We start from the raw sequence: 135,658 nt of genomic DNA on the forward strand, positions 1-135,658 counted from the left end.
TTATTGCCGGACGCGGTCTTACACCTGTCTATAAGATAGGTTATTACTCCCTGTCGATCCTGTAGTTACGTTACGTTCAATTGAAGTGAATTGATTGCGATCTCTAGAAATAGAACAAGAGTTAAACATCAATTCAATCAATCAAACGCCAGAAAGGAACAAAGGGTATTTCCTATTCTTCACGACCGTCTTATTTTTGGATTGGATCTTATCTTGATTACACGAACTTTATTAAACAACGACCTATACTGCTGCGACCACCTGGTATATTCGAGGCTAATCTTCTCTTACTTGCCATTTGTAGTCGATTAAGTTCAATGATAAACCGTTGATGTAATGAATTATTAATAAGATGATGAACTAGATAACAGAGTCTATTGTTGTTATCTCTCCTACCCGTCGATTAATATTTTGATGTGTTACGTCATCACGTGACCCACTGAACAAACAGATATCATAAGGGGCACATGAGAGTTGATCCTCGAAGATTTAAAGAAAGTAAAATGAAATGAAATGGGGTGTAGCGTCCTTCTTTTCTGCACTAACCTAGATAATGAAGACAGGAATTCCAACTGCTAAATGAAATGGGGTTTAACGTCCTACTTTTCTGCTCCAATCGGGCTAATGAAGACTGGCATAGCATCTTGTCCGTTTCACTGAACTCCAGCCGCCAATGGTTCTTTTACGTGCACGGCAACGAGTACATGTGTGTGCCTCAGTTTTCCGTCACACCAAACGACTAGGCGTCATTTCCTTGACATAAAGGCACCTATTCCTGCAACGAGGGAAAAATCAGGGTTTGAACCAGGAAACTCCTGAGCCAGTGCCATACTCACTGAGCAACAGTCTCTCCAGGAATAAAACGAATCGGTAGTTCTGGAGATATTATCGTTGACATAGAAACTGTTTAAGAACGACAGTATTTTCCCTATTAGTTCATATATGGTCGTAACAGTCATAGATGAGCGGTTTTTAAATGACAAGGTTTTAGGTCGGTTTTCCGTGTACGCATTTACGCGGCGTTTTCGCCGGTTGCGTGGAAACGGTCCTATTACATTTTCATTTGACCTGACTTTTTCGCCGGCTACAACGCGCGTGGAAACACCGCTAAAACGCGACATGGAAAACGGGCCTTAATGCTTCCTGAAGATTCAATAACTTTCATACTGAAAATCTGATTCTAAAACGTAGTATCCTTTAACTAGCCTGGTCATGATAACACAGTTATCGGACACAAACTTGAATATTTCTTCATCCGATACATTTCAAGCAGCCAGGGAATGTTCTCTTGTCATCTTGAAAGTTTCCTCACTGAGCTTGTCAATGAGAAATCTCGTTTTCTTTATTTGCTCTGACCAGTTCTCAGCTCGTGAGAGTGTCAGTCAAATTAACAACCAAACATGGGAACATGACTGTTTTTTTTTAATAAAATTCCTTTATTGCCTTTATTTGGTAAAAAACGTCTTGACAGTTCATCAAGTGTCTTCAGTCGTGTTTGTCGAGTACTTCTAGTTCCTGCAGGAATTCAATTAGTTGGCTTACACCATCTGCCCTCTGACCTGATTATCAAGTCCTTCTAATTGATTAATTGGGTCGATTGAATGTCATGGTTGTCCAGGCGGAATCTATCTGGAAGAAGTAATTGACATTAAAGATAAAATAACTTCCAGGAAACAAAATGGCGATCTAAAAGCCAGATATAGTTTAGCACTGAAATTACTATGGGATGTATTTACTAGAATGCATCTACCTTCTTCATTAGGGTTCTGCGGTCGAAACTTGAACTGGGGCCACGGTGGCCCAGTGAGTAAGATGCAGGAGGACCAGGTGTTCGACCCCGGTGTTGGCCGTGTAAGGTTTTCGGGATTTTCCAGCCTGTCAAGATCAACGTCCAGTCGTTCGGATTATACGAAACATCGGGGCAGCGTATACCCGTTGGTCTGCTCCTAAAAGAATCCTTCACAGTTGGAATTCGACGAAGAGGTGGTGGAATCCCCTGGATCAAATATTTCTCTTACAACACTGCATGGCGTATAGTCCGGTTGGTGCACAAAAGTAGGACGTCAATCCCTTATTTTATAGCCTATTCTGTGGCTATCTATCTATACTAATATTTGTGACTGTCGTTTGTTTTTCTGTCTGCCTGTTGAGGGTTGGTGGTTACATTAGGGCTATCCCGAGGCAGAATTTTGGTGCATAGGGGTGGCTCGGAGCGGGGAGTAACACAGAGCTGGTGGCGATGGCCTATCACTTCCGGTTTTGGAGTTATGCTACATCCGGTTCATGACTATACTCGTGCTACGGCGGGCCCAGGGCTAGTAGGCCTATAAAGACCAATGATTGCATATATTATGAAAGTATTTAGGTCAACACATGTTACTTACTAGATACGGTAATATATAACCATAGTGTACACAGTGAACTCACGTGAGAACATTCTATAATCTACATTCAATACTTATATCAATATATACCTAGTTTATTTATTGATATCACTGACATATATTCTATATCCTCTCAAGGTTTATTTTACTGTCCACACATACACCCACGTTACGTTTGTAGTGAGCTAGTTTGCCTTTACGGTGATGTAATGTTACGTAACGTGTACTCTGTTGTTGCCTGTACGTATTAGGCGCAAGGCTCTTGCGTTATGTTTGCGTTTACGGTTATGTAATGTTGACGAGTACTCTGATGTTGTCTGTACGTATCAGGCGTAATGCTAATAGGTTACGTGTGTAGTGTCCTACCTTACGATTGCAGTAATCGTCTGTATTACCATTCCGTTTACGGTAATCGGAGTATCTTACGTGATAAGTACAATGCTCATACGTTATGCGTGCACTAATCTGGCTTTACCAATAAGAGGGAAATATTTTATTTTATGGATGCACCAAACAATTCTCTTGCCAGTAACCCCAGAAAGGGGTAAATTTTTTGAGACCAATCTTACAGAGTAAAAAGACATACACATTCCTTTATTTGTACTGTAGAACCAGGAATCGATATTAAGATATGAAACAGGTCATATGGTCACTAAATTTGATAATGATCCTTTATTGAGAGAGAGAGAGAGAGCGAGAGAGAGAGAATAAACTCTCTTACAGACAGTTGATAGACCGCAAAACATGGCGTCGATCAGAGCACAGAGAGAAAGAGAGCGAGGGGGTGGGGTAATAATAAACTCTCTTACAGACAGGTGAGAGACCGCGAAACATGGCGTCGGTCAGAGCACAGAGAGAAAGAGAGTGAGGGGGTGGGGTAATAATAAACTCTCTTACAGACAGTTGATAGACCGCGAAACATGGCGTCGATCAGAACAGAGAGAGAGAGTATGAATATAGTTGTAAGAGGTTGAATGATTTTCATTGAGTGCTACATGTTATATATTCCCGTGTTATTAATCCCTATCTAAATGTGAGTATCGATTGTTGTATAAGAAATCATCGGTTTATTGAAAGTGTATATCTTATCTATTATTAATAGTCATGTTATTCCACTAGAATCAAAACATATAATACAATAATAAACTGTAAACCTGTAAAGATTCGGTTGGTTTGGATTGAAAGGTTACTTCTCTAAATTCAGACACATCAATATGGCGGAACTAGATCCATAGAAACAGATGGGGGGGGGGGGGGTATTTAAAAAAAATACATAGCTTGGTTAGTTATTGTAGGCCTTACAACATGTCGTAGTATTGGCTTTATACAAATAGAAACTGGAGCAAACTTCAAATGGCCATATTTTACTTTATAATTGATCAATTTGAATTATTTTGGAATAATATTGTATTATTGTCCAATTTAAACAGTGGGTGGGGTGGCTTGTTCATCGAAGGGTCTAAGAATGCGCTTTATACGATAAGGTATGTTATAGATGCAAGCGTCGTGGAAGCCAACTCACGATTGTATGTGACAAGCAGTACGATCATCAAAGTAACCATGTGCGTTTTCTCGGCCCTCGCCGACTCGACACTGACTAGTTTATTTCGGGATTAATGGCTTGTGGAAATAAATCTGTCGGTTCAGACCAGTAGGACGTTAAACCCCATTTCATTTCATTTCATTAAAGTGTCCGTGAAACCAGATGGCCTCGTACGTAATAACTTTAATAACAATGAATGTTGTTCTAGTTTTAATATCGCAGCAGCTCTTTACTCATGGTAGGGCAATGGGCATAGAATGGGTGGCGCCATTTTACACTTAGTTCCATATGACACTAGTCTGACTTTCCAGATCTGAAAATAATTATTATAAATACCATTAGTATTTTTACAGGAATCGTCTATCTATAACCTAGGGGTCGCGTTTGTACACACTCTATCTTAATTATCCTATTAGCTTTCAGCAAATATTCGTAATCACGTACTTAATCAGTTCGCCATGTTGCCGTAAGCCGTTCTTAACTGATTAACCTGGTCGTGTTTACAGCGGTTGTCGTAAAGTGAAAATACAAAGATGCGCTGCGCTTTTTGTTCGGGTGTTGAGTCTATTTTAGACTGCAATATAATGCCATGGTTTAATAGGATGAAATGCTTTATAAAACAGTTTACACGCATGACTGGAAGTAACATAATTAGGCTATATATCCCCACAGCTGGCTTTTTCTATTTACAATGCTGGCATGCATCAACGCGCATGTCTGCGAGGCGCGTGTCACAATAGCCGCAATTATCCAGATCACGTAGATCAAATTACTGCTTTTGTTAGCACGGATTAACAAGTCCGATATTCAGGTATTCTATAGTTCAAGTGAAGCGTGATTCTTGATCAATTAGTCTGATAAATGGAGCTAGTTGTGTTATTAAATGATTTGAAGTGGATTATTTCTTTCTAATCGCGGCTATTTAACGGCACGTGTTCTCGCAAGATCACGAGTCATCTGTTGACTGCGAAGTACGAGAACTGTTTAAAGAGAGATGAATTTACATATTAACGACAATTGACTTTAATATTAAAAAGGCAAGTGGGAACAAGTCCATCATTTATTCTGACACTTGTCAATATTTCCTCGTCGTGAAATTAGTTGTATCTTTTAAACCATTTGAGACCACACACCTTCGCAGAAATGAATCTGCAGCCAGGGACCACAGCTGTAAAGCGCCCCCCCCCCTCCCTCCGCATATTTTACATATCCTGTGTACCATAAATAAACATCCCATATTAAACTTGTATCATTTCTTGAAGTAGATAGCTCTCTGTGTGCGGAATGTGTTTCTGTCTACTGATATACAACTTCCATTTGTGTTAGTGTGACGAACAATGACCAGAATATGCTCCCTTTCCACATCTGATGCATGGGTCCCAGCTTAATCCGACCCGGGTATATAACATTGAACATTTTGTGACGTAGGGGGGCGCTTTACGTCTTGATCGATCATTTCATTTCGTCTTCGTTATCTAGATTGGTACAAAAAAGTGCGACGTTATACCGTTCGTTCGCTCATTCCTAGAGTTTTACGTCCATTTCCACCTAAGGTGATATCGTAGACGTTATACCCTATTTCATTTCATTGTATTGTATGGTCTTTATAGCGACCGGTCACGTGTATCTAATAGAGAATAAGGTAATACGGCCACCTAATAAAGGCAGATGTTTTATGAGCGTGTATAAAATTGACCATTGAATCAATAAATCATTCTAGCAATCTGACTCATTCATAAATATATTATTCTAATTAATTGTCAGGCCTTAAACATACTTGTCTTGATTGATATACTAACAACTGGATACAATGATATCAACCCGCCTCTATCCACTCCCCTGTCAATTATCTCTGTCGCGTGCTGTTTCTCTCGGACAATGGCTACTTGTCAACTTAACTTATCAAAGACCGGCTTTTATTTATCTGAGATGAGTTCGCACCTAGTTGACACAATATCTATATCAATATTTATCTACTCAGGTATATAGCAGCCTTTTCTACTCCATTTTGTCCAACCATAGTGTTTCCATTTAAAGATGCAAACCCTCCCTGGTGATTGAGGTCAAAATAAATTATTTAATTAGTTTGATCAGATTCCATTAGTGACTAGACAACCATTTGTACTTTAAAGGCGTTATTTTCACCATGGTGTGGGGTGAGTTGGATACCAACAGCCTTCTGTCCAGGGTGGTTCTCCCCTTGCTAGTGATGCGGGACGAAGGACATAGCCGGGAAAAGCGTTGAGTCGTTCGAATGGGACGAAAACCCGAGACCACGTGTATACCTTGACGTGCACGAAACAGAACCCATGACAGGTGCAATTAAATTGTTTTCCGGACAAGATATCCCCCATAGCGCTCTTAATTAGACCGGTTGATAAAAAAAAATAAGTCGTCAAATTCAATTTCATAAATTCATTAATTATCTGGCAGCAATCGGCTATGCCAAGTCAAATTCGGATCTCAAAAATACCATTTTCAGATCTTAATACTTTTTGGGTCATGGCTAGGTTTGATAACGTTGTCTGAACAAACAAAACAACGACAATCCGTTCTTAAGTCTTAAAGAAACGATTCAATGCTCTGATTTAAAATACATCCGTCAAGCCTTCGTAATATGGCAGTACTGATTATTTGGGTTGGTTCGTTCGTTGGGATTATCCCCCGCTTCCACCGACGGTGATATCGCCGACCAATGATCTGGATTTCGTTTCGTTTTTTTACACTTTCGATGACCTACACTAAATGAAGATCTGACCAGTTGTAGTAAAAGGTCGCGTCAGAGGTCGTACGAACAGCTTTTGACCCTATGACGCCAGACATTGATTAATCAATCAGAATTGATGTTTCTAGTGGTTTACCCACAGTTCCGTGCATCGCACGCCAAGAAGTCGCCGTAAAAGATGGTTTCATTGGCTAGTCCCTCACGCCGTCCAGAACGCAGGTTATATAGCAACTCTTGCAGATCCTAGTGGCGCTTAACGTCCAATTCATTTGAGGACGATGTCGCAGATAAGAAATATTTTACATACCCCGTCTCTCTCTTTATCAGACCGCGGTCCTTTAATATTTTCAACCGAACGACAGATTGATGTCGGATTGTTTAACAACAATTGGTATTCTAGAAAAAAAGATCCATTATTGCTACTTGATTGGTCGGCCATTTTAGTTCTACATCGGTCAATATATTCTATAGATCAAAGGTAAGCTAACAATTAAACACGTGGTCGGTACAAATAGGCACTGGACAATACAAGACTGTAAATAGACACTGGTCAATACAAGACTACAAGTTTATTATTGTTATAGATTGGTCTATGTTTAATCAGATCATATAATAAATATAGCCTACTTATAACTAATTGTAATGGCAGGTGCGATTAATCCTTTCTCATCAAGGATTTTATAAATGGTCCAGGTCATTTGTTTGTCTTGCCTGACCATCCAATTTCATACTTCCGACAGTTGACGGTATGATCCTTCTATAAATATATTATTTCGGTTGATCAACAATATTAAAGTAGATAAGTTTTATAAGTCTCTAACTCAATTTAAATCAACATTGATGTTGTGATCTTACCGAGAAAAGGTGGGCTTCTGATATCCAATATTTAAGACAAAATAAACATTTTACCATTGGCACACGAATCGTGTACCATAATGCGTTTCAGCGCCATTTGTAATAAGGAACTCGAAGAACGTGGCTAGACATAGTCCACAAGTAAAACGGTGATGTCATATTCTTATCTGGAGAGCATACGCAATAAATACTATCGGTGTAAACTGGAATAACCAGACGCTAGAGATTGCCACTCGATTGAGACTTCTGACGTATTTCGCTGAACATAACTTATTGAAATTACAGTAACAACAGAAACGATTGAATGTAAATCAGTTTATATACATTCATATTACATTATTATATGCGTTGCGACCCATTTGTGTCAATTTAGCTCCTTTAAATAGAAACGCACATTAAAGCTCCCGTCAAGAGTGATAATTTGACCCATGGCCATGCAGTAGTACATGTGTACCACGTGGTGTTAGCAACATACGTAGTCTACCATTCAGCACGGAGAGAACTACCAACTTTGTGAATAGAACTCTGCCCTGAATGGCTGCCACATTCAAAAATTAGTGTACGATTCGGTTTTGTTTTTCTAATCCGTTTAAAGGACAATATTGGTGTCAATCATTATCACATATGTGATAGAACTCGTTAAATACGTTCCAAATATAATTTTAACACAGAGACCATTGCTGCGATAGATGCATAATGAAAGTTTCAACAATCGGAAGTGACGGACCGAAAAGGAAAACACATAATGACTGACACCAATATTGTCCTTTAAGTCTTTTATCAAAGTCTAAATAAACATTTCCAATCTTATTAAAAGGAAGGGGGATAAATACTTCTCAATATTCTCGAAACTTGGAGCAAGCATCGCGTTAAGCTTACTGTTTTTGAATCACCAATTCATTTTTTGGGGACCATGCCATTATCGGCAAACTCTGCCCCATTTGATCTTGCTTTCTTTTGAGTTTTTATTTTGTTGAGGGGGGGGGGGGGGTGTATGGCTGAATGGTTAGCGTGCGCGCGCTGTATCATAAAGTCTGTCATTGAGTCGACTGGCGTGGTTTCGAATCCCCGGTTGTACGTGGCAAGAAGTAGGGTCGCCTGTCCAACCTCGGGGGTTTTCTCCGGGTCCTCCGGTTTCCTCCCACTGCTAAAGACCCCTACGCGCAAGCGAATTATGTAAATAAAATTAAACCATATGTTAGTCCCGAAATGACCTAGTTTGTGTCGAGTGGACGTTAAACCCCATCTCTCTCTTTTATTTTGTTGAACACTCTCTTATGACCAATTGTACTGCGTCTTTATGTCAAAAGCAAGGAGGAAGAGACAAAATAGAAAGCGCCAGCCACTATTTCGTGTGGTACTTTGCTCGGGATACCACCAGATGTTTAGAACCTTTCGCCCCGCTTCGGCGCACTGATAAATATTAAATACCTCTGATTTTAGAGATCTAACAAATAGGTTTAGATTAATTTGATATCAAATATACATTTATATAGAATATCAAATATACACCCTTTGATGAATAATTCATTGTGTTTCCTCCTCATATTCGTGATTTTAAATGTTATTTTGTAATTTGAGAAAGTCTATCTGGGATCTGGCTGCCATGGCAAGCTTCGTGTCGGACCATCAAAGACAGTAAGTGTTAAAACGCCTATCGACAGCAACATGATGCCAGTTTTGATAATTTAAATATTATTGCTGATAGAATCATCTTGGGTCGTATTACACAATATCATTATTGCTTTTTGTCATTCATGGTTAAATGATATCAAATAAAATGAGGTTTAACGTCCTATTTTTCTACTTCAATCGCGCATTGTGCCCTGAGTAGCATTTGCCCGGACAGCTGCGCTACGGTCTACTCTTAGTTCCAATTCCAACTTTTAAGAGTTCTTTTACGTGTACGTCAACCTGTACGTGGGATCTCGGTCTTTGGTTCCATCCGAACAACTAGATGTTTTACCAATACCAGGCCTCCACCCAACACCACAAGGTGAAACCACACTGGAAAATCCCGGGGATCTGATTAACCAGCCACACCTGGTCACGATGATTCCCGATTGATGTAACTGAATCACATCTGCCTGTAGATAAGAATATTATATTGAATTCCTATATGACGAGTAACATTCATTATTTATCATGAATTTTGTCGGCCAGATTAAACAATGTATTATTTATTGACGTATAGAACTTTTACTCTTTAATATGAGAACCATAATTCTCACTTGACACGTGCACACCACGCGACTCATCTATCTTTATTGCAGGTAATTTGTTGAAAGATATTAATAAATTAATTGAACGTCTGGCGCGGTTTGCGTGATAATTTATTCACTGCCAGCCTGTCAAATTCTCCTTGAATTGTTTCTGGGTTGGACGATCGACTCTGAAAGCGTTGGTCAGGCCAGTAACACAAGCCTAGCTATTGAGAGAGAGAGAGAGAGTGAGAGAGAGAGAGAGGGGGAGAGGAGGAGGGTGGTGACGCCCAATTTTTTTCACCAACTGGACTAATGAAGACGTGCATATGCCATGCAGTGTGCTATGAGCGTAAATTTCGCCAAATTGTCTTCACATCCCAACAGTCAAGGTTTCTTTTACGTACTCGCCAACGTATGCACGGAACATAGGTGTTTCGTCCCACCCGAACGACTGGACAATATCTCGCCAGCCCTGTACTTCCTGGAGCGGGGTAGGTAGTCGAGTAGCCTAATACGTGCGCTTCAGATCATAAATTTTGTCATTGAGTCAAGAGGCGTGATTTGGACGTGATACAGACTAGTGTCGAATACCCTACCTTCTGATGAGTTTACTCCAGGTCATCATCCCCCGTCCTTCCACTGCTTAAGATTCCTACGCGCTAGTGAATTGTTGAAATAAAATAGTACCATACGTTAGTGCCGAAATGACCTAGTTTGTGTCGAGTGAGCTTTACACCCGATTTCTCGTTCTCTGCCCCGCCCTGCACTAATGTACGGTGACATAGTTGGGTGATATTTTATGTTTTTATTATTAAAATTAATTATCCAACTATCCGCTACGATAACCACTTTCACCTGGAGAATGAAATGAAATTTGGTTTAATCACATTTTTAAAGGGACAATGTTAAAACAGAAAAAAATATTAATACCAAATATTATGTCGCATCAAACGTTGAATTGAATACACACTTAGAGGGACAGAAAGCCACAGTGTTGCGTGACTAGGTCCCGGTTAATTTGGTACCTTATTGGTTTTACATGTAGTTATAAATGTAAGGTCGCCTGTCCAACCTCGTGGGTTTTCTCCGGGTCCCCCGGTTTCCTCCCACTGCTACCCCTACGCGCAAGCGAATTATTGAAATAAAATTAAACCATATGTTAGTCCCGAAATGACCTAGTTTGTGTCGAGTGGACGTTAAACCCCATTTCTCTCTCTCTCTATAAATGTAAGGCACCTTAACATCTTTACAATTTTACACGCACTTGATATAATAAATAAAAAAATAAATAAATACATTTAAAAAAAAAATGCATTAAAAAAATAAATACATACATTAAAAATGATAAAGAAATACCATAGTTAAAATGTAAGCCTTGAGAAGTTCATTTCCCAGAAATAGACCGTATAAATATAAAACAGTCCGAAACATCGGATATCAAAGAACCACTTTATTGTTGACTGCTGGGTAGGTCTTTTACATGTAGGAGTCTCATTAATGTGGCCCTTTTAGTGTAAAGTTTTAAATGTAAGAGTCACTTTAATATTATCTGCTTTGTTGGTCTTTTAGTGTAAAGTTTTACCAGTAAGAGTCACTTTAATGTCTGCTTCTTGGTCTTTCAGTGTAAAGTTCTACATGTAAGAGTCACTTTAATGTCGGCTAGATATAGGTCCTTCAGTGTAAAGTTTAACATGACATGTAAGAGTCACTTTAATGACTTCTACCTAGGTGTTTTAGTGTAAAGTTTTAGAATATATGACAACAATAGGTGAAATCAATGTTTAATGTAACACAACTCTGTGTATATGAACAAGTTTTTAGATATTTCTATGCATTATTATGTAGCATCTGTAAATTACGAATCATAACTAACAATTGATAATCTCCTGGGTACAGGAAATAAAAAAAAAACAGGTTAAGATAATAAAAACGATAAGCAAAGATAATGGTTACATTATTTATTATAATATCAAATCAGATTATATTTTTGAAGCTCTAGGGACAAATGACGAATTCTTGTCTTTATCATTAAAACAAAAAAACGATTCGTGATTTTCCTTGAATTCAAAATATTGTGTTATCAAACGAAGAAGAAATATTTATAAGATTTATATCTCTTGAGAGAAGATAATATGGGTTGTAGCTGTCCGTAAACATTGTTATCTGATAATTGATTAAACCCTATCAACGATTTAGGTGTAGAATTATTCCTTCCAAATCGAAAATGAAATGAATCTGGGTTTAACATGCCACTGCAGCACCGAATTGGCTAATGAAATGAAATGGGGTTTAACGTCCTACTGCTCTGCTCCGCCATACAGTGTGTCCGGATAGCGGCGCTATGGCCTATATTTTTTAATTTCGAATTCCAGCTGCCAAGGACCCTTTTACGAGCACGCCAATGGGCACACGGGACATCGGTTTTTCGTTCCATCTGAACAATAAGACACTTTCCTTGCAGGCCTTCCACCCTGCGCCCTGATAAGGGGAAGTCAATCTGGAAATATCGGGGAAACATTTCAAGCCAACACCGAGCCTTCTGGTTAATTTAGCCGGCGCCCTACTACGTGAGCGACCACGCCCTCCCTCAGCCCGGGTAAAATTTCCCTCATAGCAGACTACATTGTGTATGCCCGGATGACGTTAACCCCCCATTTCACATCAACCATATTTCAACTTGACGTATTTCATTCAATAACTTTGGTAAATAGCACAGCTGTTCAGACCGTGTTCTATATGACACGCAGTCAATGATATTAACAACCTTAAAAATATCTTACCAAACTAAAGAGAAAAAAAAGCTTTCTTCGATTTTTTTTAGAATAACGAATAGTTTAATAACTTGGTGATCTGTGGCATATTGATTTTATATAACAAATATGCTACAAAACCAAATAGAAAATTCCATCTTATATATTATAAAGAATATATGACAAAACTAATGGAAAAATCTTCCATTGGTTGTATGTAACTAATGATACGAAACTAACCGAAAATAACTTACTTCAATTCTAATGGGAATTTTTTTTATTTCTTTTTTAAAAAGAAAAGAAAATGGATTGACTGATGGAATTTTATTTTTTTTTATTATTAAACTATGAAAAGTATATCTTTGTAAAAGCTAACTGAAAATATTTATTACAAACAGGCGAATTATTAAGGTATACTGTATCATGTTATTCCTGAAATGACCCCGTTTGTGTTGAGTGGACTTCGAAACTAGTGGAAAATAATTAAATTTGTTAGTGATTGTTATCCATGCTGTTGTGTTTGGGTTATTTCAAGATTATCGTAGATAACTTACTTCAAAACTAATGGAACTATATTGTTTATTGAAAAGGTTACGAATCTAACAGTAAATATCTCATTACGGCATAGTACAACTATTATGTTACGAATCTAACAGTACATTCCGGGATAGTACAACTATTATCTTACGAATTTAACAGTACATATAATATTCCAGGATAGTACAACTATTAGCAGTAAATATCTCATTCCTGAATAGTACAACTATTGTTAGGGAATTAACGGAAATATAAATTATCTAATCTGCTTTTGTAGGATCTTAGGACTTGTATTCTTTGATGTTACCACTATAAAACGTGTACGATAAATGACTTACAGTCTTACATTGTTACCACTTTAATACGTGTACAATAAAAGACGAACACGAACAAGACATTTAAAATTAAAAACCAATATGGCCGGGTATTGTTACGTTTAGATTAAGGCACAATAAACCCATCCGCTATAATTGATTATTATGGTATTTTCTCCACTCGAAACGATAAGCATCGCATTATCAGTGTGTTATTAATAAAATCAAACATAACAAGCAGGCCATTATCCATGATAACTCCTAGTTTAATTAGCCAATCAATAACTAGACATGTGGTCAGTGCGGGACTAGCGGCAATAAATCTGCTACTTCCGTCCATATTTCTGAAGCTTATCAATTGAAACATGCACGTTCATACAACCGTGGTGGTAATTATTTTATTATGTACTTTGAAAATGAGTCATTCCTTGGAGAGAAAAAAAACAACAAAAAACCCCACCAGAAGCAACACGAAAAAAATAAAAAAATTAAAAAGAATTGGAAGTTTCCTTCTAGCCCCATTTCAGCTTAGATCTATGATAATTACATTATATTTTGGCTAATGAATGGAAACAGACCGGATTTCAGATGGAACTATTCAACATTGGATGTGACCAAAGTAAGATTTAGATTTTTGTGCCCCCCACCCCTTCAGAAAGACAGTTATGTGTTCAGAGTTCTGGAGACGCCCCTGGAATATTTACAGTATTTACGTTTGTCGTAGTATGTTTATTAAAGATATATAAGCAGTACATGTACATTAATTGAACCTTTTTTCGTAGTAGTTTTTATTTTAGTAAATCTTTGATTCACCAATAAAACGGTTCACTTAACGTTTTGGGGGCTCTCTAACATTGGAGGAGGCTCCTGGACAGCAGCCACGAATGCCCATTAATCCGACACTTGCAGTGGCTTAAATTTCCCTGATGACAAACATATAACAACCGCTTGTTATAACTACTGCATTGGCCGAGAAATTTCCGACGTGGTTTCCTCTTGTCAGTGGTGGAGGACGGAGGGTTTGACAGACACAGCTGTCTAGTCGTTTGGATGGAACGAAAAACCGAGGTCTCGTGTAGACATTGGCGTGAACGCAAAAGATCGCTTGAAAGTTGGAATTCGATATAAGAGTAGACCGTAGTGCCGCCTCCTGGGCAAAATTTCCCTCATCGCCGCAGGCCGCATGGCGTATTCCCGTCTTCTTTAGCCGAGTCGGAGCAGAACAGTAGGACGTTAAACCCCATTTCATTTGTTATTATTTGTTATTGAGTAACGTTCTGAAGAGTTATTGGGTGGTATTTAGTCGGTTTCAGGATTTCCACAGGGCCGTGTCCTTATCACATCAACTATCCCAGGTTGGACCTAAACCTCGTCCTGCAACTTTCTGTTAATCTATAACCCGAACAACTAGTCTGACGTCTTGTCACATTACTCATATCTTCCACAAATATGGTGGCACAGATTGACGTCTGTCGTATTCCTTCCTGCCGACAGATGGAGCTTTTACCCTGTTATTTTACTTATCACTATAAGGGCAAGTTTTATTGCCTTTTGAACATGTGTTACAGTGTGATTTATTGGTGGGACTTATCGAGTTATGATGACAAATCACAGTTTTATTGATATAGACATGTTTCATTGTACCATATGACTACATTCATAAACTCTAGTGGTTCACAGAGTATAAGGTATATTAGGGACCTCGGTTTGTCGTCCTATCCAAACTACTAGACACCTGTCCTTGCCAGGACCCCCAGATTAGCGAGCCAACGTCTTAATGAAATGAAATGGGGTTTAACGTCCTACTGTTCTGCTCCAACTGGGCTAATGAGGATGGCTATCGTCTTACTCACTAAGCCCCCGCGGCTGCTCCCTACGAACGAATACGATACAGGGATAGTCTAGTGTGATACGAATAGTTCCTGATTACAAAGATGATGAAAAGATCAACACACCAACACAATAATATATCCATCTTTCGTCTTTGTTCTCGGTTGTACGTGACCAGGAGGGGGTCACGTGGCTAAGTGGGTAAGACGCTGGCTCGCTAGCCTGGAGGTCGGGTGTTGATCCCTGCATTGGCCGAGAAAGTTCATCCAGATTTTCCGGCGTGGTTCCCCCTTGTCAGTGATGCAGGACGGAGGACCGTGTATACATTGGAATGCACGTAAAAGATCCCTTGGCAGTTGGAATTCGATATAAGAGTAGGCGATAGTGCCGCTGCCCGGGCAAAATTTCCCTCATAGCACACTGTATGGCGTATGCCCGTATGCCCAGCATAGGAGCAGAACAGTAGGACGTTAAACCCCATTTCATTTCATTGCATTTACGTGACAAGGAGTAGGGTCGCCTGTCCAACCTCGTGGGTTTTCTCCGGGTCCTCCGGTTTCCTCCCACTGCTAAAGGACCCTACGCGCAAGCGAATTATTGAAATAAAATTAAACCATATGTTAGTCCCGAAATGACCTAGTTTGTGTCGAATGAACGTTAAACCCCATCTCTCTCTCTCTCTCTCTCTCTCTCTCTCGCTCTCGTCTTTGTTCTGGTCTGTGATAAAAAGTAGGCGGTTATATATATAGTCAATAATGCCCTCGACGCACTGCCCCAAACATGATATTAACTGGTGAATAACAACAGTCATTACGCCTTTCATCAGTGATCTAACGATAATGTCAGACCTGTACTAAACGGCTATAGAAAGAACTGATCGCTTTAATTTGGGGTTCGGTTCGGAGATATTGGCCGGGAGGGTTGTAATTATCCTTTCATGAATCTGGTTAGCAACAGATGAAACAAAAACACAATCATTTTAAAATGTAAACAAACCTCATGTATTGCCGAGTTCTGAACGCTAGGAAATTACTGTCATTTTTAAGGACAACCCAGATTGGTCATTTTATATTTTGGGCCAATCAGAGTCGAGATTTAGTCGGTTATATCTATTTCACAAGGCCACCTGCATATTGAGCCAAGGTCACGGGATGTAAATATGGTTAGGGCACATGATTGTTGCCGAGGATTGTGGGTTAGGGTAAGGCTTAGGTCTGGGTCTTGGATTAGAGTTATGGTTAGCGCTAGCCCTGTTTACATCTCGTGACCTATGACGAAATCTGCAGGTGGCCTTGTTGAATAGATCTAATCAGATTTATTTCTAGAGAACAAATTAGGCCGAATGTTTTAAGTTAAAATAGGAAAATATGACATAGTAAGCAGAATTAAACAAAGTGACCATCAAAAAATGAAACTACGCTTCACGGTTGCGTGAACAGGAAAAATTATATTATCTACTTCAGCCCCGTAGACAATAGGAGCGGGGATGGTGGGAGGGGAGCTCGTGTAACACATTGGATCTAAGTTCTGTCATCTCTAGCATTCAGACCGCACATGAAACCAAAACTCTTCGGGGGTCTCGCCGTTTGCCAAGTGGCTGTTTTACCCTGTATGAAACTACAGAATGACTGTTTTACCTTATATAAAACTACAGAATGAATGTTGTACCTGGTATGTTGTACAGAATGGCTGTTTTACCTTGTATGATTTGGCAGCATAACTGTTTTACCTTGTATGAAACTAAAGAAAGGCTGTTTTACCGTACATGAATCTTCAGAATAACTGTTTTACCTTGTATGAATCTGCAGAATAGCTGGGTTTTTTTTTACCTTGTATGAAACTACAGAATGACTGTTTTACCTTGAATGATACTGTAGAATGACTGTTTTACGTTGAATGAAACTACAGGGTGTACGTTGTACCTGAAATGAAACCAATCCGACCCACAATGTATGTACTCTACGACTAAAGTAGTCATCGAAAATGTTTTTCTAGAGAACAGTAAGCGGAAAGTCGCTTAAAGTTATGAAGAAATAACGCAAACTTGACACTCGTTTTCTCACACGAAACCTATTTAGCTAATTGTTTCGAAATGTCGCTTAAAGTGTCTCGTTCGATTTCAATTATTTAAAACAGCAAGTCTTTTTAAATTAAAACCTGCAAACCGGAAACAATTGCGTGTTTTTGACCGACACTGGTGTGCGTGTTATTTAGAAGAAATCATTAATTGACCTAACGCTTAAATGACGTAATAGCAAATTAGTTCACACTTCTGTGGGCCGTCTTTTCTCTCTTAAAAACAAGGTTGCGTGATTTTAATAAGAAAGTCTAATAAAATTCCGGTAAAGGTGACATAAAGAAATGAACTAACGCCAGGCCAACAAATCCATTATACTTCTACCAATAAACGCCTGGGTGATGCAGCTCAAAACATAATTTGGTCGCGTTCATTTTTTTGTCAGATCCGTGGCAGCTCAAACGAAACGAAAGACTTAAATAAGATGTTAAAGCGTTTTGTTGCGTGTTACTTCAAAAGGCTTGATGATCTTTTAACCAGGTTTTCATTAAAGTTTAGCCTGGATTATACCAGTTCCTTACAAGAATTTAATTAGAATTCATCAATTTTCAACTAACCATTACAAAAAATCCTTCAAATCGGAAAATAAATCTAAAACCCTTGATGGCTTAAGAACACGATAAAGTACAAAAACTAAAATCCTGTTCTCGACATGTGATGTGTAATATATTCTACCACTGCATACAATATGGAGAAACAGGGAGAGAAAGAGATAGGCGGGGGAGGGTGGGGGATGGGTGGGGGGGTATTTGGGTTTAACATCCAAATTAGGTCATTTCTGAACAAATATATGTTAAAAAAAATTAAATGCAATACTTGGCTTGATAGTCGTTATTAGCAGTAGGAGGATGGTGGCCCACAAAACGAGATATCGTCGATATCATTGATATGATGTTACAGATCGCTAGACATCTGGATATGGAAAATATTATTGAGCGTAGCTGCTATCATTTGCCAGTCTTCATTAGTCCGGTTATAGAAAAGTAGGACATTAAACAACATTTGATTTCATTAAATGGATACCAATGGGGATGAAATTCACAAATCATTGACAACTAGAGTCGACCCTTTTAGTAAAGAATCCAGACTGTTTTAGTAAAGAATATAGACTGTTTTAGTAAAGTATAATATAGACTGTTTTCATAAAGAATACAGACGGTTTTAGTAAAGAATTCAGACAGTTTTAGTAAAGTATAATATAGACTGTTTTCATAAAGAATATAGACTGTTTTAGTAAAGAATACAGACTGTTTTAGTAAAGTATAATATAGACGGTTTTCATAAAGAATATAGACTGTTTTCATAAAGAATATAGACTGTTTTAGTAAAGAATTCAGAGTGTTTTAGTAAACAATTCAGACTGTTTTAGTAAAGAATATAGACTGTTTTAGTATAGAATATAGACTGTTTTAGTAAAGAATTCAGACTGTTTTAGTAAAGAATTCAGACTGTTTTAGTAAAGAATATAGACTGTTTTAGTAAAGAATAATATAGACTGTTTTGGTAACGAATATAGACTGTTCCCGTAAAGAAAGAATATGGACTGATCTAGTGAAAAACAGACTGTTTCAATAAAGAATATTGTCTGATTTAGTGAAAAACAAACTGATTTAGTAAGGAATATAGACTGTTTTAGTAAGGAATATAGACTGTTTTAGTAAAGAATATAGACTGTTTTAGTAAAGAATATAGACTGTTTTAGTGAAAAACAAACTGATTTAGTAAGGAATATAGACTGTTTTAGTAAGGAAAAAATATAGACTGTTTTAGTAAAGAATATAGACTGTTTCAGTAAAGAATACGGACTGTTTTAGTGAAAAACAGACTGTTTTAGTAAAGAAAGAACGGGGCTGATTTAGAAAAGAATACAGGCTGTTCTAGTAAAGAAAGCAGACTACAGGCTCAGGCCTGTACAGCGCAGTGGATGCTTACGACTAGCCCCCGGATCCATTCACTTAATCTGATATGTACGTTAGTTTGTGATTTCTACGTAATGTGTCTTGTCCGTAGCTTTGTTTTGTGTAATTATCCCCCCCCCCACCGCTCTTACTATTAGTATAGAATAGGTACCGTTTCAGTAAGAATTAGTAAAGAATACACCGATTTATTTAAGAATAAAGAAGGAAATATAAAGTATTGTAAAATAAAACTATTACTATGGAGTTGTAAAATAGACTACAAACAATTTAATAAAACGTAATTAGAATTTCTACTCCATCACCAAGTAACAGTTAAAACATCGTTACGTCAAGTTTAGCCATTCTTATTCAATATTCACGTTCTAAACGTAATTAACGAGGGATGCTTTCTTTTAACCGCCAAAGTTCTGTTTTATTTCAATTTCCCTCGTTACTCGGCCAATATTTCAAGTTTTAACCATTCCCCCAGTGGGCATTATACACCAATATTCCCCCCTCTTGTCAACCTGACGTCATGACCAAGGCGGATGAAAACGGCGCTTATTGCCAATAACGGTTTCGTGGGGTGACGAGGTCAACCAATCAAATGTCATCTCGTGACCGAAACTATTCAAATAACGTTAGTAATAAACAACAGTCCCGGGCTAAAAAAAATTAGTCACGTGACTAATTTATAGTTCCAATATTCTTTGGGAAAATAAACAAGCTGGGGATATGAAGTGTCACGTGACTATTTTATTGCTCAATAATGCCCGGTGTATTGTTTGATAAAGTAGGAATGAGAACGTTAATTCTACACATTCTAAGGTTTTTCCAATCAGCCATAATTAACAACCAGGTTTGTTTATGACCTACAGCACACGATGTGATTCACTTCAAAGACCACGTGAGCTAGTGATTATCCAGCATCTGTTTGTATAATAACAATATCTATCAGTTTCTCACAAACTTGTTTTTTTTTTTTATTAACATAATTACAATTTGGAGTCGATATTGTATTTGTATAAACATAATTACAACACGGTGTCGATAGCCTACCTATTATATTTGAATTTGCTTCCATTATTCTGTACTTTAAGAATATTTCTTGGCACTGTGCACTCTAGAAGTATTGGTATTACAAATGTCATCGTGTTAGGCTGTATCGTCAGAAACAAAAAGTACATTCTTGGTTATCTACAGTTTCCTATTGGAATGTTAATGAAATCAAATAAAATGGTATTCAACGTCCTAATGAGGCCGGGCATATGCCATACAATGCGCTATAGAGAAATTTTGCCCGGGCAGCGGTCAGGCCCGTAACTAGGGGGTTCGCTCCCCCCCTCCCCCGTGAAAAAATTGTCGACCATAGATATACTATGTCCGTCAATTTTACAGCACCCCTGAGAACACTTCCCGCCTCTCTTGTTGTTCTGAGCTAGTTACGGCCCTGGCAGCGCTGCTACGGCCTATTGTTATGTCGAACCCTCCCTTTGAAAATCCCGAATCCGCCCCTATTCTTCATTATAAAACTCTAAACACTTGTTTTCAGCATAAAAGTTACAGGCAAGAGTTTAAGACAATACAAAATCAAAAGCACACTTTGCTACTTTTATTTTCAAAAGTCAATCGGATCTTCGTGGTGTTCCAGTGTGCTTAATCACAACAGTCACAACTGGGTCCGGTTTCTCGATATCATAACTACAGATAAAATCCAAATTTTAGTAGATACTTCAATTTTGATTGGCTAAGTACTAAAATCAATCTTATATTATCCAATCAAATTACTAAAATTTGGATTTTATCTTAGTTGTTACTAATATTTTAGAGAGAGAGAGAGAGAGAGAGAGAGATGGGGTTTAAAGTCCACTCGACACAAACTAGGTCATTTCGGGACTAACATATGGTTTAATTTTATTTCAATAATTCGCTTGCGCGTAGGGGTCTTTAACAGTGGGAGGAAACAGGAGGACCCGGAGTAAACTCACGAGGTTGGACAGGCGACCCTACTCCTTGTCACGTACAACCCGGGATTCTAATCTTTTAGAGGCATTCAGTAACTAGATAGAACAACAATCTGATTACAGTACAGATCTATATTTCGTTTCGTTATACTTTCTATGGCCTACACTACGTGAAGATCAGACTAGTTGTAGTGGGAGGTCGCGTCAGGGGTCGTACTATAAAACTATAAAAAACCGAAACGAAATATAGGTTCTGTGTTTTAATCAGATTGGATGGATCAATAAACTATATAACACATATTTATGGAAAAAGCAGCTACTAGTTTATTTGGATAACCTTTGAGATTAATCTCCCAACGTTATCAAGCTGACAGTAATAGAAAAATGTGAGGCAAATATATGCAGAAAACAAAATTATGGAAAACAGCTACTAATTTATTTGGGTAACGTTTCGAAGAGTATTCTCTCAAAGTTATCAAGCCAAAACAGTAAAACACAACTGTGGGGGAAATACATACTTAAATAATTAAAACAACAAAACTGAAATCATACATGACAACAACAGTATCACAGGAGATAACTTGTCTGCGATATCACCCTTGGAGGATGTTGGATAAGATCAGTTCCCATTGGCAAGCCAATCGTTATCTGTAATGGGAGCACGGAATTCGTGAGAGAGAGGGAGAGAGAGAGAGAGAGAGAGAGAGAGAGAGAGATGGTGTTTAACGGCCACTCGACACAAACTAGGTCATTTCGGGACTAACATATGGTTTAATCTTTTATTTCAATAATTCGCTTGCGCGTAGGGATCTTTAGTAGTGGGGGAAACCGGAGGACCCGGAGAAAACCCACGAGGTTGGACAGGCAATCCTACTCCTTGTCACGTACAACCGGGGATTCGAAACCACGCCCGTTGACTCAATGACAGGCCTTATGATACAGCGCGCACGTGCTAACCATTCGGCCATCCCCGCACCCCCCACCACACCACGCAATTCCTTTGTTGGTGTATTAGTAAATATAATTTTAAGACCATCATCAAAATTCATTAACCCTTTGGTACATAAAAATATTAAAATAACTTTTGATTCATAGATATTCAAGCCTAACATCGTCCACGTTGAGCAAATTTGAAAACGGTTGAAGAGTTCATCGTCAACAAAGTTGTTAAATTAACATTCAATTATCAAAAATGCATTAGCACTCAATTATCTCATCCTTTCATTACAACCGTCAATATAATCACAGTCAAGATTGCCTAATGGTTGCCTGCTAATGGTTCTGGTTAAAAAAATACCCAACCAAAAAATGAGAATATTGATATTAATTTGGTTAAATGAAAACTCCGGAACACGCGGTGCTGTCTCACAAGTCTAATATCTTCTCTCAATATGGCCGAACTAGTTTTTAATCTCTGTTCTCGCGAGACTGACATATCTCGCCAATTAACCAATCGTTGTCTTTGTTTTAACCACACGCCACCATTTACATTTTGGATTAATGGATACTTTCGTTGATTGAAAGGGGCTTTTCTTCTCTAGTGAAAAATATTTGTGTTAATCCGCCATTCGTTAAATAAACCACTGGAAAGAACAAAATGTCTTTGAAAGCAAGAGAATTATACCTTAAAGTGTTGAGTAATGGAATAAACCCTTTTTTTGGATTTTGAATTTGCAGAGAAATTGAATCGAATTATTGTCTTTAGAAATATCAAGAATTCGAAAAAAAACATAAGAGATTAGGGAGAAAGAGGGCATTGAAGCATCTACTTTGAAATCGCATAAGAGATAGAGGTGGGGGGGGGGGTAGTGTTGAAGTATAAACAAAACTATACAAAGCAAACCTACGGACAGGACACAGTATACACAGACATTTCAAACAATAAAAAAACTATTGTATATATCCATTGTTTTGAATGCACCCGTGACCCGGCCGCGGGCGTCAAATTCGGGCTTAGTTATCAGCAAATCTTGGCAAAGTACAAATTGATGATGCGGTTGTCCTTATGTCAAATTCGGGCTTAGTTATCAGCAAATCTTGGCAAAGTACAAATTGATGATGCGGTTGTCCCAATGTCAAATTCGGGCTTAGTTATCAGCAAATCTTTGCAAAGTACAAATTAATTTCGTTATTCTCATTTTCGGTCAGATAAACTGCAAATGTTGGGGACAGATTGGAAGGGTGAATCGTGCTGTTTTTTCATTAGAACGTCGAATATTCCCGAGAAATACCAAATTAAGAGAACACGAAGTAGTCGCATTAACACGTAAAAAACACAGAACATTCGGATGAAGAACACGCGCCTTTTTCACAAAAACATCTGGTGTGGATAAAAAAAATAAAGGTCCAATAAAAATCGATGTTACATGTCGTTTATATCTCGTTTAGAGGGTCAAAGGTTATACGTTTGAGATCGAGTAAACCCAGTCAATGGCGGTAGAATTGTATCAATTTCTAACTTAGTTTCGCCAGCTTCCACAAATGGGTCAATTAAGATTAAGTGTAATTATGAAGCGTATTGAAACGGTTAAAATTACACAGTTAGGCCACCATCAGATGTGAATATAACCATAATAAGAGAATTACCAGTCATTTCTTCTGAATTTCTGGGTAATAAATTGAGAAGGAAAAAAAATCTAAAATTGCGCAGACCATTTAAAGAAATCGCTGCCACCATTTATGATAATTGGCTGAAGATGTAATCTGAAATTAATTCTGAGCTGGTGTAATTTCCCATAACAACTGTGTCGAGTCCCTGACTTGTAATTCCGGCATGAATCAGCATAAATTTACGATTGAATTCAATTAAAGTATTCCTACACTTAAATGAAATAAAATGGGGTTTACTTTTCTACACCAACCGGGCTAATAGGGCAAGCAGTATGCTATTATGGGAATTAAAGGAGCTAAATCTCTATTCTTTGGCACCTAGAAATCGGCACAAATGGGTCGCAGCGCATATAATAATGTACTACTAATGTATATAAACTAATGTACATTCAATCGTTTTTGTTTTTACTGTAATTTCTATTCCGTTATGTTGAAGACCCCAACCTGAATGGCAGTCTTTCGCGTCTGGTTATTCCAGTCTAAACAGGTAGTATTCTCCTATGGAGTATGTTTGTTCTCGTTCTTTGAGTCGCCTGATTACAAATGGCACTCGAAAGCATTCTGACCCACGATCCGTGTGCCAATTTTAAAATTTTCATTTTGTCTTTTTACGGTAAGATATAAACATCAATGTTGATTTAAACTGACCAATATAAGTCGTGCTTGCAATGTCGAAGACTGTGGATGTTACTGAGTTAAAGACTTGCCTCCTTTAAGAAATGAAATAAAAGGTGGAGTAGGTTATTATGGGACAATAATAAAATTTTATTTTTGTTATTTTTTAGGTCTACCCAATGATGACAACAACAAGACCGAGGGTCCCATGTTTCTCAACACCATACCGGAAGTCGTGGCGTTCGCTGATAGTAATGGAGCTTCCATCTCATGTGCAGCATTCGCCCGACCAGCGCCGGAACTTGACTGGCAGCGAATGGACGGAACACCGGTGGAAGAGGTTACCGGACTCCTGGCAATTCTACCGAACAACACCCTGTATTTCCCGCCTTTTGATTCCAAACGTTTCGCGCCAAGCATTCACAATACTCAGTACCGCTGTGTAGCCAGAAATGTAGTCGGAATTATCATGTCTAGAAACGTCACAGTTAAAGCAGGTAAGCACATATTATGATTTTTTTGCAACCATAGACATGCGTACTGGACCCTTTATGTTTGAGCGGCTCCAAAAATTCTGCCTAATATAAACTTATCTTTGTAATTTTGCCCGAAAATCACCCTTTTAACAGGAAAATACCAGATTATTATCCCTAAAGGAAAGTATCTTGTTTTGTGTGAAAACACGTAAAACATCCTTCTTCGAGGTTTCGAGCCCCAATATCTAATTCTCTTTCAACAAACACTAAATTTGAGAGAGAGAGAGAGAGAGAGAGATGGGGTTTAACGTCCACTCGACACAAACTAGGTCATTTCGGGACCAACATATGGTTTTAATGTTTTATTTCAATAACTCGCTTGCGCGTAGGGGTCTTTAGCAGTGGGAGGAAACCGGAGGACCCGGAGAAAACCCACGAGGTTGGAGACAGGCGATCCTACTCCTTGTCACGTACAACCGGGGATTCGAAACCACGTAAGTTGACTCAATGACAGGCCTTATAATACAGCGTACACGTGCTAACCATTCGGCCATCCAACCCCCCTCACTAAATTTAATGTTATATTATATTGCTAGTGCATAGTGCTTGCATGCGGCATATTACAGTCACGTGAAGAACGTTTAGCTTGCAGCCACGACAATGAATAATACATAAATATGACTAAAAAGCATTTAGTGATAACGGTGATTAATCTTAGTAGGTCTGTTGAGGGAACCCCGGGGCCTTAAACATTTAGATAGTGTTAGTAGTTTAATCATGACCAACTTTGTGTAAAATCAATATGGCCGCTGGCAGGATTTTGTTTTTTTGTTTTGTTTCTTATCTCAATTTATTCTAGAAATCGGAAGTCGTTTATCGAAATACGAAATGTGATAGAAATTTGAAATACGTCATTCGAGTCCTTTCGTGCAATATAGAAATCGCGAGTTTGTTTATCCATAGATTGGATTAGATATGACTCAAAGATTGGTTATGTTCAGTAGAAATGCCTGCAGGTAGCTACCATCGGGGCAAGGACGTGATTAAGAATTAAGATTAAAACTATTGTTTTTATTCGATGGTTCGCTTTTTTATATATCAAGGAACGCCATAGTCTTACTGTTCTTACTGTAACCTGGCTTATAAAACTTTGCCTAGTTAAACAACAGAAATCACTAAATTAATGCGAACTTGGTTCAATGGAATCGTTAACATCAAAAAATGCGCACATTCTTCCCTTGCGTAACTAAGATCCTGGCTTTATTACTAAAAACTTCTAGTATTCAGCGTAAAGCCCTGTCATCCATCTTGCCTGTACTGATAGCGTGCAATCCCAGAGGTCAACAGAAAACAGTCCCGCACCATAATTAATCCCGGGAGAACATTGGGTAATAATGGGTATTAGAAGTTATCCCATCTTTCAGATTTCATACTGATGAAACTGATAACAGATGCCCTGAAAATATGCACTTAATTCAATTGCTGTTGGTTCTGTTGGACACAAATAACCATTACCTCATCTGCGTAATCAGAAAGGAATCGTACAAAAAAGTCGAACCCAACGAGGAATACGAAGTCACCGATGTGACCAGATACATCGCAGGGATGGGATAACGAGAGGATATGTCGAGATAGAATGATGATTGGATAATATATCTGTAACGTAACTAAAGAAGACATAAAGCCATGATTGATTGGACGATCTGTGGCCCTCCATACATCCACAGACCAATATCTTAACGGACAAAAAATTCCACCATTTTATCTAGAAGTCGTTTTGACATTTTGAATACAATCCAGGAGTTGTCAAAATGTTTTCAAAAATGGACTTGTTTTAAAGTTTTGACGCTGGATTTATAATGTAAAGAAAGGGTAGATTTCTTGATTATCGTTAATTTCCAGATACTAATTAATGATACGCACCAGTTGTTTCGATCCCTAATTATCTGTGAATTGGTTCTGGTAGTTTGTTCTACCCAAATAACTTAAACATACATTATGCAGAAGCTAAATCTGCAAATTGCAGGTCTTTCTTTAGGCCAGAAATTGTTAATTAGACATTAATTAACCTATCCAGACCATAATCAACTCTCGGTGTCATCGCTAGACTGCGATATTTACTGGATTATAATCCGATCTGCTGTTCAATTTTCATTCATGATTAAATCAAAAAATTGTTAAACGAGACTATGTCTTTTTTTTTTTAACGTACCGACTTTAGTAATGATGATCGAGGCTAGGCCGAAAATTCAAACGCTAATATCTCGATTCAGAGTGTAGCAATTTGACTGAAATTTTTCACATATCCCCTTTACATTATCTAGTTTTTAACTATTATAGTTAGAACTGTCAGTTCTTTATCCAATCTTCCATAATGTCCCTTTAAGATAGAGTTATAAGCTTTATGGTATAAGGGCTGACAAGGAAAGCTGTCTAGTCGTTCGGATGGGACGAAAAACCGAGGTCCCGTGTACACATTGGCGTGCACGTAAAAGATCCCTTGGCAGTTGGAATTCGATATAAGAGTAGGCCGTAGTGCCGCTGTCCGGGCAAAATTTCCCTCATAGCACACTGTATGGCGTATGCCCGTCTTCATTAGCCCAGGTTAGGAGCAGAAAAGTAGGACGTTAAACTCCATTTCATTTCATTTCATTTCATTTATGGTATAAATTTATATTAAAGTTGAAACACAGTATCATCAGTAAAAGAAACAAAAACAACAATATCTCTAAAATTGATAGTTTTAAATTGCCGCATCATATTCCTGGTAAAAATAAAATATAAAAACCCGTTCGTCATCGCCATCATTGATTTAACGTCATTTCGCCATAATAAATTCTCCCCACTAATAGAAAGACATTAAACGCACGGGCAATATAAAGAACACTCAATTAAAACTGTCAATTTGTCAAAAAATGAAATGAAAACTTTTTAAGTGACACCGCAATTGTCGTTCATCTCATCTTGAAAACTGAATCCTTTAGTTTCACAATTTTTCCATCTATTATTTTGCACTTTTCGATGGCAAGTTAAATATTTCTTAAATGGTTTTTATTAAAGGACCCGTGTAATTATACCTTGGCAATGTAAACAAACATTGAAGTCTGTGCTTGCTCAAACAACGATTCTCTGTGTGTTCAAAATACAGCAGCAATTAAACTCTTGAAAAATGCAAAACAATACAGAACCGTTCTAATGTGATGCGTCCGGTTTTTGTCTCCTACTTAGGTCGATTTGTGGAATTGGAATTCGAAACAGTTGAGTAGGCCGGATTAAGTGTGCGTGTGCGTGTGTGTGGGGGGGGGGGGGGCGGGCGGGGCAGGGGCAACATTATACTTACAGTGTAAATTGAACGGTTCACAGACTTTTATATTATCTCTGCGTTTTTATATAAAGCATATGATTACTTCATTTTGGGCCAAGGAATTGGCGATATAATTACATGTATAGGCTAGCTTCGATTGTCATTAATACCGTTGTTAACCGCATCCTGCACAAAACGTATTTAAATCCACTAAATATGGTAGGCATCTGACGGCATCGAGAGTTGATTATGTCTAGTTGTAATTAATAAATGTCTATAACATTTCAGGCCTAAAGAAAGACCTGCAATAGACAATGTTAGCGCTTGAATAATGTATGTTTAAGTTGTATCTATACATCTGTCAGACTGACAACCATATAGCATTTGTGTGAGTGTAACAGAACATGGCCAAAAAATGATCCCTGGTGATGCAAGGTCCCCATGGGCACCGTACAAGCTAAAACCGACCCTGAAACTGCGATAAATGGAATGAAATGGGATTTATCGTCCTAATGTTCTGCCCCCACCGGGCTAATGAAGACGGGCATACGCCATACAGTGTGTTATGAGGGAAATTTTGACCGTAAAGCGGTGCTATGACTGAAACTGCGAAATTTGACTGTGTCATGTTAATGTCTCTACTGAATCTCACTTCTTTTTTCACCATCCACCTATTTTATAAAAGAAATAATCAATGCTGACATCTGGTCGAGGCTTTTCTAAATGGCCATCTTTTGTTGATATCCAATTTAATGGATTATCCGGTTCAAACAAAAGGATTGACATTTTTTATTCTGACCTTTAGTCTTCTGTCGTCCCATTGATTAGATCAGGAAACAGCAGCACATGGAAGTACTCAAGACAAGAACAGCTACTAAACACCACACTAGGGCGGAGAGAGAGAGAGAGAGAGAGAGAGAGAGAGAGAGCACTCAACATGACATTTATAGAGACCATAAGGCCCTGCCAATTCATGTACGATCGACATCGACAAGAAACCTGGCATACTTGTTTATTGGACAATTGCGCAGCAAATGGTATATAGCCCATAGTACGGTGGTACTTGTCTTTAATGAATAGGGGCGGGGAAATGGCATACGGTGTCTAACACGTGTGTGTTTATTTGAAAGTGTATATGCTCATGTTAATATTTACTGCAAATGTATTTATTTTATCTATATACGCCTGTACCGGAGAGACCCACGAGAGAGCCCACGAGAGGGCCTATACATTTCAATGAGTAAATTCCCTTCAGAAATTGCCTCAGATGCAAGGAAATCGACATGAGTCTTTTAAAATCTACTGGGGGAATATCACGCTCGAGTCTCTGCGGTCAGCACCCCACCCCAATCACTTTTTTGCACGCGCCTCTGGATAAGTCCAAGATAAAGAAGCTGTGACATCCAATATCGGATTGCTATTTAATCTTTGGTGATAAAAATACAACCGTGCCACTTTCGTGTGTATTGCGGTTAATCAGTTTTTCTAAATCCATATGTCAATGTCAACTTTGCATACAAAATTCATAAAAGTCATTCACTTTCCTTTAATACAAGATAGGAATTCCCCAGTGACGCCAACATTTATACGAGATTTTACGAGAGTGACGTTACTATTAATCATGCTATAATATGTGAGATCATAATTATATTGTTTTAATATTCAAAACAAAATCCAACGCCATTAGTCAAAAATACTTGGGTGTTAGTCAGACGAGACGTTTTTTTGCCTCGCGCGGGAAAAACCAGGCGTTCATGTTCATGGCCGAAAGAGTTCAGTTATCGTTTTGATTATGGAGGAATTCTCTAAGATGTTTCATTGTCTCCCGGGGGAACCACAAACTTCTTTATTCACCATGAAGCAATATCTAGTGACAATATTAACCCCTCAATGCCATCGGCTTTATAACTACCGTGCTCTACAAGCGTGAAATCGAGGATTATATTTTAAATAGCTGATTTGATTGGCTCATCAGTATGAGTTATGGGTCATTCGGGTATATTGACATTGACAGTATGAAATATGACAACCAGATTAAGGCCAAATATGGCTAGAAGGAAGTTGACATTTCGTCAAGGGGAGATAATGCGGGATCGATGTGATTACAGCCTGATTTAATAATGACCTTTACTCCGCGGTATACAAAAAAAAAAAAAAACAACCCTAAAAGACAGCAACAGAGGTCTTTAACATGGTATAACAGAGATATGAACTTAAACCCTGGCCTGCGGTCGTAGTTTCCATTCCTGATATAAGCTTAAACTCTTGAAACAGTAATACCTCTCTCTCTCTCTCTCTCTCTCTCTCCAACCTACACATATATGCTACAATAGCCCATCACCTACGACTGGTTCTACATGCAAGTTTCTTAGCAAACACAAGCCTGCGATATAACCTTAAAGCTACAATTTCATATTTTTAAGTTATATTTTTAAACTGTATTAAAATAAAGCCTTAAAATCGATGGTATCAATAAACAGTCCTATTAATCCTATTATTCACTATTGCCAGTTGAGAAATTGGCAAAAATATCATTTTCAACTTCAAATTCCAACGTTTGAAGGTAGCTAATGCAGGGAGGCAATAGGAAAACAAGGGAGGTAATTGTGTTAATATTTCCTGTGTCAATGATTTTTAAGGGTGGGAAATAATGCCCATGGTCGTATAATAGTGAGTTGATAACCTATTGAGCAAAAGAAATAGAAATAATTATGTTTTGACTTTCTTAGAAAATATGAAATTCTCGCTTTAACAAGAAGAAACCCGCATTTTTCATTTTGTTTATATCCTAAATATAGTACAACCATGAACATTATAAGGTCCATGGTACAACATATTTGTTAACAGAGAAAGTTAAGGATAAACCAGATGAATATTTTTCTGACTTTGCCCCTGAAATCCAACACTAGATCACTAAAATCGCCGCGGCTAGAAAAGGGCCATGGGCCTTTGCCCTCCTCATTGTAAAATGTTTAATTAATATTTTAATTATTCTATTTTTCAATCTTTCCATTATTCAATTCAATCTTTCAATTATTCAATTCAGTATTTCAATTATTCAATTCAGTATTTCAATTATTCAATCTTTCAATATAATTATTCAATTCATTAATTTTTTCAATCTCTTCATTATTCAATCTCTTCATTATTCATTTTTTCAATCATTTAATCTTTCATTTATTGAATTTTTCAATCTTTCAATTATTATTTGTTTCAATCTTTCAATTATTTAATTTTTCAAGTTTTTAATTATTCAATCTTTCAATTATTCACAGTCTTTCGATCATTATCAATACTTTTGTTTTTACACAGTCTCGAGTAATAAAGTATTGAGATATTTCTAGAGCTGTATTGAAAAGCCACTTAAATAAAATCCATGGTTTAAACAGGTTTAGTATAAGAGTTATACTGGATAAAATCATTTATTACAAAATATTTACATTATTACACCATGTTTCATTTGGAGTGTGCTTTTATTGAAAGGCTATGTCTTTAATCCTGATTAGAGGATCTTAGATAAAAAAAAAACCTCACTTAATTGTTACTTAAAGTACTTTAAAGATGTCACACTCGAACGCAAATACTAATTTTTGAAATATAAAAGTGACATATTTGTCACGTCAAGATGAGTGTATATCTTTAATGCTGATAGAAGTATCTTAGATAAAAAAAACACCTCACTTAATTGTTACTTAAAGTATCTTAAGATGTGTGCCCTCCGAATTAACTGTGTCACACTCGAACCCCAAACACTAATTGTCATCTGAAAATATGTTTCTAAATAACAAAAAAATAACATATTTGATCTGTAATGTTTATTGAATTTGTACTGAATGAAATAATACGAATATTTCAATCCGGCAACTAGCAAAATGGCAGCTACTTCACGTATTTGCCAATAAAGTGACAAATAAACAGCCCAAGATAATGTGTAGCATGTTGGTTATATTCTAATTGAAAATAGAAATGGCGGATGTTTTGAAACAGTCTACCTGGAATTTAAATCATAGCTAGTGTTCTGCACCGACTGGCCTAATTGGGACAGGCATGCGCCATATAGTGTGCTGTGAGGAATGCTTTGCCAGACAGCGGCACTGAGGCCTACTCTTATATCGAATTCCAACTGTCAAGGAGTCTTTTACGTGCACGCCAATGTGTACACAGGACCCCGGTTTTCCATCCCATCCGCACATTACTATACGTTGTCCCTTGCCACGCATTGAAGAGCATATAACCGAAACGTCTTTAGAGGCCGGTATATTTAGAAAAATATCAACTAAGATTACATTGTCTGCGATATCACCTCGGTGAAAGCGGACGTAAAATACAATGAACTCACACACTAAGAGTACAAAATTTATGCATCAGGTACTGAACAGACAGTGGCATTGTAACAGCCTCGATCATCCAAGGAATATACCTTATAAACGACTATTTCAAACAATGTTGTAATTAGTTATATCATGCTGAATCATCAATAGCCCGCTTCTAATAAACCCCCTCATCCATTTACTATATTGACAACCGAGGCTACAGAAAAAAAACATGTAATGACGTATTCTACAAAGATATTTGGAAACCTAATCTGTTTCACTTCATGACTCGCTGAACAAGAACTAAGAACCGCGATAGATTTACAACAAACTTGTCCTTTGCCTTTCTTGCTAAATTATTCCTGGTTTCATTGAAACGCATCGATCTATTGGTCGAGAATACAGAGTGCTAAGAACGTGTGAGTGCCATTGCAACAAAAGCATTGATTGGTTGTTGAGTGGTTTGCAATGACAGAGCACGTGCTAGCAACAGAGGAAACGAGCTTTTAGTTTCATCTTCAGGTTGAACGTGACAATAAACGAATTTAGATTGATTTCTACAAGAACCAATTGTAGTTCTTTCACGAGATAATATTGACAGCAAAGAAAAAAAAAGTTGACACGAAGAAAAAAAAATATCTTGCAGGAAATGGCGTCATTGCAAAGGGAAACCATCGACGTAGTGGGACTTCCGGTTTCTTTATTTTCTGACATGCGTGATTGTTCCTTAACTGATTTTAAACGTTGGGAGTCGACAATTAGAAAGGAAGCGGTTCTTTGTAAAGAAAATCAATGTTAAATAGGCTGTCAATAAAATTATTGAAAATGGAATCATTTTATTCCTTAATGCATTTTGGTCTTGATCTTTATCGCCTAGAGATAAAAGCTGCGCTCAAGAGGGAACCATTATCTACTTGAAAAATCTGTTGCTTGTCATTTAATAGAGCGCAACATCCATTTGCGTTTTGCCCCCTGAACAAATTGTGCTGTATTAAACAATTTCGGTTTCGCGCTAAAAGGGATGATTTTTTTGCCTTCTTTTAGTTGTTGTCCGTTTCGATCGGCGAGGTCGTTAGTTTGTTCGAAACCTTTTAGTCGCGTAATGGACGAACAATATGTTATATAATGTATCTAGATTATCCAGTTATTGATTCCGATAAAGAAAACTATCCTAAACTCGGTTAACACGACGGATTCAGTGTTTAATTCTGTTCCTTAATCACTTAATAACACCACTGAAAGTATTGAGTTTTTTCTGATAACCCAGAACAGTGGTTAGAATTTGTGAAACCCCGGATTTGACTATCAACGTTTCTAATGATTTTCATCTTAATTGTGTGCTGCGTAGGTTGTACACTCCATCTGGAGCGCTACACACTTAACGTCAGACAAACGCACGCACATTGTCAATTATTCGTCGGCGACAGGACGTTTTTTTAAGTTATCGCATGGTACATTATCATTAGCCTTCTAACCTAATGATTAATGATAAATTTCAAGTACGCATCCAGGGAACATGGATCCCTTGGTTAGATGCGTAATGCATACTGTTAAAGATACCTTCCCACGTACCAATTTGCTTCAAATCCCCCTCAACACATTTTAAACGCAAGAAGCTACCCCAGCTGTAAAAATCTATTTTATGCAGCCTTGTTTGTAACGTGGCTTGATTGGGGGGGGGGGGTCCATTTTGTCGTTACTCGCTGTCCATATAAATGGAAGTGCATCTTTAAGGTCATCCCCGGTATCCAAAGTAACATCGTTCCGTCTACCCTATTAACCACTGGGTACATTCATGGAGTATTCACGAATTCAAATTATCTGCCCATGATGATTTCATTGGCCACCAAGTTTAATTCTACGAACCAATGCAAAAACAGTTTACATACCAGCCTTAGGGTCATTGTTTACGTACACCACAATACAGCTGCTTTCCCACTAGATTTTGAGAAGGTTTGCAAGAAATTTAATATCAAAGAAGTGACATTCACACAAAAATATGTCCAAAAATATTTTTTAAAAGTTTACAACAATAATTCGACGATCTTAATCGCAACAAAATGCGACTTACTATCTATTTATCGAATTGTTTGATTGGTTGTTAGAAATAGCATAATTTTTTAATTTTCAAGGGCAGATAATTGGACTATGTGTCTCCTCCGTTAATGGACCCAGGGGTTAGCGGATGCCTCTGGGAATATCGAGGATGCTTTAAGGTCAATCTTATCTCTTTCATTTTAGAATCAGGAACTGGTTGTATACTTGGTAATCTTCTTGTTCTTTTGGCGACACTCTTCAAAAATAGCGCACGGCTCCACTAATTCGAGTACGGTTGTATTAGCGTACTTCGATTTTGATATGCTGTCGTAATTCCAAGATGGCGCTCGTAATTACAGGCCCGGGACTTATACAGCGCAGTTGAGGATTACAGCTGGTCCCTGTTGTTTATTTCTTACCATGTCTATGTAGTTTGTCCTGTCCACACGGTTGTCTTGTCCGTTTTGTTTTGTGTGTGGTACGGTCCTCCTGCACTTACTTTACTATTATTATAGTGGTTTCAAATAAACTTTATAAGACAGTATTATCCAACCTTGAGGACTGTTTGTTGTTGATGACAGAATAAAACCCTGAGAACTTCTTCAGTTTCAAGATCTTAATCGCATCATCATTTCTTACAAGTAGGCTACACTTTATGACATGCCATGTTGGAAATCTATTAAAAGATAAGACAAGACGTGACCTAGTTATCGAAAAAGTCTTGCAATGTGGATCTTAAGTCAGTCAACAGTGTATTGGTGGGGTTAGACCAAGTAGATTCGGGGCCGAATGGTTAACGCGTGCGCGTTTGATCACAAGGTCTGTCATTGACTGTGGTGTCGAATCCCCGCTTGTACGTGACAAGGAGTAGGGTCGCCTGTCCAACCTCGAGGGTTATCTCCTGGTCCTACGTACGGTTACCTCCCATTGCTAAAGACCCCTACGGGCAAGCGAATTATTGCATTAAAATTGAACCCTATGTTAGTCTGGAAATGGCCTAGTTTTACAGTCGAGTGGACGTTAAATCCCATCTCTCTCTCTCCCTCTCTCTCTCTCTCTCTCCGAAGCTTTTGGGTTATACTTTAGCGTAAAATGACTATATATTATTTTAACATACTATCTAATTTTTTATGCTTGATTATTAATGGATGGCATTTCTCTATTTCAGTTTTGGTAGAGCAGTATAAAAACTATAATGTACAACTAAATGATAAATGGGTTATGGAGGGTGCCACGGCTGTTCTAAAGTGTGACGTCAATCCGTATTACGTTCAAGATTATGTGAGCGTGATTGGTTGGACACTAGGCACTCGACCAATCGTACCAGGTATTGTTATTTTTGAAATAAAGCGAAGTTCTAGATATTCCCCCAAGACTACTAAATAACCCAATCTAATTAAAGATGAAGTTCATGTCATTCCAGATATATTTTTTCCGTCTTACATGAAGATCTAACTAATTCTTCATCAATGCTCTGTTCTCTTTAAAATCTAATTTAACCGCTGTGGTTGGCTACAAAATGTTGTGCCAGAACATCTTTTCATTGGTTAAGGTCGGGCCATTTGAGAACATTTCATATATAAACAACTGAAGATATAGTCTGCGATATCACCTCGGTGGGAGCGGGCGTTAAATAAAGCTATTTCACACATAGTCTTATTTAATTAGCCCCCCCCCCCCAATAACATAGCGTTGGAAAATCGCCTTTGTTCATTTGAGATGGGGGAGGGGGCGCACCTTAAATCCAAAACTCATTGTGCCCCCCCCCCCCCCCCCCGCGAAAACAAAATGTAAATGAAAAAAAATAAAATGGGGCTTAACGTCCTACTTCTGCTCCGACTGGACAATAAAGACGGGTATACGCCATACAGTGCGTTCTGCTCCATGGCCTACTATTATATCGAATTCCAACTGCCAAGGGTTCTTTTAGGGCCTACCTACTGTTATAATATTGAATTCCCTATCCGAACGGCTAGGCCACTGTCCTTGTCAGGCCCTCCGTGTAGTTGACGAAAATGGAAACCAAAGTCACCAAAGTAAAGAGATATGACTGTAGATAAATACCCAAACACCAGTTAGAATTGTAGTGTATTATCCATTTTAAATGTTTCTTTAAGGTGGACGATTTAGTGTCCTGCCATCCGGCTACCTCCATATTCGAGATGTAAGAAAGACAGATGGGCTGGCCATGTATTCCTGTAGATCTAAAAATATCCTGACTGGTGATGAACGAGGAAGTGCCTTCGCTACTCTACATGTACATGGTAAGATCTTCATTGGTGGGCGGGCTTATTTATTGCCCGGGGTTTATTTTCTTGATTCATAGTCCTTTCCCGGGGATCATGTTTTCTGATCCATTCCTGCACTTCATTTTTTGGTTTCATAGTCCTTTTTGGTTTTTCTCAACCGTTTTCCCGGGTTTTGCTTTCTCGTTCCCTATTTATTTCCCCGGGGGTTATTTTCTTGTTTTAGAGTCCTGGACACGGTAAGAACTTCAATGGCGGGCCTATTTATTTCCCGGAATTTTCATTCCTGGACTTTTCATTTTCTGGTTTCCTTGTCCTTTCCGGTGTTTCCCAACCCTTTTCCTGGGTTTTTGTTTTCTTGTTCCCAATGTTTCCCATGCCAAATATATTTCGCCACGTTCAGAAATTAATCATTGTGGTTAAGAGCAATAATACAGAGCAATAATATGTTTTAGTAGTAACACCATACAAATAGGAAGTGACATAAGATGTTCTGACACCTGAAACCTACTTTGTCGACCGTTTCTGTCTCAAACGCGGAAGTTGAGGATCATTTGTTAAAAAGGTTATCGGGTAAAATGACCCCCAATGGAGTTGTTTAATTAAAACAGTACGTTATTTACCATGTAAAATTAGTAAATAATTGATAAGTGGTACTAGGTGTTCAAGAATTATTCATATTATAATTACAATTAACATTATCTATCTATCTTTATACAGCACCACCAGCAAGTGACATGGCACCATCCATCGACACATTTCTTGCCGAACTTACCCTGAGTCAAGGCAGTACGGCCGAATTACCCTGTGTCAGCAGTCAAGCTTTACCGTTTCCTAGATACGTTTGGAACAAAAATAACACGCCAGTACAGATAGACAACAACCGGATACATCAAAATGGCGGCAACCTTGTGATACAAGATGCAAACGTGGGAGATAGTGGTGTTTACAAATGTACGGCTACAAATCGTTTGGGTGAAGAATCGAAGGAAACCAAACTGATTATAACATGTAAGTTTTTAGTTTTACCGATCTATGAAAAATAAGCTGTGATGTTCTTCCCTCGATTGAAAGGCCATTTCTCTATAGCTATCCTATTACTCAACTACAAAAGGTCATTTCTCTATATTCCTATCCATGAATTATTGTTAATTATATTTAAATGGCTCATCTCTTTAAGATTCTTGAATACTATAAACCGACACCTCTATAAATCTTTTTCAGAGATCATTCCTCTATCACCCTCCTTCAGAGTCCTTTCTCTATTACTCTCCCTCAGAGGTCATTCCTCTATCACCCTCCTTCAGAGGCCTTTCTCTATTACTCTCCCTCAGAGGTCCACATGGAATGGAAATTATTTTCGACTATATTTGAAAGTCCTATTAATCATTTTATAATTCATCTTTTTTAGCTGTTTTGTCTGCAGTCATAGACCCCATTGAACAAACTGTCGACGCAGGAAAAACAGCCCAATTCAACTGTAGTGCATCCGGGTATCCTATAAACAGTGTCACGTGGTATAAAGACGGTCGTCAGATGGATATGAATGAACGAGTTTACGTCCAATCTGAAACCATTTTGATAATTCGTGACGTCAAAAGACAAGATCAAGGCATGTATCAGTGTTTCCTAGCCAATGAACAAGAAGTAACTCAGGGCACAGCACAGCTTACGTTAGGAGGTAAGCATACGTTACCATTTATTTAAAAACAAAACATCCAAATATCTTCTACCGTTTGAACATTCAGCTTTCAAAACGAATTTCTGTTATTTTGAAGGCACGTCGATGATGACGTTCGGAGGTATACACGTGGCTATTTTTAGACGCATTTCTTCTTTAATTCAAAACGAAGGGTGGTTTTGTGGAATCATCAGTATTAAAGAAATTACTCGGCCACCCCACACAGTGAAAACAGAACACTAAGATGGCGTTTTCTATGTAACACTGATTGGTTCGTCGTCGAATCCATAATATATAATGGCGTTCCAATATGCAGCGACACGGTGCTGTTTTTTCAAGAATCGTTTCGGATTCATTCTCCTCGCCGCCATTCGTCTTCCGAAGGTTTAAATTACCAGTTTTGTTTTCAAAACATTGGAATACTGATGACAAAACATTTATTTCCAGGACAGGAAAATTCCAAATAACAAATCTAGTAAAATTTCTGAAAATCTGAAACCATAAAAATATTATTCCTCGAGGACAGAATTTGCTTCGGTTGTTTTGCCTTAAAACAATTTTTTGCATGTAATGGGTGCTTTCCTATGGTTTTACCATTAGCTGCAGGAAATGGCGTGAAGTGAATTTAATGTGTTTTATTGTTTGATTTCATTTAAGCTGCCAAACCAACTATTTTAGATTCCTTTCAAGAACAGTTTGCTAAAACTGGGCAACAAGTTTCACTGCGATGCAAGGCTTCGGGAAACCCTATACCAGTTGTGAGATGGCAGCTAGATGGTGCCGATTTACCGCGTGACGATCGTATTCAATCGAACACTATTACCACGTTAGATGGCTACGTCATCAGTTACGTCAATATATCACGTGTTAAAGTGGAAGATGGTGGAGAATATCGTTGCCATGCCAACAGTAAAGTAGGACAGGCTGAATATATGAACAGACTCAATGTTTATGGTGAGTATGCAAAATTTAAAATATTTTCTTTCAAATAAACCACACAAACATTCTCAAAGTTTGTGCCTCTTCCCTTTAAATCCTATGACACCCCCCCACCCGCAAGACTGTCCAGTGCTGCAAGACTGTCCAGTGCTGCAGGACTTACAGCCTCGCAAAGAAAACGGACTATTAAAGCGCATGCATCACCACCGGAAGTAATTGATTTTTCGTTTTCTTAATTAAATATAAATGAATCACGTGTGTATATATTAGAGTGGAGTAAGCCATGAAAAGTTCGATATGGTCCCAAAAAATGCAAATGGTGGCACGCGGCTTTTCTTTTTAATAAAAAGAATATCATGATGGGAGGGTGTACTTCCGCTAGTTAAAAGTGTGTGAGTCCAAATTGTGGTTGCATCCACTTCTTCCATAGAGCCGCGGTGGCCCAGTTAGTAAGGCGACGGCTCGCTTATCGGGGCGTCCTGGGTTCGACATACCGGTGTTGGCCGGTGAGTGGGACTGGGGACTTGCAAAGGAACAGCGTCTAGTCGTTCAGATGGGGTTTAAAACCCCGAGGTTCGTTTCACCGTTACAGTTGTAATGTCCCAGGCAGTATTTCCCTTACAGCACACATACCGCCTAATAGCATACACACTGTCGTTTAGCACACACACTGCCTCATAGCACAAACCCAGTCTTATAGCACACACCCAGTCTTATAGCGCACACATTGCCTTATAGCACAGGCACTGCCTTTTAGCACACATCCAGCCTCATAGCACACACCCAGCTTCATAGTACACACGCGCTGCCTTTTAGCACACACACTGCCTCATAGTACACACCCAGTCTTATAGCGCACACACTGCCTTATAGCACAGACACTGCCTATGAGCCCGGTTAACGTTACCCCCATCCCACCCACACACATTCTCTCTCGCTCTCTCTGTGTTAAAATGACATTAAAGGCAATAATATTCTATTTATAATTGTGGATCTGTTATTATCACTCAGCTGGGGGTATAACACAACATAATAACCTGTCTTTATTTCGCTCAGTGATTCGAACATCCGGAAGAACCCGAGCGTCAAATTTTATCGATAACGTCAATTATGTGACACAATCGCTCAAACTCAAATTGGCTTCAAAAATAAACAACATCAAAATTCATATCTCAATTAAACATTTTCATATCTCAATTATCTACTTGTTTTGTGGCGCCAAATAACACGTACAGAACACCGGAAACGCGGATTTCAAGTTCTTATGGCACAAAAGAGCTGCTGCAAGTCATTTCAGGATGATTTGTGTCTTTCAGCACAGTTGACGTAAATTATACATCGGTAGAAGGCGAAAAAACCTTTAATAACAGTGTTAGGATGAACGGTGTATTAAATTACAAATTACGGGGTATTACGGCCTATTGTTTCTAATGGCTAAATGCACGCCATTTAACCCTTTGTTACAGTAATAGGTTTGAAGAATGTTGGGATAATGTATGAGCCGTTTAAACCTGTAGAATAATAGATACGTGTTTATTAGGCTCAAGTGAGAATTCGTTGTTTTTTTCCTACAGGGTGGTGGTGGGGATTTAATGTACGCCGCGGCGAGTGTGGTAAACGAACACTCCACAGTTCTACGTCACAGTGATAGATTTTTAAAGGAAATATTTTATGCTTTATTTTGTTCATGTAGTTTTTCGTTTTTAAACCTGTTTATAAAAATGTGCACTGTGCGTTTTAATAGTAGGCCCAACTTCAACCCGCCCCTTTCGTGTTCCTCCAGTAGGCTTAACGTCCACCCCGCTTCTTGATTCGCCAATAGGCCTAACGCCTACCCGAATCTTTCTAGATCTGCCAGTAGACCTAACTCGCATCCCGCTCCTCTCTAGATACGCCAGCTAGTCGGCCTAACTTCCACCACGCGCCTTTCTAGATCTCTAGGTGCGTCAGTGGGCCTAACTCTCACGCCGCTCCTCTCTAGGTACGTCAGTAAGAAGTCCTAACTCCTATCCCGCTCCTCTCTAGGTAAGACAGTAGACCTAACTGCCTCCTCGTTTCTCTATTGATTTATCGATCATTAGCCAAGTCGGGACAGAAAAGTAGGACGTTAAACCCCATTTCCCACCTCGCTTCTCTCTTGATCCGCCAGTGAGAACAGATAGGCCACGCGTCTTATTATTCTAACAGCTCGCGCATCAGAACGCCACACTTTCAAATCCATACATCTTCATATTTAATGTACACCATGGTAGAGGTTGCAATTTTCTACAAACACAAAAACATTATCTTGTTTAGTTGTAAATAACATACCATTAATCATGACTCGTAATAGCTCGATGTTTACAGATGTCCATCTATTATCTTTTAGAAATAACAGAGAGTATTTTGTTTACTTCGTATATCTTCACCTTTTGTTATATACGTAGTTATCTTTATAAGTTATGTTTCATTTCGGAAGGGGGAAATAATTGAATGAGTTTAAAGGAACTAAACCTTTAACTCATTATTTTTCATAATATTCGAAATTTAAAAACACGATTTTTTAGAATTCAATATTGCTCCATTTCATTACAATCTGATTAAAACACAGATCCTATTTCGTTTGTTTTTTTATAGTTCAAAATTTCATTTCACTTGTCTTTGCTACACTAGGATCTGGAAGAGTTGTTATATTGCCCGCGTTCTGGTTGAAGCGCGGGATTAGACAATGAAACGGTCTGTTACAGGGAGTTCTTACCGTGCGATGCACGGAACTGTGGACAAACCACTAGAAACGTCAACGCTGATTGATTAATCAATGTCAGGCGTCATAGGGTAAAAAGCCGCTCGCACGACCCCTGACGCGACCTTCCAGTACAACCGTTCAGATCTTAATGTAGCGTAGGCCATCGAAAGTATATAAAAAAACGAAACTAAATATAGATCTTTATTTTAATCAGATTTTGACACAGGATTTATTCAAACCAAGAAAAAAGGATGAATATTTAAAGATTTAATTGAACTATAAAAATAATATAATATCTAATTATATTTAACGACGCCATTATTTAAAATAATTAATAGTTCTGAATGCAGTAAAATATTATTGATTTTAATTATCATGAAAAAAAAAATAGAATGAATTTTCTTTTAAATTAGAAAAAAAGTATGTAATTGCAATTTTATAGTTTCCTTAGTTTTCTGCTTTGATATGAATAATATATAATCTTCGAATGGCATTTAGCGATTAACATAATACAACACAACACAGTTCTATGGATAACAATCACTATATTATAAACACACGGCGTTGTTATCAAGCATACAAATTACAAATGAATTATATAGATTTTATTTGCGAAATGACAAGAAAAGTGACGACCTGTCTCTCTCTCTCTCTCTCTCTCTCTCTCTCCTTATCTCTCCTTATCTGCACTGGGACTCAGTGAGTAAGACGCCGGACGCTAATTATAATCAGGTAATCGAGAAAGTTCCTTGGAATTTTCCGGTGCGGTTTCCCTTTGTAGCGCCGCTTTCCGGGCAAGTTTGAAATTTCGTGATCGTGTGCCAGTCGTCAATAGCCCAGTCATTATCTTCACGGACGTCCATAAGAAACTAAAGTAAAGCTCTGAGACTGTCTGATAAAACATTGTTTGTGGAAAAGATATATAATATATAGAAATTCATGTCAGATACATTGAAGTGATATGTTTAATTAAACTCCCTGTCTAGTGGCATTATTCAAATTATTCAAAAACTGATTTAATTACAAATCAGTTTTTTTCCGTACGGTTTCTTTCTAAAGTCTGTATATTTATCTTCTTTTTATTTGAGCGTTTTTTTTTCTCTGTTGCCATTTCCGTAGCCGTAATAAAGTACTCTAGTACCGGTACGTACTAGAATAACTTCTCTGTTTCAGTTGCGCGGTACAAAAAAAAAAAGTTTTTTTATTGGACACCAAAGAACACGTAACCACTATCAATTTATTTCAAAATGAAATTAAGATGAGTCACTCAGTGCTCGCGTTTATTGATTTTTAACTTTCTACTTCCCCAGCTTCTGTGAAACACGGCCGGTTGTCAGCTTTTTAATTAAATCATTCACAGGAATTGTTAGTAAAAAATAATGTCTGATGGCATAAGGGAAATAACTCCGTTTAACGAAGTCATCTCTCGTCCTTCCAGGCGGAATATTTCTAGCGCTGAGCGGGCACTTTCGTCGACTGTCCTGTAATATAAAATGGTTTTTGATTTGACAGGATATTTCAATGGATTGATATTTTACTTTTTCGAAAATTATGTTTGGTGTTTAAATCTTGTCTTGGCTGAAATAAAAAAAATGTGGCAAATACAAATTAAGTGCAAAGAGATCTTATTAGAATACTATGAATGTCGGAGTATGCTTTTTGAAATGGTGTTCTGTTATTTACGTCTTGTTATTAGCGACTACAATAGAGTGCGCTAAATTCAAAATGGTCGACTTTTGACCACAACAAAATGTTATTTTCCACAATGTTATAATAAACCTTGTAATGATGATTTATTTCAGGAATTCCTTACATTCGACCGATGCCAAATGTGACAGCGACTGCCAGTACCAAACTGTCAATGAGGTGTTATGTCTCCGGTTTTCCTATCGACACTATAAAATGGTACCGAGGTGAGAATTCAACCGATTTATTGTCATAGCTGCATCTTCATTTTATCAGTCCAACTTCGTGGGACAGTTGGTTTTCTCCGTGTCCTCCGATTTCCTCCCACTGCTAAAGACCCCTACGCGCAAGTGAATTATTGAAATAAAATTAAACCATATGTTAGTCACGAAATGACCTAGTCTGTGTCGAGTGGACGTTAAACCCCATTTCTCTCTCTCTCTCTCTCTCTCATTTTATCAGTAAAAACGTGGCACGATCTATTTGTTAAGACGAACTCAATTTTCGTCAAAGCCGCTGTAATGTAAATAAGGTTAGGGCACGTGATTGTTGGAGATTGTAAGAGTCTACAAGTTCCCGGGACTGTACAGATAGCGCAGTGGATGCTTACAGTTGGCCCCCGGATCCATTCACTTTATTTGATAATTTGTTTTTTTGGTGCAATGCCTTTTTCTGTCTTGTCCGCAGGTTTATCTTGTAGATTTTTGTTTTGCTTGTAGTGCGGTCCTCCTGCAATTACTATTAGGGCTAGTACAGGGTTAGGGTTGGGATTAGTGCTGGCCCTGTGTACATCTCGTGACAATTTTTTTTTTATCAAAGATTGTATTTTGTTTTTATATTTTTATTTTATTAAAAGATAATTGGCCTTGAAATGTGTGTAAAATATTTCAGATGGTCACATGTTACCGATGAATCACCTACAGAAAGTTGAGGATGGAACTTTGATCATTGAGAAAGTTCAGAGAAACTATGATGCTGGTCAGTACACATGTACAGCTAAAGATCACGACGGTCATGGAATGAGTAGAAATGTCTATGTTACCGTAGTTGGTGAGTAATTCTCTTTAATTTGTTTTTAAACTGTTAATAAGCTTGCGATAAATTTGGGGAAAGTATTGAAATCAGGACCTGTGTAGTCAGTTTTACTACGATTATCTTTTTAACCCATTAGCCCTTAGTACATGTAAATATTGAATACCCCAGTTTATTGAAAAAATTAGAGAAAAGTGTTTTTTTTTACATTGAGTTTTGTAGCTGATTTCTAAACAACCCAAACTATGGCTACAGCCAGTGAGCCTCTCTCTCTCTCTCTCTCTCTCTCTCTCTCTCTCTCTCTCTCTCTCTCAGTTATTCACATGAATCTGAAGGTTTGTGGTGATAGGAGCAGTAGCATAAGAAGGTTAATTAGAATTTCTAATTTTGTTATTGCAGAGCCACCAGTTGTAGATCCATTTAGTTTTGGTTACCGTAAACAAGGTGACAGAATAATGATATCATGTGTCGTTAGTAGTGGAGATTTACCTATTACTATTGGTTGGTATAAAGATGGTAGACCAATACCTCATGATCTTGGGGTCGTCGTACAGGTAAGTTACTTTGGTCTTGGAAATAGAATTAGGGATCTTAAGTCATTCAAGGTCTTTCTAGATAATAACACTCTTCTTCGAGTCTTCCATGTCAAAAGTGGGAAAATGGAGAAAGGAGGATGGCTATGGATGGAGGAACTAAAAATCTTGGCTCCCGAGATACAGGAAGTAACTAATAGCTTGAGTCCATCTGTCACAGACTTTTTTAATTATCTCTGTGAACTGAAATATAAATATCTGTTTTCCAGACTATTGGTCCATTCTCTAGCCTGCTGTCTATTAGTGATGTGAGTCCACGACATGATGGTAATTATACATGTTACGCCAGTAATGCTGCAGCTTATACAAACTATACAGCACCACTACATGTTCTTGGTAAATCAAATATCCTCTTTCATATAACACGGATACAGCAGACTGCAGTTACGCACTGGATGAGCCTTCAGGATTTTTTTTAAGCCAGATTACTATTTGCCAGAGGGGAAACTCTTATAGGGCTGACATGTCACAGGGATACAGCACTGGATGAGCCTTCAGGGGAAACTCTTATAGGGCTGACATGAATCAGGGATACAGCACCGGATGATCCTTCAGTATCTCTTATAGGGCTGACATAGAAAATGTGTTTAGTTGTTTGAATGGGATGGAAAACTAAGGGCCTATTGACAAATTTATAGCACATAAAAGAGTTTTCACCAGACATAATTATGAAATAAAGGTTAGGTTCACTTTTAGTCATTTGCTATTTCACCATTTTTTTGTCTGTATATTACAGTTCCACCACGATGGGTAATTAAACCTGAAGATTCGTTTGTAGTGTTACATCAGTCTGTACAGTTAGATTGTCAAACGGCTGGAACACCAACACCTAATATTACCTGGAAGAAAGCTGCAGGTAAATATCATCTTGCCCAACAATTGTCACAAAGTTTTGTCTGAATCCTGCACTTCTAAGAACAATTTTCAACATTTTTTTATAAACAATGCTGGCACTGCCTGCAATCCGCAGGAATAGCGCAGTGATTTTATTGCTAGCATGAAATAGTTACCCTTGTCTTTATTAAATTCTTCTTGTTTTTAATTTAGTTTTTTCCCTGTTGAAATATATGAAGCAAAAGAACAAAAATTCAAATTGGTTTGGCCTAGGCTGGAATTGAAATGGGGTTGGTAAGAATAGGATGTTTAATGTGTTGTTTTTGTTTTTGTAGACACAATGTCGCCTGATAATTATGAGACAATATTTTTTGACCCGGAGGATGAAAATATGCAGTTGCTAGAAAATGGAACTTTATTTATCAGAAATGCCCGTGAAGAAGAACATGGACATTATTTATGTCAAGCGAGTAATAATATAGGTTATCCCATCAGTCACAGAGTCTTCCTGACTGTCAGAGGTAGGTTCTGCTATTTATATTACAGAATAAAAAGGGTTTAATGCCCCATCAACGTTTTATCAGTAACAGAATAGAATGGGTTTAACATCCCATCAAAGCTTTATCAATAACAGAATGCACTATTTATACAAGAGACCTCTAGTGTTCCTTCTACTGTTCTGAACAACCTATAATAATTCCCAAGAAATCCATTTTTTGAACGAAGAACTGGTTCCATCGACTTTGTTATCGCCTCCTTCTTTTTGGGTCAACGCTCTTTTAAAAACGTCTAAAGATCCACCAATTTGAGTACAATTGACATTGAACTTGGCATTGTTGATCTTTGGACCATTTTGCAGCTATTGAGAGACTTGGAAGACCTCATGGTTTCAGTTCATATTATGGAATGTTAAAAGCTTGCAGCCACAATTGTTGTAATCAACAACCGTCCAACAATTTTTAGTAAAATCTGGTATAATTGTTGCACTGCCTTACCCCAAGCCAGTATTGGTAACGTTAATGTATCGAAACTGTTATTTTTTTTATTTTTTTTTTACAGTACCTGCACGTTTTGATGCTCCCCAAAAGAATTATTCTGTATTAAATAACCACAATATAACGATGGAATGTCAGGGTATTGGTGATAAACCGTTGTCTATTACATGGAGTTTTAAAGGTACAGCTATAAGTACAGCAGGCAATAGAAGGTAGATCTCTCTCTAATATCAGTTTTATATTTCAACATTTAGTTACACGAAAATGTTTGCATATGCAGTTAATGCAATGACATATGGGACATTTTGTCACATTCGACCAGTTAGCATTGCATTCTGTGTACTTCAAATACAGGGTGAAGGTCATTTTTCCTGTCAACCAATCTTAAGACATACTTGAATCTCTGTATGACCTTTGACACTGAATACAAATGACACAACAACGGCTGATAATTTGTTTTTAGAGTTATTGCTCTTGATTATGAATAGAATTTTATCAATAATAATATACATTATAGATTTTGCTTGTTATTTACACGAAGATTAAAAATACAGCAACTTTTATGTATGACTTGGGTAGCTGCTGATGGCATTTGTTTTGTTACCAGGCAACCTATCTTTTTAATTTTCATTTAAAGGTTTTTGTTTTTGTATATTATAGAGCTCGAGTAGTCAGCCATGACACACCAAGAGGAAAACTATCTCAGTTATCTCTGCAACCAGCAAATAGATCAGACTCCGGATTTTACGTCTGTAATGCTAAAAATAAATTTGGACACGACAATCTGATGATACAGTTAGTTGTTATAGGTAATCACCATTTTAAAATTTCATTTCCTTTGTTGATAATTATTACCTATATTCCTTTATTACCTTCATTAAATAGTTTAATATTTACTTTGGATCTCATTTGTTAGATTTCTTTGCATAAACCCATATTTTATTCAGACTATATATTTATTGGCTGGCAACATTTGCTTCTTTGAATACATAGAGGTTCAGTGGTATTGGATATAGATTGATCTCATAATTTTGAATTTTGACTCCTTTCACCTCCTACAGCTAACTGGGTATTGTCTGAATTTAGTAACTGAATGTGAAATAACACATGACACAATTATATGGAATACAAGTTACATATGGTAACTTGTATTCCATATAATTGTGTCATGTGTTACACCTGACAAAATATCATATTGTTGCACAAGAATATGATTAATTTTGGTAGTCTATATTTAAACCTAAGACTATCTCTTTGGCATGAGGGGGGTTGGATGGCCGAATGGTTAGCATGTGCGCACTGTATCATAAGGCCTGTCATTGAGTCAACTGGCGTGGTTTCGAATCCCCGGTTGTACGTGACAAGGAGTAGGGTCACGTGTCCAACCTCGTGGGTTTTCTCCAGGTCCTCCGATTTCCTCCCACTGCTAAAGACCCCTACGCGCAAGCGAATTATTGAAATAAAATCAAACCATATGTTAGTCCCGAAATGACCTAGTTTGTGTCGGTTGGACATTAAACCCCTCTCTCTCTCTCTCTCTCTCTCTCTCTCTCTCTCTCTCTCTCTTTGGCATGAAGGGAGAGAACCAGATGAATTTCAAACAATGTTAAACTCAATTTTTCTCTACCTCTATACCATTTAAAAATGTTGTTATTATTATGTCTAGTTTACATATATGTTTTATCTTTTCACAGAAACCCCTGAATCTCCTAAACAAGTTAAGATTGTAAATATAACAAGTCGAGCTATAACCTTATCTTGGAACAAACCATATGATGGAAACAGTCCGATATTAGCTTACACCATCCAGTACAGAAATAATACAGGTAACTTATTGGCCGTGTGCTCTAACACATACTCTTCCGAGCAAAGGATACAAGTCTATCTGTTTGGGTGGCGGAGTCATCTAACAGGTACTCGTTAAATCGAAGTATACAAGTCCACCTGGTTGGGTGGCTGAATGGACCAATACATACTCGTTAAATTGAGGTATACAACTCCACCTGGGACTTCACCTGTACTCCAGTTTCCAACAACTATAAAAAGAAAACAGAGGCACAATCTCACTTATGTTCAAAAAAGATAGAAGCTAGAGGCATTATGAGAAAAACTCGGATGGCTGCCAAGTCGTAGATTTCCCATTATACTATTTAGATTCTTAGATCTGTCATTGAGTTAAATGGTTTTAATACGAGGCTTGTATGTGACAGGGAGTAGCAGGTTCGATCCTGACCCACAAGTTTCCTTCCACTGTTTCAAAACTTTATGCACAAGCAAATTATTCAAATAAATGTGTACCATATGTTAGTCCCAACATGACCAAGATTGCCATGACAGTGGCGATATGGCCTCCTCTTATTTTAATTTTCAACTGTCAGAGGATCTTTAACATGTTGCCATTAGTATCCACGTGATCTCGTTTATCGTGCCACCATCCCATCTGCACCAGTGACAAGAGAGGAACAATGCTGTCAAACTGGGTCAACCAATACCAGGAACAAACCTTGGAATTTCTGGGTAATCAGCCATACTCACTGAGCTGCCGTGGCACCAGGTAAATAGAACATGAGATATAATTATTTATTGTTTAATTATTTATTACAGGTATTTGGCAAGGTGTGTTAGCTAATGTAACTGTACCTGCTGGTCAGATGAGTGTAACGTTAGTCGAGTTAAAACCATCGTATGTTTATAATATCCGAGTCATGGCTAATAATTCTGTGGGTTATAGTTTACCTAGTCCTGATGCTGTTGCTACAACGGAAGAGGAAGGTAAGGCAGAGATAATAGTTTAAATTTAAACCTGATAATATTTCAACTCTTTGTCGTACTTGTGTTTATATATAAAAAAAACAAGCTAACAGTGAATCTAATGTCATCCACCCCAATCCCAAAATAATTCTGACACTCATTAATTAGCATGCTCATTTATCTTTGAAAAAAGGGGGGTTGGATGACCGAATGGTTTGCAAGTGCGTGCTGTATCATAAGGTCTGTCATTGAGTCAACTGGCATGGTTTCGATTCCCCGGTTGTACGTGACAAGGAGTAGGGTTGCCTGTCCAACCGCGAGGGTTTTCTCCAGGTCCTCTGGTTTCCTCCCCCTGCTAAAGAACCCTACACGCAAGTGAATTATTGAAATAAAATTGAACCATATGTTAGTCCCTAAATGACGTAGTTTGTGTCGAGTGGACGTTAAACCCCATTTCTCTCTCTCTCATTATCTTCGAAAAAGCATTGAACAATCATATTGCTTATCCCTATGTTTACCCTGAGCAGAAAATGTTCATTATTAAACTTAGAATCAATGTCCCAAACCATCAACAAACCAAATTACTTATCTCTGCTTAGACTATCCAGAAAATGTACATCATCGAGACATTGACCTAGTAAACATCAACGTCAGTTAGGAGCAGAAGTACTGTTTTCCTAAAAATATGACAGACAAAACTCAGTTGGATAATTCCCTGCCTTCTCTGAAACATGGGTGACAAAATAATGTATTAAACTCTTATTTATAGCTCCTACTGGACCACCAGGAAATGTTGTTGCCAAGGCGATAGGATCTCAGTCACTTCAAGTTACCTGGGAGGTAAGACAAACTGAATTCAACTATAATAGTTATACTGTGGAGATATATCCAGCGTGAAATATTCATTTGTACACGCCCACTTGGAAATGTAGTTGTATATTGTCATCGCCCCTGTCTGTCCATACGTCTGTACCTTACACGACAAAAGTTATCATCTGATTTGTATTAAATTGATATCAGTGTCTTTTAATTGCTCCCATTACCCACAAAAGAATAAATTTAAGACAACACTTGTGAACTGCATGGACAATTTACCTTCTATGGGCATATGTTTCGTTGCCTGGCAACCTATTTTTTAGATATGAATAATCAAACCTGTGAATAGAGATTGATTCATTTTCAAGAACAATTTGATTAAAACACAAATGCGATTCACCAAAACAACAAAAGTTTAATATAAATAGTTTTCATAATCTATTTAATCCCTAACTTGATCAGCCAGATCTATATGGGGTGGAAATCATTGAAACTAAAAAAAAAACCCAACAAAATTTACATCTGTAGTTTAATCAGATTGGGATAATATATTTTTGGTTTTCTTTTATTTAGCCACCAGCAGAAGGTTTTGTGAATGGTAAAATACTAGGGTATTATATTGGTTATAAAGAAACAAACAGCCCATCCCACTTTATCTATATCACCCAAACAGTTGGAGAAGCTTTTAAAGCCAAACATACGATACATGATTTAAAGAAATTTACAGAATACACCGTTCATGTGAAAGCCTACAATGCCAAAGGTATCAGCCCAGCGTCAGAAAATATTCAAGTCTTCACTCTAGAAGATGGTAAGTTTTAAGACAATAAAAATAATCACAACTCTTCTATGGAAGACAGTTACTGATCTTACTAAATGCCGTTTTAACAATGCATTTTAATGCCTTCTTTATGGTCAAGCCGAGTCAATCTTTATTGTCAATCCGAGACAGTCTTTATGGTCAAGCCGAGACAGTCTTTATTGTCAAGCTGAGACAGTCTTTATCACCAAGTCTTTATTGTCAAGGTGAAACAATCTTTATTGTTAAGTGCACACAGTCAAACCGAGACAGCATTTATGGTCAAGCCGAGACAGTCTTTTCTGTACATTTTACTAGTATGACTATTTTCTGCACATTTGTATGACTATTTTCAGTACCAAGTCAACCACCTCAGAATGTTCAAGCTACACCAGTAAGTTCTGTGGGTATACGAGTATTATGGGCTCCACCACCTCTCTATACACTACATGGTATATTATTAGGATATAAAGTATTCTACAGGCCAGTTAGACATGATGAAGGTAAGAGTTGTATACCATTAACTTATAAAATCACTTGTCTTTATTAACCTAATCGGTATAGAAAAGTTGAACATTAAACCCTGTTTCATTTCAATTCCAATGCCGATCTCGGGATAAATTCAGATAAGTTCCTGTCCATTCCTGAATATTACAAAAATTGTTATTTCAATGAAAGCACACAGTGTGTAAAATAAATCAACAGACTCCAGTACCCTACCTCGGCTGTATGACGAAGTCCGCCATTGGAACTACTTTCAAGTTCCCAGATTACCAACGGGGTCACCCATGATGATGCCTTTGAAGAATGTTTTATCATACAAAGCTTTCAAAGTCTGAAGCTGTTTTTCTTTCAAGTTTATCCGATTTTCTTCAAACAAGGACAATTTTACACTGAATATTCTACACACTCTTTCGAACGATGCAATTTTGAGAACTTCTTTCTAAAAGCGTCAAATTTTTCTAAAAGTAAACTGGGGCCGCATCGCAATTGTATAGGTGTAGCTACATATCACTTACCGTAATACAGCCGATGCTAGATGTAGTAGAGAACTGGAATCTGCCGAGTGCACCATGGTTTGTCTATAAAACAGAGATTAATGGAGTTTAATCTCGGCGGTAGTGGGATGGACTAGTGGTCGAGATTCTCAGACTTCGAGCTGGCCAGTCACCTCTAGCTTGCAGTTTTGGTTTCGAGGAGTGGGAGGAAGAGGAGGCCCAAAATTTGTCTTGCTCCAGCAAATAACAATTCTCTCGATAGCCCTATGCACATGTCAAGTCACATGTCAAGTCACATGAGTTTTTACTTCTTAATTTCTGCAGCTGCCATTGATACCTATTGACGCTGACCAGTAAAAACCATGGATATATAATTGATTATAGGGTTTGTTTTTATTTATTTTAGATGAGAGAGATGCTAGTTTTGTTACGACAGATAATATGGATGCCATGTTATATAAACTAGAGAAATACACTAATTATAGTATACAGGTGTTAGCTTATACTAGAAAAGGTGAAGGTGTTCGTAGTGATCCTGTTTATGTTACAACACAACAAGACTGTAAGTTGAATTTTACTAATAATTTGGGGGTTGGGAGGCCGAATGGTCAATCCGTTGGATCAAAAGGTCTATGATTAAGTCAAGTGGTGTGGTTTTGATTCCCTGCTTGTACGTGGCAAGGAGTAGGGTCGCCTGTCTAACCTGGTGTGTTTTCTCTGGGTCCTCCATTTTCCTTTGGGGGGTTGGGTGGCTGAATGGTTAGCACGTGCGCGCTGTACCATAAAGTCTGTCATTGAGTCAACTGGCGTGGTTTCGAATCCTCGGTTGTACGTGGCAAGGAGTAGGGTTGCCTGTCCAACCTCGTGGGTTTTATCCGGGTCCTCCGGTTTCCTCCCACTGCTAAAGACCCCTACGCGCAAGCGAATTATTGAAATAAAATTAAAAAAACATGTGTTAGTCCCAAATGACCTTGTTTGTGTCGAGTGGACGTTAAACCCCATTTCTCTCTCTCTCTGTCCATTTTTCTCCCACTGCAAGCAAATTATTCAAATAAAATTGAACTATATGTTAGTCTTGAAATGATCTAGTTTGTGTCAAGTGAACAATAAACCCCATATATCTCTCTCTATGCCAAATTGCAGATTTTCGCTACCTCAGTATTTTAAATAAGAAATTTTTATAGCTGTCAACAGAGTAGAAATTGATTTAATGTATAAAGAAACGTCATTGGTTTCTAGTGTTGATGGGACAAAAAGTGTGTTGATTGAAAAGCAGATATTTCTTTGGTGTTGACTTGATCTACGCATTTCGATAGATGGAGAAAATTTGATTTTGCAACGCTCAATGAATATATTTTTTTTGATTTTTTGACTGTTGTTTGACTGTCTGTTCGTGGGTTGGTGGCTACACTAGAGGGGTATAAAGGCAAATTAAACAGGGGAGTGAAGTAGGCCTGGTGGCGTTATACGACCACGTCCGGTTTCAGAGTTATACTACTTTTGATTCATTGTACTACTCATGGAACACCAAATCAACCGCTATTATAAATATTTATGTATAACTTGATTTGATTTGACATATTTTAGGCCACACAAAATAAATGTCTTGTTTCTCGGGCAACTGACAGCTGAAACTGTAGGGAGGGAGGGCGGTTTCTTTTTTTTTTTTTACTCATTGATGGTGCAAAATAAAATTTGGCTATTGCTGAAAATTGTTGGGGCGGGAGGGCGGTCTTTCTTTTTTTTTTTTTAAATGAGAAAGTCATTACTTGTTTACGTTTTTGCTTTCCGTTATATTCAACTTTATTGTACATACTTAAAACATAAACCCAAAATCAAGTCTACTAAAACACTGAGACTGAACACTGACTGAAAGGAAAATAATTTTCCATATTTAATTCACATAATTGAAATTGGTTTAAAATAAAATTCCATACGACTATGTAATAGCCCTCCATAAAGACAACAATATTTTTAAAAACTAAGCCTCTTTCACCAGGTGTATCAAAAATAATAATCATGGTAAACAGTATTTAAAACTAAATCTAGTATCGCCGGTTTATTTATAATTATTTACCGAATTCCAACCAATGCATGTCACACCGTGTCATCGGTATTGGAGATTGCCGGAAATACTGTTTCTTGGGATATTCGGTGTTTTTCTCAGGATATTCGGTGTTCTATCCGGTGTTTATATTGAATGACTATTTAAATCTAACTAACAACTGGTCAGTAAAACCATCAAATCGGTAATCCAATTATTATTTTCCGGATTATCGAAACTACCGTAAATGTGCTAATAATGACCCAGTTTCTAAGGTATGCATTATGACGACTATCGTCATCGTATCGTATTCTTAGCTATAATTAATTAACCTGTTCTACGGTTCATTATTTTATCAATAGGATTTTCCAAACAATAATGAGCCGATTACGATCGAATGATTGAAATATTGTCGCCAATGACTTTTAACACGAATCAAATTCTAGTTTATCAGGGGAGGTAATTAATATCACGTGATACAAAATGGAGGTTCTTTCGATATCAATAAAAAAGGCAAATCTGCCAAACTTCGCCATTGTTCGGATAAAAAAGACAGCATGTTCATCTGAATCAGTTTTAATACATTTGAATAGATATACATGTATGGCGGATGTAGGTACATGCGGGATATTTTTTTTACGACTTGCTTGTCGATGTGCGGGCGGGCGTTATTTATTTATTTTTTTTCATCAAAACTAATAAATAGACTGCACGCGCAACCAATTTTGCGTGCGGGCGGTGCCCGAGAAACAAGTTATTTTATTTGTGTTGCCTTATTTTTGAATTTTGTATTTCCTAGTACCAGGAAGTCCATCAGATATCAAATCACTACCAGTTAATAGTAGTAGTATATTGGTTGCCTGGCAACTACCAGAACATCCTAATGGTTTATTAACAGAATATACGTTATATATATTAAATAATACAGCTGATAGTGATGTAAGTATTCTTTATTACCTCCCTTTCTAATTCTGGTAGCACACTGGGTTCGATCCTTGTGTTGTCCAAGCTATTTCCTTGAGATTTTTCCAGATGGTTTTCTCGTGTCGGTGATGCAGGACGGAGGGTCTGGCAAAAAACAATGTCTAGTTGTTCATATGGGACTGAAAATAGTATCTGTGTACATGTAAAAAAAAACCTTTGAAGTTGGGATTTGATGAAGAGGAGGTAGAAACACCTGCCTTCAGGGAAAAATTCTCTTCATAGCACAATGGTAGGCTTAAGCCTGTCTTCAATGGCCCTGTCTGTGCTAATTTATACAGGTCACAATTCCATGGAATACAATTACTGCTTATGTCTGAGCGAAGTTTCCTCTAGGCTTCTCTATAGTCATTGTTAAACAATGATAAAATATATAGTTGAGACATAAACAAGAATACTTGGTTAATGCTGACCAACCAGAGATACCCGTCTAATTACCTTGAAGGAAACCCAACTTAATTAACACAATATAATCATCAAATTGATTAATGGTTTATTAAGGTAATACTAATAACAACATCCAATATGACACAGACCACTTTAATTGAAAATAAAACAAATTGATTATTGAATAACTTGACAAAAATATGCTATATTCTATTACAGAATGAGGAAGACAAGATAAAACTACCCCCTGATTCTACGTCATTTCTTGTTAACAATCTACAGGTTGGACATCAATATGGTTTCCGTATCACAGCTAATACCATGATAGGTGAAGGCAAACCAACAGCTCTCATTCTAGCTTCACCACAAGAAAATGGTAAATTTCTTTCAACACAATCCATTTGTTTAAACTGGCCATAATATATCATCATTAACTGGCCATAATATATCATCATTAACTGACCTATTATCATACTCTATTTGTTGATTATGTTTATTCATTTATAAATTCCAACAGTTAAGCTCAGAGATTTGCCATGTTCTTGAATAATGGACATTGTTGAATACATATATATTAATTTCGTAATTGTTGAATACATATATATTAATTTCGTAATTGTTTATCTCCATAATGTAGCAATACCATCAATTCAGTCTGACAATCCAGCACCTGCGCAGTGGTTTCCCCTTGTCAGTGATGCAGGACGGAGGGCCTGACAAGGACAGCTATCTAGTCATTTGGATGTGACGAAAAACCGAGGTCCTGTGTATACATTGCTGTGCATGTAAAAAAAACCTTGGCAATTGGAATTCAATATAAGAGTAGGCCATAGCACTTTTAATTTCAATATTTTTCTTTATCTCATTAAAATGGTATTTTGTTATTTTGTTTGTAGTAGCTGCTCGGATTGCAAGTTTCTCCAATAAACTGATAGTACCATGGCATCAGACCACAACATTTCCTTGTTTAGCTGTTGGTGATCCACAACCTACTGTACAGTGGAAACTCAGGTATGTTTTATATCCAACAGGTGCTACAGAGGCTCAGTGAGTAGGATGTTGGCTTGCTAACGTGCAGGTCCCGTGTGCGTCAGGATTTTCCGGCGTCGTTCCTCCTTGTCAGGTGTAGGAGGGAGGGCATGGCCAGGGACAATGTATAGTTGTTCAGATGGGATGAAAAACCAACGTCCCATGTATACAATACAGTGTATTTAAAAGAACCCTTGACAGTTGGAATTCGATATAAGAGTAATCTGATCAAATCCTCCATACATTGTTTGCCATTTTCAGTTTCATATAGACTTTTGGATATCGGTCAAAACATTGTCTATAATGACTATATCAGCAAATACAATTATAATTTGTTAATTACATCTTGTAGCTTGTAGTAAATGATATATTTATGATAAATGTATAACATTTGTATCGAATAATAAAAAAATAAAAAAAAAAACCCCACAAAAAAACAATTATCGGCCGATATTGATGTTGTAACCAATTATCGGGTCATCTGTAATTGTTGATGTCATATAATATATTCTTATATGATAAAGTCATATATATTCTTAGATAGTGAAGACACATTTTTGTTTTTCAATAGGGGTCATCCTCTGAAGTCCAATGAACGTGTAAAGGTGTTAGAGAATGGTTCTTTACATATAAATGATGTCATTGGTACAGATGCAGCTAATTACACATGTGAAGCCAAAAATAAACATGGTTCGGATGTCGTTACGTATATATTACAAGTTCAAGGTGAGTTAAATAAAAAATGGAAAAAAAAAACCCTGACTTCACTTTAAAGATATTTCCTGAGTTTGAATCCTAATATATGCTGAGAAGAATGTCATGATTCTTCTAGCCTGGTTCACATTTCTCATGTATAGTACCTGCTTGGCTGACAAGTGCCACTGTCAGGACAAAATTCTCCTCTTTATCATGGTACACATGACCATAGAAAAGAGATGACCATATTTTAGTCTCCATTTCCAGTCTTTCTAAACCCTTTCACAAGAGATGAAAAACAGAGATCCACCCATGCAAAGATTAGTAGTGAATGGTAAAGATCCCCTAGCCTTTTCAGGCTAAATTATGGGTACAAAAAACTTTCTCCTTTTCACATTAGTTTGTTTAATTATTTCAACTCTACTAAGCCGAGTTTATATTTCTGACTATTTGAAAATACTGCATTTAGACAAAATAGCTGGATTTATATTTAGGTTAATCAGGATTCTTTTCCTATCAGAGGAAATGTATTTTAATGTTAATGCTAGGTTCCCACTATCACGATTCATGCTGCGATTCAAATCATGGAGTAATTGTTATGATCCTATCGGGTCTTATAATATATTGAGGCAGTCGTAGCAGTCGTGTTGATCATATCGAACGGATCTGCATGTACCGGATCATGGAGTCAATAGGGACAATCCTATCGTAACGCATCGCACAACGGTGAGAACCTAGCATTAAGAATTAAACCAGTCCCTATGTTTTATGTATTGTTACGACAACTAATTGTGATGTTATTGATATTATCTCTAGTTGGAGATCACACAGGGTGTAAGTACTAAATGTTAAAGCCTGTAACTTTATCATCATCACCATCATCATCATCATACACTGAGCAATAACCTTATCACCATCATTTTACATGTAGTAACAAGCTTTTCACCTTATTTTTAATGTTATACTAACCCAAATTATTCTACACATTTAGTAATTTAGTAAATTAGTTGAAATTAACAACCAATAAAAAGAACAACTTTTAATGATGGAATTAACAAATTTGACTAATGAAAGTAATCAAATTAGAAATTTAACTAATAAGGATAATAACTTGTACTAATAAAGATAACAACTTTTACTGATAAAACTAACAACTTTTACCAATAAAACGAACAACTTTTACCGATAAAACGAACAACCTTTACTAATAAAACTAACAACTTTTACTAATAAATTAACAACTTTACTAATAAATTAACAACTTTTACCGATAAAATTAACAACTTTTACCGATAAAATTAACAACTTTTACCGATAAAACTAACAACTTTTACTAATAAATTAACAACTTTACTAATAAATTAACAACTTTTACTAATAAATTAACAACTTATATTATTAATGATAAAATTAACAACTTTATAATAATAACATAATAATATTTTTTTTCTGTTTTTAATCATTTTACAAAATAGGAAACGTTTACTAATACATATATAATACCAATACAATCTTTATTATTTTTAACACTGCATGCTTTTGATATCCCAGCACATAACAATAATACCCAGCACATAAGAAGTACATAGCAAAAATACCCAGTTATCAGATAGAAGTACATGTATTACAATCGGTTTTGATCATTACAGTCACAAAGAAGAATCTATTTAATTAGACAATGACATTAAATAATTTAAAACAGTATATATCAGTTGACTGTGTGTAGTTTGTCAATGTAACACAGTGTTTTATGGTTGTATTTGATGGTCTGCTTTGGTTTTGTTATTATGACATTGTATTTGGACATTAAATGTTTCTCATCTATATGGGGATACTCAATTGAACGTTCCAGAATTAAATTCCCTCAATCCCCACTGATATTAATGAACAATTGAGTGGAAAAGGGGATTTTATGGCTGCAGGCATACATCCACTGAATAAGAAAATACCTCAATTAAATAATATGAAAAATAATGAGGTGTACCTATTTTTTTGTTACGTATGAATTTGAATATTTTGTTGACACATGATTTTTGTGTGTGGTCTAAAACTGCTTGCTTAAATACCGATAAGAGTTATGTCCTTTTATTTTCGGCAAAAATGTTTGACAAGAAATATTTTGAAATTTCAACACTAGCAACTAACCAACTCATGCTGGTTAATTACGTCGCAAGTCACATCTCTACCCACATTACCTCAGTTATCAGAACTGTAGCCGAACTGAATTGTTTTTGCTCGCTTGCATTTCCGAACATTCCAGACTAACAGTCGAGAATCCTCATTGTCTTGTGGTTTCAGTGATTAAATGTGCAGAATTATTTTAAACGTTTGTCGTATATTTATTCTACTTTTTTGGTCTCTTCTTTGTTACATCTTTTTTCATCAGCATCATAAAACAATTTAGTTCATTTTCCTTTATTTTTTTTTGTCTCTTTTTTTAAATCTTAAAGTTCTGTATTGAAAAAATATATTGAAAGGTATACTATAGTTTCATTATAAAAATACAGCGAATATTATATGTTATACATGTATATGAAAGCTGCTGATTGTGATTCACATTTTCTTCTACAATATGCAATTTTTCACTGCTTAATCCATGCAAAAATGTATTCAAATTGATTGTATAAGTTTTAATTAAGAAGTAGGTAACACTGTAATCCGGGTATCATTTATTTTTGTGTATTTAGCACTAATTTCTTTCACATTCATTCAATATCAAATCTGTGTTTAAAAATTCATAAAAATCGTTTAAAATCACCAAAAATCATCTAATTTGTACTTGTGTTCAATTTAATAATGAGTGTCCAATTTACAAGTGTTTAATTTCTCGAATTGCACACTCATTATCAAAATTAATCACTCAGTTTTAAACTGGACACAAATAGAAATTAGATGATTTTGGGAGATTTTTAATGATTTTTACAAATTTTTGATATTAAGCGAATTTGAGAGAAATTAGTGTTGGATACCCGGGTCACAGTGTAATCTCCCAGCTTGGATTCAGAAGTATTAAAAAGAGGCCCATCAAAAGATTCTACCCCAGACTTAAATGTGCTGCTGGCTTGTTTATATAGTCTGAAATGAATGTTGAATATTGTGAGATTTTTAATTCATCATGTTTTTGCAATTAATGAATGGTTTTGAGCCATTTTTGGACTGATATTCCTGTTAGAGATTCAACTTTAACAACCCCTAAAATGACTATCAGGGACTTAAGGTTAAATTGTTGAAATTCTAATTTTATGGAATATAAATTGACTAACAGATAATTTCTCGAGTTGGTCAAAGTCCCTCCAATGACTATCATCAGCAGCTTTAACTTTGCTGATAAATGAGAAGTGGTATCAGATGGTCTGTTCATGTTTGAATATTTGCAGCTCCTCCCCATAGGGCAAGGGTTAGGGGAAGAGGTCAAAAGCTGCATTAATAATATTTTAATGTTTGAATATTTGCATCTTCTCCTCGTGTCGCTAGTTTAAATGAAGAGGCCAAAAGTTGTGTTAATAATATTATAATGTTTGAATTTTTGCAGCTCCTCTGCATATCGCTAGGTCTAAAGCTGTGTTATTATATAATATCAGTTTAACTGGGATATCATTTATATATAATCTTGTGTATTTAGCACTTATTAAATGACACCCAAGTTATAGTGTATTATGACGTTTGAATATTTGCAGCTTCTCTCCATATCGCTAAATCAAAAGCTGTGTTATGATTATGTATATATAATATTATAATGTTTGAATATTTGCAGCTTCTCTCCATATCATTAGGTCTAAAGCTGTGTTATTATATATTATATTATAATGTTTGAATATTTTCAGCTCCTCCTCATACGGCCAGATTATACCTGGCTTTAACAACATCATCTACTATACAAGTGAACTGGTTATCAGGTAGTAATGGTGGCAGTCCTATACAAGGTTAATAATGGTTTATATATCTTAACTTATTAGGCGGTTAGATCTATTTCAAAAGGCTAACTTCATGTTTGGTCAAAGGCTACGAGATGTAAACAGGGCTAGCACTAATCCCAACCCTAACCCAAACCCAAGCCCTGGACATAGCCCTAACACCTACCCTAACCCTAACCTACAATCTCACCAACAATCTCGTGTCCTAACCTTTTTTACATCTCAGTGACCGTGACAAAAATCGAACTGGCCTTAGATCTAGCCATTATTAGACCCCAAAGAAATTACCTGTGTTTATGGTTACCTGTCTGACTCTTTTTTTTTTTTTTAGCCCAAATCACAGATCCTGAAATTGTTTTCTCATTTCCCAGGTCCTACCCAATCTTAACCCACAAACCCCTTGAAAAAAAAAAATAAAAAGATTTCCTGACTGCCCAAGCCTAGTTTTTCTGACCATGTAACCATAAACATGGGCGTTATATATCATTGGATTGACCCATAAAGATAAAATAGAAATTAGAAATCAACTTTTGAGATATTTTTTTCTTAGCTTTAATTTTAAAGTGAAAAAAAAATGCTATGAATGTGATATTCTTAAAAGGAGATTGTCTCCTTTTTTATACGCCCACATTGAAATGTGGTCGTATATTGTCTTATACGCCCACATTGAAATGTGGTCGTATATTGTCATCGCCCCCGTCCGTCCGTCCGTCCGGCGTCCACAATTGCTTGTGAACGCTCTAGAGGCTAAAGATAATATCCGATTGACTTTAAATTTATATACAGTGTTTAAGGCCATGGGACGAAGAAGCCTATTGATTTTCAGCGATTTCCGATAATTACTGCCAGAGTTATAACCCTTGATCACTTCAAAAAATCTTGTGGACGCTCTAGAGGCTAAAGTTAATATCCGGTTGACTTTAAATTTATACACAGTGTTTAAGGTCATGAGACGAAGAAGCCTATTGATTTTCAGCGATTTCCGATAATAACTGCCAGAGTTATGGCCCTAGATCACTTCAAAAAATCTTGTGGACGCTCTAGAGGCTAAAGTTAATATCCGATTGACTTTAAATTTATACACAGTGTTTAAGGTCATGAGGCGAAGAAGCCTATTGATTTTCAGCGATTTCCGATAATTACTGCCAGAGTTATGGCCCTTGATCACTTTGAAAAATCTTGTGGACGCTCTAGAGGGTAAAGTTAATATCTGATTGACTTTAAATTTATTCACAGTGTTTAAGGTCATGAGACGAAGAAGTCTAATCATTTTCAGCTATTTTGATAATTACTTCCAGAGTTATGGCCCTTGATCACTTTGAAAAATCTTGTGGACGCTCTAAAGGTCAAAGTTAATATCTGATCAACTTTAAATTTATGCACAGTGTTTAAGGTCATGAGACGAAGAAGCCTATTGATTTTCAACACTTTTCGATAGTTACTGCCAGAGTTATGGCCCTTGATCACTTCAAAAAATTATGTGGAAGCTCTAGAGGTCAAAGTTAATATCCGATTGACTTTAAATTTATACACAGTGTTTAAGGTCATGAGACGAAGAAGCCTGTTGATTTTCAGCGATTTCCGATAATTACAGCTAGAGTTATGGCCCTTGATGACTTTGAAAAATCTTGTGGACGCTCTAGAGGGTACAGTTAATATCCGATTGACTTTAAATTTATACACAGTGTTTAAGGTCATGAGACGAAGAATCCTATTGATTTTCAGCGATTTCTGATAATTACAGCTAGAGTTATGGCCCTTGATCACTTCAAAAAATCTTGTGGACGCTCTAGAGGGTAAAGTTAATATCCGATTGACTTTAAATTTATACACAGTGTTTAAGGTCATGAGACAAAGAATCCTATTGATTTTCAGCGATTTCCGATAACTTTTACCAGAGTTATGGCCCTTGATCACCTTGAAAACTCTTGTGGAAGCTCTAGAGGCTAAAGTTAATATCCGATTGACTTTAAATTTATACACAGTGTTTAAGGTCTTGAGACGAACAAGTTTATTGATTTTCAATGAATCTTTATGACTTGAACAGCTAAATCCATGATGTTAAAAGTTTTGTATGCTAAACGTTAGCATGGCGCAGAACTTTATAAAAACCAAACAAATTCTAATGGTTTTCTGATAATTACTTAATGAGTTGTTACTCTTAATCAGATTTTAATGTATTATAAATGTTTCATTACCGAAAAAAGTAAAAATATGCGACAACTCTTGTTGACTGCCCGGACGATATAGCTGCTGTGGGCGTATGTTTCGTTGCCTGGCAACCTATCTTGTAAACTTTGGAAGCCTTTTATTGCAATCCCGACTTTTTGCTCTGTCAACTTTGCGACTTTACGAATTTAAAAAGCAGGGAAAGTAATTTTTTTTGGATGTGTTGTGGAGGTTGCCTGATCTAACTTGTTTTGTATTGATTCATGTTCCAAATGTAGTAGGTTGGATGACCGAATGGTTAGCGCGTGCGCTTGGTATCATTAGGTCTGTCAGGGGGTCAACTGGCGTGGTTTTGATTCCCCGGCTGTACATGTTAAGGACGAGGGTCGTCTATCCAACCTCAAAGGTTTTCTCCAGGTTCTCCGGTTCTCTCCCACTGCTAAAGACTCCTACTCATAAGCAAATTATTGAAATAAAATCTGAACCATATATATATGTTAGTCCCAAAATGACCTAGTTTGTGTTGAGTGGATGTTAAATCCCATTTTTCTCTCCCTCTCTCCAAATGTAGTAACAGTAATTGATCATATTTTATTGTAGGATTTATATTAAATTATAAGAAGGAACATGGTTCGTGGCAAGAAGTTCGACTAGGTCCACAAAATAGAACATACATAGCAGCTAATCTACTCTGTGGAACATCGTATAAATTTAATATCCGAGCCTTTAATCGACTAGGTGAATCAAACATCAGTCAGCTAGTTACAGCGAAAACTAACGGTTCAGGTAAGATAGAAAAAATTGTATCCGTTGAGTCATAATTTCACCGGTCTGTTATAAAAGATACTGGATAATGATACATTCAACAATGTGATGAAATAAATCTAATGCCTTGAAATTTGATGTTTTGTGAGAAGTCTTGGCCGAGAAAGTTCATTGGGAATTAGCGATGTGGTTTCCCCTTGTCAGTGTGCGGGACGGAGGGTCTGAAAGGACAGTTGTCCAGTCGTTCCGACGAAAACCGAGGTCCCATATATACTTTGGCGTGCACGTAAAAGACCCCTTGGCAGTTGGAATTTGATATAAGAGTAGGCCATAGTGCCGCTGCCCGGGCAAAATTTCACTCATAGCACACTGTATGATATATGCCCGTCTTCATTAACCCAGTCAGATCAGAACAGTTGCATGTTAAACCCCATTTCATTTCATTTTTTGCAGTTTTAGGGTCGGGTTTATCTTGCATGGCACCCCTGGCTGAAACTGTCACTCCGGCCCTTGCATCAACAGGGGTCATTTTCTGGTCATGTTCTGTCACACTCATTCAAATGAAATTTGTTTGCAAGTGTGACAGATATTTAGATGTATCTGATAAAAACATATACAACTTAAACATACATTATGACAGAGCTAAAACTGCCCTTGTCATATTTTATGAGAAGTCATTTAGTCCTGTAGTGATCCTTTGACGAAATAAAAACACAAAAATAAAAACCTCTCCCTGCTCCGGGTCCTCTTGTTTCCATCCACTGCTAAAGACCCCTATGTGCAAGAGATTAGTTGAAATAAAATTGTTAGTCTCGAAATGATCTAGTTTGTGTTGAGTGGACGTTAAACCCCATTTCTCTCTCTCTCCCTGTGAACACGAATATTTTTTTGGGATGGCCTAGATGAATCTTGGTTTGCATAGATTAGTATGGACACAATAGGAGGACAACTCTGCTTGGAGGAATGGAATGATTGTATGTAGCTTATTTATTTTTTTAGTTCCGATCTTGCCACCACAGAATATGATATTGAAAGAAGAAAACACAACCTCTGTTGTCCTTGACCTTCATACTTGGGAGACGGCTGGTTGTCCTATCAGATTTTATTCTGTAAAATATCAAGTATTTAACGATGAAGTGTGGACGTTTGTCTCCAACTCTATCAAATATAACACGGTAAGTCATTTCTTTATTTCATATTGCAGCTGTGTCTAATCCAAGGCTCCTACTCCTAGCGAGCCACGGTTGCTCAGTGAGTAAGATGTTGGCTCGCTAACTTGGAAGTCCCGTGTTCGATCTTGATGTGGGCCGAGAAAGTTCATCTGGAATTTCTGGCGTGCTTCCCCCTTGTCAGTGGTGAAGGACAGAGTTGGCACTTTTTGGCACGTATTGCAATATAAGAGTAGGCCGTAGCATCACTGTCCATGCAATATTTCCCTCATAGCACACTGTATGGCATATGGCTGTCTTCATTAGCCCAGTCGGAACAGAACAGTAGGACGTTAAACGCCATTTCATTTCATTTTTCAATCAGACATTTTTGATGTCGATAACACTAAATAAGAGTAGAGCTGATGTTCAGGCACAATTTTTTCCTTGATGGCACTCAGACAACCTTCATTAGTCTGGTTGACCTGGCGCCTGGTACGTTCGCTGATTAACCCTTGTACCACGTCTACTGGTTGGTCCCAGAGAGTAAGATGGTAAACCCAATTTTATTTCATTTATTTTGATTGTACTTTATAATTAGGGGGGTTGGAAGGCCAAATGGTTAGCGCGTGTATCATAAGGTATGTCATTGAGTCAACTGGCGTGGTTTCAATTCCCCGCTTGTATGTGCCAAGGAGTAGGGTCGCCTCTCCAACCATGTGGGTTTCCTCCGGGTCCTTCGGTCTCCTCGCACTGCTAAAGACCCCTACACCCATTAAATAAATAAATTGATTTTGTATAATATTGTGATATTTCAGACATTATTTACTGTACAAGATTTACATCCTGCCACATGGTATGATATGGTTGTTACAGCTCACAGTGATGCTGGTTCTACAGAGAGTAAACTTAGATTCGCTACACTAACATATACAGGCAGTAAGTTACTATATAATATATAGATCCTATACAGGTAGTACGTTACTATATATCTCTCTATAATATATAGATTCTGGTGAAGGTACACTAATATACAGGCAGCAAGTTACTAAATGTCCCTATAATGTGTGGATTCTGGTAGAGGGTGGGAGTGAAGCACCCTAACATATACAAGCGCTAAGTTGCTATAATATTTTGTAATATGTAGACCCTGGCGGAGGAGGGAAGTGCGAAGGTACCCTAACATATACAGGTAGTAAGATATTATAACTATCTCTATAATATGTAGACCCTGGCAGACGATGGGGGGGGGGGGGGGCACTGTGTATCATAAAGCCTGTCATGAGTTTGGTCCCAAGCTTGTATGTGACAAGGAGCGACTGCCTACCCTAAGATCGTGAACTTTTTCCTTCCACTTTTAAAGACATATTCAAAAGGATGATGTGATTAAGTCAGTACTAGTAGAAGAAATAAAAACTTTGAATAACGTTTGGACCAATGTGCTTTTTAGTAAGACTACCTTTTAATATGTAGGATCAGAAAAGTCTTTATTTGTCTTTTAGTCTGGAATATTGAGTCTTTATAGATGAACTAATTTTGTGATATTATATTTATTACAGGTACAATATAGTTGTTAAATTATATTTATTACAGGTACAATATTACCTATAGTTGTTATATTATATTATATTTATTACAGGTACAATATTACCTATAGTTGTTATGCGTAAAGAAGAAAGTGAATTTTATGAGAATATATTTATAATGATACCACTGTGTGCTGGGTTGATTATATTAACAGTTGTTTTAGTTGGTTTGTTCCTCTTCTGTAGACGACGTAGACAAAGACTTAGATACAAAGGTAGAATATCTTCCTTGATAGGTATTTAGTAATTGAACATATTAACTTAAGGTACAATTTTATGGATACACAATTACTGAGTTTAATACTAAGCGATGTTTCGACGAGCATACGCTCCTCTTTATCAAGCAAATGATACAGGTATGTGAATAGTAGGCAAATATATACAGAATATGCAACAAAAATAACAATCAAATACAACTAAAACTTAACACCTTTGATTAGGGGCCCATTTACTCAGTAATTGAGTGTCCATAAAGGTAAAATACCGGCAATACTATATACCGGAAAACACCATTTTATACTGAATATAATCGGAATTTTGGGGGGGGGGGGCTATTTGTAAAACGAACATCGTAATGACCTTGACCTTCCTTCATCGGCGCTCACTTGGTCCAAAACCGCACACAGAGGACCAGGCTCCGGGTTACCTATTAAGGGTGTTTTCCGGTATTTAGGATGCTTTCCGGTATTTAGTGTTTTTCTGGTGTTTTCGGGTATTCAGTATAAAATGGTGTTTTCCAGTTGTTTTCCGGTGTTTTCTGGTTGTTTTCCGGTGTTTTCCGGTATATAGTATGGCCTGTAAAATACGTCACTTATATTACATAGAATTATATTATATTTGGAAATATGATATTTTGTGTATTTGTTGTTTTTAAATTTTTTTTTTCCCCCAAAGAAATGGGAAACAAAACTTTAGTTGGTGTTCCTGAAACACTAAAATTCAAATTTGTGTTCTCGACACAACACGGTGTGACCTAATATCTCTATTTTTACTTTCTTCCACAGAGCATGCTCCTAATTTGAGAAGAGATATAACTGCTGAGACATCGTTAATGAATGACCTTGATAAAAGGTTAAATGTCGATTTAGACAGTAGTAGTAGTACGCTACCAGAGTTCAGCAAACGTAATGTTAACTTGTTGATATCGTTACATTCGGATGATAATATTAACGGCAACAGTCAGTCGTGGTTGATAGACAGCAGTAAAACCAACAGTGACAATGGATCATTCTCTCGATCAGGTAACATGTTTTGCAGATTACAATAATTACTAAGCAACATTTCTTAGATTACAATAATTACTATGCAACTTTTCACAGATTACAAAAATTGTTTTGCAACATTTCATAGATTACAATAATTAATATGCAACATTTCATACATTACAATAATTAGTATGCAGATTACACTAATTACTGTGCAATATTTCGCAGATTACAATAATTAATATGCAATTTTTCATAGATTACAATAATTTTTATGCAACATTTCATAGATTACAATAAATACTATGCGAACGTTCATATATTACAATAATTATTATGCAATGTTTTGTAGATTACAATAATTACTATGCAACATTTTGATGAGGATAAATATGTCATCTATGTTTGAAAGATAAAATTTTCTTTCCTACAATACAAAGTGTACAATCTAGGCCTGAAATGTTATATGAACTATTAATTAGATATTTATTAACATAAAAAGAACTTAATCAACTCTTGATTCCATCTAAACTCTCGATCTGCAGCTCAATGCTCATTGAGGATTAAATCCAAAAATGGATAATCAAGACTATGCTTTTGTATTGTACCGACTTTAGTAATGACGATTGAGGCTAGTTTTTAACTATTATAGTGAGAATTGACAGCTCTTTATCTAATCTCCCATAATGTATCTTTAATAAATAGGTAGTTAGAAGTTAGTAGAATTACTGATATTAGTGGTTGATAATGTCAATGAGAGTATTGTTTCTAGCAAGAGTCGTGTATGTGTGTGTGGTGTAACCATGGGCTATGTTTATAGATGTTATTTTATCATTCCATCTCTAGTCTGTACAGACTGAATATAACCCACGAGTTTGTACAGACTGAATGTACTAGATGACTGCCCCTTTAAATGATAATAATCCAGAGTGTGAAAGGAACGTGTCTTGAACTCTCCCTTTATATTCTTCATACAAATATCATATTGTTTTTTGTCAGAAGATGAAGGAAATATTAACCCATATGCCACTTTCAACGAGCTCAAGGCTGTCGTCAATACAGGAAAACGACAGGAACTCATGCAGAAATCTTCAGAATCTGAGGATGAAATAGCCTTACAAAAAGCAGCAAATCAAAGAGAGGTATGTAAATAACAGGTGTAATAAATAGTGATTGTTATAGTCAAATTAGAAAGAGATAGAGAGTGGGGGAATGAGACAGGGGGAGGGAGAGAGAGAGCGGGGAAATGAGAGAGAGAGAGAGAGAGAGGGAAAAGGGGAGGCAGAGAGAGGGAAAGGGAGAGAGAGAAAGGAGAAAAGAGAGGAGACAGGTCATTGGAGACATGCCAACTACAAGAGGGAGATGAGAGAAAGAGTACAAGTTGCAGTTTTGGCTTCTGAACTATGTTACTAATGGCTTCGGTTAGCTATATGTATTATATAAGACAGGATATGTTTAAACTTTCTAGAACATCTGATACCACTTCTCAATTATTGGGCATTTAACGATATTAATACTTTAATCACAAAGAAACATGAATTAAACGTAAAATTCTTGATTTTGATATTTTTCAGGGATTAATGTCCACTCCCTCGGAACCATATGTACCGTTCTTTCATTCGAAGGGTGCCGGGGGAACAGTCCCTCGGAAGCCTCCACCTTTACCTAAAACCCGCCCACCTCGTCGTACAACCAGACACGATGAAGTTAAAAAAGAGGGCTACGATAATCATGGTAAGAATTATAAAATTTCATTATCTAATAGACATACAGAACATCTCTTCAACACATGAAGAATGGGGAATTTTGTCCAGACAGTGGCATTTCAGCATTTCCTTCTTCAAATTTCAACTGTCAAGGGTTCTTTTACTTGTACACCAATAAATATATAAGTAGTGTGTACATGTGTGGACTGCATTTTTTGTCCCATCTGAACAACTAGACTTACATTTCATGTTAGCCCCACAGGCACTACTCCCTGACAGTTGAAAACAGGGCTGGAAAAATCTTGATGGTTCTTCTTGGTTCACACTGGGATTTGTGACCTTGACAACAAGTCGTAGACTGAACAAACAATATAGGAATACAGTAGAGACCATACAAATACCCTCAGAGTAAATATAACAAAAAGATGGAAAACACAGAATATTGTATTTTGCGAAACTGTTCTGTTGTCCGGGATGGGACCTGATGGTCTAAACCTAAGCATTGCTGATCCTTGGTATTGTATATCATGTAGGCTTGTTGTAAGGTTACCTGCCTTACAGGTTTGTTTCTTTATCTAATATTCAAGGCTAGCATTAAACAGATTTTACAACAATTGTATTACCTCTACAAAAGCTAGCTGAGAGTAAATAATATGCAATCATTGGTGCTTCTTTGTCAGTCAAACCGCAAAAAGGTGTTTTTTGAAGGCAACATATATAATTACATTTTTGATATTATTATATTAAAGTACAAATTTATCAATTGACTTAGAGATTATAATACTAGAATACTTGGTATGGATACAATTCAACAATATTTCCCAAATCATTATCAGTTAAATGCTTGACTTATACATATATATTGTTATAAATCTGCACTGAAATCCAGGCCTAATGTGTTCTTATACAAATTCAAATATCGTCAATCTAAAGCAAGTAACACATTTGACAGAAATTTAATTGAAGCCTCAGTTATAACCTCTCTTTTAATTTATTATAACTCCTTTGTCTCTGTTAATTAAAGCCTCAATTAAACCTCTCTGTTAATTTATTATAACTCATGTGTCTCTGTTAATTAAAGCCTCAATTAAACCTCTGTTAATTTATTATAACTCATGTGTCTCTGTTAATTAAAGCCTCAATTAAACCTCTCTGTTAATTTATTATAACTCATGTGTCTCTGTTAATTAAAGCCTCAATTAAACCTCTCTGTTAATTTATTATAACTCATGTGTCTCTGTTAATTTAGGTGTGATTTTAAGCCCCAGGAAATATGCCAGCGCCGATCAAATACATGCTTTATTTACACAAGGTCCACCAAGGCCACCTAGTGGTCATAAATCTGGCTCTGGCTCAAGTGACAAAGGTAGGTAACTCTAGTAACATAAATCTAGGTATTCAAGTTTCTTTCATAATCTATCTTAAGGCCTGTCATTGAGTCAACTGGCGTGGTTTCGAATCCCCATTTGTACATGGCAAAGAGTAGGGTCGCCTGTCCACCAATCTCGTGGGTTTTTTCCGGGTCCTCTGGTTTCCTCCCACTGCTAAAGACCCCTACGCGCAAGCAAATTATTGAAATAAAATTAAACCATATGTTAGTCCCGAAATGACCTAGTTTGTGTCGAGTGGACGTTAAACCCCATTTCTCTCTTTCTCGCTTCTTTCATAATCAGAATCATAAACAGTATTTCCTTGGTGTATTAGATGCACTATTTTCAAATTATTTTCTAGAAGGAGAGTGTCCTATACTTAATGTTAAACAAATCAGGTGTTTTCCCAGTCCGATACAAACTTTGGTGTCAAAGTTACCCCACCTATACTTAATGTTAAACAAATCAGGTGTTTTCCCAGTCCGATACAAACTTTGGTGTCAAAGTTACCCTAGTCTGGGTTTTACCCGGACCCATCCACGTATCGGCACCTTTACGTTTGTTATTTTATTTCCTTAATAGGTTCCCACTGTCGTGCGATGCTTTACGACAGGATTGTCCCTATTGAGTCCATGATCTGCTACATGCAGATGTTTTTCGGATACGTTTCGATACGATCAACACGATTACTACGACTGACCTCAATATATGATAAGAACTGATAGAATCTCCATGACTCCACGACTGAAACCACGATTTAAATCGAAGCACGAATCGTGATAGTTGGAACCTAGCATAAATAAAAATGAACGTGTTTGTATCTTTTCTTTTTAGGAAGCCAGAGACATAGTTTAATATCTAGTGTCACAACTGTTTCTTCGAGTCGAGATGAATTAATGGAGGCTCTCGAAAACGCTAAAAAGAATCCACCTCCACCTATTCTGTTTGAAAGTCAGAATGATGACTCATCTCAACCCACTGATAGTTCGATCGCCACAGAGCCTGGAATTCGTGAATTCACCCAATCCCCGCCCAAACCAAATGAACAGAGGGAAGCCTCATGTGAGGTTCCATCTTATGAGCAGCGTAAGTTGTGTATATGTATATTAATGATCTTAAAAAGCGTCACTAACAGTGGAGGAAGACAGGTGAGTCTCCAGATGGCTTCGGACTGTCAGTTTTTGAATGATTTACTGATCATTACTGTTTCTGAAATTAAATAAAATGGGGTTTATCATCCGAAACCTGCAAAACATTTAATAGTATTCATCACAATAGTCACATTACATCATTGCCAAGTCTGAGTGTTCTTTCTATGTTGACTCTGGGGCATTGGATGGCCGAATGGTTAGCGTGTGGGCGCTGTATCATAAGTTCTGTCATTGAGACAACTGGTATGATTTCGATTCCCCGGTTGTACGTGACAAGGAGTATGGTCGTCTGTAAAACCTTGTGGGTTTTCTCCGGGTCCTCTGGTTACCTCTCACTACTAAAGATCCCTACATGCAAGTCAATTATTGAAATTAAATTGAACCATATGTTGCAACATGATGTGTAGTTGATCATCCAATCCAAACAGCTAGATACTATTCCTTGCCAGGCCCTCCATCCCACACCACTAATAAGGCAAAGTGAGCCAGAACCTTACTCCCAGCTGAACCACTGTGGCTCATATTACTCTGACTCATTTGGTTTATATTGTGTTATAAACTCATGTTAGGTCATTTGTATCTACAGAACCATTTGCGTATTGAATCGGGAGACACTGAATCTTTTTTTATGTTTTTTTGGTATTTTTGTCGCTTCGGTAAGTAACCTGTCACTCTTAATTATCCATGTCACACATTATCACTAGATACACAAAAACTCTTCAATTGTTTTGGTCCTTATTCTGATATTGAATCAATACTGTGATATAAAGCAGTTTTATTTCTTCAATATCGGCAGGAATAAAAATATCAATTATTCATTTATCCTGTTGTTTTCTTGGTAAATATTGACCTGGTTATGAATCATATCGTAGTACCTGAATTTCATTATGTATCGTATTGTCACTGTAGTGGTAATACTCAGCACTAATTTTCATAGACTAAGCAGACAAAACTAGCATAACTTTTTTTAAGGGCTTTTGATAAATTAAAAATTTCCTTTCATTATCTAACAAATGTTTATGTTAGAATTATTGGCCATATTTTTTTGTAATTTCCAGACAGGCTTTTAATTAATATAAAACTTTTATTATTATTCATTTATCAAGCAAAGTTTTATTATGATGATGATTTAAAAAATTTCTTTTTTGATTTCCAGAAAAACGTAGAAGGCAGCATCGTAAAGAAATGGAGAGTGATACAACAGAATGCGAGGGAACTGAACTCGCAGATCATTCTCCACCCAGACGTACAATACGTGGCAGACGCAGCAAACAAAAACCACAAATTATATCAAAACGTTCACTTGGTACTACATTTATTCCTAGGTAGGTTTTTTTTTTTGACTATTCAGGGAAGGACGTAGCAGGAGCTTGCTAGTATGATAGACTCGGAGGCCCCTGTGATCTCACATGGTTCGGGAGTCCTTGTAATCTTGAATTTAAGTCGTCTTTGATGAATGGATAAGATTGTCACACTCTAAATCTGTGCATAAACTAGAAACATCAGGATGTAGCATCATTTACAGTCAGCCTTTGAACAAATTCCAAGGCCAGACTCAGGGGTCTCCGGTCTCCTGTTCAGCTGTGACTATTTTTGCATTTTATAATTTTAACAGCTCAAGTGTACCATTTATTGGGTATATGAATAGGATTTAACTCTCCACTCCAAACATTTGTTTATATCTTTCTGGCTGTGGATATTCCAAGCATCATCTAGAATAGCCATTGAACGATGCAGTTGTTTCTTAGCTACTAAATACTGTAATCTTGTTCTGTCAGTTACAATTCCAAATTTAACAATGAGTTGTTCTTGTCCTGTACTGGCTGAATATGATTTGACACTCGGCTCCAAACATTTGTTAACATCTTTCTGCTTGTGGACTTGGTTGATTGATACCTTGCTAATTGAAATCATTTGGATTCAAGTCCTTGGAAATCACAGTGGAATTCACTACCTGTATATCTCAAATCTGCCCCGTCATTAACAACATTTAAATCACGTTTAAAGACCTATCTGTTTGACAGTCCTCACAGATAAACTTTTTTTGTTAGCGCTTTGAACGGACATTTTATTCAGGAGTTTAGCACAATATAAGAATCATTATTATTATATTTTTTTTTTCCAGGGCTCATAGTCGCACTAGTACAACTAGTAGTGAAGAGGTCACATATACATTTGGTGGAAGAGAATCCCCAAGATCAAATAGTCCATCAGAGGCTTATCTCTCCTACCCGTGTGATAGTTACGGCTATACAGATACAGATTTAGGTAGTCGAAGGAGAGAACCAAAACCACGTGAGTCTGCTGAATAGCAATCTGATTATTACACAGATCATATTTCATTTTGTTTTTAAATAGTTCAAAATTTTGTTTTACTTATCTTTACTACACTAGGATCTGAAAGAGTTTGTTATATAACCTGCGTTCTGGGTGATGTGAGTGATTAGCCAATATGAAATGGTTCGTTGTAGCGAGTTCTTGGCGTGTGATGCATAGACCTATGGGTATCCTACTGGAAACATCAATGCTGATTGGTTAATCAAATGTCTGATTTCATAGGGTCAAAAGCCGCTCGTATGACTTCTCACGCGACCTCCCAGTACAAGTGGTCAGATCTTCATGTAGTAGAGGCCATCAAAAGTATAAAAAATCGAACGAGATATAAATCTGTATTTTAATCAGATTGGTTGAATAGCAATGAAATGAAATGAAATCGAGTTTAACGTCCTACTTTTCTGCTCCTACCCGGCTGATGAAGACGGGCATACGCCATGCAGTGTGTAATGGGGGAATTTTTGTCCAGACAACGGTGCTATGGCCTACTCTTATGTCGACTCCCAACTGCCAAGGGATATTTTACGTATATGAGAACATGTACATTACTATCCAATAAATACTTTTGTGGGAATGTATCTTAATGTGTAATATTTGTTTTGTAGGTGGACGTGGTACACCCCACGCTAAAACTAAGTATGATGTGAGTCTACAAACACCTGGTACAGATGAAAGTAAGCCGTTAGTACTTGCTCTCGCACAACCAGCGTTAACTAGTCCTGCTGAAGAAGATGAACACGTCAGCTTAATAGACAGGTATAAAAAAACAAACAGTTCGATTGGTTGTATATTTCTTGATTTACAGTAATGTCACGGTAACTTGTTATAATGGTTGGGGGGGGGGGAATGGCCGAATGGTTAGCGCGTGCTCGATGTATCATAAGGCTGGCATTGGGTAAACTGTCATTGAGTCAATCGGAGGGGGGGAGGAGGAGGATGGCTGAATGGTTAGTGTGCTTGCTGTATCAGGTCTGTCATTGAGTCAACTGGTGTGGCTTCGATTCCCCGTTTGAACGTGACAAGGAGTAGGGTCATCTCTCCAACCTCGTGGTCCTCCGCTTTCCCCCCACTGCTAAAGACCCCTACGTGCAAGCAAATTATTGAATTAAAATTGAACCAGATGTTAGTCCCGAATTGACCTAGTTTGTGTTGAGTGGACGTTAAACTTCATTTTTCTCTCTACATAATGGTGGCTAAAAAAAGAGAACGATGAGATGGGCATGTAGTCTCTACAATGGAGGTAGTAGCATGACATCACTTCCTATACTATAAATAGCATTATCACACGCGTATAGTATGATACATAACGTAACTGACAATTGGAATGTGATGAAGAGTAGACAGACACTTTGCTGTTTGGGTAAAGTTCTCCTTCCTAGCAGGGAGCCAAGGTGGTTCAGTGAGTAGGACGTTGGCTCGCTAACCTGGAGGTCACATGTTTGATCCCCGGGATTTGCCGGGGTGGTTTCCCTTTTGTCAGTGGTGTAGAACAGAGGGCCTGGCAATGGACAATGTATAGTCATTCGGATGGAATGAAAAACTGAGGTCTTGTGTACACATCGGCGTACACATAAAACAACCCTTGGCAGTTGGAATTCGAAATAAAGAGTAGGCCATAGTGCCGCTGTCCAGCAAAATTTCCCTCATACCACACTGCATGGCGTATGCCCATCTTCATTAGCCCAGTAGGAGCAGAACAGTAGGACGTTAAACCCCATTTCATTTCATTTCCTTCCTAGCATTGCAGCTTTAGACCAAATAATTGTGTGTTAGTCTCAAAATGACCAAAATATTGAGTTGAAAAGATGTTAAACCATATTCCTTATTTGTAGTATAGTTAATATTCATAGTTCTTACTGTCTCTATATTCAGTGGTTCATTAAACAGTGTTATTAAATTAGCTGTTTGGGTAAATGATTGTTGGTATTGGGGTAAATGTATTGTGGTGAATGATTGGCATCATGCTAAATAATTGGTATCGGGGCAAATGATTGATATCAGCCTAAATGTATTGGTATCCGTGTGAATGATTGGTATCGGGCTAAATGTATTGGTATCGGGGCTAATGATTGATATTGGGGTAAATGATTTAACTCATCCTGAATTGAATTTTTCCTGCTTTCAGACATTATCGACCTTTACCAGAAGAAGAAGGTTCGGAAAAAGACAAAGAAAGTCGTAAGAAAGATAAAGGCTACACCGAGGATTTTACCATAGTGTGAATATCGCGGGGGGGAAAAAACATTTTTATCTAATTGGTGCATAAACTTCTATTGTGGCATTTGCTAACTTTTTCAAAAAGTGTCATTTGTGTCACAATTATACCAATCTTTTTTGCGATACTTGCTATGATATTATACTGTGGCTTTTCTTAAGCATTTCAGCGTTGTTTTGTGTTCACTGGCAGCCCATATTTGGTATATGACATTACCATATCTAGTAAGTAAAACAGTGATTATATAATTAAGGCCTAGCGTCTCAGTACAACAAAGGAATAGCTACTCGTTAATAATACGATACCCAACAGTTAATAAGATCTTCAAAAACGGGAGTAAAAGTGCAATATGGAGGCATCACAAGTCGTATTCAGTATGTTTTATTCATGATACCTTACAGAGTATACACGATAAAAATATCAAAATTCCTTATTAAAGACTGGATCATAGCCTAGACACTCACAAATCTTTTTCATTGTGCCATATTCATACAAACTGATTTCATCTCTCATCATAAACTTCATGCTGTGGAAGCAAGTTTTCTTAATCCTCAAATAGTTAGAATAGATTTAACGTTTTAAAAATCGTTTTATTCTAACGTAAAACGTCTCATTTGTGAAAACAAATTAACTAATAGATCTGTGGAAGAAGAAAAAAATACTGCTTAAAATAAAACACATGCCAAAATTTCCCATTTTATAAAGGAAAATATTTTTTACTGTTTCTTAGTGATTGGTGACCGTGTGTGATGATAGCTTTTTTGTATTTGAAAGTATGGTTAGATTGCGCTGGTGTTGCGTTGTGTGTGGTATCGTCTGATTGTAAGGTGGTGTAATAAACACTACTCCGCTTTAAATATAGTGTCTTAAACTGTGTGCGTACGGATACGGAGGATGTAGGGGAGGCGTGGTTTTCGTAACCGTGCAACAACTGTGGGTAACGGAAGTGCAAAATAAAGCATCGACTCTTGGTGACAAATGTGGAGGGTATAGAAACAGCCAGACTCTTGCTTCAGACTTTTCGCCAGCCTGACATATGTAGGGATTTTACAGTTACTAAATTAAATGAACTATTTAGGAGTTTGATGTCAGTTCGAAGTAATGGGAATATAACCAATCATTCATGTCACTGTTCATCTGGCCGGATATTTATATCTGAAAATCTATATGACCACTTCGTCGTTTATTCTTTGTGTTTTTCAAACCATATCTTGATTATTTAACTTTTAATTAGGAAAACTAAATCATGTAGCATCAGACTTTTAGATACATGTACACTGGCTAATGGTATGAAAGCATTACATTTTGGTGTCAGAAATCATAGAAGAAAAAAACCATGAAAGAATTGTAAAGAAAACAAAATCAGATAGCATCAGAATGTTTAGATACACTGGCTAATGACATGAAAGTGTTACGTTAAGGCTGTAGGAGATATTGGTGTTGAGAAGTCATAAAAGAAAAATAAACGTGAAAGAATTCAGATTCTGCTTTGTTTTTTGAAAATGGAAACCGAAAGATGTGTCGTCGTTTGAAACACCAGCAAAACTTAACCCCAATATTTTAGATGTAGTAGAAATATGGAGTTTTTATTATTGTATGTTATTTGACTTAAAGTAGACTATATCATCGTTATTGTATGGTAATACTACAGGTGCAATGCACGTCAATGCAAAACTTTCAAACACAAACTTTTAGACTTTTTTTTTTCGTGTTGTTCTTTAATAACTAACATTTTAATTGTGCGTCTCTCGGATCATTGATGGTTTTTTGAATTGACTAAGAAGCGATATTATTTCATTGTATGGATCATCCGGATTTAGTTTGGATCTGGATTATTATACATGCATGTATTTGGGTCCGGATTGCCCATGTATGTGTTTTGGTTTAGATTACATGAACATGTATGTGGGTCCGGACTACCCGTACATGTATTTGAGTCCAGATTACTCGTACATGTGTTTTGGTCCGGATTACTCATACATTTGTTTGGGTCCGGATTACCCGTACATGTGTTTGGGTCTGGAATACTCATACATGTGTTTGGGTTCTTATTACACATAAATGCGAGTACATCCGGATTAACCATACATGTGTTTGGCTTCAAGTACACAGATCTGAAAAGAAGAATCTCATTTTTAAGGAGATGTCGTTATTTGCAAGATTGATATTTGTTATTTTGTATTTGAACTGATTGAGGATGAATATTAGGAAGTGAAATTTTGAAACAAGAGATGAACATTAATGGTTCTGATGATATCTTTGAGGATTATTCAAACCCTTTGAATCTACTTATTTTTGCAGCATTCCACAGGACATTTTGAGAATGTTAAACATTCCATGTTTTTATGATTTCTGTATTATTTTAAACTGAATGAGCAAACTTCGTAATGTTTATTTATTAGGGCAAATTCGATGCTGAAATGAAACCATTGTGTGACTTAGTGAAAAATATCGCATGAAATTAAATGTACACTGCCTGGCTGATCTTACGTCTGAGTAAACCTACATTAGTGTCTGGTCCATGAAGATGACGGACAGTCCGGCTTTGATGTCAATTTTGAAATTGAGTTGAAAGTTATTTATATATATACAATGGCAAAGGCAGCTGATTTAATTCTCTACCCATGTTCAATTTTCATATAGAATATAGTAGACGTAATAAGACAAAGGTCTTAAAATTAATAACAATTACTCAGGTATTTGGGCGATATTTCATGAAACTTGCTCGAAAACATAGAGAGATAACACTTCAAAACATCGTCCAAATAAATCAGTAATTGTTCTTCCATTAGTATGTGTAATAATTTATGGCTCTATCCAGTTATTAGATATTATACCAGTCCAAAATTACAGTTGTTTTAATTCACATATATTCCTATTAAAATATTCTTTTAACAGGGTTAGAGATTAAGAGTATTATGATCTTTTTTCGTAATTAAACTCATTATTTAACCTTAATTTTATAAGTTGACAGAGCTACCTTAAGTGATTAAGACAGACAGTTAATCGGCAAGTTATTGAGTGAAGTCTCTTAGAGGAATATGTGAATTAAAACAACGTAATTTTGGACTGGATAATACATCTAAGGCAGGGCTCTCATTTAACTTGTTTTTATCGGTCACAACTTGACTGTCATGGAAATGGATTGTAAAATTCAAAGAATTTAAATTTACATTTAAAACATACATTATGCATGTCAGAGCTAAATCTGCCTATTGCAGGTCTTTCTTTAGGCCTGAAATGTTATCTAAATTATTAATTAGACATTAATTAACTTATCCTGGCCATAATCAACTCTCGATGGCATCGGATTTCTCCGATATTAAATAGATTAGAACATTTCAGCTATTTTTTGATTTAAGCTAAAAATGGAGGAGCGAGACTTAGCTTCGAACAACCAGTAGGCTGGTTGAAATTATTGCACATGTCTTGTCAAACCTCCAAAGGCTTATATCTTCGCTCACAATAGAGTAATTTAAATGAAATTTTCAAATTATTCATTTTACATTATCTATTTCCGAACTATTATAGCAAGAATGGCTAGCTCTTTATCTAAATCTTACATAATGTATCTTTAATATTATAGTTTTTATGTGTAAAAATACATAAAGCTATATATTTAAAAATTGAGATAATGCTCAAAATTCTCTTTCTTTGAAAGCCCTGCTCAGGAGGATTAGATAATTAAATCTTCTTCTGAAAATAATACATCTATTACAGGCTATATTTTCATTTATGCCTTTTTATTGGCTGATTTTAGAAAGTAAAAGTAGAATTACGAATTGTTTCTATCTATATAAAGCCATGAAAAAGAGTCTGGATGAAGTCTAATTTCAGTATATTGTTTGTAAAAAAAACCGAATAATGTTTAGAGAAAAATACTTGTTATATAATTCACGACTAAATTAAAGTTGCAAAGGCATAATTATTGATAGCCTTAATTAAAGCCGCTGATCGCCATTTGCAAAACTTGGATTCAATTGGATTAAAAAGAGGCCCATCAAAAGATTTGTGATGGAGCTGGCTTTTTTAAACAGAGGAGGCTGAATGTGGCAAAATTTTAAATTTTATCTTTGTAAATGCTGCACGGAATTGCATGATTTTTGAACAGATATTTCTTTTAGAGATTTGACTGTCACCATATTGTTTAGTTTAAACAATATTTAATTCTTTTGAAAAGGATTGAACAACAAACAAGGCCTATATAAGTTCTTTCCAAGTTTGAAAGGGACTCAAAAGCCCTGAAATGACGTTTAGCGGCTCTAAATTTGTCCACTATAAACCCAACATGCATTGTGAAGGCAGCTGTACAGTAGAATTATACCTATGACATGGAGGTCAACCTTGTAAAGTTCTATTCCTTGATTATTATTATTATTATAGTATTTTTAGTTGTAACCAGTTTACGGTGCTCTTTTGGTATCAGTTCTTATTTGATTGTCATATCATACGATCGCTTGGAGGGGTTTTGGTATCAGTTCGTATTCGAGGGCCTGACAAGGACAGCTGTCTAGTTGTTCGGATGGGACACATTGGCAGTTGGAATTAGATATAAGAGTAGGCCATAGTGCCGCTGCCCAGGTAAAATTGCGCTCATAGCACACTGTATGGTGTATTTCCGTCTTCATTAGCCCAATCGGAACAGAACAGTAGGACGTTAAACCCCATTTCATTTTTTTATAAGAATAGGTAAGACCTACATGTAGGCTTACATATGTTCCAGGAGGTCTTTGTAGGGATATATACTAGTATGAAAGTGCTAAAGGGTTAAAAGATTTTTATGACATATTGAAACCAAAAAAGCACTGTAGAATATATTTTTTACTGATACTATTTATACTTGATCATCATGTCTCTTTTCACCTAACACACCATGTACTAGTCATACTTGATCATCATGCCGCTTTCACTCAACAACTAGATGACATGTACTAGTCATACCTACTTGATCATCATGCCTCTTTCACCCAACAACTACATCATGTACTCATCATACTTGATCATCATGTCTCTTTTAATCCAACAACTATAGACACATGCCTTTAAGTCAACAAGTAGACAGAACATTTTAGTCGTACTTGATCATCATGGCTCTTTTAACCCGACACAACATGTACTAGTCATACTTGATTATCATGCCTCTTATAGCCCAGTAACCCAGTATCATTAGGTTATCATCTTAAATCTACTTAATAATTTATAGAACATTGATTTTATATTGCCATCTTTATTAATCTAAGTTCATAAAATTAATAAAATAACTATAAAATCTTCAATTCATTCAACCATTAAGAAATAGTCTGTCACTAATGCTGTTACAATTTTGTATTGAAATTTTATTTCTAATTGATGTTTAACAACTCGTTATAGTATTGAAAAATTTTATACTGCCATCTTGGTCTGTCAGAGTTCTGAAAATAATAATAATTCACGTTTTTTTCTTAAATACTGCCCAGCATATTCAATGAAATTGTTATGAACCCCGATTTGCTATATTAGTTTGTAAAAGCAGTCTTTTAAAGTCAAACACTAGACTTGGTTTATTTTGTTAGGAAAACAAATCAAGAACATTCTGGTATCGATCCATTTGGTCTTTACAAAATTTAGCCCAGATTCAAATCCTGCATCATATACATATATAACACACTAGTCGTTATACATATATAGCACACTAGTCGTTATACATATATAGCACACTAGTCGTTATACATATATAACACACTAGTCGTTATACATATATAACACACTAGTCGTTATACATATATAACACACTAGTCGTTATAAGATCCTATTTTATATCATCTTCCCCCCCTCTCCCCCTCCCCCTGTTCCCGAACCTTTCGCATTTATAAATTTAGAATAAAACTGTTGATCTGTCCATACATTATGCTCTATTTGGCAGCCTGGTATCATCGTCGTTGTTCGATTGACAATATATGCTGTTTATTTGATCCTGTTCACAGGAACAATTCATGTTAAGAGCATAGAACAATTACATCAAGCCCCTTGTGATTCTGTTATACTTTTAAAAAGTTGGTTTTATTCTGATCATTCTGTAGTTTTATTATTAGAGACAATTTCTTCAACTGGACCCGAAACTAGCATAATCCCAATCAGCTGTTCTTGTAAACAGACTTCAAAAACTTTATCGATCAGCCCTGAAAGTCAATTAACTTTCAGGGCCCTTATTCACGAAAACTTAAACTAAGATAAAATCGAAATTTTAAGAAATACTGCAATTCGATTAGTTGACCAGTAAAATCAATTTGCATATATCCAATGAAGTTGCAGTATTTCTTAAAATTTTGATTTTATCTTAGTTTAAGTTTTCGTGAATAAGGGCCCTGTTTCATACTAAGCTCAATTTTTACTCAGTTCTCAATCTGATTAAAACACAGATCCTATTTCGTTTGGTTTTTTTATAGTTCAAAATTTGTTTTATTTGTCTTTACTACACTAGAATCTGGAAGAGTTGTTATATAACCTGTGGTCTGGATGTCGTTAGGGATTAGCCAATGAAACCATCTGTTACGGTGACTTCTTGAAGTGTGATGTACGGAACTGTGGGTAAACCACTAGAAACGTCAACGCTTGATTAATCAATGTCTGATGTCATAGGGTCAAAAGCCGTTCGTACAACCTCTGATGCGACCTTCCCGTACAACCGGTCAGATCTTCATGTTAAGTAAGGCCATCAAAAGTATAACGAAAAGGAAACAAAATATAGATCTGTATTTTAATCAGATGGAATGACATCTCATGGACACATACCTGGAAATATACCTGACACATACCTGACACATACCTGGAAATAAGTGTTTACCTGTACCTGACAAAATGGCAAGCACTATTGAGCTAATGTCTGAGTTAAAAAACACAGAAAAATACAAATCAGTGCTGGACAAAACGGTCTGGTCTAAATATTAAGGTCACCTGCAGACTTTGTCATCGTCATGAGATGTAAATAGGGTTAGGGCACATGATTGTTGCCGAGATTGTTGGTTAGGATAAGGGTTTGGGCAAGGGTTAGGGTTAGCGTTAGTTCTGTTTACATGACCTTGACAAAAAACGATCCTATTGTACCAGAATGTAGGCCTGTCAATGTCTGTCACAGGTGCCTTATTTCCAGGCTAGCATGGACAGGTAAATTGAGATATCATATACCAGAATAGAAAGTCTGCATTACAAATTTGAGGAAAAAATTGAACTGAGTAAGAAATACGTTTCTTTCTAGGTGAACTTTGTTACCTATTTACGTCAATCTTAGAAATAAAAGAAATTAATAACATTCCAATGAACATAATAATTATAATAATGAAATATTGTTGTATAATATCTTTATTGCTCTTTTTGATTAATTAATCAGGTAGTTGGTTTGATCATTTATGTTAATTAATTAGTTGATCAATCGGCTAATTAATAAACCAATTAGTTGATTAATTAGTTAACTTATTAGTTGACCAAATTGTTAATTGATTAGTTGATCAATTAATTAATTGATTAGTCAGTCGATTAGTCCGTTGATTAGTTGATTAAATACATTATTAATTAGTTGATCAAATTATTAATTAAGGAATCAATTAGTCAATTCATTAGTTGAATGATTCGTTAATAAATTAGTTAATTACCCATGTTTACATTTTATTACATCTAGGGTTTCACATCAATCAATCTGTTTACTTGTTATCCTTGATTAAATTAGCCTGGGATCTCCTGAAAACGTTACATTGTTACCCTGGATTTGATTTGATTGGGATTTCCTGAAAAACCTATCTTGTCAGAGAACTTAATAAAGTGCTAATAAGGGATGAACAAATTACGTTAAATTATACTTCTAGAACATCTGATACCACTGCTTATTTTGTTACATTTGATACAGTTTTATCAAGGACCTAGGTCTAGTATTCTTCAGTTTTCAGGAAATGTAGGTTTTCTTATTTAAGATGTGGTTCTGTTACGGAGATCTTCGAACTGTAAAAGAGGACCTATTTCAAACTTTTATTCAAGGACAGTGTGAGTAAATAAATTGACTGAGGTGTCTCCCAAGATAAAATTTATTATTAAACGGATTTAAATTAGTACTGTCTATATTGTCATGTGATCGTCATGTGATATTGTTATTATACTAGTTGGCTTAGTGTATATTATTTGTCAACTCGATTCTCGCCTAAAATGATATACATGTAGATGTTATTTAGTCTATGTTTATACATATATATATCTATATACTCCCTATACAAGGTAATTTACCAGATTCTTTAGATCATAAGGTCTGTCATTTAGTCTGAGTTGGGTGGCAGAGTGGTTACCGTGTCATTGAGTCGAGTGACAAGGAGTAGGGTCGCCTGTCCAACCTCATGGGTTTTCTCTGGATCCTCTGTTTTCCTCCCACTGCTAACACTGTAACCTGGGTATCATTTAATCTTGTGTATTTAGCACTAATTTCTCTTTCACGTTCATTCGATATCCAATCTTTGTTTAAAATCTCGTAAAACTTGTTTAAAATCATGTAATTTGTACTTGTGTCCAGTTTAAATTCTGATAACAAGTGTCCAGTTTACAAGCGTTCAATATCTCCAAATGGACACACATTATCAAAATTAATCAGTCAGCTTTAAACTGGACACAAGTACAAATTGGATGATTTGGGGTGATTTTAAATGATTTTTACGAATTTTTAAACAAAGATTTGATATTAAACGAATGTGAAAGAAATTAGTGCTATATACAAAAGATTTAAATGATACCCGGGTTATAGTGTAAAGACCCCTATGCGCAATCAAATTAATGAAATAAAATTGGACCATATGTTAGTCCCAAAATGACTAGTTTGTGTCAAGTTTACGTTGAACCCCATTTCTCTCTCTCTCTCTCTCTCTCTCTCTCTCTTTGAAAACAATTTCATTTTTAATTCCTTGGGAATCTTTGGCATCTTGGTCATTTGCCTTGTGGTCAGCTGTGAGAAATGACCTAGTTTGTGTCGAGTGGAGGTTAAACCCCATTTCTAACTCTCTCTCTCCCTCTAATTGTACCTGGAGGGTATATTACTGATCCCTACTGTTGTATATGAAATCTCTGTCATTTAGTCAGTGGCATATGGTTTCTTTCTTTCATTCCAAAGCTTGGGTGTGACAAGGCATAGAGTCACCTGCCCAACTATGTAGGTTTTCTGCGAGCCCTTCCCAGTTTCCTCACAATGCTTATGACCCTATGCGCAAGCAAACTATTGAAATAAAATTGTACCATATGTTAGTATGTTAGTCCTGGAATGACCTAGTTTGTGTCAAGTGGACATTAAACCCTGTTTCTTTGTCATTATACTGTCTTGTTAGGTTCAAACAACAATAGGAGCCACGGTGGCTAGGTGGTTGAGTGGCTAGGTGGTTGAGACGCTGGCTCGCTAGCCTGGAGGTCGGGTGGTTGAGACGCTGGCTCGCTAGCCTGGAGGTCGGGTGTTTGATCCCTGCATTGGCCGAGAAAGTTCATCTGGATTTTCCGACGTGGTTTCCCCTTGTCAGTGGTGCAGAACGGAGGGCCTGGCAAGGACAGCTGTCTAGTCCTTCGGATGAGATGAAAAACCGAGGTCCAGTGTATACATTGGAATGCACGTAAAAGATCCCTTGGTAGTTGGAATTTGATATAAGAGTAGGCGATAGTGCTGCTGCCCGGGCAAAATTTCCCTCATAGCACACTGTATGGCGTATGCCCGTATTCATTAGCCCAGTATAGGAGCAGAACAGTAGGACGTTAAACCCCATTTCATTTTCATTTCAAACAACAATAACCTCCTTGGCTTTCTCTTCATCAGTAAAACAAACTAAGTTCATTTTAACATCTTTCGTTTGACTCTGGATGTCACTTGATTTTTTATTTTTTTGAACAATATTCTAATCAGAAATTCACAAAGGGATTAAGGAAAAGGCATAGCCTATATTACCTCTCTCCTAGACCTCATTGTACTGCCCAGCTCCCAATACAGAACATAGCATGATGATCTTACTTCCCTTAAGAGATTCTTTATCATAGAATAACATCCTGTGAACCTTTGACAGTTGGAATTCGTCAAGACCCACTAAATGATTAAGGACAGCTGTCTAGTCATTCAGATGGGATGAAAAACCAAGGTCATGTGTACACATTGGCATGCACGTAAAAGATCCCCTGGCAGTTTCAAATCGATATAAGAGTAGTCTGTAGGGCCGCTATCTAGGCAAAATTTCCCACATTGTATGCCATATTCCCCGTCTTCATTAGCCCAGTTCGGAGCAGGAGCAGAACAGTAGGACGTTAAACCCCATTTCATTTCATTCCATTTTACATTTAATGATTGTTATCTGATTTTCTTCCAGGACTTAATTTAGTAATAGTAGAATGAATGTAATTTATTTCTCGACAGTTAATTGGCTTGTGTAGAGAGTATATAGTCATTAGCATTTATTATATTTTAAATTATTATTCAGTATCATTACTAATTCTTGTTGAGCATCTGAATCACTGAAATTCTTCTCTTGTTATTTTTTAATTAATTATTTTTTTAGGTGAACAATTTCTAAAATTTTAAGAACCAACCAAACAAAAAATGATTTATTTTTTTCTCTTGTGTTGGATTTTTTTTTAAAATAAAAAAACATCCAAAAAAATTAAAAACAAAACAAAAACTGATTTATTTCTTCTCTTTGTTTTTTAAGAATAAAAACCAAATTGTAAAGATCAAAAGAAACAGAAAGAAATTTGATACAACTTTTGAGAAGGCTATATTCTAAGGTATAAGGGAGGGAACTCTTACTGGATTATTATGTCTGTTAGCCTTATTTTAAATGAATTTGACTATTGTTATGTATTTAGATGCTCATCAAGAAGTGACAATAATTTCAATGCTCTGTAAAATGTGATTTTTGTATAAAACAAGCGATTATAATATTGGTGCACATCAAAATGAAAGATTACGTCATGCATCAACAAGTTCGAAAACGGGATATATTGCATGCTCTTCTTCAACCATTGTATGTATTGTACTGTAAATAGCCAAATATTCTTGCATATTAATTATCTCTCTTCTTGTGTAAACATGTATTGCAATGGTGGGCCACAATTAGTCTTGTTATAATCATCCTACAATCTTCCAGAGCGAAAGGACTGGATTATCGAGTCAAGTTGTGTATAAAACAATCTGGTTAAAACACAGATCATGTTTCGTTTCTTATATTTCAAAATTTTGTTTTATTTGTCTGTACTACACTAGAATCTGGAAGAGTTGTTATATAACCTGCGTTCTTACGGCGACTTCTTGGCGTGCGATGCATGCAACTGTGGGTAAATCACTAGAAACGTCAACGATGATTGATTAATCAATGTCTGACGTCATAGGGTCAAAAGCCGCTCATATGACCCCCTGACGCGACCTCCCAATACAACTGGTCAGATCTTAATGTGGTGTAGGCCATCGATAGTATAAAAACAAACGAAACAAAATATAGATTTGTATTTTAATCAGATTGTGCATAAAATGAGGAAGGTCACTTTTAATGTTATTCTCACTTTTAATAATAAATAAAGAAATGAATAGAATAATAGGTCTTCAACAACATCCATCTCTTTTAGTTTCATTACATTCAATCTTAGAGTTGTTTGCCTCAAAGCAGGATCATTTCAATTATGTTTTATTTTATATAATTTTGTTATTAATTAAGAATTCAATATTTATTATGCATTCAAATAAATCTAATGAAAAAAAATATTGATTTTATTTTTGGGGTGCATTTGCATAGAGTTTTATTCATATCAACTTATTTATTCGAGGTGGGTAAATGATAAGAGTTTAAAAACAGCTTAACATCATAAAACTTGGTGTCAGTAACTTCATAATTCATTCTTTATAATTGCAATGAATCATCTTTTTGGGTCACAATTTTAATAATTAAAAAAAAGAAAACTCTGGGGATTATGAATAAAATATTCACATGGAGAATATAAAGCTCATAATTAAAAAGCTAGTCAAAGTTATATATTGTAATATATGATTATGTTGCTTGGACAGTATTATGTCTTGTTTTATAGGCGTGTCATTAGGCCTACACAGTTGTCTCCCCTCTAATTTCTGATTTTGTGGGCTCCTTTTCTATATTATTATTATTATTATCTGTACCTTGAAGTCGTACATTATAAGAAGGTATTGAGAACGAAGTAACTGTATTTATTAATGTTCAAAGTGCAATGTATAAATTGTCATTTTTATACAATAAATATATATTAGAATTGGATGTGTGATTGTATTTTATATGATGTGGGGAGGAGGAGGGGGGCGAATGGTTAACACGTGTGTGTTGCATCATAAGGTCTGTTATTGAGTCAAGTGGCGTGGTTTCGATTCCCCGCTTGTACATGACGAGGAGTAGGGTCGCTTGTGTGTTTTCTCCGGATCCTCTGGTTTCCTCCCACTGCTAAAGACCCCTACGCATAAGCGAATTATTGAAATAAAATTGAACCATGTGTTAGTCCCAAAATGATCTAGTTAGTGTTGAGTGGATGTTAAACCCCCTTTTCACTCTGTCTTTTATATCATAGATGGTTGGGGCTGGATCCACACTTAATTATACTCCATCATTAGATCACCAGTACTATATATACTGCACTACTTATGCACAACAAATGCACTACAGTAAGAACACAAAGGAGCAAATATTGAGACCCCAAATGAAGTAACCTGTTTTCTACATCCCTAAACAAAACCTACCTCGCATGTACATGTAGATCAATCAAAAACAGTGTATGGTGACAACTGAAAACCCTCCCCCCCCCATTGGGACCCTAAATGAAGCATGCTGTTTTGCTTTCATTTGACAAATCGAACACAAGTGTAGTAAGTTTAAACATTACATCTCCTATACATTAAAGATGCATTACTCAACAGTTAAATTTGTCTAATGCAGATCTTTCTTTGGGCCTTACATGTTATATAAATTATTATTTAGACATTTTTTAACATGACAAGTCCATAATCATCTCTCTAGAACATCGGATGGCAATATTTAAATGGATTAGAACCCCCGCTAGATTTCAAAATTTAACGATAAAGGGGGGCGGGGAGAGGAAGGGGCTTACATTAAGAGAGGTGGGGTCAGGTCGTTCAAGACTAACATTATATGGTACAATTTTATTTTAATAATTTACTTGCACATATGGGTTTTTAAGATGTGGGAGGAAATTGGACTACCTGGAGAAAACCCGCATCGTTGGACAGACAACTCTACTCATTGTCACAAACAAGTGTCTGCATTGGCTGAGAAAGTTCATCAGGATTTTCCGACATGGTTTCCCCTTGTCAGTGGTGCAGGATGGAGGGCCTAACGAGGACAGCTGTCTAGTCATTTGGATGGGACGAGAAACTGAGGTCCTGTGTACATATTGGCGTGCACGTAAAAGATCCCTTGGCAGTTGGAACTTGATATAAGAGTAGGCCATAGTGCCGCTGCCAGGGCAAAATTTCCCTCATAGCAGACTGTATGGCATATGCCCGTCTTCATTAGCCCAGTTGGAGCAGAACAGTAGGATGTTAAACCCCATTTCATTTCTCTAAATAACTCATTCCTAAACTAATCACGGAAATCATAAGTTAATTTATACATGTAAATATAGACTTCGATCCATCAAATAACTAATGTAAATACATTATCCTAGTCAAAAATGTCTGGATCCTTGACTCAAGGAATGATCATTCCCAGAAGCAATCATATCCAACACCACCTTTCCCATACCCTGGTATAATTTTATTTCAGACTGCTTGTGTGACGATTTCCCTGCCTGGCTTCCATAGACAATAATTGTGTTTGTAGTCTTTTAACTCATTTATAGCAGTAATAGAAAATCTTCAAAACATTCTAAAATGAGATACCGGTAAATCATTTTATGTACGTGGAATCGAAATCATTAAAATTCGAAGTAAATAATTTTAAAGTTTATAAATTACAAAAGAGGGCAGCAAGAGCTATTCTTGATGCACCGATTGAAACTCCGTCCACCTCTTTATTTACTAAACTCGGTTGGCTTACCCTTACACAGAGGATTCTTTACAATAAAATTGTCTTATCATTCAAAATTATTACATTTAATACTCCACTTTATCTAAATTTCTATTTTATTGAAAAATCTCTTGTTTCCAAAACGGATATCTTGCTCCGTTCACAGACCAGTAAATCTCTTTTTCTTCAAAAATGCAAAACGGAATCCATGAAACGTACTTTTCATTATTCTGCATGTCTTTTATGGAACAATCTGCCTTTTGATATAAAGATGTGTAAAAATGTTGAAAATTTTAAGATTAAACTGAAAACTCATTTATTTTGCACACTGAAGGAACCATAATATTCAACTGATGACATACTTATTATTTTTAACTGCAACTGCATTCTATTTTATTTTGTGTGTAATTATAGTGTTCTTCCTATATTCTACTTGTATAATGTATATGTTTTGTAGTTTGGGAGTGACTTAAATCAAACTTCCCACTTTAAAATGCTATTGCATTTCTAATGATTTTAAATTTATCCTGATATTACATGTATATATGTCTTTGTAGTTTAGGAGGGACCTATGGAAGATTAGTTTGTTTTTTTTTTGCAAACTAAATACGTTGCCTCATTAAATAAAGTTTTTATTATTATTATTATTATTATTATAAATCTTGTTACGGGCTGCTTTACAATACTGGTAATATTTTGTCCCCATTGGGCATCCATATCCGCAAAAAAATATAAAATAGAGTTACCTCCCATTATTAATTTTCCAAGATGTCGGACGACGAGAGGACATTATTTGTCGCCGGTTTTAATGATGATCGTGTCACTGAAGAGATCTTATACGAACTCTTTTTACAGGTATAAAAGAATTATTGGCTACCGAACTTTTAAACTGTACATGTATTTTTATGATTCCTGCAGGAATTTTGGCAAATTTTCACAAATTTTTACCAGGTCACGAGGACCATTAATTTTGAAATGGAGAAATGTATGTTGGAACTGCAAATCGTTCACTCGCCTGGTAGCGTGATTTACCCAATCCACCAATATTAATTATAACTAAAATTTGTTTTGAGGGGGTAAAATTGGTCTGACAATAGAACTAGCAGAATTATATTTAATATTTGATTTCGCTTAATGGGGTGTTTGTTTTGATTCCAGTTTTTTTAATGACTTCCTGAACTTTCTAGAAATTTAACTCTCTCCCCTCTCTTTCTCTCTCTCTCTCTGACTCTCTCTCTCTAGTGGTATCTCAAAGAAGAGGTGCATGTACATGTGTAAGCTTGGAAGAGCAGCATGATTTACCGAAAATGTGATTTTAAAGTAGCAAAGTCTTTAACTCAATGTCATCCAAAGTTTTTGACATTGAATGAAATCACAAATATTTTTCCATGTGATCAAGAAATAACATGTACAATGGCTCCCTCACTTAAGCTGGCAGATAACAGTCGGGTGGGGGGGGGGGGAGAGCAGGTCGTTTCATCCCACTACCAGTTCATCCCGGGCTGTTTCATCCCAAATTTACATGGGTCCTTTCATCCCACTTATATCGGGTCCTTTCATCCCACAAATTTAAAAACCGGTATTATATGATTTTTTAATATTTTATTTATACATTAATACCAATAATAATATGTCAATGCAATTTTATCATGAATAATGTCCAACTCCTTCTTTTGCATACGCCTTAGCTTATTTTCCGAATATTTTATTTATACAATGTCAATGCAATTTTAACATGAATAGTGTCCAACTTCTTCCTTTGCATACACATTAGTTTATTTTCTGAATCCACACCACTTCTCGACATCAATTTCACTAAAATTACATCGCTTACAATCAGGCGATGCTTATAGCAAAACACTCAACTTGTAATACACTGTATAGTCATTTTCATGCATAACAGGATTGCCAGTGATAGAACAGTCTATCAAAGAATAAAATTGCACATAGTCACGATTTCGACACATGTTATCTTTAGATGTTCAGACTACTTGGCGTCTCAAATAACCCAACGTTAAAAGAAACCAGGCAGTGTTCCATTGGTTTACGATTTATTTTATAATTTATCACACAGTTTAGACCACAATGTGTTACGATTCGCATTTTGGTATTCTAAATGAATTCTTATTCGGAATTCTTATATTTGGAGTTGTTTAGTTTCATTTCGTGTACGGAAATTAAATCAACGATCAGTTTTAAAATTAATTATGGTTTCGAAATAATATCAATCTAATTTGTCTTATTTAAAAGGGGCTCCTGCGCAATTTAGTTGATTATTTGGTAATACGTAGAGTCCATGCCCATGATGTATTTTGGCGAGTGATTAAGCTGTCAATATGTAATTATAAAATACCTTTTTATAAAGAAGATAAATGATGTTAGACATCATAAACTAACAAACAATACGCGTATACTTTATTACAAAAACATCGGTGAACTAATCTAAAATCATAACGACAATCAACAAAAATCGACGAGTAAAACTTATTTATTCCATACATTATTGTTTATTTAACAATAAGTAAGTGTTTAACAGTTTATTTAACGATAAGTACAACTCAGTTTATTGACTGCTATTATAATAACAAGGGGGATGAAAAAGCCCGGGATGAAACAGCCCGTTAAAAAATTAGGTTGGGATGAAACAGCCCGGGGTGAAACGGTTGTGGGATGAACTGACCAGCATCCACAGTCGGGTTGCCAGTTAGTGATACCTTGACAATTTTGCCTAATGCTTGTCCCATGGGCATTTTCGGGTAATCCAGTATTTTTCTAGTAAGATTGGGTGTCTATACTTTCCATGTATACCAAATTTGACATACTTTTGTTGGAAATAACCACCCGATAAATACTTTTCTGGGAAAGTATCTTTAAAGGTTAGTCTGTAATAACGTGTGGACTGTTATAGCCAGTCAAGTCAGTAAATAACACTTTTTGATTTGCTTAACCAATAATATCTTTTACATAGAACAATAGTTTAGATCATGCTATAATGTTGTAAAATTTTAAATTTCAGGCAGGTCCGTTAGAAAAAGTAGTTATTCCTAAAGATAAACAAGGTGCTCCAAGAAGATTTGCGTTTGTGACATTTCAACACGCTGTTTCAGTTCAATATGCGAAGGAAGTCATGGACGGAATAAGATTATATGGTCGCACATTGAATTTACAGAATCGTGGTGGTGGGGGCAACGAGAGTCCACGAAACTCTCCTGCGTCTAGTCCACGCCATTTTAACCCCGATCCACAAAATTTACGTCCTCCTCCGAATTACAATCGTTCCAACACGTGGCATGGTAACGATTCTGATCGTAGTCCAAATCAGAGACCAAACAACTACTCTCCTCAATCAGACCTCACTAATCCTTATGCTCAAGGAAAAAATTACATGTCCATGGATGTATTACGTGGTCAAGTGCCTACGAACAATTTAAACATGCAATCCATGCAACCCAGAGAAAATGATTCGATCGATGCTCGTCGTCAAAGGATTTTACATCAGCAAGAAATGTCCATATCTATGCACAGTCAAGGTCATCACAGAAATCGATCTAATGATCGTTATATGAATCGATCAGATGATCGTGGTTATAACAATCACGATCGAAATAATCGTAATCGGAACACTCATCCGTATGGTGGTGATAAAAGGCGGCGACATTGATAAAATAACATTCTATTAAACATCTGTCACCGTTACAAACATGCCATTCTCCCTGTGTCAATACTTTCGTCATCTTATAGGGCTTTTATGATCACCAGTCAGATTAGGCTCTTGAAAAATATATTTTATTTGAATGGTGTCAATTCCCAAAATTTCAACTCTAAATCGTATTCGTGTGTGGGAACGTCATATTTAATATGAAGGGAATTATGTGTAATATTTTACCATATGATATAAGGCCCTACAAAAAAAGATGTCCTCGACATCATGGTTCTTAGACAATTCTTCTTAAGAATCTAAAGAACTTCGGAGCTTTTATTTGTTTTATAGGATCAGTATTGACTAAAAGACTACTCACATTTCAAGGTTCTCCATGTTAATGTAAATGATGCTCCTTTCATCCCCCATCTCCATTATTACTAAAATTTCAATCATTTCATTATGATTATTACATGTTGAATGTACTTAAATGATCTTTAAAATTATATGGGTTGAGTATCTGATATGTGAGTCTATGGAACACCTTCGACTGAAACATTTAATGGATTTACTTTGGAAAATCTGAAGTGCACTAAGGGATCATGCACTCTATGTAGCTTTTTTTATGTGAAACTGGAGTATCGAAGAACCGGACTGTTTTTCTTTATTCTACTTTTATCATTTACCATGTACAACGGTTTTAACATGTTTTTAACAATAGCAAGCTAGTTTTTACTTTACAGTCTCATTGACCATTTCCTAAAACTTCCTTGGCAGCAAATACTGAACAGTTTAAGCTTTTCTGGATGAGTCAAATTGAAAAATAAGAAAAATTAGAGTTTCATTTTGGAAAGAGATATGCTGATTTTATGAGAGTACTTTTTATTAAAATATTTCGTCCTCCAAGTCAGATGTCCATTTTGTTTTGATGTTGACGCTCTTGTGAACTAATTTTCCAATCAAATTACATGTAGGCTCTACCTATAATGTTTAGTGCGGCATTCATTTAGCAGGAGGTTGTGGGATAATAAACCCAAATTAGATTAAAATAGTAGTCTCCATGGAAACAAATCAAGTACACAAGGCATGCTCGATAAAATGTTTCCTTGTTCTTCTTTAAAGTAGTAACCTTTTAAAGTTAATATTTAAATAAAGTAGAACCAGTCAACCAAATTAGAATACTTTCCATAGAATATGAATAAGATGAATTTGAAATGTACACGTCTCGAAGTCAGCCAATTTTAAAAACTTTGGAAGTAGTGTTAATAGGCAATAAATACATGTAATAAGATCTCTGAATAAATTTGAAAACCTTCATCAAAAGCCATTGATCGCCATTTGCAAAACCGAAATATGTTCAATTTGGATTTTATAAGAGCCCATCAAAACAACTATCAGTGGCTCTGGCTTGTTTATATTGTATGCAGAGAATGCTGTAGGTGTCAATGTTTGACTTATTTAACACACTGTTGGTAGAAAATTATTTAGGTTACAATGCAAGCATACTCTGGGTTATCAAAATTACTGTTAAATGCACTAATCATTTGGATAGTCTTCATTTGCCACATAGCCTGTTGTCACAAAGACAACTTACTGGTCCCTTATGAATAATCAGCAAGCTTGTATACTCAGCCAAATTAAAAACTTGACACTCAGGATTTTTGGGACTAGATTTTTAATATTTGGTTTAAGGCAACTATTTTAGTGTTATGTTGTGCACAGACGACCTTGACATCAACAGAAAACAAGAATACGTCTCGCCGAAAGTCCTTGACATTGATAACGTTCGTGATGTCACAGTACCCCCCAAAATGAAATTCACAGACTTGGAGAAGAATCGGAATAAAGTGTTTAGTAACGGTTGTGGCCTCCTCTAGCGTCTCGTACTGCCACACAACGTCTTCTCATGGATCTCAGAACATTAGTAAACACTACCCGAGGAAGACGTCGCCACTGCTCCGCAAGAGCATGTTGAAGGTCCTGCAACGTCATTGGTGGATTCACTAGCTGACGAACACGTCGACCAGTTCGTCCCAGATGTGTCCAATAGGATTAAGTTCGGGGCTAAGCGACGGCCAATCCAGAACTTGGACACCGTTATTTCTTAAAAAATTGTGGGTAGCAATTGCTGTATGGGGTCGAGCATTGTCTTGTTGAAACGTTAGTCCAGGCCCATGTCTCTGCATAAACGGAAGAAGAACAGGTTGCAAAATCTGATCCCTGTACTGGACAGCATTTAAGTTCCCTTGGACAAAAACAAGAGGAGAACGTCCATGTGCACAAAAAGAACCCCAAACCATGACGCTGCCGCCACCAAATCGTTCAACTTCTCTGACACATACTTGAGCGTAACGTTCACCTCGTCTACGGTACACTCGGGCCCTGCCATCGGCAAATCTCAAAGTGAATCAAGATTCGTCACTAAAGACAACCGAATTCCACTGTCTTTGAGTAAATCTTATGTGTCTTGTGGCCCACACAAGTCGGTTACCGGTTACCGCGATGAAGAGGTGTCAATATTTTTCAATTATAGGACCTCCGAACTTGAAGACCAGCAGCCTGCAAGCGATTTCGAACAGTTTGTGCAGTTACCCTTCCACCAAACATCTGTTTCTAAGATGACAATCGTATTGCTTGATCTTCCTGGAGTGACGTCACACGTGGCGCTCACGCCCTTGGGCGGTCGGCAATAGTTCCAGTTTGAAGCACTCTCATTCTAAGATTAATTATTGTCTGGCGTGAACAATTAAAGGCTCTTGCTTCAGTGATCACAGACTGACCAGCATAGAGCCTACCTATAGCACGCAGACGTTCTACATTTGAAAGGCGCAGCATTTTCTAACAAAGATGAAAATAACAATTTTAATTTGTTTTTCCAGTTTAAGTTACGTGTGCGTGTTCAGTTTAAGCAAACTTGCATCGATTGGCCTCACGAGTTTGTGTTTGCACGTGTTTTTCAGGTTTTTCATCTTTATATGCTCAAAAGTCACGTGATCCACGTGACTTTACAATTTTATGAAATTAAAGGCTTCTTACTACTTACTATCGTTAGAAACACTTTAAAATTTATTTGACTTACTAGAAAAAAAATTTTTGTTGAAATTCATCAGTGTCAAGTTTTTAATTTGGCTGAGTATATATTTACAGAATTATCAAACTTACTGTTAAATTCAAATGTGCAAATTACTCTGTTCATGAACTAGGTGGTCGATTCTCCTCACTAAGGTACGACTGTTACAGATTGTAGCTGACACGTTAATGGACTTATTAATCAACAAGTAATAATTAACTTTTTGTAATTGAGATTGATTTATGATAGCATATTGGCTGGCTCATTGTTTTTACAAACATCAAGCGGCTGAAACTGTCAATCACCCAATTAAAATCCCTTTGTCCATGTAATGTGAATGTTAGAAGAAAAAGAAATGGAAACGAAATTGTAATCTAATATTAAAGCAAATTGACCTGTAATTTTAATTTATGAGTAATATTACGCCATGTCTTGTAGATTTTAAATAAAGTCCTGTAATTTCAAATCAATTTTTTCCTCATTTCAAAAGCGGGTGTCATATAAAGATATATTGGAATTTACGGCAGCTGTTATTAATTTCATTCACCTATTAAGGTTATGCACTTATTAAAAGCTTATTTTTATATTGAAAACAATAATAATTAATGTGTTCATTGTTATAACTATGAGCATTCTTTTTTGTTCTGGTCTTCAGATGAGGAAAAAAAATACCGAAGTTTGCAATGTGTTCAATAAACCCTAACAAATTGCATAGTGTGTCCATGGCTTAAGTAGTAGTAGTGAGATAGGTCACGGGTCATTTGTTCCAGTATTTAGATAGGTCGTAATTCGTTAGTTGTTGGAATATTGTCGTTTTAATACCAGTTATTGTCATTCGTTAAACATTGTATATAATATTTTATCTAGATTATTTTAAAATGAATAAAAATAATAAATAATTCATGTCATGAAAAAATTTAACAGGGGAGTTAATTCTTATTGTTACAACTTATTTAAAGACTTGATTAGTTGTGTATTTTCTTGGACAGTGATCCATTGATATGAAACAGGGTTTAATGTCCTACTTTTCTACACCTACCCGGCCATGCGCCATTAAATGTGCTATGAGTATTTCTTTAACTGGACACCCGTGTTTCTGACTACTTACTGGTTATTGAATTCTGAAAGACAGGACTAGAAAGGCAAGACTAGATACTTTGCCTTACCAGGGCCTCCATTGTGCATCTATGTAAATTAGCCATGTTCAGTTCACTACTCAAATAAATTTACACATATTTTGTTGTAATTAATGTCTTCTCAAGTTAAAGTCTATAGTGATTTCTTTTGTCATGTGGCATATTGGTTAGCCCATCGTGTCAATGGACAAAGAGAGAAATGGGGTTTAACGTCAACTCCAAACATATGGTTCAATTTTATTAATTCGCTAGTGCATAGGGGTCTTTAGCAGTGAGAGTAAACCAGAAAAAAACCAGTAGGTTAGACATGTGACCCTATTTCTTGTCACGTACATGTGGAGAATTGAAACCATGCCACTTGACTCAATGACAAACCTTATGATCTAAAGCGCATGCGTTAAACCATTTAGCCACCCAACCGCCCTTCGTGCTAAGGCCCACGTCAGACCAGTGTGGCGTTCTTACTGCGTTGCTGCGACAAGAAAATGCATAAGGTTGCCGGCGGTTCCCAAAAATTACAGACTTGAAAAAAAGTCGCATTCTCACAGCTTTCCAGGTCAGATTGCAGAACCTTGGCGTTTGTTTGAACATGCTCAAAACAAACGCCGCCGTGACTGGGCGACTATGGAGACCACATCCCGGTCTGACGAGGGGTATAATGGTACAAGGGTTGATATCACCACTCCTATCTCTGCTGTGAGAAAATTGCCTTTTTTATATACAGTCATATCACTCATATGTATACTATTCAAAAAAAGTAGGGGATATTTGATTTTTAAGTGTTATTAAAGTCACCTAATGAAACTGACGAAGAAACAAATGACAAAATGAAATGAAGTTCACATTCATCGATTTATTCCAAATGATCGTTAGACTAAGTAAGGCACAGACTGACCATTATAAGGGTAAAATGATACCCGGGGTCAAACAGCAAAGTTACCACAGCATCACAACCAAGTCAGTAACGGGTAAATCCTCCTCTGTTTGCCAAACAAGCATTGATCCGACGTGGCATACTCCTAATGAGACGTCTAAGGTCATTTTGGTCCAGATTGTCCCATTCCTGTTGCAACGCAGCAGCAAGTTCTTGGACATTGGCAGGACGTTGTTGACGTTGACGTAACCTCTGTCCAAGCATGTCCCAGACATGCTCGATGGGGGAGAGGTCGGGACTCAGTGCTGGCCAAGGTAATGTGGTGATGTTCTGTTGTTGGAGGTAACCTGTAACGATCCTGGCCCTGTGACATCTTGCGTTGTCATCCTGGAAGATGAAACGGCGGCCATGACGTCGTGCGAACGGCACAACATGGACTGCCAAGATGTTGTCCCGGTAGTACTGGCCTGTAACACGCCCTGCAACAACATGTAAAGCCGTTCTTCCAGCAACAGTGATGCCTCCCCACCCCATAACAGAACCACCCCCAAATCGATCATGTCTGATGACGTTAACGTCTTGGAAGCGCTCGTTTCGACGACGCCACACCCTCCTACGTCTGTCCAAAAAATCAACAGTGAACCTTGACTCATCTGAAAACATCACATTGCTCCAGCGTCGATTATCCCAGTGTTGACGATCCCTACACCAACGACGTCTTGCCTGAATGTGATGATCTCTCAAACAAGGGATCACGCGAGGACGTCGGGCGCGAAGGTGACCCCTATGCAGTCGATTCCGAATCGTCTGGCCACTCACTCTCACACCAGTGTCTGTTTGAAGACGAGCGCTGATCTGATTTGCTGTGATGACACGATTTCTCAAGGCCAAGGTACGGATAAATCGATCCTGGGCTTGAGTTGTCGCCCTTGGTCGACCTGAGCGTGGTCTGTCCTGTACAGATTGTGTATCACGGTATCTGGACCATAGCCTGCTTATGACAGACTAAGAAACATTCATCGTCCGCGCCACAACCGCCTGTGTTGTGCCGATCTGTAGCATGCCAAGGGCACGTAACCTTTCATTTTGGGTAAGCCGACGCATATCAAAATTTGTTTTCTGGTCACTAAAACAATTAAACTGATGTTTCCACCCTGGAATTCAATGCCACAATGACTGTAACATTCAAAGTCAGAGTCGTGCAAATCTTGGGTTGGACCCCCATGATGATCCCAAGCATCACCTGCATTCCATGCGGTAGCTATTGGTGCGTTTAGGCGTCACATGTAACTGGAAATGTTTCTTCTGTTAGGTTCTATAGTGACTTTTTTCGTAGTCATTTGCATATTTTAGTATTATGCCCCCAAAATCAAATATCCCCTACTTTTTTTGAATAGTATATATATTGCTGTCTGTTTGTCCACCGGTCTGTTGTCAACAATTGCTTGTGGACACTAGGGACTAAAGTTATCATCTGATTGGTTTGAAATTTATATAGTGTTTGAGTTCATCCTCGATCAGACAAGAACGCCTAATGTTTTCTGATAATTAACAGTTTGAAAGCACCTAAAATATCTTGGCAGTTATCTAAAATAAGGCCAACACAAGAACAAACTTCAGATTTTAAAGGGAACAGAGGAATCCTAAGATTTTGTTCTAGGAATGATTTCACTCTGTGATCTTGAATATAGTTTCAAAAATAAAACACCAACAACACTGTAACAAACCAACAATATTTTAAGTATTAAATACAGCCAAAAAAACCATTATTTTTATCTACACATTTGATGTACATTTATATACAAATATATATGATGAAAATATACAATGAGACTGATGACTAGAGATGTAACAAAATACTAAAACTTTGTTAAAACTTTTAAACCATGAATAGATGGATGGCAGGCAGAGAGATAAGGCTAAAGAAATACTAAAACTTTGTTAAAACTTTTAGACCATGGATGGATAGAGAGAAGTAAGTCATGAAATACTAAAACTTATAGACCAGTGATTTTCAACCTTTTTGTGCCAACAGCACACCTTGGCACACATGGGAAAAATAGCAGCACACCTGGCTAAATATATATGAAAATTATTGGAATTTTGCAAAATAAAACATGGTAATACAACCGTAGACAGAGACTAGTCAGAGACACATAGAATGACAAACTAAATAAAGAACAACACAGCTACGAACTTATCAGTAGACTCCAGTAAATACTCAGTTAGGATCACATGGTTTTTTGCATTTTCTTAGTGTGCCGTTCAAAATATCGCGACACACTTAGGAAGATCTCGAGGCACATCTGTGTGCCGCGGCACACTGGTTGAGGATCACTGGTATAGACCATAAATGGATGGATGGACAAAGAGGAAATATTAAAACTTTGTTAAAATGAAATGCTATTGAAATATTAAAACTTTGTTAAAACTTATAGACCATGAATGGATAGCATGAAAGAAATACTAAAACGTAATATAAAAATTTATAATCAATTTTTTCTTTGTTTATAACGTGACTAGTTCAACCAATAACAATTTCTAAAAAATGTGAGTAAAATCATAGGCCTAATATTTATGAAAATATATACATGTATTATTTCAGAATTTTTACTTCAGTGGTGTTTAGTCATTAAACTGGAAATACCCAGGACACAATTCTACTGAATACAATCAAGGGCAGATCTAGTGGGGGGCTTATCAGGATTTCTGACTAAAATGTACCATTATAATCCATTAATTTAGAACCAGATTCTTGTCTCAGATCAGTGGGAATGGCATTTCAGTGCTTCTAATTTTTAAAATTCTCCAGGGGAGGTCACCCAGACACCCCATTGTGTGCTTTGCTTGCAGCTTTATCTCCTATGCACACACATCCCTCCCCCTCCATCCAAAGTGTCTGGATCCACCCCTTATAATTACTGTTTATTATACTGGCTGATATAAGTGTATTTTACAGAACTGAGTCCTGTTTTTATGGGGTTTTTTAAAATTTCATCTGTCTGGGAAATGCATCTCAATTGGTAATTTCAAAAAATAAATTGTAAAATCTGAACTAATATTTGTTTCAACTTTACACAATAAAACTGTAAGACATCTATAGTTAAGTCTACTCGACACAATAATACTGTAAGACTTCTATTGTCAGACTACTTGACATGACACAAGTAGGGAATGTAACGCTTTGGCATAAGCTGAAAGATAAAAAGTTAAAACCAAATGAAATGAAAGGGGGTTTAACATCACAACTTTTCTGCTCCGACTGGGCTAATGAAGACAGGAATACGTCTACCATTCGAAATACTAAACAGCTGTCCTAGTCAGGACCTCCGTCCTGCACCACTGACAAGGGGAAACCATGCTGGAAAGTCCCGATGAGCTTTCTCGGCCATCACTGGGATTGAACCCGCGACCTCCAGGCTCCTGATTCAGTGGCTTACTCACTTAGCCACAAAGGAAAATCACTCGGAACTTGCTCTGACACCTGGGCCCTCTTGTTTAGTGAGCTAGGGCCTTACTGACAAAAATTAACACATGTAATTTATCAAACTGATAACCTTTATTTATACATGGCAAATTTCAGAAAATATTGTTGTGATGCTATTTGACACAAGGTACATCAGGTGACTGTCGACCATAAAAACAATAGATATACATTGTCCATCAATTTTACAGCACTGTCTTCTGAGAACACTTCCCGCCCCCCTCGTTGCTCTGAGCTAAATGCCCCCCCCAGTGACTGTCGACCATAAAAACAATAGATATACATTGTCCATCAATTTTACAGCACTGTCTTCTGAGAACACTTCCTGCCCCCCTCGTTGCTCTAAGCTACTTGCGGTCCTGAGGTACATAACAAAGTTTCTCAATGGTCTGAAGGTCAAAGTAGTTATTATCCATTGTGCCTTCAAGGTGCCTAGATAATCTACAGCCTGATATCACAACATCTTTTCTGAAATTCACTATTGATGTTATTGTGGGCTACTCCCCTTTATAACATGATTGTTGGCAAGGGATGTATTTTCCGAATTCAAACAACAAGGGTCATAACTATAGACGTATTGAACAGAAATTGCTGAAATTCAATAGGCTTCTTTGTTTCACTAAGTTAACTAATGCATATAAATTTCAGAAAGTTAAACAAGGACCATAACTCTTAGACGTAATAAATGGAAATTATTGAAATTAAATAGGCTTCTTCAGTCACTTATGTAAAATTAATTTTAAAACAATCGGATGATACCTTTCCGTGTTGAAAAATTGTGGATGACAGACGGACCGACAGAAGGACATGTGGGCGACAGAAGGACATGTGGGCATATAAAAATTGCTCCTACCTTTAGGATTTTTGTAGAAAACACAATTATTAGCACATGTGTCTGGATTAGTGTCCCAAGCAGTTTCAGCACAGCAACATAATGGGGGTAATATTATTCCTTTCTTCTCAATCTTACGACGCAAGTTATGCTGTAAGGCTTCTAAATATCTGGAAAATATAAAAATAAAACACAATTTTAAGAAAACCATGCCATAAAAAATTTCCCGAAGAACAGGATGAAAGCCTAGACCTACTGTTTAGCTAGTCAGTGTCTTACCATCCTTGGTATCCCCAGTGGTATAGTTCATTACTCCTAGAATAAAGAGAGAGAGAGAGAGAGAAATGGGGTTTAACGTGTACTCGACACAAACTAGGTCATTTCGGGACTAACACATGGTTCAATTTTATTTCAATAATTCGCTTGCGCGTAGAGGTCTTTAGCAGTGGGAGGAAACCGGAGGACCTGGAGAAAACCCACGAGGTTGGACAGGCAACCCTACTCCTTGTCACGTACAACCGGGGAATCGAAACCACGCCAGTCGACTCAATGACAGACTTTACGATACAGCGCGCGCACGCTAACCATTCAGCCATCCAACCCCCACTCCTAGAATAACCCCTGGGTCCATTCCCGGGGGAAACACACATTCAAATTATCCACCCTTGATAAATGAGCTATTTTCATTGGCCAATCAAAAAATTTGGGAGTGGGTGAAGGGAAGTAACGTGTATTTTATTGCAACTAAGATCGCCCAATCCGTGTTTCAAATTTGTCCAAATATTTTAGGACATCATTTTGTGTTCATGTCACTTCTTTGACATTAAATTTCTTGCAACCCATCTCATAATCGAGCATACAAACTGCTTTTTGTGGTGAATGTAAACCATATATTTCTATAACGTAAACAATGACACGCTAAGACTGGTGTGTAAACTGTTTTTTACTTGGTTCGTAGAATCAACCCACTATCAATGGCAGATAATTTGAATTCGTGAAAAGCCTGTGAATGGAACCAGGGGTCAGTGGAATAGAACGGAACGATACCACTGAGGATGGGGATATTGAGGATGGGGCCTTACTGCAGCATAGGGAGAAAGAGAGAAATTCGGTTTAACGTCCATTCAAAACAAACTAGGTCATTTTGGGACTAACAAGGTTCAACTTTATTTGAATAATCTGCTTGCACGTAGGGGTCTTTAGCAGTGGGAGGAAGCCACCCATCTCTTTGTCATTTATAACAACCAGGGAATTGAAACCATGCCAGTTGACTCAATGTCAGACTTTATGATAGAACGCACACACGCTAACCATTCGGCAATCCAGCCTCACATCACGTCAACAATACGACCACATCTGTCGGTAGTGTATGAAACATCGACTTATATATGTAAACAGATAAATAAATCTATTGGTTGGATAGGCGAATCGAACCATTCCAGTTGACTCAATGACAGACCTTATGATACAAGGCGCACATTTGGCCATCCACCTCCCCCCCCCCCCTCATGCAGCGTAGGGAAGGAATGGTGGAATGAAAAACCCATAATATTACAAGTCTCACCTTTCTGTTTCTTTTATTTTGCGTCTCTGTTGTTCATGTTGTTCTATCGTATCTTTAATCTGTGTCTCTTCAAGTCTGTCTCTTAACATCGTTTCAGCAGTTGTCTCCCCTGTTACAGGGTCTCTTGGTTCAACCAATCGTAGGGCCTGTTCTTCTTCTTCCTTTCGCTCTAACTCCTTTTCTTTCTTTAATCTACAAACAAAATAAAAAAAAAAACATTTTGTCACAAAATGAAAATTGCACTCAAATAAATGTGATTGAATCCAAGAGAGATTATTTGCTGATGACATTTTAGTTCTGTTTTCTTAATAAAATGCTAAGTTTCTAACTCAATATTTTCCATAATATTCTAAATTAAAAATACAAATTAGAATTCAATATTAGTCCATTTCAATCAATATTGATGTTGTTATCTTAAAGGGAATTGTAAAGGGAATTTGCTGAAAATTTCACCCAAATTGCTTCACTCTGAACCGAGAATTTAGCGATTGAATTTTTGGCCTAGCCTCGATCATCATTAATCAAGTCCGTATGATAAAAAACATAGTCTAGATTATCCATTTTTTGATTAATCATCAATAAGTGTTGAGCAGCAGATCAGATTCTTATCCAATAAATATCGCAGGCTAGCGATGACATCGAGAGTTAATTATGGTCTAAATAAGTTAATTAATGTCTAATTAATAATATAGATAACATTTCAGGCCTAAAGAAAGACCTGCAATTGGCAGATTTAGCTCTTGCATAATGTTTCTTTAAGGCATGCTTTTCGACTCAATTTCGTCTTTTTAAGGTTCCACAGAACAGAGTTAAATGCCCTTTAAACATCTTGGCTAGTGGAATGAAATGAACCTGAGCTGTAATATATTCTTACTGTACTTACAAGTGAATTTTCTTTTTATGTTCTCTTTTCCTGATATTCTCTTTAACCTGTTCTCTCTCGACATCCATAAACATCTTTCTATACATAGCTTGATGACATTTCTTCCTTCTCTTCTCCTCTTCTTTAATAACACCATTATATATACATGGTACTTTAACTGATGGTTTTACTCTAGATCTGTGAACTAAGATACAATAACACCATTATATATACAAGGTACTTTAATTTAGTTCTGTGATCTAAGATACAATAACACCATTATATATACATGGTACTTTAACTCTAGATCTGTGAACTAAGATACAATAACACCATTATATATACATGGTACTTAACTCTCGACCTGTAAACTAAGATACAATAATTTTGTAGGGCAAAATTTCCATCATAGCGCACTGTATGCCCTTCTTTGTTAGCCCAGTCAGAAAGGTAGGACATCAAAACCCTTTTCATTCATTTATTTGTTCATTCATTCATTCATTCATTCATTTGTTCACCCATTCCATTCACTTAAATCTTGTTATTGATCAAAAATCAATATGAATAACAAGCTAATAAAGATATAAACATGTTAGGAGACAAAAATCAATGAAAACTGGCTTTTAACTGCATACTAAACATAAATATATACATTTAACATATTGTAGGCCTTTATTCTGATTCATCATGTCGAATTTCTATATATCATCCATGGACAATCAACTGAACTAGTTCTATGTTCTATCTCATATTTTTCGGGTTCTGAGAAAATTGGTTTGAAGTTTTGTGGTTCGATATTTCTGTTACAGTTAGTGATTTTGGTCTGGTTATGTAACTAACATTGGTTAATTCCATTATCCATATAGAATCCTTAAAGATACATTATGGGAGATAAGATAAAGAGATGGCAGTTCTCGCTACAATAGTTAAAAACTAGATAGTGTAAAGGTAATTTGCTGAAAATTTCAGTCAAATTGATCCACTATGAGCCGAGAAAGAAGCTGGTGACATTTTTGCATAGTCTCAGTTATCATTACTAAAATCATTAATATAAACAGCATAGTCTCGATTATCCACTTTTTCTGATTTAATTATCTTTGGCTGTTAGCGGCATATAGGAATCTAATCCAGCCTACATCGAAGGCTAGCCTTGACATCGAGAGTTTATTATGGTCTGGATAAGTTAATTAATGTCTAATTGATAATTTAGATAACATTTCAGGCCTAAAGAAAGACTTGTAATAAGCAGATTTTGCTCTAGCATAATGCATGTTTAAGCTATGAACTTTTTTTCCCTCAGAAAGAGAATTTTTTTTGTTAGAACTAGTTAATTCTCTGGAGACGAAATTTTGCTTTACTAGTCATACTGAATAATTTCACAATTATGCAATGTTTTTAGGCAGAGAGAGAGAGAGTGAGAGAAATGGGGTTTAACATCCACTAGACACAACCTAGATCATTTTGGGACTTATATAGGGTTTAATTTTATTTCAATAATTCGCTTGCACATAGGTGTCTTTAGCAGTGGGAGGAAATTGGGGGACCCAGAGAAAACCCACGAGGTTGGACAGGCGACTCTACATAAATTGACTCACTGACAGACCTTATGATCTAAAGCACACAGCAAATGGAGGCCCCAGAGAAAAACAATGTTGGACAGGCAAACCTACTCTTTGTCAGGTACAAGTGTGAAATGGAAACCACGCCACTTGACTCAATGACAGACCTTATGACCTTGTGTGTTAAGCCAATTTCCTAACAGCCCCCCCCACCCCCTCCCCCACCCTTCATATTGAATTCAAACGAAAAAAGAATTACCTGGTTGTGTAAATGTATTTTCTATTTGATATTCAGGTGACGTTTTAAAATGGACTGATTTAATTTGTCTGGTTTCTATAACATCCTCCTGATCATCTCCATCTTGTAAATTCTCCTCCTCCCCCTCGTTAATCTCCTCATCCCAACCAATATCAGGTATCTGTCTGTGATCTTTTGTTAATATAGTCAGACCCAGTGTATCACGTAAAGGTCTTTGTGGAGATGGCTATATTAAAAACACAACAAACGATTATGTTTAGGTTTGAAAGGGATTCAATTAAATTCAATTATGGAATTCAATATCAAACGAAACCAAAAGCGCAAATTCTATTTAGAGTTTTAAAGAGTATCTTTTTAATCGAACTTTTTAATCAAATATACACCTGATTGAATACGGTTCTAGCTGGGTTTGTGTCAGACTTTTACCATGTGTACTAAATAATGTTCTCCGTTTTTTGTTTATGTCTATCTTTTATGGATTAATGTGTTGTGAGTGTTGTAATTTTTTTATTAGTTGTACTTATGTAAAGCACAAAAGAGCAGATTGCTGAGTTGAATTGTTGGCGCTATATAAATCAATTATTATTATTATTAATCCTTCTACTTGATTGTCCGTAATAAAAACTTTCTCTTCTTAAAGAGGCATTCTGTAAGATAAGATATAGAGCGGACAGTTCTCGCTATAATCGTTAAAAAAAATAGATAATGAAAACAGAATATGCTGAAAATTTCAGTCAAATTGCTTCACTCTGAACCGAGGTATTAGCAATTCAATTTTAGGAAATCTTAATTATCCATATTTACGTTAAATTATCCATGACAAAATGTATTTAAATCCAGTAAATATCTCAGGCTAACAATGGCATCGAGAGTTGATTGTTGTCTTGATAAGTGAATTAACGTTCAATTAATAATTTATATAACATTTCAGACCTAAAGAAAGATCTGCAATAGGCAGATTTAGCTCTTGCATAATGTATGTTTAACCTATTCAGCCCATAATCAACTCTTGATGTATTCATTTTTTGAAAAATAATTAAACATAGAAATGGATAATCGAGACTATGTTTTTTATGCTAGCAACTTTAGTAATGATGATCGAGGCCAGGCCGAAATTTCAATTGCTAAAATCTTGGTTCAGAGAGGATCAATTTGACTGAAATTTTCAGCAGATTCCCTTTACATTATCTAGTTTTTAATTATTATAGTGAGAACTGCCAGCTCTTTATCTAATCTCTTATAATGTATCTTTCAATTTTATTTCAATGTTTGATCCAGCTATATATTTTAAACAATAACATCTGTTTAAATTATTAATTGTTATGAATGAGGTTAAATCTTACATCTCTCGTTTTACGACGGGAACATCCTGTTATCTCATCTTCCTCCTCCAGCGTTTTTTTACCTCCTAATTTTCTTCTAGCTTCACTTGTAAACTGACGTATCTACAGTCAAATATAAAAATATTACACATACATAAGCTTGCAACATTGTTTTTCTATGGGGCCACAAGTTCTGTTGAACAAAGTCTAGTTGTTCGGATGATACAAAAAATATAGGTGGAAATCCTGTAATCTGGGTAAAATTTTCTCATAATTTACAGCACCACATATTAGATCACTCAGCCACCAAAACACCAGTTTGTTTAATGAAAAAAATTAAAAGAAATGGGGTTTAACGTCCTACTGTTCTGCTCCGACTGGGCTAATGAAGACGGGCATACGCAATACAGTGTGCTTTGAGGGGAATTTTGCCCATAGCCAACTGTATGACGTATGTCCATCTTCATTATTCCAGCCAGTTTAGAAAAGTAGGACTGTGTAAACCACATTTTATTTCATTTTACTGACAGTTGGAATTTGACATAAGAGTAGGCTGTAGTGTTACTGTCCGGCCAAAATTTACCTCATAACACACTGTATGCAGGGCTGCCGACAACCAGTTTCGCAGCGCAATTTGCGATACATATTTTGTCCGTTGCTAATCAAAAATTAAAATCTAACGTTTTTGATTCGCAGTAACTGCGAATCATTAATATGCCTGTCATTTTGGATATTGACACAAAGATTTATCCACATTTCTCAACACTTTCAACGTGTATAAAATATCAAATAAATTTTATAAACAAAACGGAATTCTCCGTGTGACATTTTCTTCTCGAACTATCCAGACTCAATTCATGATACTATATAATACAGGGACATAACTCTATGAATCGGGACTATTAAACCGGAAATAGGGAATCCAGTAGTACCACTCACGTTGCGAGACATGTCAATTTCGAGTAATTATATCAGTATTCAATTTGAAAAAAAATAAATTCAGTGTATCCCCCACGTATTGTAAATAAAATATAAAAAATAAATACGTGTAAACGTATTGTAAAGTGAGAAATCAAAGTAAGAATTCCCGTAAACTATTATTGTTTATATCGCGTGCGTCTAGTTAATCGAGATTATTCGTAAAATACTGCGTGCTTCCGATTGAACAAAAATAATAACACACGATAAAAAGCAGACGAAATTGTTTTCTAACGAAGAAATAAGAAGCCACTGCCAAGAATTGGCTTCAGACATAAGGCCTAACAAAAGTCTACATTCATTCAGAAATGTTCACAGCTAGCTGTAGAAGTGCTAAAATTCTAAAAAAATCTTAAGAATGAAATCTAATCATTTGCTATCAATTAAAATTAAAATAATCTTGTTATTTAGGTGTTTTATGTTGATTTGAAACTGAAAAACTGCTAATCAATTTTTAAATTTGCTAATCAAATTTGGCAAAATTGGACTTTTAGATTAGCAGTGCTGCTAATCATCTGTGAAAAATTACCGACAGCCCTGACTGTATGGCGTACTCCCGTCTTCATTAGCCTAGTTTGGAGCAGAACAGTAGGACGTTAAACCCCATTTCATTTAATTTGATTTTACTTGGAAATAAAAAGGGAGGTTATTGTGTAATTCTCACCTGATTAGTTTGATCTGTAAATATTAAATCTGTTAATTCATCATTTTTCTTTAATCTTGATGAACCTGTTAATATTATTCTGATTATAATCATTGTACAAACATTAGATCATCAGATCCAGAAAAATATAATTTTTCGCAGTGTTTCGTTTGATTATACCTAATCCCACTTAACACTGCTGAAAAGGAAACAAATTTCTATTCCAAATTAGGACTGGTCAATAGTCTGATTAACAATCAATAGCTAACTGCGTAACAATATCATTACGCTTCAAACAGAGATCGAAATTGAACCGAATATGATTACAAAACGTTACGTACTCATGACTCCAATTTTATTATGCCCAATTAACCAGAGCATAGCAGAATATTGTAGAAAAACTAATTGCGTGACAAACGAGGCTATCAAAACAAATAAAATGTAAACAATACTGTTTGGAGACGAACAACATTTTCACCGTTTTTAATACCTTAAATCACTGTCCAAAGTTTTAGGGAAGACCCCAGATTGATTGAAGGGCTGTCATGTTGCTGTACTTGGGATAGATTTGATTGAACGGGAAGAATAGACACACTCCCTCAAAACCACAAGTATCAGAAGCCAATCCAGCAATGGCCAGAGAGGGATTTCTCAGACCATTGCTTCAGGAATATACAAATTGCTGTGCATACAAAAGCTGCGCTGTCTGGTTGACTGACATTTTAATTTCTATATCAACGATTTACGTGGAAAAAAATAAGTAAACTGCTTCCATTTATTAAAGTTTGTCTCTGTTGTCCGCATGTATTTAATTATTATATATAACCTACCTTTTCTTGATTTATTACCACCGATGGCTTGTTGAATAGAATGGTCGTCATTTTTCCTGACGGAACAGTTGGTTTTTTTATTGCCTTTAACTGTTTTATTGCCCATTTGAACACTGTGTCTGAATATCAGTCTTTCTTCTTCTAGCTAAAACAGATCCATTTATAGGTAAATTCAATTTAAATTAATTCTTGAACTTATCATCAGGAAATGGAGGATCATCAAATTATTTGTCCATAATTAACATATATATGTTCAAGAATATCTGAACTCATATCCAAGAAAATATAACAGAGAGAGAGAGAGGGGTTAGGTTCAACATCCATTTGACACAAACTATGTCATTTCGGGACTAACATATGGTTCAGTTTTTAAAATTTCAACAATTCGCATGCGATGAGGGGGTCTTTAATAGTGGAAGCAAACCCACAAGGTTGGACAGGCGACCCTAATCCTTGTCACGTACAAGCAGGGAATCGAAACACCATCAGTTGACTCAATGACAGACCTCATAATCCAAGGTCCATGATTCCACGCATTAGCCATTTGGTCACTGAACCTCTTGTTTTCACAAACTGTGCCTACAAAGTCATGTACATGAAATGAAGTGGGATTTAACGTCCTTCTTTTCTGCATTAACTAGAATATTTAAAACAGGCTTATTCCACCTCATCTTTATTGAATTCCATTTGTCATGGGTTCTTTTACGTGCATACTAATGTGTAAATGGGACCTCAGTTTTTCTACAATCTAAACAACTAAACGCTGTTCCTTGGCAGACCCTCCGTCCTGAAAAACATGGGAAACCATGGTGTTGAGGGAGCCAGCCCACTGACAAGGGAAAAACCACAGTGTTTATTGAGCAATGCCTTACCCACTGACAAGGGGAAACCATGGTGTTTAGGGAGCCAGCGCCTTACCCACTGACAAGGAGAAAAAAACATGGTGTTCAGTGAGCCAGCAAATAATTGGGCAAATAATTTGACATGGGGAAACCATGGCGTTTAGTAAACCAGCAGTGCCTTACCAACTGACAAGGGGAAAACCACGGTGCTCAATGAGCCAGCGCTTTACCCATCAACAAAGGAAAAACCATGGTGTTTATTGAGAAACGCCTTACCCACTGACATGGGGAAAACCATGGCACTTAGTGAGCCAGTTCCTTACCCACTGATCTAACCGTGGCTGAAAAAGGGATACAAAATTTGACTACATCTGAAAAGTACTTACATCTTGGATATTTTGATCCATCTCTTGCTGTTTTCTTATTCGATCCATTGTCTTTACTCTACGCTTCACATCTTCGTGAAACTGTCGTATTCTCTTTTGTTTCTCACGCTGAATATTACTGATTCTTTCTTCTTCTTCTCTAGCTGATGCCTAAACAAAGTATTGATAATGCTTGTTAGTAGAACGTTTTACAAACTTATTCTCATTTGGTAATAGTTCATTTTTTGTAATAAGCACCTCTTCTCGGGAACAAACTACGGTACGGTACCTCAGAATATTCATCCTTGGCTTTATTTAAAGATACATTATGGGAGATTAGATAAAGAGCTGGCAGTTCTCACTGTAATAGTTAAAAACTAGATAATGTAAAGGCAATTTGTTGATAATTTCAGTCAAATTGATGCACACTAAACCGAGAATTTAGCGATTGAATTTTGGGCTTAGGACGTTATAAAACTCTTTTCATTTCATAATAATTAGCTTAGGCAACATAAAACTCATCAGAATATAATAGTTTCAATGGGCAATGGAAATGAATGCATACTCGAAACCCAAAAATCAATTCAAAGCCAAACTGCCTTTAAAAATAGATTTTATGTGACGAACAGTTCAGTTTTGGGATGCTAGGATATCATAGTTTTGATACCTATGGTATGTTTTTATATCAAAAATGTAGAATGGCGGCAGAGAGTGAGGCATGACTGCCATGGGGAAAACTTGTTTTGACTTGTTCGACAAGAAAAGAGACTTTTGTTTTGAGAGAAGAGACTTTTCAAACAGCACGTCATCTTACTATTGCATTCGGTTCTCTTGTGTATCCACCAACGGCTGCTGGCTGCACCCATGCGCCGACGGGTCGTATCTCAACATTTCTGTTTCCCATAATGTCAGAGCTAATGACAGGACGAGATATTTTCTTTAATCCCACCGGCAAACTGTCATATTTTAATTTCGACGCCATGTTTAAAACATAGACTTGATGAACCAGTGAGATTGAAGCAATATAATAGAGTCGACCCTAAGTCCAAAACAAATAGTCAGTCGAATAAACCGGTCGATGGCTTATTAAAATTTTGGAATCGTTTGTAATCTGTATAAGTTAAAGAAAAAACGCACTAATTCCAATATCTTTTATCATTGTTTTTGTTTATTTTTTACGTCCCCTTATGTTCAAATTTGATTGTTCAAATTAAAACTTTAAGGTGTTATCTTAGTTATTGCCACCGCGGCTTAATAAAGTCATGCTTGACTTTTTCCCTCATCCCCATATGCCCCCATCTTTTAAGTGCACGCCAATGTGTACACGGGACCTCGGTTTTTCGTCCCATCCGAACGACTAGACATCTGTCCTTGTCCACCTCCAAAAGAATAGAGTCCCTATATATGATATGTTGGGTTAGGGGGGCGATGGGGATGAGGTATTTGACATTATCATGTGGCCTCGTCCAGTCGATAAAATCAGTCAGTTAGTTCAGTCGAATAATCCAGTCGAATAAACCAGTCGAATAATTCAGTCGAAAAGTTCAGTCGAATAAACCAGTCGAATAGTTCAGTCGAATAATTCAGTCGAATAAACAAGTCGCTCAATATTAAGCAGCGGTGGCAGTGGGCTAAGATGATATGGTAGCAAATCATGCTCTTAGACATAGCTGAAGGAGCCGGGGCATGGGGTAGAGACCGGGGGGCTTCCCAACTAGTTTCAAGAAATGAAAAGAAATGAAATGGTGTTTTAACGTCCTACTGTTCTGCTTGGAACTGGGCTAATGAAGACGGGCATACGCCATACACTGTGCGATGAGGGAAATTTTGCCCGGACAGCGGCACTACGGCCTACTCTTATATCGAATTCCATCTGTCAAAGGGATCTTTTACGACCACGTCAATGTGGACACGGGACCTCGGTTTTTCGTCCCATCCGAACGACTAGACAGCTGTCCTTGTCCGCCTCGAAAAGAATAGAGTCCCTATATATGATATGAACGAAGAAAGGGGATGGGGTGGGGCGGGGGTGGGGGGGATGAGGTATTTGACATTTTCATGTGGCCTCGTCCAGTCGATAAAACCAGTCAGTTAGTTCAGTCGAATAATCCAGTCGAATAAACCAGTCGAATAATTCAGTCGAAAAGTTCAGTCGAATAAACCAGTCGAATAGTTCAGTCGAATAATTCAGTCGAATAAACAAGTCGCTCAATATTAAGCAGCGGTGGCAGCGGGCTAAGATAATATAGTAGCAAATCATGCTCGTAGCCATAGCTGAAGGAGCCGGGGGCATGGGGTAGGGACCGGGGGGCTTCCCAACTAGTTTCAAGAAATGAAAAGAAATGAAATGGGGTTTAACGTCCTTCTGTTCTGCTTGGAACTGGGCTAATGAAGACGGGCAGACGCCATACACTGTGCGATGAGGGAAATTTTGCCCGGACAGCGGCACTACGGCCTACTCTTATATCGAATTCCATCTGTCAAAGGGATCTTTTACGTCCACTCCAATGTAGACACGGGACCTCGGTTTTTCGTCCCATCCGAAAGACTAGACAGCTGTCCTTGTCCGCCTCGAAAAGAATAGAGTCCCTATATATGATATAAACGAAGAAAGGGGATGGGGTGGGGCGGGGGTGGGGGGGGGGATGAGGTATTTGACATTTTCATGTGGCCTCGTCCAGTCGATAAAACCAGTCAGTTAGTTCAGTCGAATAATCCAGTCGAATAAACCAGTCGAATAATTCAGTCGAAAAGTTCAGTCGAATAAACCAGTCGAATAGTTCAGTCGAATAATTCAGTCGAATAATCCAGTCGAATAATTCAGTCGAATAAACAAGTCGCTCAATATTAAGCAGCGGTGGCAGCGGGCTAAGATAATATAGTAGCAAATCATGCTCGTAGCCATAGCTGAAGGAGCCGGGGGCATGGGGTAGTGACCGGGGGGCTTCCCAACTAGTTTCAAGAAATGAAAAGAAATGAAATGCGGTTTTAACGTCCTACTGTTCCGCTTGGAACTGGGCTAATGAAGACGGGCAGACGCCATACACTGTGCGATGAGGGAAATTTTGCCCGGACAGCGGCACTACGGCCTACTCTTATATCGAATTCCATCTGTCAAAGGGATCTTTTACGTCCACTCCAATGTAGACACGGGACCTCGGTTTTTCGTCTCATCCGAAAGACTAGACAGCTGTCCTTGTCCGCCTCGAAAAGAATAGAGTCCCTATATATGATATAAACGAAGAAAGGGGGTGGGGTGGGGCGGGGGTGGGGGGGGATGAGGTATTTGACATTTTCATGTGGCCTCGTCCAGTCGATAAAATCAGTCAGTTAGTTCAGTCGAATAATCCAGTCGAATAAACCAGTCGAATAATTCAGTCGAAAAGTTCAGTCGAATAAACCAGTCGAATAGTTCAGTCGAATAATTCAGTCGAATAATCCAGTCGAATAATTCAGTCGAATAAACAAGTCGCTCAATATTAAGCAGCGGTGGCAGCGGGCTAAGATAATATAGTAGCAAATCATTCTCGTAGCCATAGCTGAAGGAGCCGGGGGCATGGGGTAGGGACCGGGGGGCTTCCCAACTAGTTTCAAGAAATGAAAAGAAATGAAATGGGGTTTAACGTCCTTCTGTTCTGCTTGGAACTGGGCTAATGAAGACGGGCAGACGCCATACACTGTGCGATGAGGGAAATTTTGCCCGGACAGCGGCACTACGGCCTACTCTTATATCGAATTCCATCTGTCAAAGGGATCTTTTACGTCCACTCCAATGTAGACACGGGACCTCGGTTTTTCGTCCCATCCGAAAGACTAGACAGCTGTCCTTGTCCGCCTCGAAAAGAATAGAGTCCCTATATATGATATAAACGAAGAAAGGGGGTGGGGTGGGGCGGGATTGGGGGGGGGGGATGAGGTATTTGACATTTTCATGTGGCCTCGTCCAGTCGATAAAACCAGTCAGTTAGTTCAGTCGAATAATCCAGTCGAATAAACCAGTCGAATAATTCAGTCGAAAAGTTCAGTCGAATAAACCAGTCGAATAGTTCAGTCGAATAATTCAGTCGAATAATTCAGTCGAATAAACAAGTCGCTCAATATTAAGCAGCGGTGGCAGCGGGCTAAGATAATATAGTAGCAAATCATGCTCGTAGCCATAGCTGAAGGAGCCGGGGGCATGGGGTAGTGACCGGGGGGCTTCCCAACTAGTTTCAAGAAATGAAAAGAAATGAAATGCGGTTTTAACGTCCTACTGTTCCGCTTGGAACTGGGCTAATGAAGACGGGCAGACGCCATACACTGTGCGATGAGGGAAATTTTGCCCGGACAGCGGCACTACGGCCTACTCTTATATCGAATTCCATCTGTCAAAGGGATCTTTTACATCCACTCCAATGTAGACACGGGACCTCGGTTTTTCGTCTCATCCGAAAGACTAGACAGCTGTCCTTGTCCGCCTCGAAAAGAATAGAGTCCCTATATATGATATAAACGAAGAAAGGGGGTGGGGTGGGGCGGGGATGAGGTATTTGACATTTTCATGTGGCCTCGTCCAGTCGATAAAACCAGTCAGTTAGTTCAGTCGAATAATCCAGTCGAATAAACCAGTCGAATAATTCAGTCGAAAAGTTCAGTCGAATAGTTCAGTCGAATAATTCAGTCGAATAATCCAGTCGAATAATTCAGTCGAATAAACAAGTCGCTCAATATTAAGCAGCGGTGGCAGCGGGCTAAGATAATATAGTAGCAAATCATGCTCGTAGCCATAGCTGAAGGAGCCGGGGGCATGGGGTAGGGACCGGGGGGCTTCCCAACTAGTTTCAAGAAATGAAAAGAAATGAAATGGTGTTTTAACGTCCTACTGTTCTGCTTGGAACTGGGCTAATGAAGACGGGCAGACGCCATACACTGTGCGATGAGGGAAATTTTGCCCGGACAGCGGCACTACGGCCTACTCTTATATCGAATTCCATCTGTCAAAGGGATCTTTTACGTCCACTCCAATGTAGACACGGGACCTCGGTTTTTCGTCTCATCCGAACGACCAGACAGCTGTCCTTGTCCGCCTCGAAAAGAATAGAGTCCCTATATATGATATGAACGAAGAAAGGGGGTGGGGTTGGGCGGGGGTTGGGGGGGGGATGAGGTATTTGACATTTTCATGTGGCCTCGTCCAGTCGATAAAACCAGTCAGTTAGTTCAGTCGAATAATCCAGTCGAATAAACCAGTCGAATAATTCAGTCGAAAAGTTCAGTCGAATAAACCAGTCGAATAGTTCAGTCGAATAAACCAGTCGAATAAACCAGTCGAATAGTTCAGTCGAATAATTCAGTCGAATAAACAAGTCGCTCAATATTAAGCAGCGGTGGCAGCGGGCTAAGATAATATAGTAGCAAATCATGCTCGTAGCCATAGCTGAAGGAGCCGGGGGCATGGGGTAGGGACCGGGGGGCTTCCCAACTAGTTTCAAGAAATGAAAAGAAATGAAACTCCATTACAGGATTTATATCGGGGTCCGATTTGTATTACATACATACGAAATATAATTTACTACATCATTCTACATAGTAATTCGTATGTGTTTGTCAAAAATCATATTGAAAAAAGTCTTTGAAAATGCTATAAAACAAATCAAAATCGATCAGTGTAATAATCGGTTACAGACAGACTTGGTTGACTATTCCGATGTGTCCACCACGACCTTATCACTTTCTATTGTATAATAACAAATTCAATCGTGACACAAACAGACGCGTATCTTCTTATGTTCAGAAACATCTTTTACATTTTGTATTCGGTGTTCTACTTTCTATAATATGACCAGTGTATTTTGTGATGCAAATTGATAATCTAAATATATACTATTCAAAAAAAGTAGGGGATATTTGATTTTGGGGGCATAATACTAAAATATGCAAATGACTACGAAAAAAGTCACTATAGAACCTAACAGAAGAAACATTTCCAGTTACATGTGACGCCCAAACGCACCAATAGCTACCGCATGGAATGCAGGTGATGCTTGGGATCATCATGGGGGTCCAACCCAAGATTTACACGACTCTGACTTTGAATGTTACAGTCATTGTGGCATTGAATTCCAGGGTGGAAACATCAGTTTAATTGTTTTAGTGACCAGAAAACAAATTTTGATATGCGTCGGCTTACCCAAAATGAAAGGTTACGTGCCCTTGGCATGCTACAGATCGGCACAACACAGGCGGTTGTGGCGCGGACGATGAATGTTTCTCAGTCTGTCATAAGCAGGCTATGGTCCAGATACCGTGATATACAATCTGTACAGGACAGACCACGCTCAGGTCGACCAAGGGCGACAACTCAAGCCCAGGATCGATTTATCCGTACCTTGGCCTTGAGAAATCGTGTCATCACAGCAAATCAGATCAGCGCTCGTCTTCAAACAGACACTGGTGTGAGAGTGAGTGGCCAGACGATTCGGAATCGACTGCATAGGGGTCACCTTCGCGCCCGACGTCCTCGCGTGATCCCTTGTTTGAGAGATCATCACATTCAGGCAAGACGTCGTTGGTGTAGGGATCGTCAACACTGGGATAATCGACGCTGGAGCAATGTGATGTTTTCAGATGAGTCAAGGTTCACTGTTGATTTTTTGGACAGACGTAGGAGGGTGTGGCGTCGTCGAAACGAGCGCTTCCAAGACGTTAACGTCATCAGACATGATCGATTTGGGGGTGGTTCTGTTATGGTGTGGGGCGGCATCACTGTTGCTGGAAGAACGGCTTTACATGTTGTTGCAGGGCGTGTTACAGGCCAGTACTACCGGGACAACATCTTGGCAGTCCATGTTGTGCCGTTCGCACGACGTCATGGCCGCCGTTTCATCTTCCAGGATGACAACGCAAGATGTCACAGGGCCAGGATCGTTACAGGTTACCTCCAACAACAGAACATCACCACATTACCTTGGCCAGCACTGAGTCCCGACCTCTCCCCCATCGAGCATGTCTGGGACATGCTTGGACAGAGGTTACGTCAACGTCAACAACGTCCTGCCAATGTCCAATAACTTGCTGCTGCGTTGCAACCGGAATGGGACAATCTGGACCAAAATGACCTTAGACGTCTCATTAGGAGTATGCCACGTCGGATCAATGCTTGTTTGGCAAACAGAGGAGGATTTACCCGTTACTGACTTGGTTGTGATGCTGTGGTAACTTTGCTGTTTGACCCCGGGTATCATTTTACCCTTATAATGGTCAGTCTGTGCCTTACTTAGTCTAACGATCATTTGGAATAAATCGATGAATGTGAACATCATTTCATTTTGTCATTTGTTTCTTCGTCAGTTTCATTAGGTGACTTTAATAACACTTAAAAATCAAATATCCCCTACTTTTTTTGAATAGTATATTATTTAACTTATTGTAGTTCAATTGCAATATTACAAAATTTATTTTAGGTTAAGATATATTTACAAATTTTATATAGTTAAATGAAGATGCAATGTTTTTTTTACGTGGCGATATGATTTTTCTTCAACCACAATACAATTGCCTTTGCTTGCTAAATCCGGTCAATGGTTTATCGTGAAAAAGCCCTTGCTATATCTATAAACTATGAATTATGTTTTAGATATATTATGTATGCGAAATATTATTGAAAAAAATGTTTTAATTTTAATGTTTTATTCAATATAATATTATGTATGTGAAATATTATAGTTTTTATTACATTAAATGTCTGTAAATTAACGTATTAAGATAATGTTCAGGTAATCTATCTATGTTATGCTATTATCTATTATGTTATATACATGTTCATAAATATCATTTGGGGTTTGGCTTTTTTATCTCTTATTTTTTTGGCCGTTATCAGCAATTTGTATGACCATAATTATTTTGACTTCTTCAGAATTGGTGGGAATTTATAAGATCTCGATTTAGTTATGTTAATTATATTTCCATTGATATCATTTTGCATTAATTTTAATAGCAACCCTTACCTACAAATGGTACCAAATGCCTGGTAAAATGTTGAGAAACCTAATACACTTTTACATGTACTTATTGATGATAATCTTAATAATAAATTGTCAGTGCGCTTTGGACAGGAGGTATGATATCATTTAATTCCAAGTTTTTAGTAAACTTGTCTCTGTAGTTTTGAAGCATATTTTATTGATAGACACTGTGACTCATTCCATCTAGATAGCAATACAGAACTAAATTAAAATATTTTGCATAATGGTCAATATGAATTTGGTAATGGATCCGGGTCAATCAGTTTTCCTTCTTTTAGCTCTTTAATATTTATCACATTTATTTATGATATTTATCACATATACTTGTATCACTACGAAAGGTTCCAGATTTAATTTCAGTTAAGCTCTACTTTCAATGTACCTTAAAAAAAAAAGCGTCTATAGCATACCCCCGTTCTCGTTTTTAAGAGAGTAAGGGACACGCCATTTTCCAATATTATGCAAAAATTAATGGATTTATATGCCTAAATAGTATAGAAAAAATGATAAAATAATGTAATTATAAGCCCGAACCATTACATTAGCAACGGAAAGAAAATACCTCCGTCTGAAAAGTAAATGATGTTGTAATACTTACAGTATGGTCATCAATATCATCCATATTTAACGGCACATTGTGTTAATTCCATGAAATATTATAAAACACTACGTTCTAAAAACGTTAGGGGCACGTATTAACTGGCCTACTACTACTATGCTATGTGTTTAACGTCCACTTCCACATATATGAAATGTGTCCAAAAGGGGGCTGCTTTTAAGTATGTTTTTTTGTGTATTGCTTGTGAAGAGCTAGACTCAGTGTCTAGACTCTGAGTCAAACTCTTCTTCGGCAATACACAGAAGAGGCAATTAAGTAATAAATTAAAAAAAAAAAACAAAAGAAAGTAATAAAACATCTGTAACTAATTACGTTGTGAAAAAGTCTGCAAATTTGTGACAAAATTTGCAACAAGTCCAACTAATCAAGATGCAATACAGTTCGGTCTAAAACAAAGAGAAACAGAATAATGAAAGAAGTAACAGGATAATAAAACCAGAAGAATGATCAAAATACCCCCCCCCCCCCCACGCACACCAACTCTAAAACAAACTAAAATATCAAAGTATCACCTGTAAATAAATAGATGTCTTTGAATATAACGTTATTAACGAACTATATATATATTCAACTATCTATACCCCATAATCTTGTTTCGTACATATACGAATTAACTAATTGTCACATATTTCTGATTGTATATACTATATAATAGTGTCGAAAGTTTATTATTCTTATATCCGTTAATTTTAGAAGGATATTGAACTTTCTTTACATAATATTAGGTGTTGTAACTTCAACTGTATAATAATGGGGAGCGCCTTGCATCTCTAATTGAAGATCTTTTTTTCTTTATTTTTCTTTTTTTAAATTTGTTTATTTACAGGCTCTTGTATATGATGGCATCCAATGATATGATGATATTCAAATATATAATTCCTAGAAAGCTCAGTATAGTGTAAGTTGATTCGTTATCATTGTTGATTCGATCTTGGTCAAATGTGTAACCCTTTCAACGCCCATGTATATAATATTGAAATCTGTATATACTTGTCATATGGCATTATGTTTATGTTGTTTTCACCTTTTTAAGTTTGTTGTTTGAAATACAATGTATTTATATTTCTGTAAATAATTTCTTACGGGAAATGAAATTACATGTATATAAGACCTGGAATGTTTTCAGACCCCATAAATAATGTATCTTTAGATTATGTATATTATATTGATTGAATAAATCTTGCTAGAAAAATTTACAGATCCAATTATTTAGTTTTATTCTTTTATTTTATTTCTATATTTATTTTAGAATCTTTTAATACTTTTAAAAGACTAATTAGAACTTATACCTAATGTCAAAAAACAGATAACTTAAAGTTGTTTTTGTGTACAAATTTTTTTCTTTTTTATCCTTTTCCATGTGAGCACTAAATATAACACATTGACACTGTGAGCTGGCTCAAATATCGACCGAATTATACGATTGAGTTATTTGATGAGACTTCTTCTTGTATCCTCATGCAAGTCGATAAAACAAGTCAGATACGTGAGTGTCGTTAACACTAATCCAATATGGGGTCATAGGGTAGTAGCTGGGGGGTGGGGGGCTTTCAAACTAGTTTCAAGCCCAATTTTTTTGGCAAAAGTAGTTTGATAATATAGGTATTTAAGCGATGCTTAAGCCATAACCGTAGGAGCCAGGGGATCGGGAGGAGGGGTGGGAGAGGTCTTCACCAGTCTTAAGTGATACATGTACTTAAGTAGATACTAATATTCCCCCGCCCCCCCCCACCCCCACCTCGAAAAAAATAGAGTCCCTATATATGATAGAAAGGTGATGCGATGGGGATACGTGGGGATGAGGTATTTTACTTTTTCATGTGGCCTCGTCCAGTCGAATAATTCAGTCAAATAGTTCAGTCGAATAATCCAGTCGAATAATTCAGTCGAATAAACAAGTCGCTTAATATTAAGCAGCGGTGGCAGCAGACTAAGATAATGTAGTAGCAAATCATGCTCATAGCCATAGATGAAGGAGCCGGGGGCATGGGGTAGGGGCCGGGGGGCTTCTCAACTAGTTTCAAGAAATGAAATGGGGTTTAACGTCCTACTGTTCTGCTTGGAACTGGGCTAATGAAGACGGGAATACGCCATACACTGTGCTATGAGGGAAATTTTGCCCGGACAGTGGCACTACGGCCTACTCTTATATCGAATTCCATCTGTCAAGGGATCTTTTACGTCCACGCCAATGTATACACGAGACCTCGTATGTCGTATGTCCGTCTTCATTAGCCCAGTTCCAAGCAGAACAGAAGGACGTTAAACCCCCATTTTATTTCTTTTCATTTCTTGAAACTAGTTTGGAAGCCCCCCGGTCCCTACCCCGTGCCCCCGGCTCCTTCGGGTATGGCTACGAGCATGATTTGCTACTAATTATCTTAGCCCGCTGCCACCGCTGCTTAATATTGAGCGACTTGTTTATTCGACTGAATTATTCGACTGAAGTATTCGACTGAACTTTTCGACTGAATTATTCGACTGGTTTATTCGACTGGATTATTCGACTGAACTAACTGACTGATTTTATCGACTGGACGAGGCCACATGAAAATGTCAAATACCTCATCCCCCCCCCCCCCGCCCCACCCCATCCCCTTTCTTCGTTCATATCATATATAGGGACTCTATTCTTTTCGAGGCGGACAAGGACAGCTGTCTAGTCGTTCGGATGGGACGAAAAACCGAGGTCCCGTGTATACATTGGAGTGGACGTAAAAGATCCCTTTGACAGATGGAATTCGATATAAGAGTAGGCCGTAGTGCCGCTGTCCGGGCAAAATTTCCCTCATCGCACAGTGTATGGCGTCTGCCCGTCTTCATTAGCCCAGTTCCAAGCAGAACAGTAGGACGTTAAAACACCATTTCATTTCTTTTCATTTCTTGAAACTAGTTGGGAAGCCCCCCGGTCCCTACCCCATGCCCCGGCTCCTTCAGCTATGGCTACGAGCATGATTTGCTACTATATTATCTTAGCTCGCTGCCACCGCTGCTTAATATTGAGCGACTGAATTATTCGACTGGATTATTCGACTGAATTATTCGACTGAACTATTCGACTGGTTTATTCGACTGAACTTTTCGACTGAATTATTCGACTGGTTTATTCGACTGGATTATTCGACTGAACTAACTGACTGGTTTTATCGACTGGACGAGGCCACATGAAAATGTCAAATACCTCATCCCCCCCCCCCCCCAATCCCGCCCCACCCCACCCCCTTTCTTCGTTTATATCATATATAGGGACTCTATTCTTTTCGAGGCGGACAAGGACAGCTGTCTAGTCTTTCGGATGGGACGAAAAACCGAGGTCCCGTGTCTACATTGGAGTGGACGTAAAAGATCCCTTTGACAGATGGAATTCGATATAAGAGTAGGCCGTAGTGCCGCTGTCCGGGCAAAATTTCCCTCATCGCACAGTGTATGGCGTCTGCCCGTCTTCATTAGCCCAGTTCCAAGCAGAACAGAAGGACGTTAAACCCCATTTCATTTCTTTTCATTTCTTGAAACTAGTTGGGAAGCCCCCCGGTCCCTACCCCATGCCCCCGGCTCCTTCAGCTATGGCTACGAGCATGATTTGCTACTATATTATCTTAGCCCGCTGCCACCGCTGCTTAATATTGAGCGACTTGTTTATTCGACTGAATTATTCGACTGGATTATTCGACTGAATTATTCGACTGAACTATTCGACTGGTTTATTCGACTGAACTTTTCGACTGAATTATTCGACTGGTTTATTCGACTGGATTATTCGACTGAACTAACTGACTGATTTTATCGACTGGACGAGGCCACATGAAAATGTCAAATACCTCATCCCCCCCACCCCCGCCCCACCCCACCCCTTTCTTCGTTTATATCATATATAGGGACTCTATTCTTTTCGAGGCGGACAAGGACAGCTGTCTAGTCTTTCGGATGAGACGAAAAACCGAGGTCCCGTGTCTACATTGGAGTGGACGTAAAAGATCCCTTTGACAGATGGAATTCGATATAAGAGTAGGCCGTAGTGCCGCTGTCCGGGCAAAATTTCCCTCATCGCACAGTGTATGGCGTCTGCCCGTCTTCATTAGCCCAGTTCCAAGCGGAACAGTAGGACGTTAAAACCGCATTTCATTTCTTTTCATTTCTTGAAACTAGTTGGGAAGCCCCCCGGTCACTACCCCATGCCCCCGGCTCCTTCAGCTATGGCTACGAGCATGATTTGCTACTATATTATCTTAGCCCGCTGCCACCGCTGCTTAATATTGAGCGACTTGTTTATTCGACTGAATTATTCGACTGGATTATTCGACTGAATTATTCGACTGAACTATTCGACTGGTTTATTCGACTGAACTTTTCGACTGAATTATTCGACTGGTTTATTCGACTGGATTATTCGACTGAACTAACTGACTGGTTTTATCGACTGGACGAGGCCACATGAAAATGTCAAATACCTCATCCCCCCCCCCACCCCCGCCCCACCCCATCCCCTTTCTTCGTTTATATCATATATAGGGACTCTATTCTTTTCGAGGCGGACAAGGACAGCTGTCTAGTCTTTCGGATGGGACGAAAAACCGAGGTCCCGTGTCTACATTGGAGTGGACGTAAAAGATCCCTTTGACAGATGGAATTCGATATAAGAGTAGGCCGTAGTGCCGCTGTCCGGGCAAAATTTCCCTCATCGCACAGTGTATGGCGTCTGCCCGTCTTCATTAGCCCAGTTCCAAGCAGAACAGAAGGACGTTAAACCCCATTTCATTTCTTTTCATTTCTTGAAACTAGTTGGGAAGCCCCCCGGTCCCTACCCCATGCCCCCGGCTCCTTCAGCTATGGCTACGAGCATGATTTGCTACTATATTATCTTAGCCCGCTGCCACCGCTGCTTAATATTGAGCGACTTGTTTATTCGACTGAATTATTCGACTGAACTATTCGACTGGTTTATTCGACTGAACTTTTCGACTGAATTATTCGACTGGTTTATTCGACTGGATTATTCGACTGAACTAACTGACTGATTTTATCGACTGGACGAGGCCACATGAAAATGTCAAATACCTCATCACCCCCCACCCCCGCCCCACCCCACCCCCTTTCTTCGTTTATATCATATATAGGGACTCTATTCTTTTCGAGGCGGACAAGGACAGCTGTCTAGTCTTTCGGATGAGACGAAAAACCGAGGTCCCGTGTCTACATTGGAGTGGACGTAAAAGATCCCTTTGACAGATGGAATTCGATATAAGAGTAGGCCGTAGTGCCGCTGTCCGGGCAAAATTTCCCTCATCGCACAGTGTATGGCGTCTGCCCGTCTTCATTAGCCCAGTTCCAAGCGGAACAGTAGGACGTTAAAACCGCATTTCATTTCTTTTCATTTCTTGAAACTAGTTGGGAAGCCCCCCGGTCACTACCCCATGCCCCCGGCTCCTTCAGCTATGGCTACGAGCATGATTTGCTACTATATTATCTTAGCCCGCTGCCACCGCTGCTTAATATTGAGCGACTTGTTTATTCGACTGAATTATTCGACTGGATTATTCGACTGAATTATTCGACTGAACTATTCGACTGGTTTATTCGACTGAACTTTTCGACTGAATTATTCGACTGGTTTATTCGACTGGATTATTCGACTGAACTAACTGACTGGTTTTATCGACTGGACGAGGCCACATGAAAATGTCAAATACCTCATCCCCCCCCCACCCCCGCCCCACCCCATCCCCTTTCTTCGTTTATATCATATATAGGGACTCTATTCTTTTCGAGGCGGACAAGGACAGCTGTCTAGTCTTTCGGATGGGACGAAAAACCGAGGTCCCGTGTCTACATTGGAGTGGACGTAAAAGATCCCTTTGACAGATGGAATTCGATATAAGAGTAGGCCGTAGTGCCGCTGTCCGGGCAAAATTTCCCTCATCGCACAGTGTATGGCGTCTGCCCATCTTCATTAGCCCAGTTCCAAGCAGAACAGAAGGACGTTAAACCCCATTTCATTTCTTTTCATTTCTTGAAACTAGTTGGAAAGCCCCCCGGTCCCTACCCCATGCCCCCGGCTCCTTCAGCTATGGCTACGAGCATGATTTGCTACTATATTATCTTAGCCCGCTGCTTAATATTGAGCGACTTGTTTATTCGACTGAATTATTCGACTGGATTATTCGACTGAACTATTCGACTGGTTTATTCGACTGAACTTTTCGACTGAATTATTCGACTGGTTTATTCGACTGGATTATTCGACTGAACTAACTGACTGATTTTATCGACTGGACGAGGCCACATGAAAATGTCAAATACCTCATCCCCCCCACCCCCGCCCCACCCCACCCCCTTTCTTCGTTTATATCATATATAGGGACTCTATTCTTTTCGAGGCGGACAAGGACAGCTGTCTAGTCTTTCGGATGAGACGAAAAACCGAGGTCCCGTGTCTACATTGGAGTGGACGTAAAAGATCCCTTTGACAGATGGAATTCGATATAAGAGTAGGCCGTAGTGCCGCTGTCCGGGCAAAATTTCCCTCATCGCACAGTGTATGGCGTCTGCCCGTCTTCATTAGCCCAGTTCCAAGCAGAACAGTAGGACGTTAAAACCCCATTTCATTTCTTTTCATTTCTTGAAACTAGTTGGGAAGCCCCCCGGTCACTACCCCATGCCCCCGGCTCCTTCAGCTATGGCTACGAGCATGATTTGCTACTATATTATCTTAGCCCGCTGCCACCGCTGCTTAATATTGAGCGACTTGTTTATTCGACTGAATTATTCGACTGGATTATTCGACTGAACTATTCGACTGGTTTATTCGACTGAACTTTTCGACTGAATTATTCGACTGGTTTATTCGACTGGATTATTCGACTGAACTAACTGACTGGTTTTATCGACTGGACGAGGCCACATGAAAATGTCAAATACCTCATCCCCCCCCACCCCCGCCCCACCCCATCCCCTTTCTTCGTTTATATCATATATAGGGACTCTATTCTTTTCGAGGCGGACAAGGACAGCTGTCTAGTCTTTCGGATGGGACGAAAAACCGAGGTCCCGTGTCTACATTGGAGTGGACGTAAAAGATCCCTTTGACAGATGGAATTCGATATAAGAGTAGGCCGTAGTGCCGCTGTCCGGGCAAAATTTCCCTCATCGCACAGTGTATGGCGTCTGCCCGTCTTCATTAGCCCAGTTCCAAGCAGAACAGAAGGACGTTAAACCCCATTTCATTTCTTTTCATTTCTTGAAACTAGTTGGGAAGCCCCCCGGTCCCTACCCCATGCCCCCGGCTCCTTCAGCTAAGGCTACGAGCATGATTTGCTACTATATTATCTTAGCCCGCTGCCACCGCTGCTTAATATTGAGCGACTTGTTTATTCGACTGAATTATTCGACTGGATTATTCGACTGAATTATTCGACTGAACTATTCGACTGGTTTATTCGACTGAACTTTTCGACTGAATTATTCGACTGGTTTATTCGACTGGATTATTCGACTGAACTAACTGACTGGTTTTATCGACTGGACGAGGCCACATGAAAATGTCAAATACCTCATCCCCCCCCACCCCCGCCCCACCCCACCCCCTTTCTTCGTTCATATCATATATAGGGACTCTATTCTTTTCGAGGCGGACAAGGACAGCTGTCTAGTCTTTCGGATGGGACGAAAAACCGAGGTCCCGTGTCTACATTGGAGTGGACGTAAAAGATCCCTTTGACAGATGGAATTCGATATAAGAGTAGGCCGTAGTGCCGCTGTCCGGGCAAAATTTCCCTCATCGCACAGTGTATGGCGTCTGCCCGTCTTCATTAGCCCAGTTCCAAGCAGAACAGAAGGACGTTAAACCCCATTTCATTTCTTTTCATTTCTTGAAACTAGTTGGGAAGCCCCCCGGTCCCTACCCCATGCCCCCGGCTCCTTCAGCTATGGCTACGAGCATGATTTGCTACTATATTATCTTAGCCCGCTGCCACCGCTGCTTAATATTGAGCGACTTGTTTATTCGACTGAATTATTCGACTGAATTATTCGACTGAACTATTCGACTGGTTTATTCGACTGAACTTTTCGACTGAATTATTCGACTGGTTTATTCGACTGGATTATTCGACTGAACTAACTGACTGGTTTTATCGACTGGACGAGGCCACATGAAAATGTTAAATACCTCATCCCCCCCCACCCCCGCCCCACCCCATCCCCTTTCTTCGTTTATATCATATATAGGGACTCTATTCTTTTCGAGGCGGACAAGGACAGCTGTCTAGTCTTTCGGATGGGACGAAAAACCGAGGTCCCGTGTCTACATTGGAGTGGACGTAAAAGATCCCTTTGACAGATGGAATTCGATATAAGAGTAGGCCGTAGTGCCGCTGTCCGGGCAAAATTTCCCTCATCGCACAGTGTATGGCGTCTGCCCGTCTTCATTAGCCCAGTTCCAAGCAGAACAGAAGGACGTTAAACCCCATTTCATTTCTTTTCATTTCTTGAAACTAGTTGGGAAGCCCCCCGGTCCCTACCCCATGCCCCCGGCTCCTTCAGCTATGGCTACGAGCATGATTTGCTACTATATTATCTTAGCCCGCTGCCACCGCTGCTTAATATTGAGCGACTTGTTTATTCGACTGAATTATTCGACTGGATTATTCGACTGAACTATTCGACTGGTTTATTCGACTGAACTTTTCGACTGAATTATTCGACTGGTTTATTCGACTGGATTATTCGACTGAACTAACTGACTGGTTTTATCGACTGGACGAGGCCACATGAAAATGTCAAATACCTCATCCCCCCCCCACCCCCGCCCCACCCCATCCGTTTCTTCGTTTATATCATATATAGGGACTCTATTCTTTTCGAGGCGGACAAGGACAGCTGTCTAGTCTTTCGGATGGGACGAAAAACCGAGGTCCCGTGTCTACATTGGAGTGGACGTAAAAGATCCCTTTGACAGATGGAATTCGATATAAGAGTAGGCCGTAGTGCCGCTGTCCGGGCAAAATTTCCCTCATCGCACAGTGTATGGCGTCTGCCCGTCTTCATTAGCCCAGTTCCAAGCAGAACAGAAGGACGTTGAACCCCCATTTCATTTCTTTTCATTTCTTGAAATTAGTTGGGAAGCCCCCCGGTCCCTACCCCATGCCCCCGGCTCCTTCAGCTATGGCTACGAGCATGATTTGCTACTATATTATCTTAGCCCGCTGCCACCGCTGCTTAATATTGAGCGACTTGTTTATTCGACTGAAGTATTCGACTGAACTTTTCGACTGGTTTATTCGACTGGATTATTCGACTGAACTAACTGATTGATTTTATCGACTGGGCGAGGCCACATGAAAATGTCAAATACTGAAGCGACTAGATACTATGCTGTCATCAGTTTTATGCATCGGACACAGACTTAATTCAAGTTGTTTATATTAGTACGGCCATTGTTTTCAGTTGATGACGTCAGTCGTTGACCCTTAACCCTAGATGACGACCTTACTCGCAAAGAGAGGTCAACACGTTGTTTAGGGTATTGCTATTGGAAGGAAAATCTCAATAAAATTGTGACTTCAACTGTCAGATTTGAACTTGGGGGAAAATAATCAAAATAGACAAAAAACGATGTAATCATATTTGAGTTAGTGCGTTTTTTATTTCAGTCAAACAAACTATTCCCAAATTTTAGCCCAACCATCGACCGAGTTTGTTGACTGGAAATTCTAGTGGTACTTAGGGGTAATTGATATAATACGATATAAAATACGGTAAGTTCGAGTCTTCTGGTGTTACCGTTCATAACTTCTTAAATAGCGACGGAAGAGTAGGCAGGGGCGATAAGTGTAGTTTAAGGCCGGACGCCAAAATAATAATACCAATCTGACAATGCTAATAATAATGACTTAGGCCTAGAACCCGTTTACAGATCTGTGTAAGCAGTGGCGATAAGTAGAGTTGTGATAGAGGTCATCCCAGAAATTTTTTCTAAAAGTTTGCCATTTTAATGTCACCCTTCAACGCTGTAGCAATAGGACGGTGTTAATTAGTTTCTTTTATTTTAAAGTTATTTAGTCTTTTAAAACAAGTATCATTTCATGAAATACATCTAGTTGCAAGGGTATAAGGCCGAGTCCTGCAAGGCAACCAATAATGACTCACACCACTTAAAAATATAATAATAAGGCTAAAATTAATTTGTATGAGACTATGAGGTCTAGGACCTGTTAACAAATCTGCCCAACATACCGGTAACTGATAATATCTACAAGATTTCAATAGGCCTACTTAAAGGAGAGAGAGAGAGAGAAATGGGGTTTAACGTTCACTCGACACAAACTAGGTCATTTCGGGACTAACATATGGTTTCATTTTATTTCAATAATTCGCTTGCGCGTAGGGGTCTTTAGCAGTGGGGGGGAACCGGAGGACCCGGAGAAAACCCACGAGGTTGGACAGGCGACACTTCTCCTTGTCACGTACAATCGGGGATTCGAAATCACGCCAGTTGACTCAATGACAGGCTTTATGATACAGCGCGTACGTGCTAACCATTCGGCCATCCAACCCCACGCGCCTACTTAAAAGAAAATGCTTAATAATCAGTATGATAACACTATCTACAAAACAACCCATTCGTTTGTATATTGAGGAAATGGAATTCATGTTTTTTCCATTCCAAATGACAGTTATAGATCACTATAATAATATATTGAGTTCATTGCAAAGAACAAATAACACACGAAATTGAAACTAAAATCAGGTCATAACTGAAATTAAAGATGATATGCTTATTAACATCTTTCAAATTAAAAGGCATGTCATTCCACAATTATGCTCTTTTGTCGGTGGGGACCATAACTCATTGACACTTTGCGGATTATCCGACAGTTCATTAATTTATAGGCATGCCGCCACGTGATTGTGATTGACACTTTAAAATTTCTTTCCCGCCACTTCTCAAAAAAAAAAAAAAAAAAAAAAAAAAATCGCCAGTACCACGAAACGTTATCACCAAAATCAAATTTTAATTGCCACGCACTTTCATTTTATTATTGCAAATTGCGACTTCGGCGACAGACAGAAATGAAATGAAATGAAATGGAGTTTAACGTCCTACTCCGAACAGGGCAAATGAAGACGGGCATACAATGTGCTATGAGGGAAATTTTGCCCGGATAGCGGTACTACGGCCTACTCTTATATCAAATTCCAACTGTCAAGGGATATTTTACGTACACGGGACTTCGGTTTTTCGTCCCATCCGAACGACTAGACAGCTGTCCTAGTCAGGCCCTCCGCACTGTATCACCGACAAGGGGGAACCACGCCGGAAAATCTGGATGAACTTTTTCGACCAATGCAGGTATCGAACACACGACCTCCAGGCTAACGAGCCAGCGTCTTACCCACTTAGCCACTGTGACCCCCAGGCGAAAGACAGTGTGGTCCTTGGGTAACTTTAAATTATTGTAAACAGTATTGCATTATGGAATATTGTCTACTGCTAACAGGAAGTAATTTAATTATAAAAGTCCTTTTTTTTTAAAAAAAAAAAGTTGACGTTTTTGAAAAGCGTGGTCGGAAACGTCGTTGCCCTGCAAAACCTCTTCTCTTTAGCAGAAAAAGAAGGGTATGTTAGGCTCAACATGGTTAGTGCTAAATGATAAGGCCAGCTCAATTTTTCGTCATAGGTCACCAGATGTAAGCAGGGCTAGCGCTAATCCCAACCCTAACCCTAATCCTGAACCTAGCCCCAATGCTAACCCTAACCTACAATCTCGACAACAATCACGTGCCCTAACCTTACACGTGCCCTAACCTTATTAAATTTACATCTCAGCGACATTGACAAAAATTGATCTGGCCTTAACAAATAGATTTAGCGGCTCAAAATTGCCTGCAGTTGATTAGATGTTAAACTCTGTTCCGTTTTCACCCAACTTTCATTAAAAGGGGTTTAACAGCCTAAAGTTTGGCACCAACCAGTATAATGCAGACGGGCATACGCCTTGCAGTGTGCTATGGGGGCAATTTGTGACGGGCAGCGGTACTTTGGTATATTCTCATTTCCAATGCAATTCCGACTGGCAAGGATCTTTCTTTGTACGCACCAGTATTTCGTCCCATTTGAACGACTAGAGAACGAGTTCTTGCCAGACTCTGGGTCCTGTATCACCGATAATGGTATATGTGAAACCACACCGGAGCATAACAGGGAAATTTCCAGTCGTTGTGTTTTGTATTTTAGAGATTCCTGATTTTATAAATGATAATAAACCCCTCATGTAAAGGAGAGCGATTTTCAATTTTAAGGAGAGGGAGAAAAAAAACCTCCCTTCAGTCGACAAGCAGGTGAGCGGCAGGCGCTCTAGAGCGATTGCTCGCCTTACAAAAACAATGACTGAATTTCTAGGACAACAGCTAGAGCCAAGAAGCTGAACACACATACATCACCCTTTATGACGTGTGTGCTTCAAATCAATAAAGTGCCCCCCCCCCCCCTCCGCCACACACACCTCTATGCCGCTGCATGTATCGATCAATAATAATAAATCTTACCTACAGTCCTGTATAAATCAATAATGAATAATAATATCTATATGTAACATAATATATCCTCAATTATATTGAAACATGGTCGATGTGACCGAGAATTTATCTTGTGATTTTCCTGCCCTGATTTCACGCTGTCCATCATCCCAAACTGCCTGTCTACAATTAGCTTCGCCTGAGAACAGTATTCTCGAGGTATGAAGATGACTGTCCATATGCACTTAAAACTTCGATGGATGTTTGAAGTCGGTGAAAAGAAATGCAGTTTGACGAAGGTACTCTTTTCCTGCACCAATTGGGGTTAATGGAGACGGGCATACGCCACGTAGTGTCCTATGGGGGAAATCTTGCTCAGACAGCGGCGCTCTGGCCTACACTCCCATGAATTCCACCCGTCAAGGGGGCTTTTACGTACATGCCAACGTCTACGTACATGGCGCCGCGATATCTTGTCCTAAACGAATGACTAGACAACATATATTGCCAGGCCCTCTGTCCTGCACCAATGACAAGAGGAAACCACACCGGAGAGAGAGAAATGGGATTTAACGTAGGGGTCTTTAGCAGTTGGAGGAAACGGGAGGACCCAGAAAAAACCCACGAGGTTGGACAGGCGAGTCTACTCTTCGCCACGTACAACCGGGGAATTGAACCCACGCCAGTTTATTCAATGACAGACCTTGTGATACAACGCCGCACGCGCTAACCGTTCGGCCATCCAACCCCCCGGCTAATCCTGTGATCGAATCTTTTGAGAGTGGCCGAAGAGTAAGCGTGGTGCACTAATATACCCTTTTTTATTAACCCGGCAGATGTAGAACAGGGCGTTAAACCCCATTTCATGATTACCCGTTCTTAGGGTAAACGTAACAATCAAAACTGGATACGTCAAATCACATTTTTTTTAAAACAAAGTCTAAAACCGGACCGATAGAGAAAGAAAGAGAGAGAGAGAAAGAGAGAGAGAGAGATTTAAAAAAAATCAAATAT

General features: G+C 37.6%; 3 protein-coding genes and 1 long non-coding RNA gene across 5 annotated transcripts; 3 read left to right on the top strand and 1 right to left on the bottom strand.

Moving 5' to 3' along the window:
* The first annotated feature begins 24,498 nt into the window (after positions 1-24,498).
* On the top strand, positions 24,499-77,680 carry LOC126830571 (cell adhesion molecule DSCAM). The gene is made up of 18 exons (XM_056102817.1): positions 24,499-24,803; positions 35,605-35,763; positions 36,554-36,700; positions 37,403-37,414; positions 61,493-61,591; positions 64,352-64,537; positions 65,516-65,691; positions 66,483-66,603; positions 67,304-67,465; positions 68,255-68,491; positions 69,455-69,597; positions 70,030-70,189; positions 71,411-71,527; positions 72,366-72,617; positions 73,839-74,007; positions 74,808-74,977; positions 75,622-75,772; positions 77,142-77,680. Exons 1-18 carry the CDS (start codon positions 24,515-24,517, stop codon positions 77,236-77,238), a joined length of 2,847 nt encoding a protein of 948 aa, XP_055958792.1. The 5' UTR covers positions 24,499-24,514; the 3' UTR covers positions 77,239-77,680.
* A 5,790-nt stretch (positions 77,681-83,470) lies between these two features.
* LOC126831029 (uncharacterized) lies at positions 83,471-89,486 on the top strand. The gene is made up of 2 exons (XR_007684102.2): positions 83,471-86,642; positions 86,679-89,486. It is a non-coding gene; the product is annotated as an uncharacterized LOC126831029 (long non-coding RNA).
* A 2,525-nt stretch (positions 89,487-92,011) lies between these two features.
* On the top strand, positions 92,012-98,880 carry LOC126831008 (RNA-binding protein 7). Its single transcript, XM_050561633.2, has 2 exons — positions 92,012-92,104; positions 94,266-98,880. Exons 1-2 carry the CDS (start codon positions 92,018-92,020, stop codon positions 94,908-94,910), a joined length of 732 nt encoding a protein of 243 aa, XP_050417590.1. The 5' UTR covers positions 92,012-92,017; the 3' UTR covers positions 94,911-98,880.
* A 2,849-nt stretch (positions 98,881-101,729) lies between these two features.
* Positions 101,730-114,521, bottom strand: LOC126830989 (coiled-coil domain-containing protein 15). Of its 2 annotated transcripts, XM_050561599.2 has the most exons (10): positions 114,324-114,521; positions 113,531-113,680; positions 112,303-112,447; positions 111,494-111,558; positions 109,873-109,974; positions 108,530-108,755; positions 106,733-106,916; positions 105,850-106,041; positions 104,307-104,455; positions 101,730-103,163 (listed from the first exon to the last, which is right to left on the bottom strand). In XM_050561599.2, the coding sequence occupies exons 1-10, from the start codon at positions 114,489-114,491 to the stop codon at positions 103,114-103,116; spliced, it is 1,431 nt and encodes a 476-aa protein (XP_050417556.1). In that variant the 5' UTR covers positions 114,492-114,521; the 3' UTR covers positions 101,730-103,113. The 2 variants fall into 2 exon arrangements, with proteins under 2 accessions (XP_050417556.1, XP_050417558.1); XM_050561601.2 differs by lacking the exon at positions 114,324-114,521 and having other exon boundaries at positions 112,303-112,443; positions 113,531-113,638.
* Positions 114,522-135,658: the final 21,137 nt, after the last annotated feature.

Source organism: Patella vulgata, chromosome 8 (assembly GCF_932274485.2).
Source record: "Patella vulgata chromosome 8, xgPatVulg1.2, whole genome shotgun sequence".
Taxonomy (NCBI): Eukaryota; Metazoa; Mollusca; class Gastropoda; family Patellidae; genus Patella; species Patella vulgata.

What these genes read in the sequence shown, in the direction of transcription:
- LOC126830989 (XM_050561599.2), bottom strand. Translation starts at nt 114,491, where the DNA reads ATGGCGTCGAAATTAAAATATGACAGTTTGCCGGTGGGATTAAAGAAA. An exon ending in TGGATCAAAATATCCAAGAT is followed by an intron (nt 112,448 to 113,530) that starts GTAAGTACTTTT and finishes GATCTGTTTTAG; the next exon opens with CTAGAAGAAGAAAGACTGAT. An exon ending in TTTCTACAAAAATCCTAAAG is followed by an intron (nt 103,164 to 104,306) that starts GTAGGAGCAATT and finishes TTTATCTTTCAG; the next exon opens with CTTATGCCAAAGCGTTACAT.
- LOC126831008 (XM_050561633.2), top strand. Translation starts at nt 92,018, where the DNA reads ATGTCGGACGACGAGAGGACATTATTTGTCGCCGGTTTTAATGATGAT. An exon ending in TATACGAACTCTTTTTACAG is followed by an intron (nt 92,105 to 94,265) that starts GTATAAAAGAAT and finishes TTTAAATTTCAG; the next exon opens with GCAGGTCCGTTAGAAAAAGT.
- LOC126830571 (XM_056102817.1), top strand. Translation starts at nt 24,515, where the DNA reads ATGTTTCTCAACACCATACCGGAAGTCGTGGCGTTCGCTGATAGTAAT. An exon ending in TGGTGGCAGTCCTATACAAG is followed by an intron (nt 61,592 to 64,351) that starts GTTAATAATGGT and finishes ATTTTATTGTAG; the next exon opens with GATTTATATTAAATTATAAG. An exon ending in AGAGGGCTACGATAATCATG is followed by an intron (nt 70,190 to 71,410) that starts GTAAGAATTATA and finishes CTGTTAATTTAG; the next exon opens with GTGTGATTTTAAGCCCCAGG.